Source organism: Rattus norvegicus, chromosome 20, assembly GCF_021556685.1.
Source record: "Rattus norvegicus strain SHRSP/BbbUtx chromosome 20, alternate assembly SHRSP_T2T, whole genome shotgun sequence".
Taxonomy (NCBI): domain Eukaryota; kingdom Metazoa; phylum Chordata; class Mammalia; order Rodentia; family Muridae; genus Rattus; species Rattus norvegicus.
Window position 1 is genome coordinate 8,656,002 of NC_141553.1, and position 142,569 is coordinate 8,798,570.

At 50.9% G+C, this 142,569-nt stretch overlaps 1 protein-coding gene and 2 long non-coding RNA genes across 13 annotated transcripts; 2 read left to right on the forward strand and 1 right to left on the reverse strand.

Annotated features, from left to right (window-relative positions):
• Positions 1-8,942: 8,942 nt before the first annotated feature.
• Mdga1 (MAM domain containing glycosylphosphatidylinositol anchor 1) lies at positions 8,943-72,893 on the reverse strand. 5 transcript variants are annotated; one of them, XM_087597419.1, is made up of 18 exons: positions 71,630-72,763; positions 40,444-40,583; positions 34,722-34,896; positions 32,474-32,670; positions 31,701-31,833; positions 31,231-31,500; positions 28,477-28,806; positions 25,073-25,369; positions 24,396-24,683; positions 23,421-23,454; positions 22,723-22,822; positions 21,754-21,931; positions 21,484-21,507; positions 20,415-20,567; positions 19,893-20,027; positions 14,918-15,048; positions 14,606-14,662; positions 12,959-13,312 (listed from the first exon to the last, which is right to left on the reverse strand). In XM_087597419.1, exons 1-17 carry the CDS (start codon positions 71,694-71,696, stop codon positions 14,648-14,650), a joined length of 2,667 nt encoding a protein of 888 aa, XP_087453545.1. In that variant the 5' UTR covers positions 71,697-72,763; the 3' UTR covers positions 12,959-13,312; positions 14,606-14,647.
• Positions 35,426-41,562, forward strand: LOC120098975 (uncharacterized). 3 transcript variants are annotated; one of them, XR_015645638.1, is made up of 3 exons: positions 35,426-35,942; positions 36,048-36,152; positions 37,335-41,562. It is a non-coding gene; the product is annotated as an uncharacterized LOC120098975 (long non-coding RNA). The 3 variants fall into 3 exon arrangements; XR_015645637.1 differs by having other exon boundaries at positions 36,048-36,136; XR_015645640.1 differs by having other exon boundaries at positions 36,048-36,076.
• A 43,422-nt stretch (positions 72,894-116,315) lies between the features above and the next one.
• On the forward strand, positions 116,316-125,882 carry LOC120098917 (uncharacterized). Of its 5 annotated transcripts, XR_015645130.1 has the most exons (5): positions 116,316-116,616; positions 118,240-118,421; positions 121,005-121,178; positions 121,267-121,419; positions 125,588-125,851. It is a non-coding gene; the product is annotated as an uncharacterized LOC120098917 (long non-coding RNA). The 5 variants fall into 5 exon arrangements; XR_015645128.1 differs by lacking the exon at positions 121,267-121,419 and having other exon boundaries at positions 125,588-125,882; XR_015645129.1 differs by lacking the exons at positions 121,005-121,178; positions 121,267-121,419.
• The last annotated feature ends 16,687 nt before the right edge of the window (positions 125,883-142,569 follow it).

The following is a 142,569-nucleotide window of genomic DNA, read 5'->3' on the forward strand; positions in this document are numbered from 1 at the left end:
ATCTATGAGAGGAAGACGTACCTCTGTAATCTCTCATACTGGATTTGGAGACCCCTCTTTAGCTGTAATGGGTCCGGAGTATTTTGAGGACATAACTACTCCTTGACTCACCCATCAGCAAGTGTCTTTTTGATCCTGCTGTGTTTCCAAAATTGGATCGGAGATTGATCTCAAGGAAGAATAGATAGTTTCCGCAGAGTGAGTCAGAAGCCAAAATCTGGGGTTCCCCAGAGTCTGTTGGCACACGAGGAGGGTCTGTCTCCGTTCTCCCAGAGTCTAGACCCTGCACTGGATGCAGGACGCTGAAGGTTGGAGAGAGTATGGCTGGCTAAGAGCTTGGAGGCCTTTCGGCACAGCAGTGAGCATGCGTATATCTCTGGGTCCTAGGACACGCCCACCTCTTCTCAGCTCTGTCCGATTTCCTTCCCTAGGGGAAGCTCAATGACTTCTGGGAACCACTCGGCATTATGGGGCCTCCCCACACCCAGGACAGAGGGTCTGCTGCCCCTGGGATATTATGGGGGCAGAACTCCCCCAGCTAGAGCCCCTACAAACCATTTCCACCAAGGCTTGGCTCCAGCCAGATCTCTGCCTGCGGCTGCTCTCTAGCGTGATGCTGCTGGTGTAAGTCAGATGCTCACCTCTGGGCCCAGAGCTCAAAGCTCAAGCCTGCCTTGTGTAGTGCTCCACTCCGCTGGCTGCTCTGGCCCCTAGCCCTGGGAACCAAGCCAGGTCAGCTGAAGCCCTGGGTCCTGGTCTCATAATCCCTGTCAACTGGCCTCCTCTCAGAGAGGGTGGGTCCCAGTTCAGGGAACAAGGGCGGGAAGAAGGCACCCTCGATCCCACCTAGGCCTAGATAGTGAGGGTGGAGACAATAAGCTCTGAGGTACTAATAGAAACTGAGGTGCACGTTGGGGTTCTCCTTGACCTTTTGTGGGTGTCCCTTCTCCTTCTTAGCATTCCTTAGGGACACCCAATTCTCTCCTTTCATGGACCACCTGAGCAGGAAGACATTTTAAGTTCAAACCTCCCTCCCTGATCCTTGTCTAGCTCACAGAAATCTGGTCCTTGATAGGCTGGCTGGAGTCATCTTCATACCAGACAAGTCCTTTACCCCACATCACTCGTTCTGGGTTCAATCTTTGACTGAATATCCTCTCTTCAGTCTCCCTCCAGAGAATCCACATTCCCTCTCTGACCATCCTGAGGCAGAGGATAGTGGTGGCCAGCAAGAACTCTGTCTGCAGCAGGCATTGAGCTTGCTATGTACAGGAGGAGGGGGAGGGGGAGGGGGAAAAGGAAAGGGAGGGGAGGGGAAGGGAAGGAGGAAGGGGGAGGGGAGGGGGAAGGGAAAAGGGAGGGAGAGGGGAGAGGAAGTGGAGGGGCAGGGGGAGGGGCAGGGGGAAAGAGAAGGGAGGAGGTTGAAAGGCCAGCAGCCTTTCTTCCCAAGTAGTATGGTGGGAGCTTGACCTAATATAACATCTGGCCAAGCTATTTAATGATATGAGTATTAAAAATAAAAAAAGGGGCAGTGGTGGCTCAGCGCCCGGAAGGCAGAGGCAGGTAGATCTCTGAGTTCAAGGCCAGCCTGATCTATAGAGTGAGTTCCAAGACAGCCAGGGCTACTCAGAGAAACCCTGCCTGGAAAAACCTTTAAAACACAACAACGACGACGATGACGACGATGATGACAACAACAACAACAATAATAAGAGAAAGCAGAACCCGGGGGTTGGGGATTTAGCTCAGTGGTAGAGTGCTTGCCTAGGAAGCGCAAGGCCCTGGGTTCGGTCCCCAGCTCCGAAAAAAAGAAAAGAAAAGAAAAAAAAAAAAAGAGAGAAAGCAGAACCCTAAGAAACCTGGAAAGTTCTGAACTTCTCCATCCCCTCCTAAGATCCTGCTGTTGCATGGCTGTCCCCGGGACAGGTAGACAAACACCTGTTCACTTCAGTTAGGGCACAGCCCGACAGACATAAAGAATTACTTACTCCCCGCAAGTCAGTGAGTTACCTGAGGGCATGGGCGAGTCGAAGGGAGATGAATCACTGAGAAGCTCATCCCAGCTTGGGTACCAACTCCCAAACGCTGCATCTCTAGAGCTCCCTGTCTTACTTGGTAGGCAGCTCTACTGAAGAGTCTCCTCTCCCTAGTACTGGGCGTCACTCCCCCCACCGCACCCCCCCCCCCCCGGAGTTCATACCACTTTCCTGTGAGTCTCATGAGCCCAACCCCTTACTGTTTCAGTCTGGCAGAGAGAGCTACACAAGACCTGCTGTTCCAGACCCTGCCTGCTCCTTCTAGTGCCTCCCCCTGGATTGAAAACAGGTTCCCAAGGAACTCCCCACCCCTCTCCAATCCCATACTCTCCAAACTCCCTGTCAATGTTATTCATCTCCCACGGGGAGCCCTGACCTTGGCATCTATTACACTCAACGCCTGTTGACTGGGGCATAAAGGGATCAGGGAATGGTCAGCAGTGGTGGGATAAGAAGCCTGACCCCGGATCCCAGTGCTAGCCTCCAGAGTTGCACGACACAAATCACCCTTCTCACCGAGAGAATCCTGTCTGTAGTGTGGGCGTAGTGCACCCTCTCCGGGGAGGCATAACGGTCGGATTGTCAGATTGGTCTACTTCCAGGCATTCTGGTGCATGGTCCAGAGAAAGAGCTGACTAATCCTTGCCTCTCGTTCCTGCTTTTTATTTTTATTTTTATTTTTATTTTTAAGCTAAGGAATTTGTTACCCTTGAGCCCAAAAGAGAGAGGATACAAAGAGGCTCAGATAAAATGACAGGAGCCCTAGCTGATCACACTACCTTCCCTCCCCACTCCACAGACCCCAGACCTCCGTCTCCCCTCTGGAGCCTCAAGTCTGGGTGAGGATGTGAGAGGCTGAAGAGGAAGATGAAGACCAGGAAAAAGTACAGGGCCTCTTCTTCTCAGACGGTAGCAACCGACAATCTAGGGTAGCGATTAAATTACCCACTTGCTAAATTACCTTGTGATTGATTGGAGAGGAAAGGTGGCTCCAGGCACACATCAGGGAGCATGCGATATGCAAACACGTGTGCATGCATTCCCTCTGCCCCTCATACACACAAAGTACACCATGTGGACAGAACACTGCAGGTTAGAATTTCTCCCCGGAAACTGTGGATCCTCTTTGAGACTTCTCTTACTTGGCTCAGAGGGTAAAGGCATTTGCCACCAAGCATGATGACTTGAATTCAATCCCCAGGTCCTACATGATGGAATGAGAGCCTGGCTCTGGAGAGGTGTCCTCTGACCTCTACATGTATGTTGTGGCACACACGTGCCCATAGGTACACACAGGCAATTAATTAATAATTTATAATTAATTAATAATTAATTAAAAGTGTGGCTCAATATCCCCACTGCCTGTGCCTGGTCAGCCTCTCCTATTCTTTCTGTCTCCCCTTCCAAATGTATGAGTATTTTTCTTTGATTAAGTCAGCAAGGAAAGATCTCAAGTTCAAAGCCCCTTCCCAAAGTTCTGAAATTATCTAAATTATGAAAATAGTGTTTGGAACAGAAAGTGGCCTCTATTTACTTTTAATCTGTAGTCCTGGATGACTTCTGCCTCTTTTTCTTTTCTCAAGAAAATTGGGGGGTTGGGGATTTAGTTCAGTGGTAGAGCGCTTGCCTAGCAAGCGCAAGGCCCTGGGTTCGGTCCCCAGCTCCGGAAAAAAAAAAGAAAAGAAAAAAAAAAAAGAAAATTGGGCTTTCCTCTTGGTTATTTAAGAAAAAAACATACAGGTTAACGTAAAGGTATTTGGCTAATGCAGAAGGCCCACAGGTGAGTCAGAACCTCGAAAGTTTCTCTATTGTGATAACCAGTATTCACATCCTGGTGAAGAATCTTAGGACAAAAATGAAACGGTGGGCGATGGCTGAGTAAAGTACTTGTTCAGCAACCGTGGGGACCGGAGTTCCCTCCCCAGAACGCGTGAGGACAGCCTGGTGTAGTGACAAGACTCTGCCATCCTCTCACTGGAGAGGCAGACAGGGGTCTCCCTAGAGGTCTCTGGACATCCAGCCTAGCCTCCTGGGCAGGCTCCAGGCCAGGGAGAGAACCCATCTATAAAAAACAAAAAGGGTGGACAGTGAATGAAGAATGACACGCATGCACACCTGCATACTGGTGACCATATTTACACACGTGAGTGAAATAGGAATCAGCGTGCCGTTTTCCAATTGGCCGTTCTCTCTCATTCATGTACCGCGGACACTTCCGACCAGCACAGAAGACAGCCATTGCATTGACGCTGTGCTCTCAGACCCCTGGTTCACGTTCAACTCTACCCGTCTCTCAGGTGACAGTGACTAGGTGGATGGCTGTGGGGATAAGAGCGAGTCTGAAAGTGGAGCCCTGACCAATGCAGCTGTCATAATCAGGAGTGGCGCCTAAGTGTAGAATCCATGCACTGAATCGGTGCAGCTCTGTCTGGCTTCAGTGCACCTGAGAGGAACAGGAAGCCCCGCCATCTTGAGAGAAGACCTGAAGAGGCGGGGCGATGATAGATTCGGGGGACTTGCGTCTGGGGGAGCTGCCAAGTTGACCTCAGAGAGCGGGAAGCCACGCTGGGTCCTGACAGGCTGCAAGCCCGGGAAAGATGGATCTGGAAGCTGGAGTTGTGAGGAGCAGGCTGGAGGGAGGGCCTCTGCCTGAGTTTGGGGTGACTTCAAGGAGAAGCACGTCTGCTTTTTTCGTTGGATTTATTTTTACTCAGCCTCTCTCTCTCTCTCTCTCTCTCTGAAAAGGTGTTGGTGGCGCTTTCAACAAAAGGACATATGCAAAAAGGTCAAGATACTAGAAAAAGAAAAGCAAGACCAGGGAACAGTTCCCAGAAGCAGAAGGCTGGAGTCCAAGCCCCACAGGGAAGGATTCAGCTTATCCCTGCCCCTGGGGTGACCTGGCTAGCAAGATATGGCAACCTCCAGGAGGGACACAGAGCAGAGCATCCAGTTTGGAAGGGGATGCCATTCTGAAAGCCAAACTTCTGGGTGTCTCCAGTCCCTTCCCCTCCTGAATCTTATGGACTTAGGTGACCACATCACCTTTCCGAACCTGGGTTGCCCTCACCTGTAGTACAGAACTGAAATGACCGAGTGGCACATTCTTCCAAACTAGAGCATGTGCTCCAGGAGGGGTGAGGAGGCCCACGAGATGCAGGTAGAAAGGGAAGGCTCATATCTGGGAGAGCCAAAACTTGCAAGCTTCTCCCCAGCTTTAGGCAAACAGTACATTATCTCAGGGCCAGACAGTACAGAGGGGAGATTTTCCTCGGAACGTGGAGCCGCCTGTAAGCTGTGCCAAGAGCTCCCAAGTTGCCCCAGTTTGGCGGGAGCTTCTGGTGATGTACTGCTTTTGTATGCCTGCTCCTGTAAGTAACCTCCACCCATACTACTGTTAGTGTTAGCAACCCCAAAGAAACAGACAGACAAAAAGCCTTATTGGTTCACCAAATTGGACCTCAGTAGAAATGTTTCTTTGGTCTGCCTTGGGTTCCCTTTCTGCACAAGACACGCGTATGTTGCCCCTCATAGAACAGTTAATATGAGCAAACAGGACTCTGCTTCTGAAGAGCGACCTCACCTACTGGGATACTGGTATTGAGACCCGCTGGCCCTTGGCCAAGGCCAACCAACTGGAGGATGTTCACGGTACCCACACCACACACACTGGTGACCCTGGAATGGCGGTCACTTTAAGAAGGGTGAAAAAGCAAAAACTTAATGAGACCTGCTGGGGTTGGGGATTTAGCTCAGTGGTAGAGCACTTGCCTAGCAAGTGCAAGGCCCTGGGTTCGGTCCCCAGCTCTGAAAAAAAGAAAAAGAAAAAAAAAATGAGACCTGCTTGCCTCCTGTCTCTTTAAATGGGTCTCTCTAAAAGCGGTAGCCACCATATTGGTCATATTGGATACCCATGACCTCTTCCTTCACCCCGCTTGACTATATTGGACGTGATGCATGGCATCAACAGGTTGCTTAACTGTGTGCATGGGGCTGGACATAGCAACAGCAGGGAGGCCCAGCAGCTGATTCTCTAGAGAGGCTGAGTCAGTGGATGCCGGCTGCTGGCGCAGGAAGTTTGTGTGGGAGAAACAGGCTGAGGTCTTGATACCTGGTTGGGCTAAAGTTTTGAGGAAGCCGGCATGAGTCAGGGGAGGCACTGTGTGGGCCTGATAGGCACAGTGGGGGATGGAGATGAGGAATCACAAAGACCACATTAGAAGCTGCTGCGCCCTGGTTGTCATGAGAGAGTTGGCTGCTTGGTGGCTCAGGGTTCCCTACAGGACATCCCAAGACCCCTGAGCCGAAGCAGCTTTGAAAGATTCCGATGTACAAAAACATCACTAAGACCAGATGGGAGGGGACGGAAGTCAGACTCTGCCTCTCTGTGGGAAGTATATGGGGAGATTTCTTAGCCATCTTTACCTCAGATCAAGAGCTAGAAGTTTCTCTAGCTGATGGCTTCAGCTCTCAGTTTTACCTTGTATCCAGAATCACTGTCAAGCCCAGGAAATCATCTTTGTCACAATTCTTCTTGGTGCGTGTGTGTGCACATGCATGCGTGTGTGTGTGTGTGTGTGTGTGTGAGAGAGAGAGAGAGAGTGAGTGTGTGAGAGAAGAGAGTGTGTGTGAGTGTGTGAGTATGTGAGAGTGTGTGTGTGTGAAGGAGTATGTGTGTGTGTGAGAGAGAGTGTGTGTGTGAGAGAGTGTGTGTGTGAGAGTGTGTGTGTGAGAGTGTGTGTGTGAGTGTGTGTATGAGAGTGTGTGTGAAGGAGTATGTGTGTGTATGTAAGAGAGAGTGTGTGTGAGAGAGTGTGTGTGTGAGAGAGAGTGTGTGAGGGAGTGTGTGTGTGAGAGAGTGTGTGTGTGAGTGTGTGTATGAGAGAGTGTGTGTGACAGTGTATGTGTGAGAGTATGTGTGTGAGTGTGTCTGTGTGAGAGAGATAGAGAGTGTGTATGTGAGAGAGATAGAGTGTGTGTGTGAGTGTGTAAGTGTGTGTGAGGGAGTATGTGTGTGTGTGAGGGAGTATATGTGTGTGTGAGGGAGTATGTGTGTGTGAGAGTTTGTGTGTGTGAGAGAGAAAGAGAGTGAGAGAGTGAGAGAAGAGAGAGTGTGTGTATGTGTGTGAGAGAGTGTGTGTGAGAGAGTGTGTGTGAGTGTGTGTGAGAGAGTGTGTGTGAGTGTGTGTGAGAGAATGTGTGAGAGTATGTTGTGAGTGTGTGTGTGTGGGGGAGAGAGGGAGAGAGAGTGTGTGTATGAGAGAGAGAGAGAGAGAGAGAGAGAGAGAGAGAGAGAGAGAGGCTAGAGACTAGAGACTTTGAATCTTCTAGCTCCTGTGTTCTGGTCTACCCAAGGTCTGGGTCTCCAGCCAGGCATGTCTGTGTTGTGTCTATGAACAGAGCACCAATAAAGCTCCAGAGTGCAAGGGAGCCCTCAGCTTGTTGCCTTCCGAAACCTCAGTTTCCCTATGTGAAACATAGGCCCAGCAACTCGACCCATTTCAGTCACTTCAACCACATGACAAGACAGAATCTTCCCGCTACGTGTCTGATGTTCCTCTGGTCCCCACCCTGACACCCATCCTGATGTGGCTGTTGCTTCCTGGGTACTTACAGGAGCGTGGATCTCCCTCACCACAGCCTGTCCTGTGAGCTCAGAGAGCCCACTTCTCCTGAGGAGAACCAAGGAAGAGGCTCAGGTAACTGACTGTGGCAGACCTCAAAGCTGTGAAATCCTGAAATCTGAGGCACTTGGACAGTTAGAAAGGCTGGTGATGATCTGGGGCAGGTGCTCTGCGTCGGAGTTAGGTCCCAGTGGTACAAAAGTACTTTTAGGGGCTGGAGGGATGGTTCAGCGGTTGGGAGCATTAACTGCTCTTCCAGAGGTTCAATTCCCAGCACCCATATGGCAGTTCACAACTGTCTCTAACTCCTGTCCCTGGGGATCCAACAGACATACCATACATGCAGGCAAAGACACCAATGGATGTAAAAATGTTTTAAATGTTTTAAGCTATGTGCATGTGTGTTTATGTGTGGGGTTGTGTACATGCGGGTGCAGGTGCTTGCAGAGGCCAGAAGGGGGCGTCAGATCCCTTGGAGCTGGAGTTACAGGTGGTTGTCAGCCATCACATGATCCAGAACCAAACATGGGTCCTGGACAAGACCTTACATCTGAACCATCTCTCCAGAACAGCACCCTGCCTCCACATACAATTTATTTATTTTTAACCTTTTATATTAAGATAAATGGCTCACTAAATTGTCTGGGTTGGTTATGAACTCACTCTGCTCTAGCCCAGGCTGGCCTCAAACTCAAGATCCACCTGCCTCAGTTTTCCATGCTCTGGGATTATAAGCCTATACCACATTCAACTAAATGTCTCTTTTGAAAAGAAACATCTTGGGCTGGAGAGATGGCTCAGCGGTTAAGACCACTGACTGCTCTTCCTAGAGGTCCCGAGTTCAATTCTCAGCAACCACATGATGGCTCACAACCATTTATAATGGGATCTGATGGCCTCTTCTGGTGTGTCTGAAGACAGCAACAGAGCACCCACATACATTAAATAAATAAATAAATAAATAAATAAATAAATAAGAACGAAACATCTTCCTCAAAGCCTTGAGCCCAAATTCCCTTTGACAGCCCTCCATGACAGCCCTCTGTTTTCAGGATCTATCTAGTGACAGCAGGTATTCGGCTGATATCTGGGTTCACTGTGGGCAGACAGAATACAAGTGTCCTCTGTCCAGGCCACAGTGACAGGTGGCAGAGAAGAAAGGCTGCCCCAGCCCCGCCTCGCCCCGCCCCGCCCCGCCCAGCCCAGCCCAGCCCCGCCCAGCCCCGCCCAGCCCAGCCCCTTGCTGTCCCTCCGAGAAGCCCAACACACGCAGGCTGGCCCCGACTTCTAGAACACTGCATCTTTATTGATTGAAACAACCGCGTCCGCAACTAGAGGTTACATTTTGGGGTTTGTGGAAGAGAGAAAGATGGGTGGTGGGTAACAGAGGCTGGGTGGAGACAAGAGAGCAAGGCAAAGGGGTGAGGCGGGGGTCGCGAGAGACCCACGCGTGTCACCCTGTTGTGCTTTTAATCGGTGGCAGGGTGGGTGGGGCAGACGAGTGGGTCTGGGCATATGGGGAGGATTGGCTTTCCTCCATCTATGGGGTGCTAGGGAAGGAACAGTCCCTACTTTCCTGTCCCTTATGGACTGGGGATAAACATTTGATGATCGGACTTCCATGGGGCAGAGGGGGATAACGGTTGGGGATGCCCTAGAGCAGTCCCCTTCCCGAAGAACTGGGCTGAGATGGGGGGAATGGGATGTTTGAGAGGAGGGCAGGAGGGTGCTAGGAGGGAGAGCATTTATATCAGGACCCCTGGGCAATGAAAGCAGGCCAAACATGGAAGGGAGAAGGATGGGGGCAGGCAGATGCCTTCTCTCTGAACCTCAGTTTTTCACACCTGTATAGTGGGCACACCAGATTCGATGCCTTTAAGGTCCCTTCCAGTGCTAAGGGTCAAGAGATCTCCAGAAAAGAGTGGTCCTTCGGTACACACACACACACACACACACACACACGAGAGCGCTCACACATACATAAGCCCAGTACTGACAGAACGGAATGAACCCAGAACCTGAGCTCAGCTAGTAGCCTGCAGGAACTCGCCAGTACAGGTGAGTTCACTCACCACACTCATGGGACATTCCCTGGGAACGTCCCTCCTCAGCCCCATGGAGCTGGCCAAGCAGAGGAAAACCCCAAGAACACTCCATGACCTCTGCAGCTCTCCTGGCCCTGGGAAGAATGTCAGGATGATGAGACATCAGACTCCTGTGCAGAGAGCAGTGACAGTCTCCAAGTGACAACTGTGCTCTCCTTGGGAGAGGTGTGTCTGTGGCCTGGGAGAAGAGGCCAGAGTAGGACGGGGAGATGGTTTGTCTCTCAAAAAAAAAAAAAAAAAAAAATCCAAGTAACACCTGTCACGTGTGTAATGGGCCTCGGCAGCATGGAGAGCGCCCGGAGAAGGGTCAGTTCCACTCGGCTGTCTGTAGCTACTCTGGTAAGGGGTTCGCAGGAGCAGTGACTCACGGTAGGACACCCCTGGGGATGTAGCACTAGGCCTCCAAGAACTGAGCCAGACCTGCCCATGCCCGTCTCTCTTCCAGCTTCTGCATTCAAAATCTGTGAAAAACCTGCTTTTCTGAGTCTCGTGCAGGCCCTGTCAGCCTGAACGGGCGCTTCCGGAGAACAGGAGAAGAAGGATGGTGAGTGAGGAAGAGGGAATTATGGGAGGAATGTGCCCGGAGAAGCAGGTTTTGTCTTCGAGGATGAATGAAGGTTCATAGAGGTTACCTGTGGTCCCTGTGGTCCCAGGGACAGGACAGCCAAGCGGGGGCTACCCACTGACTGCGCTTCACTGCCTGGTCACAAGAATACTATTCTCCTCCCAGTCACTAACTTGTAGGGGCCCCAGGAGTAAAAGGGCCCCAGAACCCTGAGAGCTTGACTCTGGGATCCCTGCTTTAAGGCCACAGTTTCCCTCAGCTCCCTCAACACAGAGGGTGAGGCTGCCACTGAAGAGATCTGCTACATCCTGTCAGCCTGGTCTCCTGGGACTGGGGTGTTCACAGGTCACCTCTCAACATGGACCCTCAAGGCTAGGTACAGGAAGGCCAATTCACACAGGCTTCCACGTGCAAACAGCTTCTGCCCTGCCTACAGTTACACTTAGACTCTCAACCCTGCACACACCTAAATGCCTCCGGCACACACACACGCACACGCAGATCGGCCTCACCGCCCCTGCACAAAGGTGGGCTCACACAGACATGCCCACCCCAGCCCCGTTCACTTGCATATGAGGGTGGGTTCCTTAAACAGGCTTTTCAATCTCAGACCACACACCCTTCAGGCACGGCTGCTGTCACCATAGAGAAGGTTCTGGAACACGGGGCTAACACATACTGTGCACCTTTCCTGAGTCCGGCTCTAAGATATATAGAGAAGAATCCCCACAATTAAAGCAGTCAGGACAATGGGTCAATGTGGGGGAGCAGGCTCAGGGTACAGTGGGAACCCCAGGAGGAGTTGGGGGAGCTATTTCTTTAGCACAATGCTGGCCCAGAGACCCTGGGGTTGAGAGGACCCCAGATTTCCCTCTTGGGTTGTCCTAAGAGGCTTCTTCACATTTCTAATACCAGGCTGCATTCTGATGCCATCAAATCACACCCTATACCCAGGCTGACCCCTGCTCAGTTGATTCTATATGGTCAGGGACTACTGGCTTATAGAATCCATGCCACCCAGTTTCTACTATAGTGACAGCAAGAATGATGGAGGGGCTCAGAGCAGGAGGGACCCACAGTCGAGTTGGGGCAATAGACTCAGTACAGATGGGACAGTTAAGGAGCAATACCCTGCAGATGTCACAGAAGCGTGTTCTGGAAACCAGAGCAATTCACTTCAGACAAAGGGCTTGAAGGGCCAGGAAGGGCAGCCACACTGGTTGGGTACCAGGATGCCTGGCTGTAGCCTGACCATTTAGCAGCCAGTGATGTTGGCAATGATGATGAAGGAGGTGGAGGTGGTGGTGGTGGTGGTGATACAGGCCAGGTGGGGTTGGGGGTTAGGCAGCAAGGGTCTTGATCTTCAGTGTGCCTCTGGCTATTGCCATGATACCGGGGTTCCAGCCTCTTCTCTCCAGTTGTCCTCCCAAATGCTCAGGGAAGAGCCCCTGTGTCACGCCTCCAGGCAAGGATCTAGCCTTCAAGAGGGTCATCTGCAAGCTCTTTGTCATCCAGAGGGGTGGAAAGGCTGTAGCAGGCAGTCTGAGACTGCAGACAGGGCGAGCACCCCACACACATGTCTTTGAGGTGAAGACTGCACGTTGACGCTCACCCACAGAGACGGGGCTAACTACTTACTGCCTCGTGTTCCTGCACACTCCCGTCCAACGATGGTACACAGACATGGATGGGCACATGGGATCTCACACACGCAGAGATGTGCATACAGACACGCTTGAACACTGACACACACGTGCACGTGTACATAGACTCATCCTGGAAGGGGCTAGGATTCTGCTCTCCCATGAAAGCTAGGTAGCAGGTAAAGGGACCCAAAGAGGAAAAGTTCTAGACCCTATTCTATCAATTCCGAGGACAGAAACCTTTTCTCAGCTCCCAGGGAACAAAGAGACACAACCACCTCAATTCATCTCTCCCCCTCCCTGCCCCCGTACTCCACAGGGCTGACTAGACAGTGCCTTACATTCCCCCCAAACCCCCTCTTCCAGAACTCTCTGGCCAAATACCTAAGAAACGGGATCCACTCCACTGTGAGTTCATTGTTCTCTGTGGGGACATGGGGTCACAGAGGCAGGACTCTCTGCTCCCCTCAAAGCCAATGCTCACCTGGAAAATGGTATAAACACCAGTCCTCACGCACTGGCTTCCCTGGAAATCCCAAGCTGGGACTATCTGGAGTGGCATCTAGCTGCTGATCGGAGTCAGGGGGCTGGGGCCCTTCCAAGTGGGCACAGTACGGAGGGGAAGGGGACATCCTAGGAACAGGTCAGGGACTCTGAGTTGAGCAACATGTCCACTCTGCAGCAGATATCCCTTCCTTGTCAGCCTCTGAACAAGGGACAGTCGGAGAGCTCACGGAGTCCCGACTGGACTGCCTCTGAACCTTGTGACCTCCATCCAGGCAGCCCAAGTCTGATATTTTGCCCACATCCAGCTCCCTTCTGGCAAGCATCTGGGCTGGAGTTGGGCCTTGAGTCAGGACAGGGCAAGGTCAGACAGACACAGTGCAGTGTGCAGACAAGATGAGGCCTGTGTCGCACCAAGGTCCCTGGAGGTGGTGGATGCCGTTCACGTAAGTCCCATCTCCACAGTAAAGAAGGTGCTGGCAGGTCGAATAGAAACTTGTGCTTTAATATATCTGTGTGTGTGAGTGTGAGTGTGTGTGTGAGTGTGTGCGTGTGTTGAACAACCACCAGAGTCTGGCCTGGCCTCTGTCCACGTTCTCCACTCATCCTTGCAGCCAATGAAGGCCCCCTCCCTGGTGGGCCGGCCCCGCCCCTGGGCACCCCGGCTGGCAGGGGTCAGTCTTTGGTACGATGTGGACACTTTGGTGTGCCGGGGGCAGGGTGGGGTGGGGGCCACACAGCTCTCATCATCTCTGCAACGCCAAGAGGAAGATGGTCATGGATCCCCAAAGCTGCAGGCTGGACAGGCGGGGGGCTCCACTGCCTGGCATCACCACCACTGTGATATAAGATAGAGAAGAAATAGGCCAGGGTTCTAGTTAGCTCCATCTTGAACAGGGAGGGACAGACAGGTAGGCCATGGAAGGCCGTGACTCAGCTTCTCTTCAGGGGGTGAAGGAAACCCGAAGGTGGGTGTTCACACAGTCCACACAGTCTACACAGTTTACACTGTTCACACAATTCACACAGTCTGCACAATTCACACAGTCCACACAGTTCACACAGTCCATACAGTCTGCACAGTTCACACAATTCACACAGTCTATACAGTTTATGAATTTCACATAATTCACACAGTTCACAGAGTCCACACAGTTCACACAGTTCACACAATTCACACAGTTCACACAGTTCACACAAATTCACACAGTTCACACAATTCACACAGTCCACATAGTCCACACAGTTCACACAGTCCACACAGTTCACACAGTCCACACAGTCCACACAGTTCACACAGTCCACACAATCTGCACAGTTCACACAATTCACACAGTCCGCACAGTTCACACAGTCCACATAGTCCACACAATCCACACAGTCCACACAGTTCACACAGTTTACACAGTTCACATGGTCCACACAGTTCACACAGTCCACACAGTTTACGAATTTCACACAGTTAACACAGTTGACACAATTCACACAGTCCACACAATCCACACTTCACACATTTCACATAGTCTACACAGTCCACACAGTCTGCACAGTTCACACAATTTACAGTTCACATTGTCCACACAATTCATACCCCAACCATTGTCTACACGGTTCACATAGTCTACACAGTTCACACAGTCTGCACAGTTCACACAGTCCGCACAATTCATACAGCCCACACAATTCACAAAGACACACTCATGAGGGCTACCTCAGCATGCTGCAGTCCATGCACTAAGACACAGAGCAAAGGACTTGGCCTCAGTTTCCTTATCTATAAAATGGGTCTAATAGTTTCTGAAATCCCTGAGACTTGCCAGGAGCATTGATCTAAGCCTGCTATGCAGGTTTCTGTCTGATGCCTGGCACACGGTCATTGCCCAGCCAACTGTGTGGGGGCTCTGGGTATTGGAAATACCTGGGCCATGAGAATATACTAAAGACACCTCAGTAAGCTTAGGGAGGCAGGGCCAGTGGCCTCTTTCGGTCTTCCATCATCCTCACAGCCTGACTCAAGGTGGGCACTCATTCACAGTCAGACACAAGACAGTTCTTGTCATCCAGGCATCTTAAGCCCCTCCAAACTGCCCCCTTCCCACCCCCTTTCCCCAACCCACTTCCAGACTCATACCTTTGTTGGGATCCATCTGCCTCCGGGGACACTCTCCCTTCTTCAGTGTGACATCATCTATGGCAATATCCCCCAGGTAGCCCGAGCCTCGAACCCCCTCAAAAATAATCTGGGGTGGGGTCAGAGAGCAGGGGGAGGGGTTGGGGACATTGGGGCTGGCACCAGAGCCTCCCCACCCCTTCACCTGGGGCTACCAGGAAGCCCCCGTCCCCTGCCTTAACCACCCCCAGGACCTGAGTGGGACCTCCCTAAGACCCCTGGCCAAGACAGCCACCTGCCTTCAGAGTAAGTAGCCTTCAGCCATCTACTCACCTGGAAGGGTCCGCTGGGGTTGATGGGCACGTGGGCCTGTTGCCACACGTTACCTTTATTACCGCTGAGGGACCAGGCATGCGTGTCTAGAGTGCCTTTGTTCCTGGACCTCACCAGAAGGTTGAGGGAGCCTGTGGCAGGAGATAGGAGAGCAGGCACGGTGAGGTTGGCAAGGGCACCCCACCCCCACCTTCCAGTCTTCCCCAAGCCGGCCCCTCCCTTTCTCACCCCTTCCACAGCACAGCCCTGCTGGATGGCACCTGGTCCTGTCCCCAGACCAGGGTGCAAGAGTTCCTTCCTTTTTTTCCTTTCTTTTCCATGAAATCAGTGATGGGGGCCTGACACACACACACACACACACACACACACACACACACACACACACACACCCCTTCCTTAACTCCGACAGGACTCTTACGGCATAAGTACACGGTTAAGTGGGCTGCAGAGAGGACTTACCATCTTTATTTGTACAGTTCTAAACATTACATAAAGAGAGATTTATTTTTATTTATGCGCGTGTGTGCGCACACACACATCTGCAGAGGCCACATGAGAGCACGGGAGGGAGCCGCTAGAACTGGAGTGACGGGTCCCCATAAGCTACCCAATGCAGGGCCAGGAACCAAACGCAGTGGTTTCCGAGAATGGCAAGTTCTCTTAACCTCTGAGCCATCTCTGATAGCTTGCTTTATTTATTTATGTGTTCATTTATCCATTCATTTATTTGAGGAGAAAGGTAGGCACACAGCATGGCGTGTGTGTGATCATAGGACAACGTGTACGTGGGAGTCAGCTTCTTCCGAGGTCATGTGCGTTCTGAGGACTGACGTTGGTATTGTGAAATATAGCTGAGCCCTCCTGCAGGCCCAGGCATGTTTGGTTTTAAATTACATTGTGTTATTATTATTGCGTGTGGGTGTATACATGTATGTGAAAAGGGTACATTTACACACACCCTATGGTGTATGTGTATGTGTGGTGTGTGTGTGTGTGTGTGTGTGTGTGTGTTTGTAGCTCACTGATCGGCAGCTGGCTTGCCAGCAGACCCCTTGGATCTGCCTGTCTTGGTCACCAATCTCCCCAGCCCCATTGGGTTACAGATGGGAACTTCTGCTCAGTTTTTATGTAGGTACCGAGGAGCTGGACTTGGGTCCTCACACTTGAGCAGTAAACATTTTACCGGCTGAGCCGGCTCTGCAGCCCCTTTATCCGGACGTCTGTGCACTGGGTAAAGCCAGCTACCCCAGCCATACTCTCTAACACTGATGCTAGGACAAAGCCAGAGGAAACGACACTGAAACACAGGACGATTTCTTTAAAGACATAAATCTGGGGGCTACTTGGCTATGGTGAATAGAATCAGGGTAAGATTTGGGGGCACTAGCTTAGGGGCACCAAACCCATCTGTGCAGCCTGGGGGATCTGGGACCCTAGGAGCTCTGAGGGACTCAGGGAGAGGAGTAGGTTGGAGCTTTAGTGAAAGGCACCTAGTTGCTGTCAGTGTCCCCTGGCCGTCTCTTTCAGCCCATCTTGTGGCACAAGAGACCTGGCTGTTCAGGAAAAGGGAAATCTATCTTCAGAGGCGCCTGGTGGCTGGCATTTCTGTGGCATTGCCCGTAGACAAAGCAGCACCATCTGTGATGCCAGATAGACAGACAGCCATCCCCCCTGTTGTGGGGAGAGTCACCAAATGTTACCTGCCTTGGATGAAAGGAGTTGGCTGGGACCAAGGAGAGCTGACGAGACACAAAGTTTAGGGACAGCTGGTGCCCAAAGCTGCCAGGCACTGTGGGAGGGGGGTTTACATAGCAGAGCCAGGCCTGGGGGACATGCTAATGGCTCAAGGCCAGGAGGGCCTCAACAGTCAAGAATGCATGCCTAAGAGGGCAGCTAGTCGTCCCAGCAAAACAAGAAATGGCCACCCTGGCTTCAGCGGGGGCCCAGACCCAATGTTTCTTAGGGGCCTTACAAGCCCCCCAACTGCAAAATAAATTTGAGTTTTAGCATGGGCCGAAACCCTGTCTCAGAAACATTTTTTTTTTTTTGGTTCTTTTTTTTGGAGCTGGGGACCGAACCCAGGGCCTTGCGCTTCCTAGGTAAGCGCTCTACCACTGAGCTAAATCCCCAGCCCAGAAACATTTTTTTTAAATTTATTCATTTTTATTTTATGTGTATGAGTGTTAGCCTGCGTGTATATAAGTGTATATACTATGTAAGTGTGTCTGGTATCAACAGACCTCAGAAGAGGGCACTAGATGTCCCCAAACAGAGTTATAGACTATTTTGAGATGTCATGTGGGTGCTAGGAATTGAACCCAGGTCTTCTTCAAGAACAACAAGTATTGTTTTAACTGCTAAGCCATCTCTTTAGTGAAACCAATGAGCTCTAGGTTCAATGAAAGACCCTTCCTCAAAAAATTAATGTTGGCGTGTTTGTCTGTAATCCTAGCACACAGAAGGCCAACGCAGGTAGATCTCTGAGTCTGGGGGCCAGGTTGGTTTATACAGTGAGCTCTAGGCCAAGCAGGGCTATATAGAAAGACCCTTCCTCAAAACAAAACAAAACAAAACAAAACAAAACAAAATGTAAATACAGTGGAGTCTGAAGGAGGAACAATGTCTGAGGTTGACCTCTGAACTCCACAAACAGGTGCATATACACAGACTCGAACATATGCAGAACAGATCCTATACATGCACATAAAAACGAAAAAGCAAGGGGCCGGAGAGACGGCTCAGCGGTTAAGAGCACTGACTGCTCTTCCAGAGGTCCTGAGTTCAATTCCCAGCAACCACATGGTGGCTCACAACCATTCGTCACGGGATCCAATGCCCACTTCTGGTGTGTCTGAAGACAGTGACCACGTATCACATCCATAAAATAAATAATTTTTTAAATATGAAAAAGCAATAAAGGACAGCTATGTTCTGTAGGGGTAGCGAGAAGGATTCCCCCAGAAGGTTCCAGGCCAGGGACCACCCTGAGCAAAGCCCTCAGAAGCAGGAATGTACCTGGAGTACCCAAGCCAGGAACTGGGGTGCTAGCATCAGGGGGCAACAGGTAAGAGCTGTGCCTGGCACAGGAGACCTGACGATGGTGACAGGAAGGGTCAGAGGGTCCTGAGCAGAGGAGTGGTGTGACCTGGGATGGAGTCTCTCCACAGCTGGGGGATTCTGTCAGTGAGCAGGATGGCTTTCGCCTCTGGAATAGCCCACTCCTGTCCCATAGGTCTGCCAATGAGAGTCTCCCTGAGGTGACTTCCCACCCAAAAGCTCTACTGACTGGACCCACCCATGCGAAGCTCAGGGCAAGAACTGTGCGTCACAGAGATGGTCCCCTCGGGCTTTCTGTTTCCTTAATTCCCCAGGCTTTTACAACAACCTCTGTGTCCCTCCTGACACCAGGATGCCCAGGGCCACTCCAAGCTGACAGTGACCCACCATCTCCATATTTGCCTGGTTGTTGAGGTGATTCTATGCTAACACTGGGGAAGCCAGAATAGATTGACTGCTCTGAAGCTAAATAGAAACAAGGCCAGACATTCGAAGTCAGACCTTGGGGGTCATCCGCCCCCTCCCCCTGGGGGAACTTCTCAGAGTCCAGACCCCGCCACAGTACTGGTCTGCCTAAACGGTTGGGGGTGGAAGGTCTTATATCCCACCCCAGTCCTGGTTCATCCATCCAACATGACCCTCTTCCCTTGCTCATGGAAACTTCTCCAGGGTGAGCCTGAGGACTGTGGGCATCTTAAAGTCGCTGTGGAGTGGGGAGGGGGCGCGCAAGGGCAAGGAAGAAGCTTCAGCAGAAAGATAAGGAAGGATTGCCAAGATGATGGATGGTCCAGAGGGAAAAGGTGAGCATAAAAACAGAGTATAAAAAACAGCGGCGAGGAGAGAGGCGCTGCGCTCTGCCTTCTGCAGTGGTGGAGGGACCAGGAGGAGCGAGAGGCATTTACTGCGCTCTCTTTTATAACTTTCAGTCCCTGTAAAACACATTAGCTCTCCTGTAGGTTAAAAAAACAAACAAAAAAAAATAAAAAAAAAAACAAAACTTTTTTTTTCTTTTTTTTCCCCCGAGCTGGGGACCGAACCCAGGGCCTTGCGATTGCTAGGCAAGCGCTCTACCACTGAGCTAAATCCCCAACCCAAAACTTTTTTTTTTTTTTTTTTTTTTTTTTTTTTTTTTTTTTTTTTTTTAAAGACAGGGTCTCACTATGCAGTCCTGACTGGCTTGGAACTGGCTATGTAGAGCAGGCTAGCCTCAAACTGAGCCCTGCCTCTACCTCCTAAGTGCTGGGATCAAAGGCATTCACCGCCATACCCTGCATATTAAACAATGTTTGTGCTCGCAGCAGGCTCCCCAGACCAACCCCGTGGGCTTCGTGCTCCTTGTCATCTGCTGTCCTGATGCCGTCCTCCCTCCACCACCATGGAGGTCACTGCTAACTCCTATCAGTGGCTGATAGCTGCCAGGTTTGCCGTAGGGCAGGAACTTGTCCGTCTCCTGCATCAAAGTGACTGATGCCCCGCACGTGGCAAAAGCCGCGTCTGTATGAGTGACCTCAGGGGTGAGAGCAACGCTCTACCCGCACTGTCTTCCCATCCTGAGCTCCCTCCTTCATTCTCCCACATAGGGAATAGCTCTTCCTCTTGTGGCTGGGGGGGGCGGGGGGGGGGACGGGGACACACCCTTCCAATGCTGCGATTACGATACAGGGTAATCAGACGCGGGATGGGTCGCTGTGTTTCTCCGAGGAAATGCGTAACCTCTCTGAGTTATGTGGACCCTCTCCCCCGCCCGCAACCCCCCATCCCATATCTGGCAAGCTGTCTACACACAACCAAAACAGCTAAATGAGATTTCCCATCCCCACGCCCGGGTTAGCCTCCTTGGGGATGTCCCGAGCCTCCTGTGGCCCCCTCATTCTCCCCAGGTAGCACGCACGGTCAGGTCTTCCGGTCTCTAACTCACCGATGTGTTTGCCGTACATGTGGTAGAAGAAAGAGACGCAGTAGAACTTGGCGCTGGCGTTGTACAGGGGACTCACCAGCCTTGCCCGGTCCCCCAGCTCCCGGGGTCTTGATGTCTCAATGAACATGTAGTAGCCTGCAGCGGAAGTGGGGGGCGTATACTAGGAGTCTTTCCTCCTGGGCCACCCAGCCTCTGTGTAGCCGATTTCCTCCTCTCAGACCTAGCAGAGCGGCTGAATCCCATCCTCCCTGAGCCTTTCGGGGTGGGGGTGGGGTGGGGGTGGGGTAAGGGTGGAGTATCAACTCAGAGTTCAGAAGCTCTATAATCTCTTTCTTTCTGATCTTCAATCAGGTCAGAGTTCTGTCTGCCTCAGACTGGGGCTCCCGGAGGACAGGGCATGTCTCCCTCAGAGGGTCCCTGTGGACTGTCTGTGCCTCCCACCTCTCTCACACTAGGAGTCTACAGACCTAGACTCCTCCCAGAGGCCACCTCTCTATTCCCAACAACAGGCCACGCCCTCACCTTCGGGGGTGCCACTGATGTCCGTAGGTGGCCCAGTATTGGGAGAGCGCTTGGGATTCTGGGTAAGCGCATTCTGCCGTGTCCAGTCGAAGTTGTCTGTCAGATCCTGGGTGTATCCGCAGATTTTCTCATCCTCAAAGTGACAGGTATTGTCTGTGTGGGGAGGGCACAGGGGGTGGGGTGAGACAAGGTTCAACTTTAGTCCTTCCTGTCTATCCTTACCCTCCATCTAACATCCCTAAGCCAACTTTAAATACTCTAAACAACAGATCCTGGGCTTCAGGGTCAGGAAGACCAGGCAGTGGCATCCGGGACAAATTTATTCCAGAATAGGACTCCTCCATGCCTGTTTAAGACTTCCTTCCAGAATAATGACTCTAGACACACACAATAAAACGCACAGGGGCTTCAAAGGAAATCAATTATATTGAAATACAGTTGTCAAAATAGTCTCGTAATCTGTTATATAATAACAGGGGCTCCTTTACTGTACAATTAAATCACAACGTCAAGCACGAGGTCTATCTAATAACTACCGTGGTTCTGAAATGCTAAATGAATAAAAGTGACATTTGCCGATGTCTGCGACAGCTAAGGCGAGGGGGAAACGCCGGGTATGTGCGGACGACAGGGTGAGGGGTACCAATGATTATTCTAGTGTGGCTTGCTGTCTGCATTCCTCGTTAGGGAGCGTGTTAAATTTCTGTCGGAAATAATGGCGCGCCTCTTCAGATTCAGATATACGTCTTGCGTTCTATACAGAGGACCCTTGTGGGCGCCCGGCATCACAGATTACAACCCTGCCTCCTTTCTCCCCTAAGCCGTTTTTTATTTAGGGAATTTCATTGCAGAAACAGAGGACATTAGGACAGCAGGACTTTTCTGTTACTTTGACGGACAGTGCCCCGCCTCCACCAACAGAATAAACTATGGTCGCAAGTGTGTCCAGCGCATCCTCTGTTGCTAGAAACACAGGAAGAAGTAATTTTTTTCCTCTGGGTATCTCTTAAGGTTCCTAAGTCTCATCGGGTCCCTAAAGAGTAAAGGAAGTTAAGGACTGGGGTCTCACCTGACAGGCTGGGCGAGTTGATAGCTGAAAAAGCAAACAAGGAAGCCAAGTCAAAACTGGGGAGCATGGCTATACAAAATGCTCCTAGGCTGGAGGGCAGGGTGTGGGGGGTGAGGGATGGTGGTGGTGGGGGTCTTCAGAGCCAGGACTGGGGACCAGTAGGCCTGGCCTGCAATGACAGGGTAAGCGTGAACAGTGGGGTGCTCTGAGTTCAAAGGCTGTGTAGGAAGGGTATATGGGATGGGCCCACTCCCCGCTGCCATCACCTACGCTCTGTGTAGTGGATGACTCGGGAAGCCATGTCTCCAGCCCCAAAGGTGGTGTAGGGTGTGAGGTGGATCTCATAGCTGTGGGGCACACGGAGGTCAGTCAAGGTGTACTCCAGCAGCTGCCCCTTCTCCACACGCCGAACAGGGATGGCCTTGACCATGGCATTGTGCTGGTTCAACTGTGGATACAGGGGTGTTCCCAGATGCCCAAAAGGCCACACCCTCCACTGGAGGGGGAGCCCAGGCCCTGGAGTCCTTCAGGAGAGCAGGAGGAGCAGAGGTCTGGGACAGAAGGTCTTTGGTCTCCCCATCTTTGAGATGAACACTTTGGGAGTTGGGGATTTGGCTCAGTGGTAGAGCGCTTGCCTAGCAACTGCAAGGCCCTGGGTTCGGTCCCCAGCTGGGGGGGGGGGGGGAGATGGAACACTTTGTTGTCACTATGCCAACAATGATATCAAAACAACAATCATCTTGGAATGAAAACACTTCATTGATAAGCAAACGAGGGTCAAAAGATCTGTTCGCTTACATAGAAGCTGGCTCAGCCCCCTAGGCTCTGAGCTCAAGGGCCACAGTCCTCGTTCCCCCCTACACCCCTCCCACAACCCCCGCCTCTTGGGCGGAGCAGGACCTCATCGGTTGGACCTGGCAGGCATGAGAGTGGCTCACAGACTCAGGCTTTGTATCACAGAGTCCCCATCCTTAGCCTTGGACACCAGAGTCCATATTCATTCTGTGAGGCAAACTGGCCTAGCCCTGAACCCAGCGGTCTTATGTCTGGTTCTCAGCTGTGTCTAGTAAGGAGGTGCTCAGAGGCTTGCAGCTCTGGCCACTACATCTGGACTCTTCCTTTGCCTCAGAAAAGGTGTCTAGACAGAAGGGACCGTGTCTGGGAACTCCTCCCCGTCCCTATTTTCAGGGCCCGCCACTATCCTATGCCCCACTGCGCATGCGCCATGCTCCAGCCCACCTGGCGGATGCTGAGTCTGTAGTTGAGCACAGGGTCCACGGCGTCCGGCTCCCTCTGCGTCCACTGTAGCACATAGGAGTAGTTCTTGGACAGCTTGTGGCTGCGGGTGGGGTTGGGGGTGTCGAAGTAAAACTCCGGGCTGTAGGCTTTGGCTGAGAGGGCAGGGAGGGGGGCATGGGGCCATGGAGGGTGGGGATGGGTGGGTGGGAGAGACATAGAGAGAGGAGCCATGGGAAAGAGGAACAGAGGTGGGGGCAACAAAGAGAAAGGGGTGTCGTGAGGAGAGTTGGTGTTGGGAGGAGAGGGGGTGGGGAGGATGCAGGTAAGGGGCGGAGATGAAGAGGGCAGGTTGTAGGTTCCAAGAGGGGATGTGGTGAGGATAGAGAGGAAAGGCCAAGGAAGAAAACAGAGAGAGATCGGTAAAGACGAGGGCCGGGCATATAGAGAGGAAAGAAAGAAGAAATGATAGGTAGAGGTCAAAAGGTTGGGAGACAGGAAAAACGGGGGAACGGGGAAAGAGGCAGGTGGGAAATGTCACAGGGGCCTCTGGCTGGCGAGAAACTGAGTGGGTGAGAAGAGACCTGGAAGGGGGCCAGTGATCTGCAGCCCTCTCCCCTTCTATTTAGGGGAGGGAGGGGTACAAGAACTAAAGGACGGGGGGGGGGGTTGGGGATTTAGCTCAGTGGTAGAGCGCTTACCTAGCAAGCGTAAGGCCCTGGGTTCGGTCCCCAGCTCCGAAAAAAAAAAAAAAAAAAAAAAAAAAAAAGAAAAGAAAAGAAAAAGAAAAAAAAAAAAAGAACTAAAGGACGTACCCAGTGCCTTCAGGGGCTATTGAGAAAGCTAGGGGTGCCAGGCATTAGGGAATCAGGTCCCCACGGGTGCACTGCTACCAGATATGGCAGACAGCTGGCTCTCCACAAGGAGAGGAGAAATGAGAGGCCATTGGGAACCCAGGCAGCCTGTCTATTGCCCTTGGCCCTCTCAGTGATCCCCATCATGCCTTTCTGTCCCCTGCCTTCCTGGCCTTCTGCCACCATGTTGGCTCTCTGAGCACTCAACATCTCGAGCCACTAGGGTGGCAACTGAGGAAGGTTGAGGGTGGAGGATGGGAGATTATGTTCTGGCTAGTCCAGCCTCACCGAGCTGTTGCGGGGGTGGGGGTAGGGGAATCTTCATTCCTCCAAGCTACAAGCCGGGTACCCAATGGTTTTCCCCACTCTCATCCTCTGAGGCCAAGGACCATGGAGGAAAGACTTGAGTTATGGCTGAGATGGGACTGGACCCAAAATTCGATTGTGGGCGGGGCTGAAGGGACAGAAGCACAGAGCTCGAATTGGATGAGGCTGAAGGGCCAAACCTACTGTGGGGCATTTGAAAGGGGCGTGGCTGTAAGAGGCCAAAGAAAGGGATGGAACAGTCAGTCACCCACAAGGGAGAAACCCGGAACACGAGTGGAGGGGCGTGGTCTTGAGGGGGAGGCTTTTCAAGGGTAGGACAAAAGTCTTGGAAGGACAAATCCCTAAGACTGCAGAAGCTGGAAGGGAGGAGCAATCCAGGTAGGTGTGGCAGGGCGGTGGGGGGAGGGGAAGGGGTGGAAGTTGGGATGGATGACGGAGCCTGGTCCCAGGAGGGTGTGGGCGAGCAGGTGGGAGTGGGGCGGACCCGAAGCTCACCGGAGACCTGGAAGAGGCAGGTGGCTGAGCCCACGTCGTTGGAGACGCTGCATTCGTAGTTACCGCTGCTGTCACGGGTCAGGGCGTCCAGGCGCAGCTCGGCGTGGTCCGGGCCCTCGGCGGCAGCGGCGGGGAGAACAGGCGGCGGGGGCAGCAGCTGTCCTTTGAAGCGCCACACGGCCGAGGCGATGCGCTGGGGACTGCCACGCAGGAGCGAGCAGCGCAGGAGCACAGGGCGGCCCAGCGCCTGGCGCACGTCTTGGGAACTGGGCTCCACCTCTGGAGGGACTGGGGACCAGGACTGCCATCAGTAGGACCATGGAGGAAGCAGCTCATTTGTCCCATCCCATCCCCCAGTCCTGTGACCCTGGCCTGGGAGAACCTCAGGACCAGTACACTTGCAACTCATACAACACCCACACTCAGACTGCGGGCCATTTCCTCCAGCCATGCTTCCTAGACTGGGTCTCTGGTCCTGCCTCAGTGGGTCCCCTCCATCAACACATAACGAAAGACTGCACAGCCTTGGAGCTTGGAGCACTAAACCTGGTTCAAATCTCAGCCTTGCTGTGCAAACTGAGGCAAATTACTTCCCTGTAATTTTAGGAGGTGTACAAACAGTAGGAGGAGCGGTGGGGTTGGCCTAGTTTGGGTGTCTGGGCAGGGGACTGACTCACAGTGCACTGTCAGCTGCACCTGAGCCTCCCGGGCTCGTACGTTGAAGCCATTATAGCGAGCCGTCTGGCAGCGATAGGTGCCGCTCATTTCGCGGCTCACGCGCTCCACTCGGAGCTTCCCATCCGGAGTCTCTTCCAGAGCCAGCCCCGAGGGCAGAAGGGCGGCCTCCTTGTCCACGCGGGACCACAGCACTGGAGGCCGGGGTTTGCCGCGCACTTCGCACTGAAGCTCAGCAGGAGAGCCCTCCCGAACTGTCACCACTGCTCGGCCCTTGGGCACACTGATGGTGGGCGGTACTGGAGGAGGGTGGAGAAGGGTGGACAGAGTTAGGGACCCCTGGCCTCTGACTTGGGTCTCTACCTCTTCCCCACCCAGGCTGGCTTTGAACTTGCTATGTAGGGGAGGCTAGCTTTGAATTTGTCCTCCTGTTTCAGACTCTCAAGCTCTTTTAACGTCTCCTTCCCAGCCCCTCTACTCCTGGCCCTTCGGCTTTTCTTAGAGATTTATTTTTATATTTATTTATGTGTATATGCATGTATATCCACATATGCATGCATGGCCCAAGGAGGCCAAAAGAGGGCACCAGATCCCCAGAACTTGCGTTAGAGGGCATAGTGAGCCACCCTGGATTTCAAACCTGGATGCTGGGAGCAACCAAGCCATCTTTCCAGCACCCCTTCAGCTTTTCTTGCCTACAGAATCAGCCAGGCGTGTTAGTCTAGCTTCCAACATCTTGTAACCCTTCCTCCAAATAAGGATACTTGGTTTCAGCAAGGCCTGCACCACCTAGAATAAAAACTACATTTCCCAGCATGCCTCAGAACAAACGCTGACCATTGGAATAGTAAATACAGGTCAGGATGCAGATCACTGGCCTCAGGCGGAGCCACCAGCGTTGGAGGCGGCGCCTAGAATCTTGAGGAACCTGTGGAGCCCAGCCGCGGCCGTCCTAAGCCAGTCTGCTCCACAGTCAACTTCGACACACAGCTAGCCTGTGTGGGGGCTCAGGATGGCGCCTAGGGCCTTATACACGCTAAGCCGGCGGCTCTGCTGCTGAGCCACACCCCAGCGGCTAAATCAGTGTTAATTAGAGTTCCATTATTCACAGCTGAACCGCTCCGCCCTAACGCGCTGCCAAATGGAGGGTTTTTTTAGAAGGCCTCCCAGGGTCTCGGCCCACATCAAACATTTTATCATTAAATGTCGAGCATCGAGCATTAAATGTAATTAAAGATAAAGCGGCTATTTGTAAATAACTATACAAACCAGGCGAAGGTCCAGTTATCTCTCGTTTATATAATTTGTACCCTGCCAACATTTGTGTATCTGTTGGCTTGCGTTTCACGGCTTTCTCTCCCTATTTCGGAGCCAGTTGGGTTTGTTTGTTTTTTTTTTTCCCTCCCTCCAGGTTTAAATTGTTTCCAGAGGCTTTTACAAGGCTTCCATGCTCCAGGCATCAGACCCGTGAGCCAAATTCAGAAACAGCCCCAGGCCCCCTTCCCTTAATCAGAAACTGATGGGCTCCCGAGCCCTCCAGGTCCCCCAGGATGCAGAGATGTCCCCCTCTTTTGGCCACCTGTCCCGGGATTAACGCTCTAGATTTGGGCTGGGGGAGGAGGCCCTTAGACTCTGGCCTCATCACCCCCTGCCTCCGCTTCCACCTGTACCTTCCTAGATGCATGGTGTCCTTATGAGAAATTCTCTCACCTGCTGGGAGAAACACCTAGTCTCCTGTACGTGGGGCTTCTGTGGCTTTCTTTCTGTTTGTTGGACTTCTCCCTGGGTTTAGCTCCTCACCTACAGCACCCCAAGATTCACATGGAGCCTGCTTCCTCCTCTGGTTTCCTTAGGCGTCCTACCTTCCCTTCTCTGTGTCCCCTTTCCAGACTCCTCCTTTGCCTCCTAGGTAAGAGTCCCAGGGTTTTACCTGCCTTCTCTCTTCTCGTACCAGCCTTAACTCCTCTGTGGAAACAGTGGTTTCTGAGGAAGGGGCTGGTGATACTGGAGTCCCAGATTCTTAACTCCTCAGGTCTTGGCACAGAGTGCCCTGTAGAATGAAACTCAGGTCTTTGTGGAGTTCTGATCGGCTCTGAGGTTTTAATCAAGTCTATCTCCTTTAGGAAATCCCTTCTGCTCTCCCTGGTCTCCTTGGGTTTCCCTGTATGCAGATGTCAAGGTGGGGAGGGGTCTGCCAAGGTCCCTGGGTTGAATTGGCCACCAAGAGAAACTGATAAAGGGCCGAAGGAAGAAATACTCATAACTATTAGAGTATCTAGCACTCCTGGTACTCGCCATAGTACTGCTTGGTCATGTGGCTCACCAGCCGAGGTCAGCTGACTTCTACACAAGGCCCTAGAGACCCTCTTCCAAGTGATCACCCTCTGGTCTCCTGCAATTCTCCAACAGCAGTGGCTGAGCATAGACGCCACAGAAGGACCCTGCCTGGGCTCTCACCCCAGCTCCAACGCATGCTGAATTTCTTGTTTGCTCGTTAGTGAGTAAAATGAAAAGATAAACTGCCACCCCTGACTACTGAGGTAATGCCACAGTAAAGGCACCTGTCAACCCGGGTTTGATCCCTGAGACCCACACGGTAGAAGGAGAGACCCAACTCCGGCAAGTCATTCTATGGCATGCACCACGGTACACACGCACACGCGTACACCCACACAAAAGAAATGAGTGAGACGAACTGCAGAGGTGAATGGAGAAAAAAGACGCTCGGAAGAACTCATAGCACACGCTCAATGTCCCGTTATCAGCTCATTGTATTGTTATAACAATTATTATCAGAATAAAGACTTGAATCGTCACCATGGCCTGTCATAGGATGCATTCTGTCCCCTGTGAATCCATAAGTTGGCACCCTAACACCACTGTCTGAAAAAGACTATATCGGAGGCAGGCCTTTGAAGGCTGAAGTCAATGGGACCTCCCCTAATCCCACTTAGGACTCAGACAAGAGGCAACCAACCAGTCAGGGAGCCCAACCCTGGCGGCACCCTGACCTCACACCTCTAGCCTCCATGCTGAGAGGTCCCCACGGTGGCCTTTCTGAGCGGATACCATTCCACTGTCCCTCTTCCGTTTTTCCAAATGGACCGTGTGCTAGCCCACCTCAGTGACTTTGCCAATTCTGTGGCTTCCTTTTCTCTTCCTACCAAGTTCGATGAACGCAGCATCTATTTTCCCATCATTCTACCCCCAGGTCATTAGGACTTGGCTGTGACAGGGACCCAACACGTGTGTATGGCATAAATGAACGGTGTCTTCTTCCCTCTAGACATCCATTTGCAAATTGCTGTCCACCCATCCCTTGTCCCCAAATCCTGCCCGCCACCTCTCCCCCCAACACTCTGGGCTTCCCTAGCTTCCCCACAACCTCCCCCCACCATGCTCCCACCTGTCTCGGAGGAGATGTTGACCTCTACGCTGAGGTCAGGCACAGGTGACCCCGGGAAGGAAGCCACGCACAGATAAGTGCCGTAGTCGCTGAAGTGCAGGTCAATGAGCTCCAGGCTGCTGGTGACAGCGGGCAGCTCAGGGTCATTTCGGGTCACCAGCAGCCGCTTGGACGTGCGTGCCGGCTTGCCGTTTTTAAACCACTGGTAGTTCACCTTCTCCTGGGGCACCGCGTCCACATGGCATGAGAGCTTCAGATCCTGACCAAGTTGAATGTTCTCGCTCTCTTTGATCATGTCAGGGGTGATCTGGAAGGTGGCATTCTTCAAGGCTGCAAGGAGATGGGGTTCGAAGAAGGGCTGGGGCGGACTCAAGGATAAGTATCCGTGTCCCATCCCAGCTTCTCCCCTCAAACTGGCTGCACACCACCCCTGTGCATGCACAACACACACACACACACACACACACTTTTCTCTCAGCCCAGAAATGGTTCCAATAGCTCAGAGATTTTTTTTTTTTTTGGTTCTTTTTTTTCGGAGCTGGGGACCGAACCCAGGGTCTTGCGCTTCCTAGGTAAGCGCTCTACCACTGAGCTAAATCCCCAGCCCCTTAGAGATGTTTTAATAGCTTTAAAGAGCTCTATGCAGAGAATTGAGGTTGGTACTAACTCCAGGCGTCAGTAATGAGCACACTTCATCAGTGAGATGCCCTGGCCCAGGCATCCTACAGGGACCAGCACACCTAACCTTTCCGCCATCTCTGAGGGAGACCGTTACTATGTATTCCTTACGATGGAGGGAACTGGGACTCAGACGGTCTAACTTACATCCTCAGATCCTTCTTGGGCACAACACTCATTTGTTTTTATTTGTGTTTTAAGCCTTGTGTATGCAAAGCACTGATTTAGAAGGAGGCAGGAGTCTTGATGGTGGCTCTAGGTAGCACGGATTCAAAGGAAACTGGAGAGCAATTAATCGTGCAGCCCTCCTTCCACTCCCCCCCCCCTTGGTACTGTCTGACTCTTTACCACATGCCTGTGTGATTACTTTTTGAGGATAAAAAGCCAACATGACGATCCTTCGTGCAATTGCATGATATCACAGGGTCTGCAAAGCCAAGGATCTGCGTGCTTTTTAAAATGTTGGTCTTGTTTGATGTCAGAGCCCTTACTTAATAAGCGAGGTGCTAACTTGACAGAACATGTACAGTGGCGGAGGTCAGGACTGGGCTGGATGAGACAGGCTGCAGAGTCACCCTGCGAGGTGACCGCCACTACTCAAGTCTAGAAAGATCTTGCCAGCCCATGTTTTAAAGGTCAGGTTGGGTCGGGTGGAGACAGCTCGTCTTTGATGGGAAATGTGAAGCTTTCTCTGTGGAAGGGAAAACTGTGGGCGGAGAGCTCTAATCTTGTTACTTTGTGTCTCAGTCGGAGTCAAGTTGTGGAGAGTCGGAGTCAAGTTGTGGAGAGGCGGCTTCTCCATGAGCGGAGACACCAGAAGAGACTGGTCAGCTAGAGAGGAGCACAGAAGCCGGTCCCAACCAGCAGAGGCTCAATTATGTTTGTCAGCACTTCTACTCCATGCCCAGGGCCACAGAGCTGGAATAAACCCGGGTCTTTTTAAATTGACTTGTTTGATGTTTTAAACACTCAGGAGGCAGAGGCAGGTGGATCTCCAGGCCAGCCTGGTGTACAAAGTGAGTTCTAGGACAGCCAGGGCTACACAAAGAAACCCTGTATTGAAAAAAAAGTGTATGGGGTGTTTGTCTATTTTTATATGTGTACGCCACATGTGTGCACGGTGCCCATGGAGGCCTGAAGAGGGGACTAGTCCTTGGAACTGGATTTGGGTCCTCTGCAGGAACAGCAAGTGCTCTTAACTGCGGAGTCATCTTTTCAGCCTGTATTTTTGTCTTTTTTTTTTTTTTGAGTCTGGATCTCAGGTAGCCCAGGCTAGCCTTAGACTTGCTATATAGCCAAGGATAGCCTTGACTCCTGATCTTTCTGCCTCCACCTTCCATTGCTGGGATGACAGGTCTGCATTATCACACTCTGAAAGTTTTGGCCTTAAAAAAAAAAAAGTCAAACCAAACCAAAACCAAAAACAAACAACAAACAAAAACAAAAGAAACTCCAAGTCACAACAAGCAGCTAATGAAAGTGACCAAGGCTGAGGGTTAGTAAGGAACAAGTCTCTACTTCTTTAGATATTGTCCAAGTTTGATACTGTTTTACACTTAGTGATTAACTTCTAAGTCACTGACACTCTATGCTCCTAGAGTTTTGCACATACACAGAACACCTTTAGTCCCAGCACTTGGGAAGCAGAAGCAGGCAGATCTCCGTGAGTTGGAGAAAAGCCTGGTGTGGAGTAAATTTCAGGCTGTCCAGAGCTACATCTTAAGATCCTGTCTCAAAAAAAAAATGTATATATGGTCTACAGCTAGGAAGAAAGCCAGAGAATATTCCCTGAAGCCTACAGTACCCACGTTTAGCTTCGTGTAGCCTTCATCTGTGTAAAAGAAACACGCTATCAATACCGGACTTTCTTGTAAATTGCAAATTGCTGTTCTTCTGCCCCCTAATGGTAGACTGCTGAATTGCAGGGAAATCAGAGTGCCTAGACCGAGGCTCCTTGACACACTCTCACCCTCTGGGTCAAAGAGATGCTTCCCATTCCCAGTTGGCCCGCATTCCCTAAACCACAGGGACCTTGTCTATCCCACTACTCCCCGCCTACCCCTTCAGATCACGTACATCGCACCAGCAGGTTGACCGTCTTCTTGGCTGGGTTGCCTACATTGTTGGTGGCTGTGCAGTTGTAGTAACCGGAATCCCGGGCCTGCACTGAAGGAATGCTAAGGGTACCACCCTGAGCCAGCGCACCCAGAGGCAGTGGGCCAGGTCCGTGGGACCAGTGCAGCTGTGGGAGGGGATCGCCGCCCGTCAGCAGGCACTGCACTGTCACATTCTCCCCAGGGTTCACCACCAGAGTTTCGTTCACAGACAGCTTCAAAGTTGGAGGTGCTAAGGGGACAAGACGGTGGGGTCTCAGGAGACTTCCAGGGCTAAATGAGAGGGAGACGAGGGAACAGAGAAACCTGGGTGGGGGTGGGCCAGGGAACCTCTGGCAGGGATGAGGGAAACCCAGGAATGGATGGGGGTTGAGAGCTGGGCAGGGGATGGGGAGTGGGTCCACATGGGTGTGGGTGGGGAGGAGCCTGTACCCGTGGTGTTGGTGAGCTGGAAGGTGATAGACTTGTCAGGGATGCCGCACACGTTACGCACAGACACCTGGCAGGTGTAGCTGGCATAGTCTTGGGGCCGCAGGTTCTTCAGCTTCAAGACCTTCGTCTCCCCCTGGGTGGCAATGGATCATTGGAGTGAGGGGCCTGCTCGGGTTTCCTGGGTCCCCCACATTCGTTCATCTATCCCACGCCACAGACAACAGGCAATTCCTATTCTAGTTCTTACCTCCCCACAAGCCCCGCCCATATCATCTTCCTCAAGAAGCTCCCAGCCCTTCCCCACTCACGCCCGAGCTTTCACCCCTTCTGGGAAGAGGAGTGGAAAGGGAATACCTTTGTGACTTGTAACCCACACATCTTGGGACTGGCCTACAGGACACATAAGGAGCTGACAGTCACTTCTGAAAGCCTCCCTGACTTTGTCACCATCTCCTGGAACCCAGAGGGGCTTTTCCATCCCAACTCCTACGATATCTGTTCATGGGTCCCCATCTCAGCGACAGTAGCAGGCACAGATGGCTTGCTTGTCCTTCGGATTTTTTTTTTTTAAATCCAGCCGTATTTCAGGGAACACCTTGTCTTTGGGAGTTCCTTGTCTGGGGCTCACTCTGACCTCCGACCTCTCTGCTCTGAACTTTCACCCCAGGCCATGTGGACTCCAGGCTCCTACCCAGGCACTAGTCTCCAGACCTCAGCCCCAAGGATCTCTCTCTGGGGTACAAGAGTGTGCGGAGACAGCTCCCCATCCTGACCTGAGTATAGAGAGGCTCGTAGATGTCAACCCCATTGTCCTGGCTGTGGGACAGGGTGTCGGAGCCCCGCTTCCAGATAAAGCGGGCGGGCGGGTTGGAACTGACGGTACAGCGTAGAAACACGGTCTTCTCCTGGTAGAAGTTGCCTCGGACGTCGCTCACCGTCTGATGCACCGTCAACACAGGTTCATCCAAGTCTGCAAGGACAGCAGCCGGAAGTCAGGACCAGGTGACCATAGAGCAGGGGGCTCGGGCTCCTTGAAGCCCTTAGGGAGAGCAGGGAACGCGGGATGCTGGTGCCTGCCTTTGGGTCTGCAAGCATGACCAAGCTGTTAGAGGCAGGGAACTGGATCGGATGACTCCGCTGGCTCCCTGTCAGCTGTTCTGTCCCAAGGACCTGTATGGGGACCTCTAGCTCCACACTGTTTATGGAACATAAACTGGACTGTAGACTGGAAACAAGGTGAAAGCCAAGTTTAAACTCCCTCATGGCTATGAGTTGGTAACACGACCTGCCTACATTCCTGCTTTCTCATTGACCAACCAGATTAGGATGGGTAGCCTTTTTTTTTTAATTAAAAAAAAAAAAGATTTATTTACTTACTTTATTTATGTGAGTACACCGTTGCTATGTTCAGACTCACCAGAAGAGGGCATTGGATCCCCATCACAGATGGTTGTGAGCCACCTTGTGGTTGCTGGGAACTGAACTCAGGACTTCTGGAAGAGCAGTCGGGTGCTCTAACCACTGAGCCATCTCTCCAGCCTTGTTTCATTCTTGAGACAGGGTCTCACATATACCAGGCTGGCCTGGAACTCACCACACAGCTGAGGCTGACCTTCTGATCGGCTAGCCTCCAGTACTTGAGCTTGGCTTTTACAGGCATATACCACCACACTCATTATATGCCACGCCAGGGATCAAACCCAGCGCCTTCTGCATGCCGAGCACGCACCCTCCTACCCCAGCCACATATTAACTGATTAACTAGAATTTCTTTTTAATGCTGATACCTAGAACCTCTTCATGGTTGGTGATGGTCTCTGGGGTGTTGTTTGCTGGGAGGGTATATCAGGGAATTACCTAGCAGGTGTGTCTGACGTTTGGAGAGTGGGGCATGGTGCTCTCTCATCTAGAAAGTTCATGATTGAGAACTGCAGGATCAAATTCCAAAAACCACCCAAACAAGCAAAAAACAAACAAACAAACAAACAAAAAACCAGGGTTGGGGATTTAACTCAGTGGTAGAGCGCTTGCCTAGCAAGCCCTAGGCCCTGGGTTCGGTCCCCAGCTAAAAAAACAAAAACAAAAACAAAAACAAAAACAAAAACAAAAAAACAAAAAAACAACAACAACAACAACCCCAAAATCAAAAACAAAACAAAACCCCGAATGAATGAATCTCAAGGTTCTCAGTGAGCTTACTGTTTTGTGCCAAGCAGTCTTCTTAGGGTGCACATTACCTCTAGACCACAGGTTGCACCCCACCCTAGCCTAGCTCCTTGGAAACACACTACATCTAAAAGCCAGTGGTGCTTACACAAGTGTGCAAATGTAAACACTTGTTGAATGGGTGGTTTAAGGCATCCTTGATGTGTCTGGCTGCATTCTCTGTCACTCACCTGAGAACTTCTGGAAGCAGAGCCCAGGGATGAGAATAGGAGAGATGGTTCATCCTATAAATCTCCTTCCACCAAGCCTGACAGTTTGATCCCCAAGACCCAGGACATAGAAGAAGAGAACTCCTTCAAGTCGTCCTGTGATCCTCCCCGCCCCCCGCCCCCGCCCTACACACACTACATAAATAAATAAAAATTTAAATTTCCCTCAGAGAGTCTCGTATACAGCCCAGGCTGTGTCTGGGGCAGTCTACAGTTTCACAGGGCATCGGGGAGAATTCCAGAACTGTGTCTGTTCCCTTAACTCTCATAGAAGGCTGTCCCCACTCTGGGGTGTTGTTGGAAACAAGACTGAGTTACTTTGCTTTTTCTTTGAGAAAGAAGTACAATTCAATATGCCCTTTAAAGGGTTACATCAAGGTCCACCGGAGGACATGGAAATGCAGAAAGGTTTAGGGGGATACAGGGCGGAGGGACAGCACACAGATGTCCATTTCCAGCGAGGTCTTTCCAGTCCTTCACTACCTTGCTACTTCTCCATCCTAATCTTTCCCCACCCCTTAGGGTTCGGGATCCCTGGAGGGGCACGGCCCGTCAGAGTCCAGAGCCTCGAGGGACCTCAACTCACACTGCACGTCCACGCGGATGGACTTGATGGCCGGCACGCCCACTCCGTTCTCCGCCTTGCAGTAGTAGCGGCCTCCCTGCGTGCGGGCGATGCGCTCGATCCGCAGAGTTTCATTGAACACCGAAGTCTCCTGGAACTTGTCGGATGCGCTGCCCGCAGTTTTGGTCCACCGCACCTGGGTGGGCAGTCACCACACTGAGGCTTGAAGGCCTTGCCAGGGCAGGCGTCCCCTGCCTGCCCCATGCTCTCCAGGGTACAGGAGAGGGTGGACCCAGACCTGACCCCCATGACCCCTTAAGATGCTACAGTGAGAAGAGCCTAAGGGCAGAGATTAAAGGTTAGAAGGAGGAGGCTCTCAGGAGTCTAGGCAGGGCTGTGGGTCTGTCAGGACGTGTATGGGATATGAGCAAGCCTCTCGTGCCTCTTTCCCAACTAAGCTGCCTAAGGTCAACAGAGGTTCGACAAGCATATACTTAATGCTGGGAAGACTGCTAACCGAGCGCGGATTAGTTTAGTGGCCTCATAGGTGACTCAGCCCTCAGTCTCACACCCCTGAATGTGAAAGATCCCTGCTGGAAGCCAGTCTCAAAGATGGCTTTATGGGCTTCACTCCCTTCTGTAGGCCCCGCCCACTGTTCTACCGAGCGTCTGTGTGGCCTAGAGACTTCGGCAGGGGAGAGATTAGAATACCGATACAGAAACTTATTTCCATCATGGCCTCGATCTGCAGAAAGCCCGCTCTCTGCCCTAAGCAGTCCTGTGGAGAGGAACCTAGGAGAAACTACAGCCTCAGGCCATCAGCAACCACTTGTCTCTGAAGAGAGTTCTCCAGCCTCCCTCCTCCTGGGATGACTGACACCCAACTGCAGCCTTTTGAGAGAGCCTGCGTCAGAATCTGCTGGCTGCTGGATTCCTGCCACCGGCACTGGGAGACAGGAAGTGTTCCGGGACTCGAGCCCCTGCATTTTGAAGTATTTGCCAGTCAACAATAACTAATATAGCATAATGCCTACTTTGCAAGTTACGAGGCTTAGGGAGTGAAGCACTTGAACGTGGTGCCTCAAATGCATTAGTCAGTCAACAGTTTCTATTATTAGAGTTGCTCTCGGTAATTGTTGATGCTCTGAGGATTTACCTTAATTTGTCTATGTGGATTTTTTTTTTTTTTTGGTTCTTTTTTTTCGGAGCTGGGGACCGAACCCAGGGCCTTGCGCTTCCTAGGTAAGCGCTCTACCACTGAGCTAAATCCCCAGCCCCTTCTATGTGGATTTTAACATACTATTCAAAACTTGTGTTTTTGTGTTTTTTTTTTCTCCCCTTTCCCAGGTTGTTTTCAAATTCTATGCAACTGACAGGTAACGCTGGATTCCCTATTCTTCTGCTTCCACCTGCATGGTGGCTGCTATTCCTATTCCGTGAGTGTAGCACCAGGTCCGCTAATACAATGCTGGGGTCAAATCCAGGGGTCCATGCATGTTTCTTTCTCCTAAGGGAGCTACTTCCTCAAACCCCTTTTCATGATTTCCATTGCTTCTCCAGACTCATAGCTAATGTCCTTTGCTCTAGCACTCAATTCACTAATTTTCTCTCTGGCTGTCTCTGAGGTATTAAAGCCATTTTTTAAAAAAAGACTGCACACTGCTTTTATTTCTATGATTTCTGTTTGCTTTTTCCCCCTGCACCAAATGGATTAAGACATAGGGCAAGGTTCTGTTTCCTCCTAGGTGTTGGTACCCTGCTGTGACCCTGGGAACTGGCTCCAGCCCCCTTTACAGGCAGAAGCTCTAGGGCATCCACTTCAGTCCTGTAGCCCTGCTGTGGTTTGGATGCATGGTATCCCCTGGAATTGTGTTTGAGGCTTTGTTGCTAGTGGATGGGCTTTGAGCAGGTGGATTACTGATGGGTTCAGATCTGCTGGCGTGGACATTGTGGGAACTGGAAAGGGGGAACTGGTTTGAAGAAGTTTGTCACAATAGGGGCATGCTTTGGGAGACTTTTTTTTTTTTTTTTTTTTTTTTTGGTTCTTTTTTTTTCGGAGCTGGGAACCGAACCCAGGTAAGCGCTCTACCACTGAGCTAAATCCCCAGCCCCTTTGGGAGACTTTTGAAACCCTGAGATAAAAGTGTACTTGCTCCAGCATTTTGTCACAGCAACGGGAACGCCGACTCCCGTGGGCTTCAGCCCTACTGCTTTGTGTATACGGCCAGCTCTGCCTCCTCCTGAGCTGTGCACAGCCCCCAGACTCCTCAGCTTCTGCTCACTGATGTTGGCACCTGGGAGGTGTGGGGAACCTTTAAACCCTCTCGATTCATTTGCCGTTAGTTGACGTCAAATCCTACTAACCTGAGAAGTCGCATGGCTGGGCTGTCAGCGGTGTCTCCTGATAGCTTTATTATAGACTGACATCTGACAGCTTTAAAACGGCGCCCCCAACCCCCACCCCAGCAAATGTTCTCTTCCTCTGTCCAGCAAGGGACCGTTGTCTTTCTCTGTCTCTCCCATACGCCAGGGAAAAGTGGCTTTTAATTCTCTGTTTATTCTCAGAGGGATCTTTTATGTCCTAGTAATTAGCTATGGGACTAATTGTCTTTCTTATCCGTAACTTTTCCTTAGATTTAAAGAGCCCAGAACATTCCGGGGCATAAAGAGAACAGAGCCTGTGCATCAGAAATTCCGAACACCCAAAGTCTGTGACGGCCCTGAGGACTACTTGGCTCCCGTCTATCTGTCCATTCTGCCCACCCCACCCCCACAACTCCCTACATAAACACCCACCACCTGTCAGAGACCCGTCCTTTTAAATTTTCCAAACAGGGTCTCCAGTAGCCCAGGCTGGCCCTACACTTGATATACAGCTGAGGATGACTTTGAACTCCAGACCCCTCTGACTCCATCTCCAAAGTGCTGGGATGGCTGGGATGACAGGCCGGCATCACCACGCCTTGTTTTGATGTACCAGGCAGAGCGCGTGGCGGACAGGAGCTCCTTCTGCTGAGCCACATCCCTAGTCCCCTGCCTTTTCTAGTTTGCTGGCTCTCCTCCCTGACCAACAACTTGTCCTAAAGTCACTGGGTTGCTCGAGTGGCTCTGAAGAACTTGGGTTTGTAACCTCCCGTTCTGCTCAGATTTCCCTGGTGTCTCAGACCATAGCATGGCCACACCCTTGCTTCCTGTTTGGACTGAGGAGCTCGGTGTCTATCCTGACCTCCGCAGGGGTCTTCAGGCCCCGCCCTTGCTCCCCTGATGGATAGGTGCCCCGCCCCCCCTGCATCCTTGAGGTCCACGGCCGTGTTTGGAACATGACGAATGCTCACTGTCACTGTAAGGAAGCAAACAGGAAAGGGGGCACCTGGGGAGAGGCTATCTCAGTGACAGAAGTGGGACATACTGGGAAAGACGGAGGCTCATAATGGCCAGGACATAGGTGCGTAGGGGCAAGTAGGGCCAGGATACAGAAAGTCTGCAGCTGCAACCCAGGGGCTTAAGCAAAACTGGTTAACAACCAGGAACCATTGTTTGTTGCTAAATGGGGGGTTGGGGGAAGGAATAACGAAGCCGACTTGGGGGTGTTCGTTCCATTGGAATGAAGGGAGAGGGGCAAGCCAAGAGCCTGGGGTATCACCTCCAATCTGCCTCAGTGGACCAGGACCAGAGACAGGACTGAAGATCTGAGCTAGGCTGCAGAAGAGGAGATTCGTATGAGACACAAAAAGCCACAGTCTGGCCAGCTATCGAGGAGGGGAGATAGGGCAGAGCCAAACATGTAAGTTTGTCTGACAGGATGAACAATGAAGCCATTGACGGAAACAGGAAGACGAGGAGTGCTTACCCCACATGTCTAACCTGCACCAGACCCCGGGTTCAGACCCCAGCACCGCATAAATGGATAAGTGGGCTGTGTGCTACGTGAAGCTTGTGTCAGTCCAAGCAGGAAGGTAGGAATTCAAAGGTATCCTTGGCTAGGCAGTAATTTGAGGCCTTGGCTGGGTTATATGAGACCCCGTCCGTCACCCAGCCCTGGTCCCATACCGGACACATGCGCAGATGGTGGGTATAGGCTGGCAACCTCCTCACCAGCCTCACCAGCCACACCCCCACCTCTGCCATCACGTGCGACACAGAGGCTCACAGAAAAGGGCGCCTGCGCGGTCTTCAATGCCAAACAAACCTTTGAGCGGAATCGAGTTGTGATGGAGGCTTTGGGTGGAGGGAACCTTCAGGGGCTTCCTTGCCCATCTGCTTATCTCAAAGCCAAAGCTATGAAAGCCGTCTCCGTTCCCCCGAATTATCAGGGGAGGGGGAGAAAAGGATTCTGTATTTCAACGTCCTTCCTAGACTCCAATCGCCACCTTTGTTGCTGCTATTCAAGTATTAAAGGTCATAGCAGCTCGCCCGGCAGCTGGTTCCTCCAGTCCTCCTCCCTACCTGCCTCCTCCGTCAGCAACAGCCAGCTACCACCTCCTGCCTGAACCTGAGCACTTGATCTATGACAAGACTCATCTGGCATTTCCAGACACTTGTCTTCTGTCCCCTTCTAATTGCTTTGTGTCTTTGAACCGCCAGAGTTTGCTCTGGCCTGCCAAAAGACTGGAGTGCCGCCGCCGCCTGTATGATCTGCTCAACTCCTAACCCAAAGAGGAGGGCAGCGTGCCAAGCTACGGAGGGGCAGGGCTCCGAGATTCCAGCTCCGCTTCTGCTTCCTTAGGTGCTGTGTGTGGGACCTTGGGAGTTTGCCCAGCATCCCAGGGCCTCACTTTCTCTTAGCTGTAAAATGGGGCCTTTGGAGAAGTCAGGGGGAGAGAAACAGAGACAGACAGAGAGAGACAGAGATACAGAGATACAGAGAGAGACAGAGAGAGCAGAGAGAGACAGAAAGAGACAGAGAGGGACAGGGAGGGAGGGAGGGGGAGGGAGAGAGAAGGGGGAGAGAGAGAGAGAGAGAGAGAGAGAGAGAGAGAGAGAGAGAGAGAGAGAGAGAGAGAGAGAGCACAATGGGCAAGGGGTCTCCTTGGCATACAATCTGCCCTCTAGTATTTTTTTTTTCTAGTGTAAGAGGTTTGCTGCAGAGTGGGAGAGGGAAAGGCTGTCTCAGAGTAGGGAAAGACAGAGATAGGTAGGCAGACAGAGAGGGTGACCAAGACAGAGGGAGAGGGAGAAAGAAAGGAAGGAGAAGAAGAGGGAGAGAGGAGGGAGGAGGAGAGGAGGAGAGGGAGAGCGTGCCCTCCTGGATTTCTTTTTTTTTTTTTTTTAGATTTATTTCTTATATATAAGTACACTGTAGCTGTCTTCAGACACACCAGAAGAGGGCATCAGATCTCATTATAGATGGCTGTGAGCCACCATGTGGTTGCTGGGATTTGAACTCAGAACCTCTGGAAGAGCAGTCAGTGCTCTTAACCACTAAGCCATCTCTCCAACCCCCTCCTGCATTTCTTGAGGGTGTGTGTAAAGCTGTGTCTGCTCCACAGAGTCGAGGGGTGGAGTGTAACAGAACAACTGGTATTCCATTTTCCTCTCAGCTCTCAGTGTTGTCAGGTGATGGTACCCACAGCATCTAACACTTTCCCCGAAACATTCATTCCCAGGCTAGCCCTCTGGTCCCAGTCTTTCACAGCCCAGTCATATTGCTTTGCTCTGTGGAGTCTAGTCTCCAGCTGGACCCCAGGCAGGGTGTGGCAGTGTGAAGTGTGGACAGGTAGGAGCCCAGCAAGGCCCATCTTACCTGGGGCCGAGGGTGCCCAGTAACCAGGCACTGCAGCACCAGGGTGTCGCTCTCCCGGATGGTATAGACCCGCTCGCTGATATTATCCTCCTTCACCACACAGGCCTGCCCTGCATGCACGATCTGGGCCTGGGCTGGAGCTTCGGAGAGAAGACAGAGGAGGTTAGGGAGGACTCACGGAGCTCAAGGGGAGGACTTCCGAGGTCAGAGGTTAGAGAGGACTCACAGAGCTTAGAGGTTAGGGAGGATTCACAGAGCTCAGGGAGAACTCACAGAGCTTAGAGGTTAGGGAGGACTCATGGAGCTCAGAGGGAGGACTCACAGAGGTCAGAGGTTAGGGGGGACTCACAGAGCTCAGGGAGAACTCACAGAGCTTAGAGGTTAGGGAGGACTCACAGAGCTCAGAAGGAGGACTCACAGAGCTCAGAGGTTATGGAGGACTCACAGAACTCAGAGGTTAGGGAGGACTCACAGAACTCAGAGGTTAGGGAGGACTCACAGAGGTCAGGGGTTAGGGGGGGACTTGCAGAGCTCAGAAGTTAGGGAGAATTCACAGAGCTCAGAGGGAGGACTCACAGAGGTCAGAGGTTAGGGGGAACTCACAGAGGTCAGAGGTTAGGGGGGACTCACAGAACTCAGGAACCACAACTGCCTCTGAGTGTGTGGGAAGAGTCTGACGGCTTTGGGCCAGGACTGACTCTGAGTCCCAGGCTAGAATCAGGTGGCCTCAGGATTTGGGGAAAATGTGGTACCATATGTGTTCTTCAGTGAGGGACAATTGCAGGGATGTTCCACATACTCTGCTGCCATAGCAGAAGAGATTCTAGAAAGACACCGAGTCTTACTCTCCACTATCAGACTATTAAAACAAAGGACCCTAAAGAAGGGAAAAACTCCCCCCTAGGAATCTCACAGGAAGAGGAAAAGGACCAGCCAGAAGAGGAACTAGTCTCCTCGGAAGAGACCCATGCCCAGGCAAGGATGGGTCGACAGTGGGCGGGAGCACACCTTGACAGGGACTGCTTAGTGTGCACATCCAAAGATGGCCTCGGGGGTTCACTGGATCTCTGTCTCTCTTCCCAGGGTGGCCACGCTGAGTAAACCCTTTTCTGCATCCTACTATTAATGTGTCACTTTTCATTGGCTTATTGAAGGCAGTGGCCAGACATGACTTGGGCCATGATAACACAGTAACACAGTAGGCTGGGTAGTAGCCAGTTGCTCCGTTAGCTTGCTCCACTGTCTTGGTAGCTCCAAGTCTTGGGTGCTCTCGGCGCAACAACCAGCTATGCAATATGGCGGGTGTGCCCATCCCCCTCAGCTACTAATGGCTCATAGCGCTTGGGCGACCCATTTCCCAGCTCTCTCTCTCTCTCTCTCTCTCTCTCTCTCTCTCTCTCTCTCTCTCTCAGGAAGGCTGGCCGTGGCTATTCAGTCTCTCGGGCTCCCCCTAGGGACAGTCTTGGCCTAAACTTCCTAGACCCCCCCAACTTTGCTTGGCTAACCACCTCAATTTCTCTTGAGCCACATACCTAGCAAATCACATTCCTATACCCACCTAAAAGTCTCGGTCTCTGACTTTTCAATTTTATTTTGCATGTGTGTATGTGTGTGTGTGTGTGTGTGTGTGTGTGTGTGTGGTGCGTCTGTGTGTTTGAGCATGTATGAGTATGTATGTGAAGGTGTGTGCACACATGTGTGCAGAGACTCTAAGTTGATGTTACAGTCTTCCTCGGTCAGTCTCCACGTTACTATTGACTCAGGGTCTCTCAAGAGAGCCCGGATATTTCTCAGACAGCTAACTAGCCAGCCCGCTTGCTCGGGGTGGGGGAGGGATGCCTCTCTCTCAGCTTTCAAGAGAGCTCTGAGATTGACCACAGGCTAGCGCACCCGCCTGGTGTTGACATGGATTCTGGGGATCTGATTCCAGTCCTATGCATGAGGCAAGTGCAAAAGGGGGCTGGAGGGGTGGCTCAGTGGTTGGAGCACTGACTGCTCTTCCATTTCCCCAGCCCTTTCAGCCTCTACTTACAGAGAAGGCAATTCAGCCCAGCCCCTTCCCGGCCTCTCTCCCAGAGCAAGATCATCTGTTCCTGTTGTCCCAAGCTGTGTGTAGCTTCTCCTCCAAGGGACAGAAGTTGTAATGGGAGATTAGAAGACCTCAGAAGACTGGCTCCCTTCCACCCAGGATCCAAAGGTGTAAGCCAAGGGTCTGGCTACAGAAGCACAAAGGGAAACTGAATCTATTCCCTTCCTCCTAACACAAACGGCCCCCACCCACCAGTGCCTGGGCTCTGCTCGCTCACTCCTGAGAGTACAGGGATTAGGAGAGCAGATACAGACACAATTCCCCTCTGTGGGTCTTCCAGCATCCAGTGTCCACACATCAGAATGTGTCTATCAGGTGCAGGATGGCGGCCCCTTCTCAGTCCCTACCCAAGACCCCATGTTGCGAAGGAGTGATTTCACAAGGATTCCTGGTTGGAGAAGACAGTAGCTGCTTCAGGGGGACCCTGGGAGGCTCCGTGGAGAAGTCGCATTCACCTCAGACTTCAAAGCACAAAGAAGACCCATGCCAGGGGCCGGAGGTGAGTCCCACATCAAATGTCATCAAAGAAGGACAGCGGTGATGTCTGGGCCTTAGTTTACCTGCCTCTGAAATGGGGATGCAGCCAGCTCCCAGGACTTACACGGTGGGGGCTTGAACCTGACTTATTGAAAATGGATTGCCACAGGTTCAAAAGAAGCACCTGACTCCAAAACTGATGGGACAGATCTCATCTAAGCACTGTGGGTCATCAGCCCTCAGGCCATCAGCCAGCAGGACAAGAAATTGAAAGAGGGTCTCACCAAGCCCAGGCTGGCTTCTGGTATACTCTGCAGCAAGGATGAACTTGAATTCCCGATACTTCCGGTGGAAACCTTCTAAGTGCTGGGATTATAGGCAAGGGCCACCCATCCCAGACAGGCTGGGAAAAATCTGTGGTACAGCCACAAGGTATGAAACTGGCAAACTGCACCGCTGTCCCAGAGCGATAGACCTGGGTTGAGCATTTAAAAGCTGTGTGCCTTTGGGCAACTGGAGTCATCTCTCTGAGCCCCTTTCCCCACCTAGAGGAGGAAAATGGATCAGTGATCTGGGAGGTCTTTTCAACTTGCTATTGATTTTGTAGTCAGCGTGTGCACAGTGCCTGGGTAAAATACGCGCCACACTCCAGGGAGTGGGGGCCTGTCGCTGTCACCGTGCCATAAAGATGCGCAAACGTCCCCATACACATAAAAGATAGACATCTTTGGCCCGGGTCCCCAGGAAACCTCATCAAACAACAAGCTACCAAGAGATGTCATGCATGCTGGTTGCTGATAAGACCAGGAAGCTATATGGATGCCTGCAGGAAGCCTGGGGTGCCTCTTGACAAGGAAGACATCGGTTGAACAGGCTTCAATGGGAGATAAGCTATAATCTTGGACGCTGTGGCTTGCCCACAGCAAGGCAGTGTTGTAATGACAGGGGTTTTGGTGGCTGATAAGGAATGATGGGAAAGTGTTACAAAGCTACACATGATCAGGGTACAACAAGCCTGGGCTGGGGTATGGGGCCCTAGCCAGCAGATGCATGCAGCGCCTGTAGCTTCCTCACTAAAGGTGGGCGGGGAGCAGCCATCGCGGATGACACCATTAAGGTGGCCCGGCTCTCTCTGCCAACATTAGCTGTTAAGAAGATCTGAGTCTAATGTGGCAGAGTACACTGGAAGAGATCTGGGTCACACGAGGGCATGGTTCTTCTCTTGGGGATGGACACAACAGAAAGGAGCTCTCGTGGCAATCACATAACAGGTCCGAGCATCTCCTGAGGGGCTCCCGAGATGCCTCAGTGGTTAATAGCATGCACGTCTCCTGCAGAGGACCCGAGTCCAGTTTCCAGAATCCACGTGCTTACCCTGCTAAACACACATACCTACCCATAATTACAAATAAACCCTACTTATTTTTTTTTTAAAGGAATCATCTAAGTGGCTTTTCTTCTAATGACTAAAAGAACTCATAATCAAGTCGTGAGCCTGTCAGGAGTGGTAGAGGAGAATCCAGTGTGGTGACGTGTGCTCGAATATAGCAGTGGGAGGCAGAGACAGGCAGAGCCTTGTGAGTTTGAGGCCAGCCTGGTTGGTCTACATAGTAAGTTCTACGCCTGCCAGGGCTACACCGAAAGACTCTGAAAACAAAAGCAAGGGGGCTGGAGAGATGGCTCAGTGGTTAGGAGCACAGACTGCTCTTCCAGAGGTCCTGAGTTCAAATCCCAGCAACCATCTGTAACGGGATCTGATGCCTTCTTCTGGTGTGTCCAAAGACAGCTACAGTGTATTTATACATACATACATACATACATACATACATACATACATACATACATAAAATAAATAAATTTTTTTTTGCAGCTACTTACTGCAAACTTGCTGGACATGCAGCTTCTGGTAACTCTCCTGTCTCTGCTTCCCTTCTCCCAGTAAGGGCACCCTGGGATTGTACTCTTCCATTATTGTGTCCAAATTGTCGTAAGGATCCCTCTCAAGCCCTCACTCAGTCTTGCATGGCTCAGGTTTTACCCACTGAGCCATGTCCTCAGCCCAGGCTGGTGTCTTTACACAAGGATCCACGATGTATCCTCAGCCAGCCGGAAAGAAATGAAAGATGGCCAGGGCCATCACTGCCGATCCTCCCAGGCACGACTTGACAGAACCCAGGCACAAACGTGTCTATAATGCATGATTTCATTTGTTCAAAATTCAGAACTGCGAAAGCTAACCTTGTAGCGACAGAGGTTTGGCAGTGACTGCCTTGGGTAGACAAGGTACTATTAACTGGGAAGGGAATACCAGAATGTCCGGGGGAAAGTGGGATAGCTCAGTCTGGGGCTGGAGAGATGGCGCAGCAGTTAAGAGCACCGACTGCTCTTCCAGAGGTCCTGAGTTCAAATCCCAGCAACCACATGGTGGCTCACAACCATCTGTAATGGGATCTGACGCCCTCTTCAGGTGCGTCTGAAGACAGCTACGGTGTACTTATATATAGTAAATAAATAAATCTTTAAAAAAAGAAGAGAGCTCCATTTGAATGCTGGTTTCGTGGTGGCAAGGTCCACAGTCCAGGTCTCTGTTTGGATGTCACACTGTCTGCTAAAGTTTGACTATGACAGCTTCTCTCTGAAAGGCTCATGTGTTGGAAGCTTGGTTCTCAGCTATGGCAAGAGGTAACTGGATCATGAGAGTATTAACTTAATGGAAGGTCTTTGATAAAGGGGGATCAGGCTGTGGCTTCATTTGTAGGGTACTTGCTTATCTCTCCTGTATCCTTGGATTTATGTAAAACCAGACATGAATCCCAGCATTTAGGAGACTGAAGCAGAATGACTTCAAGGTCACTCTTGGGTACATAGAGTTTGAGGCTAGCCTGGGGCTATTTGAGATCCTGCCTCAAAGCAGGGCTGGGTATGGTTCAGCACACACATCAGTCAATTAAGTGTCTGCCTCACACTCTCGAGGATTTGAGTTTAATCCCCAGAACTCATGTTCTATTTTTTTTTTTTCGGAGCTGGGGACAGAACCCAGGGCCTTGCGCTTGCTAGGCACGCGCTCTACCACTGAGCTAAATCCCCAACCCTATTTTTAAAAACAAACAAACAAACAAAAAAATCTGGTCATGGTGGTATGCATTTGTAATAACCATGAGCCAAAGCAAACCTTTCTCTACTCTTAAGTTGAATGTCTCAGGTATTTTGTCACAGTGACTAACACACTAAGCTCTACTTCAACTTAAGAAACGATACAAAAGGGCTGCAGAAGATGGCTCAGCGGTTGAGAGCACCGGCTGCTCTTCCAGAGGTCCTGAGTTCAAATCTCAGCACCCACCTGGTGGCTCACAACCATCTGTAATGAGATCTGATGCCCTCTTCTGGTGTGTCTGAAGACATCGACAGTGTACTCACATACATAAAGTAAGTAAATAAACTTTAAAAAAAGAAACAACAACAATGTCTCTGCTGGCGCTAATCATTGTAATTAGAGAATCTAGAACCATCTGCAACTTCACGTGACAGACAGTTGACAGACGGTCGTGTAGACATTTCCTGGGAACAGAAACAATCCCTTCCTGAGGATGAAGAGAGGCTCCAGCAGGCAATTCAGAGGGCTTTGGGGCTCCCAAGGGCCCCTAGGCAAAGTTACACAGGCAGGAAGAGTTGCGGGAGAGAAGATTCTTTGGTGGAGGGGCTGGTAAATTGTGCGGGGAGCTCCCGAGATGTACCTGCCTTTGAGTCGCCCATTCTCCCGTAAGTAACCGCCATAAACTCAGTTTCACTAGGTGCTTTATGTGGGCGAACAGATATTCATTCATTCATGCCTCCCCAGGAAGAGTCACATGTTAGTAGCTGATTTGGGCGGGGCAGTGGTGGCACACGACTTTAATCCCAGCACTCAAGAGGCAGAGGCAGGTGGATCTCTGATTTCAAGGCTAGCCTGATCTACAGAGTGAGTTCTAGGGCAGCCAAGGGCTACACAGAGAAACCTTGTCTTGAAACACACACACACACACACACACACACACACACACACACACACACACACACACAAGAGAGAGAGAGAGAGAGAGAGAGAGAGAGAGAGAGAGAGAGAGAAATAGGTTCCAGCCTTACATTTTCCTCCTGGTATAACATCCCCAGTGCCCCTCTCCCTGTCATGTCACTGTGTGACACACTGTACCCCACAGGTCATGGCCACAGGCCACATGCTCTCTAGATGAATGTTGATATTTCTGTCCCTGACTCTGCTTCTCAGCCCCCAGCTCCACACATCCTGGGAAGCCTCCAGGAGCAGCAGCGTCTGCTTCAAAAGGCCACTAGTCAGGGTCTGTCATAGTCCTTTCTTCCATCTGCCCCACAACAGAGCTCAGGGTCATGCACCTGCTGGGTGCTGAAGAGACTGTCTCTAGAAGTAAGCAGGGCTCACCCTCAAAGGGCATGACCAAGCAGGGAAGCAAAGAGGACCAAGGTGGTTTCAGGGAATGCGGGGGGGGGGGGGGGCGGGGGGGGATGGGACAAAGAACAGGATGACTGCAGAGAGGAACAGACTTCTGAAGTCTCCAGGTCTAGGATGACAGCCAGGTCTCTTACCCCCAGCTGGGTGACAGGGCTCAAATTTCTTAACTTTTCTGAGCCTTGGTCTCTTGGCTGTCCCTCAGAACCACTATGAATGTTCTAAGCAGTGTGTGTGTGTGTGTGTGTGTGTGTGTGTGTGTGTGTGTGTGTGTGTGTGTGTTTAAAACACTGGCCCAAATAACGCAAGCTCCCATTACCAGTGACAGCCCCCAAGAGTATGAAACAGGTGCAGGAAGAGGGACAAGAAACCACCTACTGTGGTCCTCCTGCAGATATCAAACTGGAAGGGATGTCTCATGAATTGGCTAGAAATTCATCTCGCGGGTTGTGCAGGGACCGGGGTAGGGGGCGCTCTTGAGCTCTTTTGAAGCTAGGGGGTGCTCTAACAGTACAGTACCCCTCAAGCCTCCCGAGCCTTAGTCTTCTTATAAAAATGCAGTCGCTGTGAGGAATGCGTAAGTAAACCCACGTGAGTGTTTAGAACACCTGGGAGAGCACCTGGAGGGCAAGAGTGCTTGCGGTGTAAGCATGGAGACCTAAGTTCAAATCCCCAGCACCCATGTAAAAATCTAGGGTTTCCCCCAGCTCCGAAAAAAAACAAACAAACAAACAAACAAACAAACAAAAAAAAAAACCCCTAGGGTTTGGCCTTGGTATGGGGGTTGGAGGAGGGGACAAGACGGCCGACAGGACAGGACAAGAGGATTGCTGGGTCTTGCTAGCTCAAGAAATCCTTTCTTCAGTCAATAAGGCGGAAACTAACAACATGACACCTGACGTTTGCTCACAGGAACACACACGTGGGCATACGTTTAATGCACACACACACGCAGGTAAATAGGCATGCACACGCTGAATAAATAAAATAAAGTGATGTCTGGCACACAGCGAGTAAGCTACCACAGGTACGAGCTCCCGGGCACTCGGCTCTCTACGACCACCCCTTCCGCACATGCTCAGTAGCGGCGTGGTCCTGCTGTATCCTGCATGGGTTCGGGCTCTTTATCTCTGTTCCGAGACAGAAAAGGCAAGTCAACGTTTAGCCTCCTTCACAAAGAGGGAAACTGAAGCACAGAGAAGAAAACACCTTGATAGCGTCATTCATTGAGACCACAGTAGGCCAGGACTCAGACTCTTTGTTCGCTGTCCTATGGAGTTCCCACTACTTAGTTCCGCCAGGAGGCCACCAGCTGGGACTAAAGGTCTGCTGAGGAGAGCCAGTGAGGGACTTGGGTGAGCATGGAGCCTGGGTCAGACCTCAACAGCACCCTCACCACAATAGCATATTCTGGAAGCACACTCACTCTGCAGTGTTCAACAGAGTGTGTCATCTCAGAAGCGACCTTACTCGTTGCCTTAAGGAGCCTATGGCTGTTCCCATTTTTCAGGTGAGAAAGATGAGGCCCAGCAAGGTTACATAAACCTTGCAAACCGCTCTGATCTGGAAGCTGCCGCACTTCCCGGATTTCACTTGCTGGGGGCCCGGCACAGTGCTTGGGACACCCAGGACACTGGCTCTTGTCAGATCACGTGGGCAGGATCCTTTAGTACCATCCCTTCCTCACTGAGACCCCTCTTGCCCTTCCATCTCTGGGAGCGGAAATGTTTATTGATCCTTTTATGCTTGTAATGTAAATGGACACTTAGTAACTTAGTGGAGTTAACAGTGCTGAAATATTAACAAATGTTTCTCCCTTAATTAGCTGCTCAGAGAATGGCATCCGAGGACTCAGGGGGGATGGCTTCCTTGGGGCTGGCAACAGCAGGGTTGCCTCAGATGATTCTGTGATCCCTTCCTGTGGCCCCTGGGCTATCAGTCACGCGCCCCCCCCCCCCCCCCAGGGAAATGAGCTTTGTCCTCTGTGCTCTCCAAAATGGGCTTGGTCTAACCTTCACGTAGCCCCACAGCTGGGAAGCCTGACCTCTGTGCACTGCCAACCAGGGGTGACCCAGGACACTTTCTGGGAGCCTGCTGAGACTAGAGGTACCTCCAGGTCCATGCTGGGAAGACCAGTTTGAAGCAATCCCATCTCTCTCTGCCTAGCTCTCCTAGCCTCGCTCCAGTGCGAGCCATCTGCAGAGACACTCCTGAAGACTTTTGGCCCTGCCCATCACCCCTGGCCATCCTCTCCGTGCCAATCACCCCATGGTCACATTCATTGGTCTTCTTCCTCCCCTCCCTCCCGTGCTCCCAAGCCTTCCTTCGGCCCAATCATCTTTGACTTTTGCACTTATGGGTCGATTGGTTCTGTAACATTTCTTTTTTTTTTTTTTTTTTTTTTTTTTTGGTTCTTTTTTTCGGAGCTGGGGACCGAACCCAGGGCCTTGCGCTTCCTAGGTAAGCACTCTACCACTGAGCTAAATCCCCAACCCCAAAATGTGAATGCTTCACTCCTTCTTTTTTTTTTTTTTTTTTGGAGCTGGGGACCGAACCCAGGGCCTTGTGCTTGCTAGGCAAGCGCTCTACCACTGAGCTAAATCCCCAACCCCTCTGTAACATTTCTTGAGCCTCCACGATGAGCTGTCTCAGTCCTCGGAGCCTCATACACAGAAAACCTCCTGGGTGAGGAGCCTTGTGGCTCTTCAACTCAGACCATAGTAAAAAATCTGCTCCCCACCCCAAGGCCCACTGTGTCAAACCCATAGGGCAGAAGGGATAGCTCAGCTGGGGAAGCCTTTGCTTTGCAAAACACAGTGTCCCCTGATATCCACATTAAAAAAAAAAAAAAAGCCAGAGTGTACTGGCTGGCTTTGTGTGTCAACTTGATGTAAACTGGCGTTATCACAGAGAAAGGAGCCTCCCTTGAGGAAATGCCTCCATGAGATCCAGCTGTAAGGCATTTCTTCAATTAGTGATCAAGGGGAGAGGGCCATTGTGGGTGTTGCCATCCCTGGGCTGGTGGTCCTGGGTTCTATAAGACAGCAAGCTGAGCAAGCCAGTAAGCAGCATCCCTCCATGGCCTCTGCATCCTGCTACCTCCAGGTTCCTACCTTGTGTGAGTTCCAGTCCTGACTTCCTTTGGTGATGAACAGCAATGTGGAAGTTTAAGCTGAGTAAACCCTTTCCTCCCCAACCTGCTTCTTGGTCATGATGTTTTGTGCGGGAATAGAAAGCCTGACTAAGACACAGATGGTGCTGGTAGTGAGTGTTGAGGACCAGGGAGGGACAGAGAGGTCCCCGGGGGTTGCTGACCAGCTAGCCTTGCCAAATCAGTGGACTACTACTCTCAAAAGAAAAAAAAAAAAATCAAAGTAAATGGCTCCTAAAGAACAAGACTCAAAGTTGACCCCTGACCTCCACACACATGCATCTCGTACACATAGGCAGACACTCCCACGCTAAGTAAATGATAAAAGGCCAATCACATGTCCAACTAAACTCCCCCTCACTGGTGGATGAGCAACCCGCCATCACCACCACTGAGAGGCTGGTTTTATACCGACAGATACAGAGCTAGAAGTGTCTGAGAGAGGCGGGTCACCTTATCAACCCATCTTTCTGAAAGTCGTGCCCAGCTTGTCTGTGCCCCAGTCCCTGGGAATGTTCTGCACTTTCACCACATCTGAGCCTCACTGGAACACATGCAAACAAGCAGGAGGTGGGCCAGGTGAAGCTGGGAAGCAGGAGGCAGGCCATTTGTCAACTGCCAGTCAGCAGCCATCTGGGCTCTGGGACGACTCTCTCTGCCACTGGGGAAGACCTCTGAATGAGAACCTTTAGTTTCCTATGGATGCAAAGTGCCAGCCCAGGGCAATCACTCAGGGAAGAGAAGGCAGGAAGGCCCCAACCTCAGGCAAGAGCCTGTTAGATTGAGGCTATGAGTCCTGGACTACATAAGATAAGTATGAAGGTCAGAGGCAGAACTTTTTAGAGTTCACAGTCACATGACCTTAGGCAAATTAATAAACCTCCAAGCTGCAGTTTCTTTATCTGTAAGATGGGGAACACTGGAACAGTGTTGTCCACCAGGAACAACATCCCCTGGAGGATGGAGTGCTGGGCACTAAGTGCAGGGATTGTGCCTGTTAGGCACTCATATCTGCTCTATTTCCAGTTGATAATAGAGCCCAGGGCTCTCTGAGAGCCAGTCCTGAAGTTCCATAAGAGGAGACAGTAAAACTGAATGGGGGCTACTTTAGCTGGATACTAAAACCATAGCAGCAAGGGAAGCTGAGCCTGGTCACCAGTGAAAGAACACTCCTTGATGTTGGGGGACTAAGGCTGCAGCCTAGTGGTCTGGCTCAAGGATTTGGGGCCAAGCTCACTGGTTCACTCATTCAACATCCTAACTGGATCCCCATCACCCAGCTCCAACATGCTCTCCCATTCTCATGTTTCCCTCAGCCCTGGTCTCAGCCAGGACCCTAGAGTCTGATTATAACCCAGTTCCCATTCCTTATAACTATACACGTGTTCCCAGTGGAGGTACAGCCTGGGAGGAGACACAGGTTTGTATATGGCTTCCTGTCCCAGCTGTGACAATAACTGCTGTCTGTGGCTTGAAGCAAATCATAATACTCTAATCAGGAGCCTCAGTTTTCTGACTATAAAATGGGCTGGCTCTAAACAGTGAGTGTTAAACATTTTAGGATGGGATATCCCCGGCACAGCATAGGACGCCTGACAGACACCCTAGAAGGACAGACAGGAGGGGCAGAATAAACCAGACTCATACTACAACCTATCTAGTCCAGTGTGGACCCTCACAGCTGCCTGAGAGGCTGCTATTGCTATAAACCTAGGACACAGGACCTGAGAGATCAGGCATTTCCCGTTGTATCACACCCAAATTTCCATCTTAGAAGACAGAGTCTGGTTTAGGCCCTGAGCAGAAACAAGCAGTGTTGTGCTGAAGCCAGGGAGCCCTGAAGACCCCTGACCCCAAAGACCAGGAATATGAAGGGCTAAATGAGGCTTCACCTGAGCCCATAGATCTGATACCCAACCCCAGAGCACAGGGCTTGACTTGGGGTTTCAGAAGGTGTCTGGGACCTCACCCTGAGCCCTCAGACAAAATGGGACAGCAATGGTTGGGTGGGGATCCTTTCCAAAGAATTTTCTGGAACTCAGGGTTATCGGGGAGGCTCTGTGTCAGCTTTTCACTTGGCTAAGCCCCCACAAAAAAAAATGAGGCTTGAGGTGTCTGGTTAAACAGGACATGTAAGGAAGTGCTGTGTAAACTGCAAAGCCAGGTGCAGATCTAGTCTCGTTATGTTCGTTAGGTGCTGAGAGATCCAAACGTGGCCTCGGGATATGAAGAGTCAGAAATTAAAAAGCACGAGAGCCTACATCTGTTAAACCGGGTCAGGCAGACACAGGAAAACTATCAGACTCGTGTAGCCAGGCCGCACGGGAGCCCATCCAACTGTCTCAGTGCTAGAAGCTAGACTTTGGGGAGGAGATCTCTGAAGAAATGATTTCGAATGGGAAAAATCACTCGCGTGAGGATTATTTGTGGTGGTGTTATTGAAGAGAAAGGTAAATTGGTACCTGCTTGGGAACTAGCCGCAGAGAAACGGTGACCCAAGCCTGGCCCATCGATGTAGAGGGTGCTACCTGCCCATTAAAGTGGCAAGTCTGAGGGCTCTGTCAATAGCCTGAGACGTGTCCTGGAGATAAAGTCAACAGAGAGAGCAGAAGGGACGACTGTTTACAGCTATGTAAAAATGTATCGACAGGTACGGGCAGCGAGCTGGAGTGAATGGTTAATGTTTGATGGGCACAGGGGCTGGCTGCTTCCTGTGAAGTTGTTTAAGTGGTTCATAATAACAATAACAACACAGAAAGCAAAATCAATCCTGCAGCTCAGAGGCTGGCAGGGCCCCAACTCCTAGGATAGAAGGAGAAAGAGGAGAGGCAAAGAAGAGAGGATGGAAGTCTGGAGGTGTCTTTCCCTCACTTCAGGTGGCTGTGAGTCCCCAATGGAGCTCCCACCCTTGGGGTGCTCTGAGCCAACCTCAGGGGAGGGACCACAGCTATACTTCCAGAACCATCTCGAGATTGACTGCATGGGGAGTCACCAGTGTGTTTCTGTAGGCCAGAATGTCACCCTAGCCACCGGGGGCCATGAGAAGGTTTGCTCCAAGGTTACACTAACTTCTTGCACTTCTCTAGCCTCTGGCCTCTGGAGCCAGCACCCCCACATGAGCAGGACACGCTGTCTGATGTCCTGATGACTACCTATAAGTCAGGAAGCTACGAACTCTCCTTCTCTTGTGTCCCCTCCACAACCTACTAGCGACCCTCACCTGCTCAGTCTTCTTGAGAAGGCCTCCTGTACACCCCTATTGCCAGCTCCCGCCCGGACAGTTAAAGTGGCTTCCGGACAGGTCTGCCTCCTCCCTCACCCACTAGCTTGCCTCCCTCACCACATGGCAGCAGCAGTGACCTTTAACAGTATCCCCTTCTCCTTCACTCACCTCTGTTCCCATATCATGTAAACCTAAACAATATGTTCCACAACGGGCTGTGTTAGTTCCTTTCCTCCCGGCTGTGACCAATCCCCTGAGGTTACGCTGAACCCACAGTAGTCAGAACAGAGAGATATCTATGTACACTTGCCCCTCTTCACTCTGACTTCCAGCCTGTGCGTTAGAGCTGCCGGTCTTCAGGCTGGGCCTTCCCTCCCCAGTCAAACCCTTCATGGACACACTCATAGGTAGGTCTCCCTGGTGACTCAATGACAGCAGACAGTGATGATCAGCCACCACCATGCCTGCCTTCTCCAGGCGTCTGTTACCTGTCACCTCACATTCTACTGCCCCTTCTCCCCACTTCCTTGAGGCAGGCCAAGCCCACTCTTACCTCACAACCTCTGAGATGCCATTGCTCTGCTTGGTTAAGTATCCTCAACTCTCCAATGCTCTCTCCAGCACTTCCTTCTAAGAGACCTTCCCGGGGCACCTCACTTACAGCCACACCCCATCTCCCTACTTCGTGGGTTCTTTTATAAAACTCACTGTGGGGGTTGGAGAGATGGCTCAGCAGTTAAGGACACTTGATGATCTTACAGAGGACCCCAAGTTTAATTCCCAGCTCCCACATCAGGTGGCTCACAATTGCCTGGAACTCCAGTTCCAGGGGATCTGACGCTCCCTTTCTGGCCTCTGTGGATACCTGCTACTCACATGCACACAGACACACACAGACACACACAGACACAGACACACACACACACACACAGACACACACACATACACACACAGACACACACACACAGACATACACACACAGACACACAGACACACAGACACACACAGACAGACACACACACAGACACACACACACACAGACACACACACAGACACACACATACACAGAGACACACACAGACACACACAGACAGACACACACACAGACAGACACACACACAGAGAGACACACACATACACACAGACACACACACACACAGGGACACACACACAGACACACAGACACACACACAGACACACACACAGACACACACACACATACACACAGACACACACACACAGAGACACACACACAGGGACACACACACACAGACACACAGACACACACACAGACACACACAGACACAGACACATACACAGACACACACACATACACACATACACACACAGACACACACAGACACACACAGACACACACACATACACAGAGACACACAAGACACACAGACACACACACAGACACATACACAGACACACACACACATACACACACATACACACACAGACACACACACACAGACACATACACACAGACAGACACACACACAGACACACACAGACACACACAGACACACACACACATACACACACATACACACACAGACACACACACACACAGACACATACACACAGACAGACACACACACAGACACACACAGACACACACAGACACACACACACAGACACACAGACACACACACAGACACACACACACACATACACACAGACACACACACACACACTATTTTTAAAAGAAATAAAGCCCATCCACACCCAGCCAGCTTTTTGTTCTCTCTCTGCTGTCCCTTCAAAGCAAACATTCTTGAGGAGGGGACATGCTAAATCTCTAAAAAGGACATGCCATTTTCTTCCGAGAGTCAGTTAAAAAAAAAAAAAAAAGCCAAACCACAAAGTCTGGGAATCTATTCTCTTTAGCATCCAGTGTATTTATAAATCAGGAAATAGAATGCCTGCCTTCCTCTTCAAGCACGCTCTTATTAGTTATTTTTCCCCCTCCATTACTGAAAGGTTTCTCCCCCCCCCTTTTTGGCTGTAAATGGCACACACCGTGGGATCTGATTATAATGATCTGCCCACGAGCAAGCCGTAAATGACCGGGTGGGCGATGGGTAAAGGGCTTGCTCCTGGGGGCTGAGGGCTCCACAGGGGCTGGCTGTGGACATGTGATGGGGCGAGCTTTCAGGAAGGAAAGATGAAGTGTGGCATTCACAGTGAGACAGAGGTAGCTGGTGGGTCTGCGGGAGGCAGACAAACAGGAAGGTCGCAGGTATGTTTAGGGGTGGGGGTGGCAGCCTTTCACCTGTCTCTTTTCCAGACCCACAGCCTTAGCCTCATCCTCTCTGTCCCCAATACTGTGTTGCCTGCCCGTACACTGAGCATGCCTCTTTTCCGGTGGCACTGTGCATGAGGCACTGGACTAGGGACAGCTTACCACATGTCGATTCGTCTCATAGGTAGGAAATTGAGGCATGAGGGAAATGAAACCCTGTCTGAGTTTTAACATGGCTGAGGCAGAACTGGAACCCAGGATCCACTCTAGAAGGTTCCACGGCTCCCCTTCAACCCACACTGCCCCACCCCAGGCCCTCTGAGCAAGAGAGACATCATTCCCCCACTGTGGTATATTTAGTTGCGCGATGCTGAAATTAAATGCCGGTGGCATCACCTAAGCCTGACAAGGTGGCATCACCTGAGCCTGACAAGTCACGTGCAGCAGCTGACCTCAGAGCTGCCAGCCGCTGACACCTCAGTGTGAAGATCTTCTCCCATCTTGCCTTCCCTGGGGCTCTGAAGGAGAAAAGGAAGCTGTGAAGGAGGGAGGGGGACTCTATGCTTGTGTGGCCACTTGGCCAACCCTTCCTAGAAGCCTCCTCTCTGGTTGCCGGGGCACCACTCCTGAGAGGCCTGGGCCTGAAGAGGGCCTGTATGTGGAGACCCTAGAAAGGGACTGCAGTGGCCCCAGTTCTGAAGCCTCAGTCATTAGGGTCTCCCCAGTCATAAGAGAGAAGCTGCTCTCTAGGGTCATGGGGGATGTGAGGAGGGCCAGGCAGATGACTGAGGGGATAAGATATGTCCAAGACCAAAGGAACAACCCCGGAAGTGAGGGATTTCTGGCCCAGTGACCAGAATACAGTAGGCATTTACCGAATGTCAGGGGAAGAAGGATTTTCTCTCTCTCAAGATAGGGGGTGTCTCAGGTAGCCCAGGCTACCCTTGAACTCACTACGTAACCAAGGGTGACACTGAACTCCTGGACCATGTGCTTCTACGTCCCAAGTGGTAAGATCACAGGTGTGCCCATGCACCCAGTTTATGTAGCATTGGGGATCTAACCAGCAACTCACACATGCTAGTCAAACCCCCTCCCCCCCGCAACTTCTCTACATTCCCAGCTCTGGAAGCAGGGATTGTTGAAGAGACTCCCCGGCTAGGCCACCAGCAAAACGTTTGCGTTTGCATTGAGCAAGCCCAAAGTAAGTGCCCAAGTCAGAAATTAGATGTGCAGAAGCCCTAAGGTGCTGGCTGCCCCTTGAGCCATGACTGTCCCCCAACCGGTTGGCCCAGTAGCTTCAGAAGGCAGCCCCCTCTTCCCCAGTCTACTGCTGGGCCCAGCTGGGGACACTGTGGTCCTGCACCAGCCCAGACTCTTTCCTGGCAAGGGTGCCCTGGGTGAGCGCAAGCCTGGCACAGGGCCCGGTGCCTGGGAATGAGGCTCTGGCGGGTGGCTTTGTGTTTCGTGAAAACCAAACCCACGACCAGGCCCAGGCAGCCAAGCAAAGTCTGCCGGGAAGGTTGGCAAGCCTCCCTCCCAAGCCCCCCCAGGAACTACCGGGTAGCACCAGCTGCCACCCTTGCTGGCCCAGGAGACCCAGCGGACAAGGCCTGGGTCCAGCTCTGGCCTCCCACCCTGACCCCCTTCTCCCTGGACTAAATTGGAATAGAAATGAGAGGGAATCGCTCTCCTCTGTTTGAACAAATTGTTATGGATTCCTCACTGTCTCGGGTCAGGGCTCTCGATGGGGGATATTTTCACTTGCGGACTGCTAATAGACTCGGGAGAAGCTGCTGGATCGATGGCGGCCGGGAAAATTAGCCATGAGCTCCGGGCCAGCCTCGGCCTGCCCCTGCCCCCCACCCCAGGCCTCCTGGTGGGGGAGAGAAGAGCGCCTGTGCCTAGCAGGGATGAGAGCCAGAGAGAGACAGCTTGAACCCAGGGTGCTGGGGCCGAGCCTGGTGGCTGCCAGAAACCACAATCTGTTGGAGGGCTGGGGACAAAGGTAGCTGCTCAGAGCCCCCGGGGATGTCCCCAGGGCACAGGCGCAGTACACACATCCATCCATCTGTATGCAGCGCCAGTACTCGTCCGTGCACACGCTCACACGTGCCCGCCAGATTTCCATGTATGAGAGAGAGATAAGAGGCTCTGCGTGAGGCAGGAAGAGCTGTCAGGGTCCACAGTGAGAAACACTTGCCAGTCTCATGTTTGTCTCCAATAGAACTGGGGGGCGGGGCAAGTGGCAAGGGGGTGGGGAGAAGGCGAGCTCGCCACCTGCTTCCTCCTCTCTTCCCAAAGTAAAAGGAAGGAGCCACACAGGGGTGTTCTGATTCAGGGACTCAGGAGACAGCACCTGCTACCATGAGGCTAGTGCCAGGGACCACAGTGTCTGGAAAAGCTAAGGCAAAGGAGGGTGGAGCTTGCTGTGGCCTCTGAATGTCCCAGGAGTGAGGTAGTTTGAAAAGGCACTCATATCTGCTGGCTCTGTTGCCATGTCAAATACACACGTGCGCGCGCACACACAGGCACGCACACAGGCACGCATGCTCACACATATGAGCACAGACAGGCACACACACGCACATGTATGCATGCACACACACCTCATGAATGCACACACATGTGCACAGGCGCGCACACCACACACACACACACACACACACACACACACACACACACACACCCATCACATCTCAGTCAGTGAGACCCAGGAGCCCACTGAGGAGACAGAACAAAGTCACCTGCTTACATCTGGCCACCAGTTTCTGCTTCTGAAAGATGGAGTTAATATAATGGAGCGGGTCGCCTCTCAGCCCACAACCTCTAACCTCTTGCAGATCTCAGTTGCATGTAGCACTTACGTGTGACAAACAGTAGGTACTCACTAAGTGCTGAATTCACCTGGGGTCCCAATTGGAAGCACCCCAAAGGGCCAGAGTTGTTCCTCTCTGCTCCCTGTGATAGCCGCCCTCCGCAGCTGTTCAAGGCTGCCGGACAGCAAACTCCTTGAAGATATGGACAGAATTCTATCGACCTCAAAACTCAGCCTGTTGGGTAAGGCGATGCACCCATTTTGATCTGATTTCGAGAGCTAGGATCCACTTGCAGCATTGCCCAAAGTACCCTGGGGACCCCTGCTTGTCCTGACTACTCCGTAACCGTTTCTTCCCCAAAGACAGGCTCTACTCTTGTCCTGCAGAGAGGACCGCACAATGTTTCTCAACCTGTGGGTCGCGACCCCCGAGGTTTGTTAACTGACCTTTTCACAGGGGTCGGCTTCCTATCAGATATTTACATCGAAATTCACAACAGTTTCGAAAGTGCAGTTATGAAGTAGCCACAATAAGTCCTCACTGCAACACGAGGAACTGTATTAAAGTTAGGGCACAGCATTAGGAAGGTTTGAGGACTTAGGAGAAACCCATGCACTGGGATTTAATGAGCAGCTCTGGAAAGAGGCTCCCCGCTCTTCAAATCAAGCAGGCTCCATCCTCAAAGACCAGGCTGAGGGGTGGTGCCTGATGTCAGCATCCCCTCCCCTCGTCCCTCTAGCCATTTCAGAGGCTATCCATCCTGCCACTCACTGTGTAGTGCTTGACACCACCCTGGCCACTGCAGCTGATGTTCCTTTGTGCCCCGTGGACAGACTTAAAAACAGTCCTACAGTGGGGGAGATGCTTGGCCAACAGAGGAAGCAGAGATGGGTGTGTGCCCGCCCCAGGAGGAGAAGCAACTGTGAACCAGAGCTCTAGAAGGACACAGGGAAAACTGGTTTAATCAGGCTCCTCAAGGGGGAGGGGGAAGGGGAGGAGTCCCTTGTTTCCAGAGCTTACTTCCCTGCTTCAACCAGTGCTACCCAAAAACTTCAACTTCAAGGGAGTTGTGATGGGCTATGGTGTCCCCCGCTGAAGCATCATGGCTATTATACCCCAGAGTTCAACCAGCGTCTAACCACCTTACCTCAAACACTGGCAGTCCTGGATACCCCCATGCCTGAATCACCTACTCATTAGGACTGGGCCTGGGCTTCACGAGGCCTGGGTTATAACTTCCAGGCCTTCCCTGCTGGAGGTGGTGTCCCCTGGTTGTCCCACAAGGAGGCAGGTGTCTCCTGACATTTCATTAAGGGTTCTGACATCTACCCCTCCGGACTCAAAGCAATCACGCCACCCCATGGGGGGGCACATTGAGGCCATGAAATATCTGGAATGGAGTTCAAGGGGTGGGGAGATACAGGAATTTATTAATACCATAGCGACATGTTGAAGAGGTGACATGAGATATTTGGAGTCTCTCTATATGGCTATGGACTTCAACCTGGGCCATGATGGCTGTGTGGTCTTCACAAATTTTTCTTCTCTGATCTCAAGTCTCTTCCTACAGAGATCCAGGCGCGCTGGGTTGCCTGAGACCGCAGTGGGGTGGCCGAGTTCTCCTGTGTGCCACACCCACTAGTGTTTCTGCAGCTGCTCTATAGGGAACCCGTCCTCACTGCACAGAGACCTTCTCTGGTGCAGGACGATAACCCGACCTTCCCCAAGGTCTCCTGCATTTTACAGGAGCATGAGAACCAGACCCAAGAGATCAGGCCACTGGAATTCAGTTCCCTTCCAGTTCTGCCCTCCTGGGATTCCACTCAGAGATGGAGAAATGAGCTTCTGTCAAGATGTCAAGACAAGAAGAGGCTTGGGGCCAAAGACAGATTCAGGCGGACTCAGCTCCCGTTCTTTCTGATGTCAGGTTATGTTGCAGCAAGTTGAAATAAGGTCAGACACTGACAAGAACTTCCCAAAATGGAGGCCGGAAGAAAGGAGTAGGGCTTCGTGCTCTTGTGAGAGGGTGGGCTCCCTAGAGGTTAGCAAATGAACTTGGTCTTCTCAGAAGGATTTCCCAGTCTTTCAGTGTCTGGTTCCGCAAGCCAGGAAGCTGACACTCCCAGGCCACAGAGTTCAGGCTGAAATGAGACACCTGCCAGTGGACAGACTCCCTGGAGAGCCTCCGAATCAGGACAGAGGGGGGGGGGGGCAGGGAGGGGATCATTTGGGAAAAGAGACAGAGCCACAAGCAGGTAAGTCTGAGTGACTATAGCAGGTAAGTCTGAGTGACTATACACAGGTCACTTGTCTGCTCTGGTTTGGGTCTTCTCCAAGGCCCTGTCTCTCCTGAGGGAGGTCAGCAGAGCGGGTGAAAGGTGGATCAATGTGGCCATTCACACCACTCAGACCTTCTCAGTCAGGAAACGGCAGTGGGAAAGAAGATGGTTCTGGGACAGGCAACTGTGCTTGTTGCACAGCTAGGGGGCCTTGCTGTCTCTGGTCTCAGGTCTCCTTCTACCCTCAAGCTCAGAGATCCACATCTGGGTCACATGAGGCCAGAGGGGGATGGCTAAGTCTGCCATACCCTGTTGGACCCCACACTTACCTCACCCCCAGCACTACTCGAAAACACCAGGCTTGGGTTAGAAAGACGCTCAGCAGTGAAAAACATTTGCTGCCCTAGCAGAGGACCCGAGTTCAGACCACCTGATACCTACATCAGGGTAGCTCACAGTCCCCTGTAACCCCAGTTCCAGGGGACCTGATGCTCTCTAGCTTCCTATACTTGTGTGTATACACTCAGAGACACATAACTAAACATAAAATAAATCTTAGAAAGAAAGCCAGAGAGGGCTGTATTCACAGTTCTGGGGATGCGGCTCGCCAGGGCTTGCTGGTCAGCCAGTCTAGCCAATCATTGAGCCGCTGGTCAGAGTGGAGAGCAATTGAGAAGGACCCTGACACGGACCTCTGGTCTCTTACATATACAAACCCCAAAGTAGGACAGCAGCTGACTGGAGGCTGGTGTCTAGCCCGTCACCCATCGACCTCTATTTCTGTCTCTTTTTCATTTTCATTTTTATAATTATTATACTTTATTGTGATGTGTGTGTGTACACATGCGTGCACGCACGCTCATTCCAGGGTGTGCTTGTGGAGGTCAAAGTGTAATTTTCAGAAGTCAGTTCTCTCCTTCCATTAAGTGGGACCTGGGGATTGAACTCAAGTCCTCAGATTTCGTGGCAAGTGCCTTTACTGGCTGAGCCAGCTTGTTGACCCCCCATGCATGTCTTCCTATGGAACTCCTGCACTTCTGTGGGCAAGAATGTGCCCACTTCAGACTCCCTCACAGTTAACATGGCCAAGGAACGAGGGAGGGGGCTTCTGAGAAAGCTTGTTGAAAGGAAGGAGGCTCTCTGGGCGATGCTGGCACACGCCTTTACTCCCAGCACTCAGGAGGCAGAGGCAGACTTCTAAGTTCATGGGCAGCCTGGTCTATAGAGTGCCAGCCAGCCAGGGCTACACAGAGAAACCCTGTCTCGAAAAAAAAGAAGCTAGGGGAGGGGGAAAAAGAAAGAAAGACAGAAAGAAAGAAAGAAAGAAAGAAAGAAAGAAAGAAAGAAAGAAAGAAAGAAAGAAAGAGAGAGAGAGAAAGAAGGAAAGAGAGAAAGAAAGAAAGGAGAGAAGAGAAAAGGAAAGGAAAGAAAAGAAAGACTGGCGAAAATGGCAGACACACTGATTTAAGTGTATATGACCCAATGCAGGGGGGCATGGATAGTTATTGGACTGTCCCAGGTTATCTTATGTACAGCCAAATCTGGGGACTTTTGCAGAGCCCCTGAGGTAAAAGGAGCCTGGAGTATCCCAGGACCTAAGGAGCCGGAGACTGAAGCCTCCGTGTTTCATAGGTAAACATGGTTCCTGGAGAGCCGGGGGCTCCTCATGCTGCTTCATGGGTCCACCATCCCCACAAGAAAGGGTAGGGAACAAACCAGCAGGGCAGTGCCACAGGGGCCGCGCAGTTGACGTAGTACAGGTAGGCTTAAAGTCTGTCACTGGGCAGCTTTGAGTTCAAATCCCGACCCTACCACCTACCTGCCAACTGTAGGACCTTGGAACCTCACTCTGCCTGGCCCTCAACCTTTCCACTTGGAAAATGAGGGCTGTGGAGAGCTCCTCAGGGTCACCCCCATACCCCATCTACCTTTCACCCCTTAGCTGGTCCGTGATCAGGATGTTCTGTGGTTAAAGGCAAAAATAAAGTGGTATTCGGATCTCCTAGCTTGAGTCTTCTGTGAGAACCACCCAAGCCAAAAGGCCACAGCTGGTAGCTTTGGGAATAAGTAGACTGTGTTAAAGCCCCCAGGGTCGAGTAGAGCTTGACGGACCCTCAGCTTGGGCAGTGGCCTGGAAGCCTAGATGGGCCTGGAGACGTCCTACGGAGAAGATGCAGCTAGTCCTGACTTGTTCTAATGTAGCCACATCCACAGTGTTGATCCACACAGCCTCTATGTCAAAGCACCAATTGCAGGGCTTCCAGTCATAGCTTCTGTCTGCAGAGCTCCTGGGGCGGAGGGTCCAGCCTGCACTGTGGATAATCTCCCGATGGCTTAAACATGCCACCTCACCGTTTCCAACCCACCAGATAATCCTAGCATCCTGGCTGGCTCTGGGGGCTGGAAGAGAGCCAAAGAGAGCTTGGGGTAGTCTCTCCCAAGCCATCAAGCCACCACTACCTTCTACCGGGGACAGGCAAATAGGGCTTAGGTTAGAGTCACTCCAGGCCTCTGTGGTCCTTCAAACTTCTCACATGTGCAGATGCTGCTTCCTACTTCAACTTCCTGCTTCCATGCAGCACCCACTCGGGGACTTCCTTCCGTCCGCTGCCACTGCCTCTGCTCCCGAGAGAGTCCCCATAGTCCACCTCAGAGCTGCCAAGTACTAGCACCGCGTGGAGGCTCCCCCTGTGAACTCCAGGATCTGTATGTGACAAACCCATTTTCCAGACCGAGAAACTGAGGCTCTCCTTGAAGAGAAAGCCAGGCAGCTGGTGGGCCCTGCCCACCTGCCTATTGCCCTTGTAATATAAAGAACAATCCAGATGCCAGCCAGTGTCTCTGCTAGAAAGAGCCTAGATCTGCAGTTTACCAAGGGCCTCCTGGGGGAAACCAGGGAAGCCCCAGCCCTCAGTGAACCCTGAAACACCTCCTCCTCTACCTCACCCAGTAGCCCTCAACTCTGCCCCTGCCTTCCAGGCTGCCATCCCTCCTCAAGCCACCGCTGAGATGCCTCCCTAATGACATCGACTTTGTCTCTTCTCTCTCTTCTCTCTAGACCTGGGTATGTTTTAGGGCCCTGGCTTCAGCCACTGTCCCCAAGGACACATCCCCTCTCAGGTGATGCCCATATTGTTTTGTGGCCATAAACCAAGGCACATAGTAACTTCTCCTGAGCTGTGCTCTCCTCACCCCCGCCTTCTTCCGCCCAACCTATGCACAAAGCCCACCTTCAAAATCACGCTCAGTGGCTAAGAACGTGACTCAGTGGGCGGAGTCCTCGCCTAGCATGCACAAAGCCCTGGGTTCGGTCCTCTGCACGCCCAGCACTTCCAGCGCTTCTAAGGTGAAGGCAGGAAGAACAGAAGTTCAAGGTCATTCTTGACTACCTTAGTCAGTCCATCTCGAAACAAACCCCAGACCATTAGGGCTATTTGCCTAGGCCTTTGTTTGCCTGTCTGCCGGCTGACAGAAGACTGGCCCGAGGCAGCTTCTCTTCTCAGGGTTTCACGCTGAGGGCAGGATCAAGCAGCAATTCAGAAGCCCGGGTCCTTACCCTTTTCACTCTCCTGCCCCAAATCTGTCTAATCAACGGCTTTTTACTCTGCCTTTTCCCACTGCGAGCCCGCTCCCCAACTGCAAACCTCGGGCCATTGTGAGCTCCTGTTCCAGTGGGATCTCTTTTCCCTGCCTCGCTCTGGGTCTCGTGAGGATGTCCTGCAGGATCTAACTCATCCCTTCTCCTCCTTCAAGGGGCCCGGTTGGAAAACTTCCCCCTTGGCGCTCCTCATAGACCCCAAACCCTTCCACCGTGCCCCATTCCACTTAAACGCAGAAGCCCTTACACAGCCTTCAATGCTCCAGACATCCGACCTGACTAATTCTCGGACCCTGTCTTCTCCTCCTGCTCTTTCTCTTCCCCACAACAGACTCCTGAATTTTGTCCTAACTAGCCAGGTTATGTCCATACCCCAGGGCCTTTGCACTGGCTGTTTCTCAACCTGGCAGGCTTCTGGAGATATCCCTAGGTATCTTCAGGTCTCTGCTCTGGGGGGCAGCTCCCAGGGAATGCCTCCCATTCTCAGACACGGGACCTGAACCTGACCCTCAGTTTCTCTCCTCAGTTTGCTGGTCTGTCCCACATTCCTCTCAGTAAGATACATTGTATTCACCACATTCCTCTCAGTATGATACATTGTATTCATGTCATCGTGTGGTTAGTCTCTCCCTCCGTAGGCTTGTACACTACAGGAGACAAGACCCCTTCTTAACCCCACTTCCCACATCTTGCTTTTATTCAGTTCTTTTAGTCTCTTCTCCCAGCTGTGGAGCCAGACCAAAAGCCTCAAGAAAGCGCCGCACCCCGCAGAGACCCCAGAACATTGCTCCCTCAACACAGTAAACATCACCATTTCCCTCTCTACCAAGACCCATCTTCTCAAGCCATCTGCCATCACAGGCTTTGGGGTCCCCAACTCTGGGCACCACGTGGGGGTTGCAACTTCATCTCTCTGAACCTCTTGGCTTTTTCAGGGGTGATGGGGGCTGAGTCTCTCCAGGAGGCTCGGTGGGAGCTGGGGACAGAAATGCATATTCATGATCTCCGTCATCATCGTCATTGCCATCATCACCATCACCATCACCACCACCATCATCACATCACCAACACCATCACCAACACCACCATCATCACCATCACCATCACCAACACCACTATCATCACCATCTTCAATCATTCCTCACAGCCCTGATTTCCTTTCAACTGATGCTTGACCAACAGGGTAACCCTCTCTCTGTTCAGGGTCTTCAGCACTCCATGTTCTCTGCTGGGGACAGTTTTCCCAGGCCTGGCTGCTGATGGCCAAGACTGGTTCAATCTTCATCATCTGAAAGCCCTGGGAGGTGACTTTTCCACTCCCCCACCCCAATTTCTGAGTGCCTCATGTTGCTTTTGACATGAAGGGTTGGTTCATGGGATCTTTGTGAAACTGTTCCCTTCTTCCACATCTCATGTCAAGCAGCCCCACGATGCCCAGAAACAGTTTTACCAGAGGTGGAGACTCAGTAGATTAAAATATAATCATATATATATACATATACATATACATATACATATACATATACATATACATATACATATACATATACATATACATATACATATACATATACATATACATATATATATATATATCTTCTCATTTTCCTTCTCCCTACCCAGAAGGCCACGGGACCAACACTGGGAATCCCCTCTAACCAGCTGTGCCACCCTAAGTAGGTTACCTATGACCTTGGAGCCTCAGTTCAATGACAAAGACGGACACCCTGTGGCCTGCTTTCTCAGTATATCATGGGAAATGAAGACCACAGTCAGGTCAAGACTTGGCAGGGCACGGGGCTACCACCGCGCCTGTGATTGGCCATCCCCTTCACCAAGGATCCTAACCGAAATGGGTCACTCTCCTATATACTAAAAGATGCTAGGAAGAGCTCTACCCGGTGCATGGAGGCTGGATTTTATTTTCTTAGACTTTTTGTGTATTCCTTGATTGTTCTGCAAAGCACATGTGCTATCCAGTCTTAGGAAAAAGGGAAGACTCCATTGTTTAAAAATAAATAAAATCCATCCCTTTGAGCTAAGCGCGGCTCTCGCCTGCCTCCTGCATCTGCTATTAAATGCCACGTGGGCCCTAGTCTTCTGACAGAAGAAAAAGAGATGCTGGCCAGGAACTATACCTAGGTTTGTAAAGAGGCGATTGTGCAGAGGTGTCAGACCCCTCCACACACACCGCCAGAGCCAGAGCCCCCAAGCTCAGCGTAGCCCCCACAAAGTTCTCGACGGCCTAAAGAAGAATCGAGTCATCTTGAAAATGCCGGAAGTGTAGCTTTATCCACGGTGGGCGCTCTTGGATTCTGAGACGGGTCTGTGGGAGTTGGACAGAGCCCCCTTACACTCCAGCCTGGGGTGACAAAGGGGATTACGAGTCCCCTTCTTCTGTGATGGGGTGAGGAGGCCAGCAAAGAAAGGGAAGCGGCGATATGGTGGCCAAGCCTGCCGCCTGCTGGCGATGTCTGGAAGAGCATCGCCAGCTTTACAACGAGGGATCCGAAGGGATTACACCCCACCGCTCCTACTCTCAGGCATCAGGGACTTAGGCCAACTGGTGTGTCTTGGGCAGGGAGAAAGTGAAGTGAGGCCTTTTCTAGACTGAGAGACCTGAAATTCCATCCTAAGCCTCCCCAACTTGTGTGGGTGGGGTACCTTTTAGTCTAATCTTCCTGAACCCAGTCACAGAAAGGCTCATCAGGGTTCCTATGGGGAACAAGTTGAGAGCAAAGGACCGTTCATATTCCTACCTGGCCCTTAATACTCCCAGGTCCCTCCGTGCCTCCTGGGCAACCAGGAAAAGCTAACCCTGCTACCACAGCCTGATTTCCACTCCCACCCCAGGTATCGATCTCCTGCATCATTCATTTGCCAGACCTTGGCGGCTGTGATTAGCTCCCTCCACCTCCCTACAGAGCCCCCCCCCCTTCATGTTCCGGCAAAGCAGAGCTAATACAGGGCTCTAAATGAGGCTTTGCCACCCGGCCTCAGCAGCTCAGAGCTAGACCTGGCCAATTACATGGAGGCCCCTCCAGATAGTCCCAGCCTGCCCCTTAAGGGTACTTTCCTCACTCACACGATCCCTTCCAATCTAGCTTCGAGAGCCCAGAATCTCACCCACGTGTGATACTGGAATGCCCAGCCTGTGGAGTAGGAAGGGGGATCTGCCTGAAGTGTGTGTGTGTGGGAGGGGGGACCACAAACCAGAAGAGTCTGTATAGAATGACCCTGTGGGGGAGCCCCAGGCAGTCTTGGGGAGATTGTCAAAGGCAGCACAGGCAAAACAGCCTGGATTTGTGGACACAAAACAATCTTTGCCTCAGGCAGTGTCTGCAACAAAGAATGAAACCAGAAAGGGGACAACTCCTGGGGAGTTAGGAAATCCTAAGCCTGCTGCTGACCCAAGAGGCAAGTTGCTTCCAGAACCTGCTTCTCTCCAGCAGAGAGCTTAGACAGCCAAGTTCAAGGCAGGGCTGTGGAAACCAGAGGGAAAAGTCCCAAGCGTCCCCGCCCACCTCAAGACTAGAAACACCACACTGGAAAATTCAGTTCCCGGAAATTCCTCTACCCCCAACCCCCATCCCCCAGAGGTGGGGAGAACCTGACTTGGTGATAATTCTGTAAGCGATGTTGCTCTTGTCAAATTATTCAACATCTGTCTTCATGTTCCCACAAAAATTAGCATAGGATAGTAGTTTCTGATGACACCTTTGGTGAAATATTTTGACTTCCCCCAGTAAGTTGCAAACAACCTGTCTTAAGGATAATGTCACTTCCCACTCCTGCATATTAAATAATCCAGGGGTTTGTTGTGTTTTTTGTACCGAGCTGAATCCTGCTCACCCGGCCCCTGCCTGGACGTCTGACTGCTTTGAGCGGATAGGAACTCTCCGACTCTGCCTTTATAGAGCGCACTACCAGCCTACCGTCTTTGTCACAGAACTAGACCTCTGGGGCCAGCCTCAGCCCTACACACACACACACACACACACACACACACACACACACGCGCGCGCGCGCGCTGGCCCGGCAGAAGGCAGATTATAGGATCCACCCTGAAAACAACCAACCAGACTGGAGATTGAGAGGCGAGGAAGGAGCAGGCCCCGCTCCAAATGGACCATCTGGTCCCACACCCAGCCACTGTAGCATCTGTGGCCCCAAAGAAAAGCAGAGCCACCTGGCCAGACTGAAAGGGCCTCCCCAGTCCTGCTGCTGAGGGCCAGCTTTAGAGCTACAGTGTGGACCCAGCAGGATGCAGAGCCTATGAGGCTCTGAGCAGCTGTCTCCCACTAGGATGGGCTGACCGTCACCCACGTCAAAGGCTTCCTTCCGTTCTTGTTCCTCTTTCCTCCCCTGGCCTCACCCTCCTTTCGAGACTATCCCCTGCAGCAGCAGCACAGGCCTGGGTGGTATCTGAAATCTATCCCTAGCACACACTAGCATACTACCTTTCTCTCCTCCATGCTAGAGAAACCCAGCAATCAGTCTCTTCCCTCTCTCGGGGCCACAAGCCTAGGACTTCATGCTCTCTGAGTAGAAACCTTCAACTAAGGCCCTCTCTCTTGGTGAACGCCAAGCTCTGGAGACACCTGAGAATCTCACGAAGCATTGTCAGACTGCCCCAACCATAGCTCTTCGCCTACTCCAACAATCTCATTGGAGTTCCTGTTGGGTACCAGACTGGGGCTGGATGCTGCGGTGGATGGCCACGGTGGACATCTCCATCCCTGTATACCCCAACATTCCCACTCATTTGCTTTATCTGCTTTGGGGTTTGGAGAAACGGGTGGTGTAGGGCACAACCTGGCCCTTCACCCTACTCCTTAGTTCCGACCCTGCTGACGTGTCACCAAGCGCTCAGAACCCCGCAAGGGACACTGCCCCCCAGCTCCTGTTTCTCCTGATTCACCTCCAAAATAAAAAAGATGTCCCACTCAGTAATCCCTTCTGCAACCCAGCCTTCCCTGGACCGTAGCTCTCCAAGTGCAGGCGCAAAGAGTGGTACTCAAGAACAAGGGGCAGACCCAGTGTACCTACCCTTCTTTGATTTGTAACAGAGCGACTGGGACCCTGGCCCATGAGAGACGAGACAGAGAAGCTTGAAAAGGAGGGTCTACAGAAACCACAGTGCTTGTCCCCTAACCTCTGACCTCCGTGTTGAGGTTCCTAAGTAGACCCAGAGAGGCCTCCTTAAATGTGCACTGGGCTGCCCAGTTGAAGATGGAGAAACCCAAGCCAGAGAGCATGAGTTGAGGTCAACAGACCAGCCCAAGGACACAGGAAGAAGGTGCTGGTGCTAGACCCAAATCTCAGGAGGGTGTGTGAGCCAGTTACAATAGCCACTTGGGGTACTCCCTTGAAGGTGACAGTGACTGCACTGCTGGTATCTTTACCCGAGAACAGGAACTCTGAGGCCTCTGGTGTCTTCCTCTGTCCTGTTTCATAGCCCCCACCCCCAATACAGTAAATCCAGCCTCTTGCAGCATCCCTCCCGCCTGCCTTTTCTGGCCTATGCCAGGGGCCAGGCAGTAAGAGACACACAAACTAATTAAGAAGCAGAGTTTGGCTGGATGCCTGGGCTGGCCTCACCAGGGAATTAAGCCCAAGCCAGCTAGAGCTGTTAGAGCCCAGGGGTGTACACTTTCCAGATACCCCCCCTCCCCAGGACGCTCCTTTCTCCTGCCTGGCACAGTCAGAGACCCAGGACCTGAAGAGAGTAGCCAGGGGATACGGCCTCTGTCACCCACACAGTACATGTCCAACTCCCTCTACTCTCAAAGAGAATAATTAGATTCTTAGCCCCAGAGAAAGAGGGAGAAACCTGCCCACCCCAGCCACACATCATTAGAAAGTAACTACAAAGCCCACCCTGCGGTGAGCAGAAGGCAGAGTCAGGGCCATGGGCTCTGGGGACTGACTGACTTTCTGTGCTGTGCATGTCGGGAGGATGACCCTGGGTAGTATTGAACCAAGGAGTCTTCAGTGGGGAAGCCCGCGGCATGGAGTGGAGAAAAGGTGACCAGAATACTCCACCGCGCGATCGAGCTTGTCTTGGGGATCCAAGAGCAGAGCTGCGTGTCGCGAGGCAGAGTTTAGACACATAGCCGGATGGGTGCGAGCCGCGTTTGCGTTTCCTGAGGACTGTGGCTGAATGTGTCTGTATGTGCAAGTAGGCAGAAGGAAGCTGGGGCTGGGGTTCTGTGATAGGAAACCAGGGACAGAAAAAGCAGGCTCTGGAGAGGTCTAAAAAGGGATGCCGAGAATAGTAGAAGCCTGGACTAGGGGCTGGATGCTCAGCAGCGGCTCAGACTGCTAAGAAGCCAGAAGAGGCGATCGAGCAGCGGCCACGGCCGGGAAGGCGAGCCAGCCTCAGGGCCGCGGTGCTGGAGAGCTTCTCGCCCGCCAGCTGCGCACAACTCCGGATCGCGCAGCGCCCGCTTCCACTCGGGAGGCTGAGCCCAGGGAGGAAAGGGGTTCGTTGGAAACAGCTGCCCCGGCCCAGAGCTTGGTCTCTTCCCGGGTCTCCTGAGCCCACTGTATCATTCTCCCAAGACTTCCAGATCTCTCCAGCCCCTGGAAAGATTTCGGAAAGCCGAGATCTCACCCTGGCATTCCCCAGCCTCACGCTAATACACTAGGACCGGTTCTTGGGCTCGGGAGCAGCCTGCTCGGTCTCCTGGCGCCCAGGCGAGGGCGGAGACGCGACCATACGTTCTAGAGTGCAAGCCCAGGGTTCCACCAAGCCCAGGCAGCGCGCACTTTGAGCAAGATCTTGTAAAGTTTCCGCGCGGCTCCGCCAGGGTGGAGCGGGACGCTGGCTCTTACCGTAGACTCCTTGTCCCCGACAGTGGAAGGGGATCAGCGCCAGAAGTAGAAGGCAGGTCACCTCCATCTTCACGGCCAGTGCTTCATCCCCACGAGGCGGCGCAGCCTGAGAGGCGGCGGGGGGCGCATCCGCCGGGGCACCGCGATGCCCTCTGCGTTCCCTCCTTTTCCCTGAGACGCGAAGGAGAGGGCGGCGACCGAGACTAGGAGTCTAAGCAAACCGCGACTCGGCTCCGTTCTCTTTCCATAGGGCGGCTGCCCGGGTGGAGACGCAGGGGGCGCTGGCCCAGACCTTGATGCCTCTGCGCACCGGGCGCAGCAACCAGCTCCCTGGCCCAGAAAGCTCGGCCACCGAGCAGTCCTGGGTTCCCAGGGCTGTCCGCCCAGCGTGCTGAGCGCGAGGGACCTCTCTGCTGTGGCGGCCGCGCGCGGATCCAACAGGCCACCGATGCCTGGCAAAACTTGTGGTTTCCCCGCCCAGGGGACGCCCCTCGGCGGAGCCAGGCCAGGAGGCCGGGTCTCTGCTATGGTTAATCCGCTGGCTCCAGTCCTGCAGTAGGTGTGGAGGGCTCCGCAGCCCGACCCAGGGGAGCGGGGCTGAGCGCCCTTCCCGGAGGCGAGGGCGCCCGGGTCCCGGTCCTCTGAAGCGCCGGAGCAGCGAGGACTGGCTTCCGCCGCGGGGCGAGCGCTCCGCGTCTCCGAGTCCGCGAAGTTAGCCGAGCCGCCGCCGAGGAATCCGGGGGAGGTGATCGCGTCCCGGCGCCCCCGCGGGAATCCGGAGAACGTTTCCAAAGCAAGAGGCACCACAGCCAGCAAGGGAAAGAGGAAAGTTTGAGTCCTTTGAAAATAATTCGCGCTCTTGCGGAGGCCTGGGCTCAGGAGCCGCCCGCCGCCTCCTCTCTCCCCGCTCCTCTCCCGCCGTCTGGCCGCCGCCGTGGCATTCCCGGGCTCCGCGATCTCGGGAGAGCGGGGCTGCGCCGCGCCCCAAGTTGGGCGTCCCCGCCCCCCTCCCGGCGGCCTGGGGCCGAGGGGGCCCCAGCGGGCGGGGCCGGGCCAGGCTCCCGGGCACGGCGGCCACTCGGGCTCCGGGGCCGCGGGAGCGCTCCGCTCGCTCGGCAACTTGGGCTTCGCTGTGCTGCTTTCTGGTCCCTCCGAGCTTTTCATTCCGCGCTTCCTCCACCTCCCCACCACCACCACCCCGCCTCCCGCTCTCCCTCCTCCCTCTCTCCCTCCTCCCATCTCCGCGATCGGTCTCTCGCTCTCCCACCCTTTGTCGCTCGCTCTCCTGTTTGATTCCCCTCCAGTTAAAAAAAAAAAAAAAAAAGGAGCCAATTAAAGGCAGCCCAGCTCGCCCGGCCCAGCCTCTGTCCAATTTCCTTGCTTCCCCCAGGACCAATTAGAGAAAACAAAACAGGGCTGGGGGAAGCAGTCTCTCTCTCTCTCTCTCTCTCTCTCTCTCTCTCTCTCTCTCTCTCTCTCTCTCTCTCTCTCTCTCTCTCTCTCCCTCTCTCTCTCTCTCCGCCCCCCATCTCTCTCTCCCTATCTCCGCCTCCCCCACCAGCCCCCTGGCAGAAAAATGTCAGAAAGCAGCAATGGATCCATCTATCCCGAGGACAGTAGCGGGAACGTGGGTTCGGCGCGGGCTCTGCAGCCGCGCACTCGCACACGCTCTCCGCCCGCCCTTGCACAGCCCAGGCTGGCAAACCCCGGGCCGGATGCAAACGATCGCCGCCGCACGCTCTCCGGGCAGGCAGCGGCGACTGGTTGCGGAGACCCAAGCCTGCAGGGCACTGGACACTTATGAATGTTTTGCACTTTGGAGAAGGCGGTACTGGAGCCCAGGATCGGAAGGAAAGGCCGAGGCGTCTGCTTCTCCTAGACCAGAGCTGGCGCGAGAGGCGGTTGCCTGCTGTCGCTCTGCAGGGATGTTGGCTCGGCTTGGGAATCCCGCCACCTCCACCACCACCCGCCCCTGGCAGAGCCTCAGGCCCTTTCCAAGCTGCCTCGGCCGCTCCCCGGGTCGGGCGCCGGGCCACTGCCAGAGCCGCTGAGGAGGAGGACGCGCTTATAGCTCGTGTCCTAGCTCCGGCCCACAGGTTGCCAACAGGTTTGCCAGCAAGACCCCAGTGTCAGAGCTCTACAGGGACACCCAGTGTCCCCTTCAGCCTGCTTCTCTCAAACCTTGCCTACCCGTGAGACCTCAGGCGTGGCCAAGTGCCCTAGGGTGCACGCGCTTCCCGCAGCCAAGCTGGAAAGCCTGAGTCTCTCCCCACTCCGAGACTCCGTCACCTTAACCCGGCCCTCCCTGAAGCCGTGACCAAGACGTAGTTCCTTCCAGACGCCCTTGGGGAGGGGCGTGGGCTGGGGAGAGAGGCGCGCTACCACCCGGGCGGCGCCTCTGATCGCGTCCTCCCTCCAACCCGGGTCCTGCTAATCTCACCTGCTCCACCTGTCGCCGTTATTTATCTCGCCGTGAGCGCAGAGATTGTACTAGAGGGGCCCGTGGGAGCGCGGACAGCCGCAGCAGCTAACAAGCTCGGAGGTTGGATCCTGTTCAGGATAGGCTGCGATGGTGGATCCACGACTTGAGGCGTCTGTCCGAACTCAAAGACCTGTTTCATTCACCCAAAAGAATTGATTCTCTTGCATGTAAATTAGCGTATACATTAAAAATATTGATAACAAACCCCTCCTTTACCAAACCCATCCCCACCGGGATGTTCCTCCTCTGGCCCTCCTGGGCAGACTTAACCTGTTAAGCACATGGAAAGCACAGAGTTGCCTGATAGGTAGGGAGTGGTGCCATCATCAGCCTGACCCTTCTCAGTTTCCTTATGGCCTATCTAGGCTATATCCCTCTTGTTCCTGGCTTCTTTGTTTCTTTCTTCCTATTACTGGGAGTGGGGGTTCAAGGCTCAGTTAAGGGTGTCCAAGCTCAACTCAGCAGATGCCAACTGGAGATTTATTGAATGAATGAATGAACGAATGAATGATGTCCATTGTGGGCCAGATTCCGAAGTCCTAGGCTACCTTCCCACGTGCTCTACTCACAGCCTCTCGTAAACCCGAAGGGAAATGCACGATCTGCTCCGTAGACGTCCAGTGTCTTCCCACCCACCTCTCCCACTCAGTCTGAAAGGGAAGTGGTATCAAATGAGGGGGTGATGGCGAGTAGTTCGGTTTATTGTGGTGTCGCCATTATTGGGAAGCTTCCAGAATCCCCCGGGGAAGCTCCAGGCAGTCATCCTTGATGAGTCAGGCTCTCTCTGACTTTGTCTATTCTGGGAAAGTGTTGTCTTCTTTCCCCAACCCCAAACAGCATCAAATTGCTCTCCTCTGGCATGGCAGACAGGATGGGTATACTGTCTGAAGCCATACTGGCCTGGAAAAGAAAGAGGCCTTGTGGTGGAGGAGGGTTAGGGAGGAGGGGAGCCTGGCAGGCTGGGATTGAACATTTGCTGTGCTAATCCACTTGTGAATACTCGCTGTGTGTAGTGTAAACACCTCGACAGCCTGTTCGTGTGTGCCTGTCAACTCAGTCATTCCCTCCCCCAGTGTTCCAGTCCTGCTGCCTAGGGCAGAGCCTCAGAACTGGCAAAAGCAGGCATGTGGTCCAGCCCTAATCTGTCTCCGCCTCACTTTCACCCAGACAGCAAGCAGATGAGATTTCTACCTCTCGGTGGGTAAGAGAACTTTGTACCTGCTACAGGGGCAGAGGTTTTGTGTTGGGCGCTGTCAGGAGTCTTAGGGACTCACTCGTGGTCACGGAGATGCTGCAGGGTCAGGCGCGCTGACATAAGTAGCTTTGCTCCTTCCTCCTTAGCTACCCATGTGGTTGGGATGCAAGCTCAGAGGTGACTAGCTACACTTCCATAATTCTTACTTTGAAGCCAGCATCTCTTAGTTTCTACACGCACCAGAACAGTGTCCACACATGGGTCTGTTAAGAATGTGGGGCATGAGAGCTCAACCCCAAGACCTGCAGGAACCCCCCTGAGGGGAACCATAATGAATTATAGGGTTTGGGACCAGACTGCAGCAGGCTACCTAGAGGCCACCATCACTTCCTCACTCAAGAAAGCCCTCCTTCCTTGGCCACAGAGAAGGCTCAGCACTCGGGACCCAGGAAGTACCCAGAACTAGCTAACTCTGGTTGTATCTCAGGTGAGCCAGGAAAGTCGTGTCCAGCATGGGCAGTTAGCCAAGATCTGTAATGACATCACGGGTACTAGAAAGTTCTCCATCCCTTTCAGCTCCTTGCTCTCCTCTTGTGAGTCAGAGCCTGGAAGGGGAAGCAAGGGAGAGTGTGGAGAGATTCGGCCTGGTCCCGTTGGTGCCGTCGTCGCCTTGTGAAGTAGATTGCGTCTGAAAATCATACGGTGGCAGGTATTGATCGAACCGCACAGCACAGCAGGCTGAGTTCTGGTCAAGGGGAGGAGGCAGGCTGGGAGGGGATGAGGAACGGTGAGAGTTATGACCCCGCTGAAAGACCAGTTTATTAATTCGCTCCAACAAATAGCCAATTAATGGCCCCAGCTGCTAATTAGTAAGCAGTTAACTTGTGTTATAAATTGTACAGCTGAAGACTAAGGATAGTGTAATCTTTCCATGACACCCTGGTGGGGGTGGGGGGTGGCGGCGGCTATGGAATTTCGGCACTAGAGCTGCATCTCGCTCCCCCACCCCCAACTCCTGCCACACCCAGTTAGGCCCAGCTTATAGAAAGCAGGCTTTATGTGAGCACACTTGTCTACATGCGTGCGCCCTAGGTGCTGTAGACTCAGCCCAAACGAGAGAGACAAAATCCCTCCCAGAGACAGTGAGAGGGTTCTTCAGGCAAAGGTGCTGGCTATTGAGCCTGAAGCTACCAAGCACTCGTGTAGAAAACAAAACAAAACAAAACAAAAAACAAAACACTTTTTTTTTGTTTTTAAGACAAAACACCTTCTTTATGGAGGTGTGAAGAGATACACAAATAGGGCCAAGCAAATACAGAAACTATCTGGTGTTTAGATAGTAAGGAGAGGAGCTAGGGGGAGGGTGTAGAAAGCAGGAGGGAGGGACCATCAGAGAAACGATGTAGACAGACTCCGGCTAACACTGGAGCCATGCTATTGAAGAGTAGAGGGACTGAGCTACACAACTCTCTGGGGAGGTGAACGCTGTGGGGATGAGGCAGCATGTGCAAAGGCCCTGTGGTGGTGAGGGAGATCTGACTGCAGGTGAGGAGGAGGTGGAGAGTGGCTGAGATCAAAGAGAGTTCTGGTTTGAATGAGAATGCCCCTGCCCCCAACCCCGCTCCCTTCCCCTCCCCCTCCCTCCTCCTGTATTTGAATGCTTGGTTCCCAGTGGGTGGCACTGTTTGGGAAGGTTTAGGAGGTCCAGCCTTGCTGGAGGAGGTGTGTCAGTGAAGGTGGTCTTTGAGATTCAAAGTTTCAGCCACTTCCTGTTCTCTCAGAGCTCTCAGCCCTTGTCAAGCCTGCTGCTTGCTGTCACATCGCTCTACCGTGATGAGCTCTTACCCCACCGGACCCATGAGCCCATATCAGCTCATTCCTCTGTAGGTTGCTTTAGGTCATGATGTTTTGCATGGTGTCAGCAACAAAGTAGCAACCAGTGCAAGGCAAAGAGCAAGCCCTTTGTAGCCTGGAACTGATGCAGGTTTTTTTGTTTTTTTTTTGTTTTTTTTTTTGTTTTTTTTTTTTTTTTGGAGCTGGGGACCGAACCCAGGGCCTTGCGCTTCCTAGGTAAGCGCTCTACCACTGAGCTAAATCCCCAGCCCCTTGATGCAGGTTTTTGCTCCTTTATGTGAGAACTGTAATGGCTTCCAGCGGAGCAGGGAAGTGACATAGCTTCTGGCACTTAGTGGGTGATCACCAACACCACATGATCTGACGAGTGGAAATGGGTGGGGCTTGGCTGGGAGCCTGATATCCAGGCCTCAGCTTGGAAGACTGGTTGATTTGGAATCTCTGGTAACTACCTAATCAGTCATCACGGTAGGTCCCTGTACTGGTTGTGTTTTTACCAATGTGACACAAACTTAGATATATCTGAAAAGAGGGATTAAAAAAAAAGATTTATTTATTTTATGTATATGAGTGCACTATAGCTATCAGACACACCAGAAGAGGGCATCGGATCCCATTACAGATGGTTGTGAGCCACCATGTGGCTGCTGGGAATTGAACTCAGGACCTCTAGAAGAGCAACCTTAACCTCTAATCTATATCTCTCCAGCCCAAGAGGGAATCTAATTGAGAAAATACCCTATCAGATTGACCTGTAGGCAAGACTGTGAGGCATTTTCTTTTCTTGATTAATGGTTGATGTGGGATGAGAGAGCCCACTGTGGGTGGTGCCATCCCCCAGGCTGGCGGTCCTGGATGGCATAAGAAAGCAGGCTGAGCAAGCCATGGAGTATAAGCCCGTAAGCAGCACTCCTTCATGACCTGTGCTTGAGTTCCTGCCTCCAGGTTCCTACCTCCAAGTTCTTGCCTCCAGGTTCCTGCCCAGCTTCCTTCAGTGATGTATTATGATGAGGAACTGTGAGAGGAAATAAACCCTTTCCTCCCCAAGTTGCTTTTAGTCATGGTGTTTTCTCTCAGCACTAAAAACACTAAGACATTTGAACTTTCTAGTGAGTTCCACAGAGACCATACTCTCTTCTTCTTATCTTGTTCTTGTGAGGTAAGACAAATGGAAACTGTCCATTTTACAGATGTGAATAATGAGGCCATAAGCTACTTCCTGATGGGCTTGCCACTGTGCCATGTCTGCATCCTGCCTCACTGGGTGACCTTCCTGTCTCTGGGCTCCAGAATATTCTGCTAGTGTCAACACTGCTGAGCCACCTCCTGAAATCCCTCACATTATCACACTCCAAGGCCTGTGGGCTGTGACCGAGGTCTGACATATACAAAACCCATCTGAGAGGCGCCTGTGCTGTCCCAGCCTCCCTTTGCTCACACCCTTGCTCAACCTCTCTGAGCCGATGGTTCAGCAGATCAGAAGTAATTATGTTTTAACACCAACTTAAAAAAAAAATAGGTGGTTGGGCTGGAGATATGGCTCAGCAGTTAAGAGCACTGACTGCCCTTCTAGAGGTCCTGATTTCAAATCATAGCAACCACACGGTGGCTCAAAACCATCTGTAATGGGATCTGACGCCCTCTTCTGGTGTGTCTGATGACAATAACTGTGTATATTATATATAATAAATAAATAAATCTTTAAAAAAATAGGTGGTCTTGTCTTCTGAGCAGGCATAAGGAGCAGCAGAATACAAGCCCCTGTGTCTCTACTGAATGGGTCAGGGAAGAAGCAGGAGGGAGAATTTAACGCTTTATTTGGACATGTTCCATATATACATCATACCGGTCATCCCATTGTGTAGAAGGTACCAGCAAGTGAAGACCTGGCCGGTCACAAGATAATCCCAGTCTAAGGGAAACAGAGCTTGCCCTCGGGGAGCCCCATCTGAGGAGACACTGTCTGAGGGAAAAGGTACAACCCTGAGCCCCGTATCCAGCCTAAGAGGGGAGACTGTTTCCCACCCTGGTGTAGAAATAGACACAAGTACGGATTTAAGGATGGACCGTAACAGAGAGAGGAAAGTCCTGGGCTGGTAACTGACTGCGCTCTTCATGAAAGATTACTTCTTGCCCCTTCTGCCTTCCTCTCAGTTTTACCACCCCAGGGAAGCAGCCCCGTGTATTATTTGGGTACTCTCTCACAATGCAAATGTCTCTCTGGGCTCCTGGGGACTGGGCCTGCCTGGTGGCGATTCTCTGACACTGGCAGCTGGCAACACGCAGTACCAGACTCCGTTCAGGCAAGAAGCCTGTCTCCACCCACTCCAAAAGCCTCCCAGGGAAGCCATCTCAGTCCATGGGACTGCCTGGCATTTACAGATCAGCCACTTTCTGGAACCCCAGCTGACACTTGGTCTTGGATGTCACCCGCATCGCAGGCCTAGAACAGGCAGTGGTGTGTCTTGAGCTCTATACTTCTGTCTTGTGTTCACGTGGGGGCTGCTCACTGCGCCCAGAGCAGGGACGAATACACAGCAGTCAACCTGTAGACTCTCGAGCCAGGCCGAATGCAGTGCTCAACAAAAATCCGCTTTGGATGAGGCCTGAATCATACAGTTGAAATCTAGATTAGGGGCGAAGGCAAATGCCCAGGCTTTAAGAAGATATATCGGAGTCCTGGGCAACTGGGGAAGTTGATTCTTGGAGAAAGGAATCAACTGGGTGAGGGGTAGTCGTCCGTCTGTCAGTCTGTAGGAAGCAGGTTGCAGAGACAGTAGGTGTCCCCATTGCTTCCTGCTTCTGGGATGTGGCTGGACAGGAGGTCAGGCCAGGCGCTCACTTGTCCTGCAGGAGCAGGCTGAGAGAGCCTGTCCTCTGGCTTCTGGGGCCCCAGTGGATCCTGTTCCGCTGAGCTAGCTCTTCTCAGTCTCCCAGCAGGCTCTGCCAGAAACAGGATCAAATGTTCCCCAGCTCAAAAAGATGGCCCAGGAAGGGGACCGGTGAGGCTGAGGTCACAACCTGGGGGCTCAAGGACAGGCCCTGAGTGAGTTCCCCTTACCTATTTCTGTTTAACCTTCTACCTAATTGCTTTCTTTCTGTCCCCCATCATCCCTCCCTTGGAGGCTGAACCCCAGGCTCTCGCTCACCCTAGGCAAGTACTCTCCTACTAAGCTATGCCCAGGCTCTTCTTACAAAATGATCCAGGCTAGCCTTGAACTATCTCTGTAGCCCAGGCAGACCATGACTCGTTTGTGATCTGAGTATGGGGACATGGAAATTTGCAGCAGACATGGGGGAAGGGCAGCTTGTATGGACATACAGCTGTGAACACGCGCACGCATGCGCGCGCGCACACACACACACACACACACACACACACACACACACGGAGAAGGCATGACACTTCCTGCAGGGGGCGCCATTCACACAGATTCCACAGTACCAGAGCCATACCTGGCCCCCACTGAGCATTGAAAGCTTGGGGCCACCCCCTCTGCTTCAGTGTGACCCCAGGCCAGCATCACCCTAGTTAGGGCCTCATCTCCCCTTCTGTCTACAATTCAACCCTAGGGCCATGTGGGCTTGTGCCCCTCCCCTTGGGTCCCTCCAGACCCTGGCTCCTGATTCCACAGGATGCGCTGGGACTGCTCAGTGTCCAGAGAGGATTGGAGATGCTGAAGTCCCCTGCCACAGGCCAAGCAGTTCAGAAAGCTCAGAAGCCCAGGGGACTTACCGTTCTTTTTTTTTTTTTTTTTTGGTTCTTTTTTTCGGAGCTGGGGACCGAACCCAGGGCCTTGCGCGCCCAACCCCCTTACTGTTCTTTTAATTAACTAGTCTCATTGTTTGGTTCTTATGGGGTTCCCCCCCTTCCCCTCCTCCCCCATGCCTACCAGAGGGAATATGGGACATTAAGATTCAGGCATGGCTGCAGGGATGGAAGGGACCAAGGGCTGAGTCCTTTGAAGATAATCCAGCCTGTTTATTGCCTTCTCTCTCTGTACCCCCACTCAAGGGCTTTCTGGGGCACCAGCGGGTTAAAATGCCACAGCCCAGATTAAAAACCACTTGCCTTGATAGACCCCCCCCCCCCATCAACTCTTCGGAAGCTTGGGGAACTGAAGACCAGAGAGGCTTAGCCACAGCCTTCATTATTTTATCCCCCCCCCCCAAGCTGAGGACCGAACCCAGGGCCTTGTGCTTGCCTAGGCAAGCGCTCTCCCACTGAGCTAAATCCCCAACCCAGCCACAGCCTTCATACCACACAGCTGGTTACCATGTAGCAACGCTAGCATCCAAGCCAGAGACCACTGAATGCCTTTTGTTTCAGTGAAGTTTTTTTTTTAAGTTTTTTTTTTTAAGAAGATGAATTTATTTGTAATGTTACATGTGCTCGTGTTCTTCCTGCATGTGTGTAAGTGTACTACACGGATGCCTGGGGCCGGATGAAGCCACACGAAGACATTTGATTCCCTGGACCTGGAGTTACAGGAGGTTGTGAGCCACTGGAAACTGAACCCGGCTCTTCTGGAAGAGCAGCCGGTGCTTTTACTGCTGAGCCATCTCTTCCGGGCCCCAAATCTTTAAAAAGGAGGAAAGGGGGAGGGGGAGGAAAGGGGGAGGGGGAGGGGAGGAGGAAGAGGGATAAGTGGAGGAGGAATAGGATGGGAAGGAGGAGGGCGAGCAGGAAGGGGGAGGAGGAGGAAGATGAAGGGGTGGAGGAGGAGCCCTCAATGCCACATAGGAAATTGATGCCCAAGCTTCTGAGGGTTCTTCCTCCTCCACCTCCACGGCTGGATGACACCGTGACAGCTACGGAAGGACATTTCTTTCTTTCTTTCTTTCTTTCTTTTTCTTTTCTTTTCTTTTCTTTTTTTTTTTTTTCGGAGCTGGGGACCGAACCCAGGGCCTTGTGCTTGCTAGGCAAGTGCTCTACCGCTGAGCTAAATCCCCAACCCCCTGAAGGACATTTCTATAGGACTCTCCTCAAGAATGCCGTGAGGTACAGGCTGTGAAACCGAGGCGCGGAAAGTGTGAGGTCGCTCCTTTAGGGTCGCCATACTGTTTGTCGTCATAGTTGGTGCCGGTCATTTTTCTCTCTGTGCTCTACGGCCCTGTAAATTAAGATGTGAGGCAGACGGGCAAGGGACTATGTGTGCAAATTTCTCATTTGTTTATCGTGTGGAGCTATGGGATCCGTTGTCCTCTATAGATAGATTGTAAATTATATAAATAATATTAATATGGCCTCAATTATTAAAGAGCCGGGTACGGAATAATGATGAGAAGGTTGGGTAATTCTATTTTAATGACTATCGTGGGTGATAGAGTTTGGGGTGATTTGCATCTCTGACTTTATATATTACGGTTTCTCCCCAATTTTCCACAACCAGCCTGTGTTATTTTTACAATCAGAAATAAATGTTATTTTTCAAGCACATTTAAAAACAAAATAACAAAACCATTCCATTCCTCCGCTGTCTCCCTACCGGCCCTTCTTGCCCCGCCCACTCCCTGCCCCTCACTTCCCACTTGGCCAGAGCAGGCCTTTCAGCCCAGACCCTTCCGTCGAGAGGCCCCAAGGGCCTCCTGTACTGGAGTGGGTTTGAATTTACACTGCCACATCCTCCTGCAATAAATGTCACCCTGCTTTATTTTTCCAAGTCAAATAAATTCGGATCCCAAGTCTCCAATTGCCGCAGTGCTGAGAAACCAGCCTCGGTTATGTTTGACTCTTCAGGGTCCAGGAAAAAGAAATCTCGTGCTGCCATGTCGCTGACTCTTGTCACGGTGGCTCCTGAAGGTTGTGTCTGGCTGCACTGCCCTGGACGGACTCTGAGAGGCACCCACCGGAGCATCCCCATAACCTCAAGTAGCCTGCAGACCCACAGAGAGCCTGGATGCTTAGCTCCTGCCTCTGTACTCACCCCGACTGAGCACCACAGAGGAGCTGAGGTGACCCTCTACTCTTCAGATCAGCATGCCCGCCCACCTCTCCACGTGGGCCCCATCAGAAGACCCTCAGTCACCCCTGCCCTACCTGTGGGGCACTTTGTTGCTCAGACAGAAACATCTAGAGTTTTGGATATTCCAGCTGAGGAAAGAAAGCACAGACTCCACCAGGGGTCCTGGGAGAACGGCTCATCCCTAAAGGAGACTTTGCAGGCTCCTGTGAGCTGGGCCAAACCAGCATAAACCAGACTTTAGGGTATAGAATGCCCTAGCTCGGTGATCCGAGGGAACCCGGGGGAGGGCTGGGGACAAAGAGAATGGACGTAGTATCCCCAAAGTAGACCTACCTCCTGTATGACTGGATCCAATCTCAACTACATCATTCTTTATAATTTATTATATTTTATTTTTACTTTGCGTGCGCATGTGTCTTTGTTAGGGTATTAATGCTGTGAACACACACTATGGCCAAGGCAACTCTTGTAAGAGCAACATTTAATTGGGGCTGGCTTACAGGTTCAGAGGTTCAGTCCATTATCATCAAGGCGGGAGCCTGCAGCATCCAGGCAGGCATGGTGCAGGGGGAGCTGAGAGCTCTACATCCTCATCTGAAGGCTGCTAGGGGAAGACTGGCTTCCAGGCAGCTAGGATGAGGGTCTTAAAGCCCACGCCCACAGCGACACACCTACTCCAACAAGCCACGCCCACCCCCAACAAGGCCACACCCACTCCAACAAGGTCACGCCCCCCACAAGGCCACCCCTCCTAATGGCGCCACTCCCTGGGCCGACAATATAACAACCATCACAGCATGAACAAGCACTTGTGCACTCGCGCACACGAGCCATAACATGTGCCTTTCCCAGAAGACAACCTTCAGGAGTCAGCTCTCTTTCCACCCTGTAATCACGGGGATCAAACTCGATTCGGCAGGCTTAGCGTCATGTTCCTTTACCCACTGAGCTTTCCCACCAGCCCAAGCCACACAGCTTTCATCAGGAAAATGTTCCTCAGTGATGGCGTCTACCCTTTGACTCCTAGGACCCAGGACCTAGCCCGGCCCCCTCATCACTTTGGGAGTCGTCTCGTGTCTTGCAGGTCCCTGGTGATGTGAGCATCGGCTCCCAACATTAGCCATTCAGTTATCTATGCCTCCATCACCTTCCCTTTTTTAACTGTTTCCCAGAGCCACCAAATACTGTTTACTCTGGATCTTTCTTCTGGGTCTGCTTCTAGAAAAATCTAGAAATTGCTATACCCTCTGAAACCAAAATTAAGGTAAAGAAAGGGTAGGTGGGCGGGAATGGAGCGGAGGCGATGTCCCATGAGGCAAGGTCACCAGGGAAGGAGGAAGTGGAATTCAGTCAGGTCAAGCGAGGGTGTGGCGGGGGAGGGAGGGAGCACCGAGGTAAAGGCAGGTGCAAAGGTCCTGAGGTAGCTGCCCTAATGGCCGTAAACTATTAGACCCCAGCCCGTTCAGGCTGTGAGGGATTCCCTCAGCCAGACTGTGTGAACGGCGGTGCTCTAACAGACCAGAGCTATGGGAACATGTGAACTCCCATTCACACTGCTAGGAGAACCCCTGTGCCTCCTGGCACCACCCACTCTGTGTGGCTCTGTGTTTGTCGAGTGTCTGGCCTCAAGCAGAGCTGGGTTTTTCCAATAACTCATTAATGAGGCTTTTGTCACGGAGGAAACAAAAGGCCCAACAAGAAGCCTGCAGTCAACAGTGCCCGCCCTGGGTTATTTATGAGAGAATTCTGAGCAGTGACCAGAGCTGGAGAAGCTTGGGGTGGGGTACACTGGGGTTGGGGCATCCCTTGGGTGGCCAGGGTCCTGATTCCTGAGGCTTCTGTCCCCGATCTCAACAAAAACAACCCAACCTGCAATGGCCTCTTGACTCAGCTCCCAGCCAGCCAGCTCTTCATTCATTCATTCATTCATTCATTCACTCATTCATTCACTCACTCGTTCATTCATTCACTCACTCATTCATTCATTCACTCATTCACTCACTCATTCATTCACTCATTCATTCATTCACTCACTCATTCACTCACTCATTCATTCACTCATTCATTCACTCACTCACTCATTCATTCACATGTTTTCTCATTCATGTATCTTTCCATTTGCTTATTTATTAAAATAGATATTGACTGAAGGCCTACTGTGTACCAGGTACTATCTGGCACCAGCTTTTGCAGCTTCAGGAGATACTGCCCACACTTGTGTCTGCAAAACAGCATATCCCATATCCCAGTCTCAGACTGGTGCGCTTCTTGGCACAGCCCTACCCCCCAGGGGATGAAGGGGGTCCTTCCCCCAGAGAGCCTTTTTCAAACATCACATTTCTGCATGGATCCTGGGGTGCGTGCCCCACTAGAAGAATTCTCTTAGTCAGGGTTTCTATTCCTGCGCAAACATCATGACCAAGAAGCAAGGAGGAAAGGGTTCATTCAGCTTAAACTTCCATATTGCTGTTCATCACCAAAGGAAGTCAGGACTGGAACTCTCACAGGACAGGATCCTGCAGGAGCTGATGCAGAGGCCATGGAGGGATGTTACTTTCTGGCTTGCTTCCCCTGGCTTGCTCAGCTTGCTTTCTTATAGAACGCAGGACACCAGCCCAGGGACCACCCACAATGGGCTGGGCCCTCCCACCCTGACCACTAGTTGAGAAAATGCCTTACAGCTGGGTCTCATGGAGGCATTTCCTCAAGGGAGGCTCCTTTCTCTGTGATAACTCCAGCTTGTGTCAAGTTGACAAGGAAAACCAGCCAGGACAGAAACCCAGTCTAAATCGAGATCATATTTAATCTCATTTTTGACCCATCCAGAGCCCCAACTGACTTCTACCAGACACATCCAGCCTCGAGGCCTGTGGGATAGCTGCAAATGTGACCCAACACAAAATTATAAACTTGTTGAAATTAGTGGTGTGTGTGTGTACGTGTGCACGTCCATGCACGTGCAAGCGTGCAAGCATATATGCATATGTAAAACTGTTGAATAACTGTCCTCAAGTGTAAATTCTGGATGACTACATGACCACATCATGTAAAACGTCAACAGGATGAATGCCCTGTGAGTGTCTGCAATTAGAAGCAAGCCAAGAATGGAGAATTGAGCTGGAGTCCCCTAGTCCTCCCTGGTCAAGGTCTTTGGCAAACAGGTAAAACTGAACTCCCCAAGCTTAGCTCACACACATGTGCTCACCCAGCAGGGTGGAAGTGCTCGATTCTCCACGATGCCTCTCTCTTCCTCCCCCCCCCCCCCCAATCCATCAACCTCTTAAAGTTCTGACCTGTGGAGGAAGGGCTGCCATATGCAGAAGGGGCAGCCAACAGGCCACCATCCAGACACTGTGAATGCCACCAGGGTGCACTTTGGAAAACAATCGCCCTTCCCACTAACTCCTGCTTGCTCTGTGGTGGGGGCTGCCTGGCACCAGACACATGTGCGCATGCTTGGCTTACAGGCATCGACACCCAAACAAACTGAACGCTGCAAGCGCTCCAATTATCCCCACTGCTTGGAAGAGGAGGTCAGCCGAAAAGTCACCCATTGGAGAGGTTTGTTTCTTAGAGAAGACATCTTACCCATCACCTCTCTGGGATGATCTTTTGAGCGCGGGAATCCAGCGCGCGCGCATGCGCACATGCTTGCACTCAGGCATGCACCCTTCCCATGCAAGAAACCATCAGGCAAGCTCCAGGAGAAGCCTGGAGGAGGTCACAGCCCACCAGCCTGGACAGTTCCCTCCTGGGTCTGATGAGTCAGCCCACGCCTGCTCCTCTTTGGCCCAGGCCCACTGACCTTACCCCAATTGTATGACAAGCCACAGAGCTGCCCACAGAGTCCCAGACAGCCTCCCACGCTCTTTTCCCAGTCTGTCACCAGCCAGCCACCTGCAGGGGTGGGAGCAACAGGAATTTGACAGTGCATTCCGTTTGTAGACACTCACACTCCCTGCAGCCCTCAAAGTAGTCAGACATCCATGGGAACCCTCGGCGAGCAGAGATTCAGATGCCCAGTCTAACAATGCAGAAACAGGCTCACCGGGACTTGCCTGGCAGGGATGGGGGTGGGGTAGGAGCAGAACCAAAACGGATGAGTTCTGCTAGGCCACCCACACACCGCAGGGATTTGCCCCGCCCGCAACTCCGCCCCACCCCCATAGCCTGCCAGTGTTGTCTCGCTAAGTCTTCATTCTAGCCTTTAACAGGGACCATGCTGGGGAGGGCGGGCAATGTAACTGGTTGGTAGAGCATCTGCCTAGAGCTTGGGAAGCTCTGGTTTCCATCCCCAGTTAATGAAGAAACTGGGCACAGTGGTACATGCCAGGAGGTGAGCGCAGAAAGATCAGAAGTTGAAGATCACTTTTTTTTTTTTTTTTTTTTTTTTTTTTTTTTTGGCTGTATATAGAGTTGGAGGTCAGCCTGGGATGCAGGATCCTGTATCTCAAGAGAAATAACAAACAAACAGGAACCCATTCCTCTCCTTACTTTAGTCCTGGGCATTTAATCTCCTTCCGGTATCCAAGGTTTCTCAAACTTAGGCCAGGACTTTGGCCCTTCCAGCCAGGTGCAGAGGATCCTGGGTAGGAGACAAGATGGTGAGTATATATTTCAAAGCATCTCCAGGGATAAGTACCGTATGTACCCTGGGACACAGGTTAGCCGAAGACGGGTCTCTCTTGACCTCTCATCTCTTTCCTGCTCCTCCTGTGTGAGCTACCCACTCCAACTTCTGGTCACCCCCACACCGTTTGCTGCAAGCAGCAGGGTACGGGGCCAGGACCGTGCCCTGAGTCAGACAGCAGCCGCCCTGTGGCCCGTGTGACCCCGGCCAGTTCCATGAGCACACTGTGCCCCAGTTTCCTGGCCCGTGGAACAGGACTAACGATAGTAAAATTAATAGCGAATTCTCTGAGCCTGCTTGCTTTGCGAGAGGCACAATTCCCAGCCCACTTGGGCGTATTAATTCATTTAATCTTCCCGCATCCCTGGGAGGTCGCCCTTTTCCGCTGCATGCCTTCGTAATTGTCCACCATCATTAGCTGTATCCCCAGCCCAGCTCCCCAGGGCTGCCACCTCTCTGCTTAGAACACAGCCCCGTTTCTTCCTCCTGTGCCTCTCATCTCAACGTAGGCTCGGCAGCACCCCCATCTCCCAGGCAGACTCGGGGGACCTCACCCTGAATGCTTCCTTCCCTCTTAGTATGCAGGGTCCAGGCTCACCTCCCTCTCTCTCGTCGGTTAAACACCCCCCCCCCCCAGTCTGTCCGTTTCCTCTTCCCATCAACAAGGGCTTCATCCCAGCCTGGCTCATTTCTCACCTGGATTACATAAAGGCCTCCCAATAGCTTCCTCCCTCCAGCCCTCACGCCCTGCAAACCTGCCAGAGATTTCCAAATTGCAAATCCACCGAAAATCCTTTCATGGCCCTACAGTCTCCAGGATCAAGTTAGGCCCTCGGTAGGCTCAGCACAAAGAGCTTAGTGATTGGCAGTCGGGAGGGGGAAGAGAAGGGGGGGCCTGGACCCTACCTTCCTGCCCTCCCCTCTGCACCCCCACACTGGCACAGGCCACCCAGTCATGTAACCTAGTGCCACCCATTCTTTGGGAACACACTTTCCACAGTCTGGAGTGCCCCGCCTATCTGCCTCTGGCCAACTAGTTTCAGGAGTTCACAGGGTCATAGTATACAAGGTTACATAGTACGCTGGGTTACAGTACTCAGGTCATCTCCTTTCTGGTGGACCAGTCACCTGGAAATAGATGGCTAAGAAAGAGCAGGATCACTGTAATCAGATGCCAGCTGTGTGTCTCGGTCAAGTTCCTTGACCTCTCTGAGTCTCAAGTTCCTTGTCTCCAACAAGAGGTCAATGTTAGCAGTTAGCACAGGAGATGGTTGTGAGAACCAAACTACTAAGGGGGTAGGGATGGGGAATGGTGCGGTCTCAGTCCACGTGGTCACTAAATGTCAGCTAATGGATTTCTCTTTTTCTACTCCTTTGGATTTTTTTTTAAAAAGGGATTTATTCGTTTGCTTTATTTCGTGTCTATAAGTATTTTGCTCACATGCATGTGTGTTCACCGTGCATGCTCCTTGTGCCTGAGGAAGCCAGTACTGTCCCGGAATTGGGAGACACAGATGACTGTGAGCCACCGTGTATAGGCTGGGAACTGAACCCAGGTCTTCATCAGGAGCAGCAAAGTCTCTCTCTCTCTCTCTCTCTCTCTCTCTCTCTCTCTCTCTCTCTCTCTCTTTTTCTTTTTTTCGGAGCTGGGGACCGAACCCAGGGCCTTGCGCTTGCTAGGCAAGCACTCTACCACTGAGCTAAATCCCCAACCCCGCAGCAAAGGCTCTTAACCTCTGAGCCATCTCTCCAGTTCCAGGACTATTTCTTTTTAATTTTTCCTGTATCTATGGTATGCATGTGTGTGTCTCTGTGTGTGTGTGTGTGTATGTGCTTACATGTGTGTACATGTGTATGTGGAGGCCCAAGGCTGATACTGACCATCATTTCTGGCCACACTTCCCCTTCATTCACTGAATCATGGTCTCTCAATCAAAGCCAGAGCTAGTCCATACAGCCAATACCATTTGTCTTGGTCAGGGTTTCTATTCCTGCACAAACATCATGACCAAGAAGCAAGTTAGGGAGGAAAGGGTTTATCCTGCTTACACTTCCACATTGCTGTTCATCACCAAAGGAAGTCAGGACAGGAACTCACACAGGTCAGAATCCTGCAGGCAGGAGCTGATGCAGAGGACATGGAGGGATGTTACTTACTGGCTTGCTTCCCCTGGCTTGCTCAGCTTGCTTTCTTATAGAACCCAGGACCACCAGCCCAGGGACAGCACCACTCACAATGGGCTGGGTCCTTCCTCCTTGATCACTAACTGAGAAAACACCTTACAGCTGCATCTCATGGAGGCATTTCTACAACTGAAGCTCCTTTTCTGTGCTAACTCCAGCTTGTGTCAAGTTGACACACAAAACTAGCCTAGCCAGTACACCCTCCATGTGTTTGCTCTTAGACCCCATTTCTAGAGGTTGGAGTCTCAGGTAAGCCACCATGCCCATGTGGTGTTTACATGGGTTCTACCATTCCAAAGTCTGGTCCTCGTGCTGTGGGGCAAATCTTTTAGCTACTGAGAGGTCACCCCAGCCCCTATCAGTTTGTTCTGCTTTGTCTTAAAACAGTATATTGTGCAAGCCAGGTTGGCCTTCATCTCCCCGTGTAACCAAGAAAGACCATGAACTCCTGATCTTCTTGCCTCCGATTCCCAAGTGCTGGGAGGACAGTGCTGCCAGCTACTATTATCTAATAATATGACTCTATCTCACCATCTTTGTCTTGCCGCTGCCCGCAATTGAGCCAGCCAAGGAGCAAGTATTCAGCGTGTGGTGAGCTGATTCAAACAGAGGAACCTGAAGCCAATTGCATTTGGTCAGGCTCTCTAAGCTGTAAACCACACAGATCACTGCCACCGCCATTTTCGGCGGAAGAGGGACTCACAGGGAGATGGCTCAGTCAGTAAAGTGCTTGACACACAAACACAGGGACCTGAGTTCGAATCCCCAGCAACCATTAAAAAAACTTCAGGTATGGTAACGTGGGCCTGTATTAATCAGATCGATGCCTGGGATTCATTGGCCAGCCAGGCCAGCCAGTCTAGCCAAGTTTGGCTGAACCCCAGGTTCTGAGAGAGACTGCTTCCCAAAATAAGACGGAAAAGCTATACTTGAGGAAGATTCCAGACACTGACTTCTGGCTTCCACATACTCCCGCGTGCCCAGCCCCACACGAACATGCATTTTTACATCCACATACATACCACTACCCCCTAACAAACACACAGACACAGTAGAGACATTCGCAAGGGAATGAGGTGACTCACGGAATCTCTGGGGAAATCGGAGGATAAAACCTGGAAACTTACCAGATAGGAGCTGGGTCCAAATGAGAATTATGCTAGCCAGCCTTTTACAGCGATGGCTAGACAGAGTCCAATGGCACTGGGTCCCGCTCGTCGGGGCTAGTCCCTGACATTTGCAGGGCCAGTGGACTCACTCTCACCTGCTAGAGATTCCTACCTAGTTAATGGCTCTAGAGCCTGCAATCTATTGAATAAACTACGTGGAGATGTGTTCTAATGACTGTGCTTGGATGGCAAGTCTAAGACCTTAGCAGCACAGTAGATTGACGGTCAATGTTTTGATGAGTAGGCTTGGCTGTTGGGGTTCTAATGAACTGTCCCTCACAAGCTGTGTGCCCTGGTCCCCAGTTGGGGGATACTGCTTGGAGAGGTATTGGGAACATAACCAGGTGAGGGGCACATGCCTTTATTTCCAGCACTCAGGGGGCAGAGGTAGGTGGAGCTTGGAGTCCAAGGCCAGGCTGGTCTACAGAGTGAGTTCCAGGCCAGCCAGGGTTACATAGCAAGTGTGATGGTTTGTATAAGCTCGGCCCAGGGAGTGGCACTATTGTTGGAGTAGGTGTGGCACTGTGGGTGTGGGCTTTAAGACCCTCATCCTAGCTACCTGGAAGTCAGTCTTCTGCTAGCAGCCTTCAGATGAAGATGTAGAACTCTCAGCTCCTCCTGCACCATGCCTGCCTGGATGCTGCCATGTTCCCACCTTGATGATGATGAACTGAACCTCTGAACCTGTAAACCAGCCCCAATGAAATGTCGTCCTTTATAAGAGTTGCCTTGGTCACGGTGTCTGTTCACAGCAGTAAAACCCTAAGACAGCAAGCCCCTATCTAAAATAAATAAGTAAATAAATAAATGGGATTTTTTTACTCCGTGCTTTTGTTCATAGAAGGGCAGACCTTTTTTTTAGAAATAATTTTATTTATTTACTTATATTTTATATGTATGGGTGTTTTGCCTACATGTATTTGTGCACTTGGTAGCGTGAAGTGCTCACAGGAGCTAAAAAGGGCTTCAGATGCCCTGGAACTGGAGTTACAGACAGTCGTGAGCAGTCTGGTATATGTGCTGGAAACCAAACGTCAAGTCTTCTGCAAAAGCAGCCAGTGCTTTTAACCAAGGCACCGTCTCTCTGGTTTCTGTTTCTCTCATTCTTGACAGCACCTCCCTGAGAGAGTTTGCCTTGACTCTTCAGGAAAACTTCGGGCTTGAACTTCTGAATGATGTTGGAACTGTTAATACTTGGGGGCCTATTGGAGATGGGAAACAAGCTAAATCTGTTTTGCATACGGAGATAGACGTGAGCCTTTGCCATGCTATGGTTTGAATATACAGCACCCCACGGGCTCATGGGTCGAAGCCTTGGTTCTCAGCTGGTGGCACTGTTTTGGAAGGTGCTGGAAGCCTGAGGAGGCAGGCCCTATGTGTAGGAAGTAGGTCGTTGGGGGTGCTCTCCTTGGGGACTCTATCTTGTCCGTGTCTTTTCCTGGATTTGTCTCTTAGCTTCCTGTCTGTCGTGAGGTCAGTGGCTTTACTTTACCACAGGGTCCCCTCTGTGGTGTTGAGCTTCATCATAGGGTGAGAAACAATGGAACAAGCTGAACAGGAACTGAAACCATGAGCTGACATAGACCTTTCTTCCTTTTTATCTGTAGGGTGGCCTCCCTGGGAAGACAGGCCCAGGAACAAGGTCTACCCCCACCCTGAAAGAGGGTGTGTGACCACGTGGGCAGGGAACTTGCTCTCCAAGCAGACAAAGAAAGCAAGCGGGGGCTCCACATAAAGGAAGAGTGTCTTAAAGTCCTATACAGAGGGGCTCGAGAGATGGATCAGATGTTCGGATCCATGGCTGCTCTTCCAGAGGATCTTGGTTTAAGTTCCCAGCACCCAAATGGCAGCTCACAACTGTCTGTAACTCCAGCACCAGGGCCCTCTTCCAGCCTCTGAGGGCAGCAGGCACATACTTGGCACACAGACACATATGCGGACAAGACATTTACATCCATAAAACAAAAATAAGTATTTTTAGAAACCTTAGACAGAGGGGAGTCAGAGTAGCTCTTACCTGTAACTTCGACATTCGAGAAGCAGAGAAAGGAGGACCACAAGTGTGAGGTTAGCCTGGGCTACACATTGAGACCCTATCACTCCACTCTGTATGTGCTCAATCTCTCCCTCCCCCCCCCCCCTCTCTCTCTCTCTCTGCAACCAAGAGCCACAAATGTTCACCACAGTGCACTCTTTTCCTTTTTTTTTTTTTTTCTCTTTTTTCTTTTTTTTCAGAGCTGGGGACTGAACCCAGGGCCTTGTGCTTGCTAGGCAAGTGCTCTACCACTGAGCTAAATCCCCAACTCTTTTCCTTTTGTTTTTCAAAACAGTCTCACTATGTAGCTCTGGCTGTAGACCAGGCTGGCCTTGAACTCACAAAGTTCTGCCTGCCTTTGTCCCCTGAGTGATGGGATTAAAGTCATGCACCATTATGCTTCTTTTTCTTAAAGATGTATTTATTTCATTCGTGTGTGTGTGTGTGTGTGTATGTGTGTGCCTGAGTGTGTGTGTGTGTGTGTGTGTGCCTGAGTGTGTACCACATCCCTGTTGTACTCCATGGAAGCCAGAAGAGGGCACTAGGTTCCTGGGAACCGGAATGAGTTGCCCAGGTCCTCTAAGAGAGAGCGGCAAGTGCTTCTAACCACTGAGCAACGTCTCCAGCTCCTATATTCTTTTTTTTTTTTTTTTCCGGAGCTGGGGACTGAACCCAGGGCCTTGTGCTTGCTAGGCAAGTGCTCTACCACTGAGCTAAATCCCCAACCCCCAGCTTCTATATTCTTAAACTTATCTGTCACGAACACCTCCATCAACGCCTGCTTCTACCTGACAATACGATTTTCCTTTTGGTGAAAAATTCCCACCCCCCCCCACAAGAAAACCATCTAAATTCCTGCCGGTCACTGCCCCAGGATAGCAACAGACATTTAGTGCCTCATGATCCTATCTTTCTTTCTATCCTCTATGTAGTAGGTTTTAAATATCACCACTTAAAAATGAGTACAATGGGCAGTGAGGACCAGAAAGCAAAGGAAACTTCATTAAAATAGATAAATATCCTGAAGAAAGCCAGGAACGGGACACGGGCACATACAATAGTTCTCCTTTCCACAGCGGACTGCAGGTCGGTAATTGTCATTTATTTGTTATTTCATCCGCTGCCCCATTTATCTTCATAAGTACCTCAGCAAGTTGGTTCTTTCTCCAGCAGGGTAATTTTAACCTTTTGCCTGGGGAAGGCTGAGCCTCTGACGGTATTGCCTGTTTGGGGTTTGCGAAAGTCTCCCACTAACCTTTATCACGCGCGTTCGCTTTTTTTCCCCTCGTGGTTGGGACTAAATATTTGGCAGAAGCCAATTACAGAAGGAAGGGTTTACTTTGGATCACACTTTGAGGGGATACAGTTGATCATGGTAGCCGGAAGTGGCAGAAGCCAATTACAGAAGGAAGGGTTTACTTTGGATCACAGTTTGAGGGGATACGGTCGATCTTGGTAGCCGGAAGTGGCAGAAGCCAATTACGGAAGGAAGGGTTTGCTTTGGATCACAGTTTGAGGGGATACGGTGGATCATGGTAGCCGGAAGTGTCAGGTGATTGGCTTTGCTGCCTCCGCTATCAGGAAGCAGAGTCTCATACTGGTGCCTAACTGGTTCCTCCTTCCCCCTGTTTTTATTCAGCCTGGGACCCCAGCCCATGAGATGCTGCGGATGACACTCAGGATGGGTCTTCCCAACTTCGTTAAGCCTCTCTTGAAACACCCTCATAAAGCCCACCCAAGGTGTGTCTCCTAGATGTCTCTAAATCCAGTCAACTTGACAGTGAAGATTGACCATCACGGGTCTAGACTGAAACTTGACCCTAGGGGTTCTCCAGTACAGTGAGAGCGAGATCGCGGATGCCCCAGAGATCACAGATAAATGAAGGTAAGGTAAAAAGGTAAAATCGGTCCTTAAGCAACAGTGCCCTAGGTGAGCCCAGCAGTCTAGGTGGGAACAGGGATACCAGTGAAGTCAGAGGTCTTTCTCGAGCCTCACCCTCTCTTTGCTTCCTTTCCACAGTCACACTTCCTGTCCCGGAGACAGCTACACTGAATTCACTTTACCAAGTGAAAAGCCCACATCCCAGTGCCCTGAACATTTCCTGCCCCATGGCTCTCCTAACTACCATCCGAATTATCCCAAAGCCACAGCGCAGAGTTATCTCCCGTAGCACTTCTCGGGAAATTACCTGTTCCCAAATCTTAAATTTCCCCCAAATTCTGAAAAAATGGGGAAAGCTAGGAAAAGTCCTCTCCTTGAGACCTGGAGCCTCATAATCCACACGGGGAATGTATTATGATCCAAAGGGATCCTTTTCTGTTAAGTCGGAAACAGGAGTCAGGATCCTGGCTATGTGGAGTTGAAGGTTAACAGCAGTGTTTCTTGAAGGGGGGGAGCCACAGAGGTCCGTGGGGGATGGGGGTGGGGGTGGGGGTGGGGGGAGGAGGTAGCTTTCTCATTAGAAGGTCCTCTTTACCACCCTCGCTGTTATATCAGTGTGTGTTTGTGGCCCTGTCTGCTGCCGATGGCAAGTCAATCTTCCAAGTAAAATAAATATTAATAAGTTTATTTGCATAGCATACATTATGCAGATCCTGTGGGCAATATCTCAAAACATAACTTTTAGAAGCAGAATAAGCCCCTAAATTGGCAATTTTTTGTATGCATAGTACCACTAACCTTGCAGGGAGACCCAAATGTTACCATTCTTCAAATACCATCCTGTCACGGGCGCTGCCTTTTTCCAGTGATTGAATATGAACTACGGAGGAAACGCGAAAAAAAGAAAAAAGAAAAAAAGAAAAAAAAAAACGAGGAACGTTGTGGAATTCTTGGCTGCAAACTCAGAAGTGGATTTGATATGTGAATGAGTAAAATCAGCATCGAATTCAGGGGCAGAAATGAAGCCAGGGCTAGCAGACACCCCTGCTTCATTGTGAAAAGTCTTGGGTGTCTGAATTCTCACGTTAAAGGTGTGCATAGCCACAGGCTTGGTCATTTCAGTGATTTCAACGACACTGCCTATTCCCCCACCCCAACCCCAACACTTTCTATGTTTGTCAAACCTGGGCACAACCCTTTCTATCTCTGTTTCAAAACGGGAATCACGACTGTCAGGCTAGCTAATAAGTCAGGCTCTGTGGGTTTTAAGGTTTTCATTTTAAAAAAAAAAGAAGAAGTTATAATTAACCTGGTATGACAGCATTCTCCTTCAATTTCAGCCCTCAAGAGGCAGAGGGAGGCAGAGTTTGAGGCCAGCCTGGTCTACAAAGGGAGTTTCAGGATAGCCAGGGCTACGCAGAAGGACCCTGTCTCGAAAAGCAAAACAGGCGAACATTTGAATATTAAATATTTGTGTTAGCTTTCAGATTCTGATGATATATAGTCGTGATTTTTTTTTTTATGTTTCCTTATTTTGATGGGTTTGGCTTGTCCAGCATCTATACCAGGTGGGGAACTATTTTATATTTTATTAAAATATACCATGTTATAAACATAGAGTGGCTCTTTAATAACAGTCCATGCATTTTATAGTATACCTTTTTATAAAAAAAATTACCTCAGAGGTTTTTGAGCGTTACTTTGGAAGCCGTTTATTATTTACAGCCCCTTTTCCTTCGTTATTTTTAAAATATCGCCAGGGAAAGAAACACACAATAATGTATGACATCAGAAATCCCCAAGAATTCTCAGGAATTCCCATTCCCAAATATCCCAAATTAGGCTTTTGTCACCGAGGGGCAGTGCCTGAGGTAGGGACCCTCGGTTTTACCCAGGGACTGGGAGGCTGGGTTCAGCTGAGGGTGGTTTGCACTATGCTAGCCCCAAAAGAATTCACTGAGGGCAAAATTCCCAACATCTTGGCCTCATGCTGGACTCTACATGGACTTACTAAGCTTGGAACAGTCAGAATCCCGAGAGCCTGCCTCCCTCTTCCCTGGTCCCCAGGAGAAGAAAAGACTAGCATTTACCTGTCTCCTAATTTAGTCCTTTGCAAATGTCAACAGGGAAGGGAGGGGACTCTGAGCCTGTCTCGGATCCCCAGTGGAAGCCCACGTTCCACATTTCCTCACCTTGTATGTCCTATGAAGGAGGATGAGCTGTATGCTACCCGGGATCTCTGTAAGACAGGCATGGCTCTGGGGGCAAGCGACACTGTCCTGTTCAGAGCATCCTTTCCTTTGGCTTCCTGGATCCCCAGGAACTACAGAAAGTTATGGGAGGCCACACAATGAAGAAACCAGGGTGGTGGGGCTGTCTGGTTTCCTTTGTCTTGGGGACACATGATGTTTGGCCCAGCTATTAATTGCTCTGTTATAATGTACCCCAAACTTCCTGGTTTAAATCACAAGAGTGTGCTATCACAGCAAGGGTAGGCTGTCTCTTGGGGTACAGCGTCTGTGGCTGCTTCCTTCCCTAGTGATACCCCTGATAGGAGGAGCATGGGGTTTCAGTCAGCTGGATCTGCTCAAGTCAGACATCTGGATTTCTAGCTGTCACCTTGAGAATCTTGGGGTCTCTCCCTGTGCCCTGGGCTCTCCACAGGCCATGGGGGCAGGGTCTTTGTTGACACAGCACTGGAGGAAAGGAGGCCAGCACGGGACTTCTCAAACGGAGGGGCAGGCCTCACTGGAGCTCAGGGCGGAAGCCACTAGATAGGACTGGACTGGTAATGGACCCTCCAAGACAAACAAGAAGGGTCAGATATGGTAGGTCACTCTCATAATGCCAGCACTTGGGAGGCTGAGAGAGGAAAATCTCTGTGAATTTGGAAGTCAGCGTGTGCTCTACGGAGCGTCTTCCAGGTCATCTGGGGCTAGAGTGGGACTCTGAGTTTAAAAAGCAGAGAAGGGGAGGGAAGAGCTTAGAGCATTTGCTAGCTTCTATGGTACGCATTCTCATACCTACATACAGACATAAATCAATCAATGCCAATACATACTCCTTCCAAAGTCAGTAATCCAGAGGATCAGGAGTTCAAGGACAGCCTCCGTTACAATAGTGAGTTGGGGCAAACTTAGCCTAGCTAAAGACTCTGTCTCAAAAACAACAAAAGACTCATTGTGAGCTGCCAATATGCTATCGGACAGGTCATAAAATTCCCTCGGATTTACCAGTCAGCTCTGGACGGTCTTACTAGCCCTCGAGATCTCACTCACCAGGCCTCCAGACCTTCCTAAGACCCAGGCAGGAACTGGCACAAGACTCACTTGGGCTCCAGTCTATTCGTTACAGCAGAACATAAGGGTCAACTCAGAGTCACATGAGACAGAAGCATGGAGAGCTGTGAGTGGGTTTGCCTCATTAGAAGCCTTCAATGTGGCAGATTTCCACACACAACAAATCTAGTATCAGGCATGACGACACACCAGATGCTTTTGCCGAGCCTGATGGAGTGTGTGGTGGCTCTGGGAGTGGTACTATTAGGAGGTGTGGCCTTGTTGGAGTGGGTGTGGCCTTGGAGTGGGTGTGGCCCTGTTGGAGTGAGTGTGGCCCTGTTGGAGTGGGTGTGGCCTTGTTAGAGTAGGTGTGTCACTGTAGGTGTGGACTTTAAGACCCTCATTCTAGCTGCCTGGAAGCCAGTCTTCTCCTAGCAGCAGTCTTCAGATGAAGATGTAGAACTCTCAGCTCCTCTTGCACCATGCCTGCCTGGGTGCTGCCATGCTCCCACCTTGATGATGATGGACTGAATCTCTGAACCTGTTAGCCAGCCCCAATTAAATGCTGTCCTTATAAGAGTTGCCTTGATCATGGTGTCTGTCCACAGCAGTAAAACCCAAACTGAGACAGGGTGAGAATTCCCATTTTAAAGATAATGACCCCTAGGGTCAGGCAGGTTGGCAGAGCACATGTGAGCCAACAGGGGAAGGACATCATACATTATCAGATGGCACAGGGAACTCAAGGGGAATAAGGAACATCAATGCTTGTCAAACATGGGCTATGGAAGCAACAACCACAGGCTTAGCAGGAGCCAGGCATGGGGATTAAGAACGGACTCTCTAGGGGTTGGGGATTTAGCTCAGTGGTAGAGCGCTTGCCTAGGAAGTGCAAGGCCCTGGGTTCGGTCCCCAGCTCCGAAAAAAAGAAAGAACGGACTCTCACAAGCTGAGGGTTAACAGTGACACACGCAACACAACGTTGGTTGAATGCTTACTGTGTTCAAGGGACTGGTAAAAAAAACTTTGCACACATCATACCATCCGATTCTTACAACCCTGCGTAAGACCCTAACCTGTAAGGCAGAGGTTCTCAGCCTTCCTAATGCTGCCTCTCTTTAATACAGCTCCTCATGCTGTGGTGATCCAACAACCATAAAATTATCTCGTTGCTACTTCATAATGGTAATTTTGCTACTCTAATGAATGGCGGTGTAAATGCCTGATATGCAGGGTATCTGATATGCAACCCCTTTGAAAGGGTTTTCTGATACGCACTCCCCCCACAAGGGGGTTGCGACCCACCCTAGGTTGAAAACTGTGGCTACAAAGAACCAGGCACAGAGAAGTTACCAGACTCTCAGGATCACACAGCTAATACAGAGTGGAGCCAAGATTTGAACACCAAACCGCCTGATGGCCTCGAACTTGCTATTCAGCCAAGACAACCTGCCTCCATCTCCCATGTGCTGAGATTTACAGAACTTGCACCATCGTGCCTGGTTAACAAATTTCTGGGGATGAACTCAGGGCTTTGCACATGCCGGGGAAGAGGTCCACCAATTAACGTTCAACCCAGAAGCTCTGAGACTGCCAAAGGCCCAGGCCATGGCTCAGATGGGTTAAGAATAATATTCAGAGTTGTGCAACAAAGCCGCTGTGGTGGTGTGCACTTGTAATCCCTACATTGGGAGGTGAAGGCAAAGACTATTTGGAGCTTGAGGCCAGCCTGGGCTGCATGAAACCCTGTCTTACAAAACAAAACAAGGCCTGGAAGAAGTTAGTTAGGTAGGGTTTTACTGCTGAGAACAGACACCATGACCAAGGCAACTCTTATAAAGGACGACATTTAATTGGGGCTGGCTTACAGGTTCAGAGGTTCAGTCCATTATCATCAAGGCGGGAGCATGGCAGCATCCAGGCAGGCATGGTGCAGGGGGAGCTGAGAGTTCTACATCTTCATCTGAAGGCTGCTAGGAGAAGACTGACTTCCAGGCAGCTAGGAGGAGGGTCTTAAAGCCAACACCCACAGTGACACACCCACTCGAGCAGGGCCACGCCCACTCCATCAAGGCCACACCCACTCCAACAAGGCCACACCTCCTAATCGTTCCACTCCCTGAGCCAACCATATACAAACCTTCGCAGAGGTCAGTGTTCTGTCAGCATGTGGTACTCAGAGAGGTGGTATTAGCTGAGAGAACAATGACGTTTTGAGTGACAGATGGGTTACTTAACTCTGAAGCTAAGACTAACGCCCTAGTGTTCCCAGCCCTTACCAACAGCCACAAAGTCTCCTGAACGCTTGTGGCCTGCTGGTGTTGCTTGGTCTGCAAACTGGAAGGGTCAAGTGTAAAGATAAGCCAGCCCTCTTCTTCTCTCTATCTGAAGCCATGTCCCTCTCACGGACTCTGTCCCCTTCCCTGTCATGTGTGGGCAGGCTGGGCATCGCCGGGAGCCAGGTGCCTGCATCACCGAGAGGCAATTTATGAACTGTGGGTATTTTGTCTGTTTACTTGAAAGCACAAAAATTTGTCACTTGTGTGGGTAATTTGCTACTAATTACGAGCTTACAATCTGCAGATAGGAAAATCAGGGCCAACGTGCGCTTCTTGAGGAACAGGGAAATTACCCCAAGTACCGTGTAATTATACACTTAGCGGGCACAGTGTTCCCAGCCCTCACCCTTCCCACATGGGCTGACGATGCAGGGTGAGTTTGCACACACGCCCACGGAGGCTCCTTTCCCAGGAGTGGAGGGCTTGCCTGCAGTGAATCCTGGGAGCCACAGCGGAGACTGGCCACTCTCCTCATCCCTTCCATTCTCCTCCCAGAAGAAGGGAGACAGAGGTGCCTTTGGGTCTTGGGCGCCTCCCTCAGGTGATACAGACTTCAAGGATGAAGGAAAAGGAGCCCCTCAGAAGATGCGGTTCTGGCCTATTGGGACCACACTGTGATTGGGGAACAGACACCAACCTTCCAGGAGCCCCTAATCCAAACATACCACATTCTTGTAGACTCTAGAAGTTGTGGTTCTGATGGAGGAGTGCTGGATCCTGGGGATGCTCACCGACGAAGAAGGTACAGTTCCTCGCCTTGATGGTCCCAGGCTCAGTGAGGGAAGACAGTCCCTGGCTACAGGGACTCCAGCTCTGACCCAGGAGACAAGTCTGTTCAAGGTGCCCACTGGGCAGAGCCTCTCCATATACAGCACCCCGCCTATGGACAAGAAGCTGGTGCCCCAGCTCTCTGGGAATGTTTAACTCCACATAAAATGAACAAATTGATCATGCAAGTTGAAGGTTGGTGCGCCATTCACTCAAACTTGTTCTGGTAGGTATGTCCTTATATTAGTGATTTTTCTCTGGCTGTGATAAAAGACTGGACAAGAAGCAGCTTACCGGAAGAGGGTTTCTTCGGTGTGAAGGGACATTGTGGCAGGCAAGGCTAGGCAGCAGGTGTGAGAGAGACCACTGTTTACCTGGCATCTACCATCAGGGCGCTGGGAGAGAACAGAAGCTGGGTTCTGCTATAAAACCTCAAGGCTCGCCCACACGGACCCACTTCCTCCAGCCAGGCCACGCCTCCAAAAAGTTCCACAGCCTCCGCAAACAGCGCCACCATCTGGGGACTAATTGTTCAAACACACAAGCTTATGGAGGACATTTGATCCTCAAACCACAGACGTCCCCGAAGTCCACTTGCTGTGGTTTGACTCTGGACCGTTCGTAAAAAGGCTAAAGGCTTGGGACTTCTTGGGACTCCACTCCAAGGCGGGTGGAGCCTTCAGGAAGTGGGGTCTATTGGCCTCCAGTTGCTGGAGACCCCCTGTAAAAGAGAAGGAAATAATGAAACCCCATCCTCTGCTGGCACTGCTTCCTGGCTGCTGTGAAGTGAGCAGCAGGTTCTACCGCGTAGACCAGCAGGTTCTACCGCGTAGACTCAGACTGCAGCCCCTAAGCACGAGGGCTGACTGAAGGCGCAAACTGTCAGCCTAAACAGAGGTCTTCTCTTTTTATTTTTAAAGTTCTTTTCGGTTTATTTATTTTGTTATTGAACATATACGCTGCTTTGCCTGCGTGTATATACATGTACCTCATGGATGCCCGATTCTTGAGGCCAGAAGAGGGCATCAGATTCCCTGGAACGGAGTTACAGACAGTTGTGGTGCTGGGAATCAAGCCTGGGTCCTCTGGGAGGGACCTCTTTTTTTTCTTTTTTTTTTTTTTTCTTTTTTTCAGAGCTGGGGACCGAACCCAGGGCCTTGCGTTTGCTAGGCAAGCACTCTACCACTGAGCTAAATCCCCAACCCCTGGGAGGGACCTCTTAACGGCTGAACCAACTCCCCCAGCCCTTTTTCTTACATTTGATGCAAAGTCTTACACAATACTTGGAACTCAGTGTGTAGTTCTGGTTCGTAGTGAGAATTTTGGGTTCCTTTAAAAACACAGAAATAGGAGTGTGCTTTCATTTTAATCCTGAGTGTGGGGATGTGGGGCCGCTTCAGACTGTCCACAGCAGCTGACTATGATTTGCCTCGGGCTCTAGCAGGGGTGTGGTTTTACCGGCTGCAAATGGTTTCTGAAGTTGTGTAACATTTGGGATTCCAGGAACTTTTCAGAGCCGGTGTAAATGCTAGGGCCCTGAGTTGTGGGTTGTTGGTTGCTATTGACTGCAGTTTAAGTAGCCCTGTGTGGTGGTGGTGGTGGTGATGGTGGTGGAGTGGGGGGAGAGGAGGAGAAGGAGAAGGAGGAGGGGAAGGGGTGGGGGAGAGGGAGGGGGAGAGGGGGAGGGGATGAGAAGGAAGAGGGGGAGGGGAAGAGAAAGGAAGAAGAGGAGGGGGATGAAGAGGAGGGAGAAAGGAAGGAAAGGAGGAGGGAGAAAAGAGGGAGGAGGGGAAAGGAGAAAAGGAAGAGGAAGAGGAAGAGGAAGAAGAAATTCAATATTTGGTGAAGACCAAACTTGACACCCCTAATCAGTAGAAAGTGGTCTAAGGATGACATCACCCCTCTTCCAGCCCCTGACTTTACTCAGGGATCTCTTTCCTTTCCTTCCTATCTCTTTTTTTCTCTCTGATCTAGTGTTAGGGGGTTAAAAGTGGGGAAGAAAAGGGGTGGAGAAGGGCAGAAGAGAGAAGAACCCACAAAGTAGCCAAAGGCCAGCTATACAGGTTGGCCACATTATTGCAGCAATTCTCCTGCCTCAGCCTCTCCAGTGCTGGGATTACAAGCCTGTACCGTCCTATAAGTTTTCTTTCTCAAAAGAAGAAACACCTCCCCCGCTCCAATTATTATGGTGTGTGTGTATGTGTATGTGTGTGTGTATGTGTGTGTGCATGAGTGTGTGTGTATGTGTGTGCATGAGTGTGTGTGTGCATGAGTGTGTGTGTGTATGTGTGTGCATGAGTGTGTGTCTGTGTATGTGTGTGTGCATGAGTGTGTGTGTGTGCATGAGTGTGTGTCTGTGTATATGTGTGTGTCTGTGTGTGGGCATGAGTGTGTGTCTGTGTGTATGTGAGTGTATGTGTGTGGGCATGAGTGTGTGTCTGTGTATGAGTGTGTGTGTGTGCATGAGTGTGTGTCTGTGTATATGTGTGTGTAGTGTGTGGGCATGAGTGTGTGTCTGTGTGTATGTGAGTGTATGTGTGTGGGCATGAGTGTGTGTCTGTGTATGTGAGTGTATGTGTGTGTGCGTGAGTGTGTGTCTGTGTATGTGTGTGCATGAGTGTGTGTCTGTATATGTGTGTGTCTGTGTGTGGGCATGAGTGTGTGTCTGTGTGTATGTGAGTGTATGTGTGTGGGCATGAGTGTGTGTCTGTGTGTGTGTGTGTGTGTGTGTGTGTGTGTGTGTGTGTGCATGTATGGAAATGATGTTGAAGATGAGGCAAGCCTGTGCCAAACAAAGCACATGTGTAGAAGCCGGAGGACAACTTTGTGGATTTGCTCTTCCTCCTTTATCTGGGCCCCCAGCGTTTAACTCCGATCACCACCGCTGCACAACTGACACTTTTGCCGCTGAGCTAGCCCACTAGCCTCTTTGTTTAGGTTTGGTTTGTTGTGCTCTGTTTGAGACAAGATTTTACATAACCCGGGATAGCCCCAAACTCTCTGTGTAGTAGAGGATGACCTTGAAGGTCTGATCCTCTCAGGGGCTGAGATCAGACATGTGCCACCACACCCCGTTTCTGCAGCCACTCTACCAACCAGGCTGTGTCTCCAGGTCCCGCTTGCTTCTCGTTTCTACATTATTCTATCTCCAGTGTTTTGTTATAGTACAGAAGTCTGTCTGCCACACTCTGTAGAGGTGCCAGACCCTCTCCGCCTGTACTCCGAGTCTGTCCAGCTGTCCCCCATGGCAGGGCAATGTGTTAGATGACTCTAGAAGTCCCTGCCTTCTCTCTTCCAGATCCCCTTTATTTGCTGTTCTAAATCATTCATGACTCGCAATAAAGGCCTCCCTGGCCCCCTCCCAGCCCCCTGCAGAAAATATTATTTAACAGAAAGGTGACAGTTATGTAATTTAGTCTCTGTCTCCATTATTGATGAATTTGACCATGAAATATTTAGGCGCCTCTGTGTTCTGCCGCTCGGGGTCTGGTGGGAACAATGTCACATTCCTCTTCATCCCCATGGAGGAGGAAGGCTCTCCCTCTCCCACTCAGGACTGCACCCCACCTCTCCACACAAAGACCTTCTCCCCATCCCCCTCCTCTCCTGACTTAGGCCTCTCCTTCCACCAGCAGCCAAGTGGCCAGAGTCCAAGAAGGGGCCTGTGAACTGAAGGCCAAGTGAGCTAAGATAATGCCAACTTGAGATTTCTCTACGGCTCCACAAAGGAGGCAGGATGAGGACCCCCCTTTGCATTTGAGAGAATGGAGGCTCAGAGAAGTTAAGGTATCTTTTCAAGGTTACTTTAGCCCAGACTGGGCCTGTGCTGGATCAAACCTTTAGCTTTTGAGCCTCCGTCTTTTCTACTCTGTGTGACGCTTGTATTTGGTGACTTGTAGACCCGTGCTCCTTCTGTCCTGGAGCTGGGAATTCTGGGAAAGGTGGAGAAAAGAGAGGACAGGAGCCTGTCCTTAAAGGATTCACAGCCTGATTGGGGGTGGGGGTGGGAGACAGTGCCCTGGAGAGGGGGGCTGGTGTTATTAGCATAAAATCAATTCTGATGCCCGGTCAAGTGGCAGTTTAGCTGCAGTGGGGAAACTGAGGCCTGGGTATCTCTTTCGTGCCATGGGAGGTAGAAGGAACGACTTTTGGTCTTTTGACTTGGCACAGCTCCCAGGCAGCCCTGTAGGAGCGGGGACAGGTCCCCCCAAAAATCAGTAGCAAGATTTTTTTTCCTCCCAGTTCTGCCAACTGTCTGTCCGTCTGTCTGTCTGTCTGTCTGTGCCTGGCTAGGGGATGATTGATGAGCAACTCGGATGCGATGTTAAAATATGCATTAGGCTAATTGCATGCTAATTAGACAGACGAGCCCATTAGGGCTGCTTGGGGGCCCATCTGTGCTCTGGTGTGCCCTAGTGTGCTGTCAGAGCTGGGGTCTGCTGACATTAGAGACCCAGGCTGCCAGGGGGATGGGCAAGGTGACCTCTGAGCAAGCTGCAGGGATGCCAGGCTGAGCAGGGCTGGGGTGGTGGTGGAATGGGGAGCCATTTCAAAGCCAGGGAATGCTTACTTTATCACCTCTTTTCTTCCTTCCTTCCTTCCTTCCTTCCTTCCTTCCTTCCTTCCTTGCTTTCTTTTCTGGGAAAAGAAGGATGCCGACAAGGTCTCTCTATGTAGCCTAGACTGCTCTTGAACTCACGACAGCTGGCTCCAACATGGGCTCCTTCTACCTCAGCCTCTCATGTGTTGGGCTTGCAGGCGTGCGCTACCATACCTGCCTCGCAAGGGAGAGCTTCTGCTAAATGATAATAGTGAGGTCCTCGTGATTGGGGGGTAAGCAAGCAGACAGATGAATTTCCCTGAAGTACTTGAGGTTGGCAGGGAGGAGTGGATTTGAGGTTCCAGTGACAGAGGAAGCCCCTGGGTTCCTGTCATTTAGATGTCCCTTTTACTCAGAGGCTCACTCACCTCAGGCTCTCTGTGGGGAGCAGGCAGGAGGCAGAGAGCTAATTCTCTCCTCAGACCCAAAATGTGCCCTGTGAGCCCAGTGCTCTGGGGGATGAGAGAAAACCCATGGAGAGCACCCGGCCTGCCCTCCCCCCTCAGCGCCATCCTACCCACCACTCCCCCCACCCCCACCCCAGACAAGAGAGAGGTTTCTGTCAGGGCTGGGGACACACTCGTTTCATCGTCTAGTGCCTTGTGTGTAAATATTTCATATCCCCATTGAATATTTTGGGATGATTATGAATTCTTGATGTGCTAAGGACTTGGTATGTATGAGATGTGGACAGCCTATGGGGAGGAGACACCGGAAAAGCAGATCAGATGGCCAGTTCACACCTTGCTCTCCATACCACCTCCAACACAGAACACCCGTGTAGTGTCCATACCTTGTTCACGAGATGCGTCATACCCCACCCCAACACCCATCTACTCTCTCACCCAGCCAGCTGGCACATGGCTGTTCCTAGAGGATGCCTGAGGTCAGGATCTTATGTGAGGTCATAGGGCTGGGGTCATGACTTTGCCTTCATTACAGAACAGAGAGGGTCAACCACTATTCCAAGGCTACCCAGAGAGCCAAAGCTAACCCTATGCTGGCTCAAGCTGTCTGCTTGTGTAAGTCATTCTGATTTAGTAAAAGCGGCTCTCCCGCCAAAGTCAAGGTTGGAGAGTGACTTGTGGACAGCAGGCTTGTCCCCAAGCTCTGTGCCTTTCTGGTGTCTGGGAGCACACAGAGTATCCTCCCACCCCCATTCAAGGATAAGTCAGCACTTCTCAGAATGATGCTCCCAATGGTGCCCACATGACCCCAATGGTGCCCACATGCTCCCAATGGTGCCCACATGACCCCAACGATGCCCACATGACCCCAAGGGAAAGCAAAACCACAGGATGCAAAGGAATGAAGGCTGACTCGTGCTAGTGTCTGGAGCACGTGATTGCGTTCTTTAGACCTGGGAATCTATGGGAAAGTTTTCTTTTTTCTTTTTTTTCTTTTCTTTTCTTTTTTTTTTTTTTTTTGGTTCTTTTTTTCGGAGCTGGGGACCGAACCCAGGGCCTTGTGCTTCCTAGGCAAGCGCTCTACCACTAAGCTAAATCCCCAACCCCATATGGGAAAGTTTTCTAACCCTGTCTACTCTCCTCAGAGCAGCCCTCGTTAGCTGCTTTTCTTTTTACTGTGACCAAGTACAGGGTGAGTAGTGACCTAAGGAGGCTTTCAAGGTGAGGGAGCTATAGTTACACACAACATGCACAGGTACATACACACACATACACATGCACATACAAAAATAAAATAAAGAAAAATAAAGAAGACCCTAACTGGCAGGTGCCTATAGACTCTGAGTAGATGGAATCTGGTCTGACCTCTCTCTTCCCCTCCCCCCCTCCCCTCCCCCTCTCCCTCCCCTCCCCCTCCTCTCCACATCTCCCTCCTCTTCTCCTCTTCCTCCTCCTCCTCTTCCTCCTCCTCCTTCTTCTTTCTCTTTGTCGTCTCCTCCTCCCCTCCCCCTCCCCCCTCCTCCTCCCCAATGGTGCCCACATAGCCCTAAGCCAAGAAGAAAGGGTCTGGACAAGGTGGCCTTTCCCCTGCCTGGTCTCCATCCCATAACCAGGCCCTTCAAGCCTTCTCAAGGGTTGATTTGATTGAAGACCCATTTCTGTCCAGCCTCTGCCCTCTCTCCTCTGCAGAGATGGCCCCTCATGCTGTGCATTACCAGCCCCTGTGCCAACCAACTTCCTTCACTGCTGTCGCAGTTACCTTGGGGGTATGGCATGAGTCTGTAGTGTAAGGGGACAGCCCAGCAGTTTTCTCCTCTCAGTAGCTTGAGTCATGTTAACACCCCTTGCGTGACAAACCATCTGTCTTATATTCCTCTTGTGGGAGACGTCTGGAGTGGTGTCCAGGTTCTGTCCGGATGCTCTTCGACAGCCTACTAGAATCCCTATCGCCAGAGAAGGCCAAAGGGGGCTCCTCCCTCCCAACTCTTCTGTGTCTCTCTGGGTTCCCTTCCAACCACTGTGACGTCAGTCTCTCACTCAGGTAAGGCTTACGTCTTGAGTCTCCTCCATGTACCTACTAGGTTCACAGTTCCCAAACCACAAGCCATGGTGGATGCACTGGGGCATCATAGCATTGCTAGGTATAACGTGCTCATAGAAACACAGCAAGAACTCCGAAGTTCCAGGTAGATCTTGTTCATGGTAAATAAACACTCTAATGTGCTGTACCCTTTTGATAAAGTCTATGAAGACGAGTTTCTGGATTTTTAAACTATTTAAAAAATTGTTTTTAATCATTGGCATATATGTGTGGGAGGTGCAGGCACACGGGAGTGCAGATGCCTACAGAGTTCAGGAGAGGGATCAGATCCCTGGGAACTGGGGCTGCAGGCCGTTGTGGGCCACACAACATGGGTGCTGGGACCCAAACTTGGGTCGCAGGCAAGAGTCATATGTACTTTTTGAGAACTGTGTCATCTCAAAAGTCCTTATGGAATGGAAAAGGGGGACAGACATGAAGTGGTTGATCTAATGCTAGAGCTTGAGAAACCATGGCCTCTGCTCCCTTCTGTGTAATTTCAATGTCTGTGGCAATGTCCAAAACTAGTAAGTGCGGGGCTGAAGGGGTGTCTCGGTGGTGAAGAGAGCTTACTGATCTTGCAGAGAAAGGACCAAGGTTTGGATTGCAGAACCTACAAACTGCTTATACCCCAATTCTGGGGATCTTATGATGCCCTCTTCTGGCCTCTGTGGATTCCTGCATGCACATGACACATAACTCACTCAGGCACACATAGACACATAACGTTTTTAAAAAGATATTAAAGTCTGGAGGATGGACACACACAAACAGACAGACACACACACACATATACACACTTACAAACACATATAGACACACACAGAGACACACACAGACACACCTACACAGAGACATACACATACACACACACTCACACTCACACATACACAGAGACACACACATAAAGACACACACACACACACACACACACACACACACTCACAGCCCATTCCAACCACCCACACGTACCACACAAACTGCTCCCCTATAGCTGGACTTTTATCTTTTTTTTTTTTAAGATTTATTTATTATATATAAGTACACTGTAGCTGTCTTCAGACACACCAGAAGAGGGCATCAGATCCCATTACAGATGGTTGTGAGCCACCATGTGGTTGCTGGGAATTGAACTCAGGACCTCTGGAAGAGCAGTCAGTGCTCTTGACCGCTGAGCCTTCTCTCCAGCCCTGGACTTTTATCTTAAAAAAAAGAAAAAAAAAAAAGAAAAAGAAAAAAAGAAAGACAAAAGAAAAATAACCCAACCCTAAAGCTTGACCTTATTTATGACTTTACGTGCAAATGTTTTGACCGCACTGATCATGTGTCTTGACAAATATAACTACGTATTAAAAGAAAATAAAATGAGTCAATATTTCAAAGATTAAGAAAAGATACTAAGCAGAAAATTCTAAAACAATTGCACTTTAAAGTAACTTTGATTATATTGTTACGACTTGTATTTTTAGTGATTATTAATCTCTTACCAGTCGCAACTTATGGATTACACTTTATCATAATTATGTAGGCAGAGGAAAAACACACAGTGCATAGATTATTTTGGCCCTATCTTCGGTTTCAGGCATCTGCAGAAGGTCTTAGAACATAAAGGGCCAGCAAGATGGCACAGTGGGTAAAGGGGTCTGCAGCCAAGTTTAATGACTTGGGTTTGATCCATTGGCCCCAGATAATAGAAAGGAAGAACAGACTCCTTCAAGTTGTCCTCTGAACACCATGTGTGTACAAAGGCAGCTGCGTGCTTGCACACCCACTAAATGAATAAATCAACGTCATTTTAAAACACGTAATAAAGCTGGGTGTCATTCGTGGGGCACACCTGCAACCCCAGCCCTTGGAAGTTAGATTTAGAAATATCAGAGTGCGAGGTCACTCAGTAGGGAATCCGAGGCCAGCCTGGGCTACAGGAGACCCTGCTTCAAAGCATCCAGAAAGCAACAAGAGGAATCTCTTAAGATGCTCTGAGCCTAACTGTAAGGACAGATAGAGTTGTTTAACTTATTAAAAAGCCATTGAGTTTAGACATGGCCAGCAAAACTTAAGGTATGGGGGCTGGAGAGATGGCTCAGTGGTTAAGAGCTCTGACTGCTCTTCCAGAGGTCCTGAGTTCAATTCTCAGCAACCACATGGTGGCTCACAACCATCTGTAATGGGATCTGATGGCCTCTTCTGGTGTGTATGAATTCACATACATTAAAAACAAAAGAGAGGGGCTGGGGATTTAGCTCAGTGGTAGAGCGCTTGCCTAGGAAGCACAAGGCCCTGGGTTCGGTCCCCAGCTCCGAAAAAAAAGAACCAGAAAAAAAAAAAAAAAAAAAAAAAAGAGAACAAAACCCTAAAGTAATATCTGGCATGCTGGAGACTGGAGTTCAATTCCCAGTATGGCATAAACTGCGTTTGGTGGTTCAGCATGGAGATTGGGGGGGGGGGGTGTAAGAATTTCAAGGTCATCCTCAGGTATACAAGAAGCTTAAGGACAGGGGTTGAGGATTTAGCTCAGTGGTAGAGCACTTGCCTAGCAAGTGCAAGGCCCTGGGTTCAGTCCTCAGCTCCAAAAAAAAAAAAAAAAAAGAAGCTTAAGGACAAACTGGGCTATGTGAGACTGTCTGTCTGTCTGTCTGTCTGTCTCTCTCACACACACACACGATATGTAAATAAGAGCTAAGTATAAGTAAAAGTTGGGTATGGTGACTCAGCTGTGATCCCAATACTTGGGAGGCTGAGGCAGGAGGATTACCACAAGTTCAAGGCAAGCCTAGATTACATAGTGAGTTCAAGGCCAGCCAAGGCTGTATAATGAATATATCTTGTATAATGAATCATATCAAAAAGATATGAGGCTATGTGTAACAGCACAGTAAAACCCCTAGTCTGGGGCTGCTATCGCATGAGTGGCTTAAGTACTTGTCTGACTCCTTGGTTTGGTTTAACACCACTGTATTATTTACATATCACTGTTTTTGTGTTTTTGTTTTTGTTTTGTTTTGTTTTTGAGACGAGGTCTCACTACTTAGACCACACTGGCCTAGAACTCAGAGAAGACCCACCTCCCTTTGTCTCCCCATTGTCAGGTTTAAAGGTTCCAGACAGTGTAATGGCACCAACAGGACCGTTGTCAGATGGCATCAGATAAAGATGTCCCTCACAAAACCCTCCACCCTTGGGAATAACAGTACAAGCTGAGTTTTCAGCCAGGTGCACAATTCAGAACAAAGAGTAAATGTCACGCCCCTTCCTTGCAGCCATCCAACGGCATGCAGGTGTAAACGCACGGTGGCATTCTTGACAGATGTCCTCAAGGGGCTGTGTCTACTCTGGCCCCTTGAATACTTAGAACACAAAGGGAAGGGCTGGCGCTCTAACTATCCTGGACCAGGGGCATCAGTAGACGAAGGAGTAAGCTAGGGTTCTAAGGACTTTAAGCATGAGAGGTCCACGTGGATGAGAGACAGCATCTACTTTAAGTTACCATGATGAGGAATCTCGATTATTGACGCTCAGCTTGATACCTAACCTGAAAAATTCTGGGTAGTGGCAGGGGTGTAGCTCGGAAGGAAAGCACTTGCAGAAAAAGACAGAAAGTAGGTGGAAAGGAGGGTGGTGAAGGAATATGTCCCAAGAGTTGAGGGGCAGGGCGTTTGCACTACTTGTCCCTCAGATTCCCCAACAGTAGTCCGGTGGTTCAGGAAGAGAAGTAGAGGAGAGGGCATTGGCTAAAACCCGTCATGAAGTTCTCTGGTAACTTCTTGAGTTGCCTGGACTTCATATCCCCAGTCAGGATTTGGAGGGTAGATTGGAAGAAGACCCAGTCGGAGACAGAGATCCTGTAGGGAATGAGGATCCTGCAGGATCCTGGTGTATTTGATGGTGAGATATGCAGTGCGGTGTGTGGGAGGCAGAGCCAGCCGGGAGCTGGAAGTCCTTGGATTCCCAGGGTGTGTTGGGGGCAGATGTAACAGCCACATTTTTGGACTGAAGGTCTTAGATAACGGTGGTGCCCGTTGAAAGTGTGGAGATCAAAGGAAGATAATTTAATCCTCGGAAGAAGAGTCTGACAAATTGAAAGGGACAAATTGAATTGGGATTTCCAGCAAGGGAACCTTGAGGAAGGTGTCCAGGACCCAAGGGGAAGAAATACAGCCGGGAGTACTTTCGGGAAGAACGGGTTGGTGATAGGAACTGTTGGAAGATGTCTGCCGGTGGGTGGTAAAACCTAGAAAGCGAACCAGCCAGGGAGGTGCCGCGCCTGTGACGCCAGCACTCGGGAGGTGGAGGTGCTTGGTGGATGAGGGGTTCAAGGTCAACCTCGCTTGGTGAGTTTGGCACCAGTCTGGGCTACAGGAGATTGCCTGAAAAGCAAAAACAAAACCGAGCAAATAAGAAGGAAAAGAGAACGGAGATCACCGGAAATGTGAACCGAGAGTTCAGTCCCAGGGGACCCCGTGGCTAAGAGAGAAGACAGGAATGAAGGAGGAGCCCGAACTTCACAAGAGGAGTCCAGCCCCTTCAGGAAGGCAGGAGACGGTTGCACAAAGAGGGAGCAGGCCAGCTCAGCCCCACACACCGAAATTGACAACTACCCACGGTGGGGGTGGGGCACCCCATCTCCCCGCAAATCGGCCAATGGGAGCAGCTTGGTTCTTTTAATATGAAGTCCGTTTTTAAATTCTTTTGTGGTGTTTAAATGATTTATTTTTAATGCCTCTCGTCGCACAGTCTCACCTCTCTGACAGAGAAATCTTTCTAAATTAACGTCTCATTATTTCTCACCCTAACAAAGGCTTCTCTATGACAGGTGTTCCTTGGCAATGTGCGCACAGGACTGCTCATTTGCAAGTCAGGAGCGTGAGGCCACGCATGTGCACACGTGCCCACGCACACGTGCATCCATCAGCGTGCATGTGCCAAGGGTCTGGGCCTTGGCAGGCCAGGTCAGGGCTCTGATTTGTTCGCGAGCGCACCACTTCCAGGCAAATGCTTGTCTTGTTCTACATCATTGTTTCACTCATGCTGGTCCTGTGGGAGGGGAGGAGGGGGCGGGGCAAGGCCAAGTCTCCATCACTTTTCTCACTTCCTGACTCAGCAGCGCCCCCTGCAGCAAATCTGTTGAGGCCCCAGCACTCCTGGTGCAGAGTGCTTGTGTTTTGTCCCAGCTCTTTGAGCAGATGGAGGGAAACTGGAGAAAGAAGCCGGTACTCCCACTTTAGGGCCCACTTGAAGGTCCCCGGGTGACTCACAGAGAGGAGAAAGATTAATAATACCTAGGGGCTGGTGGTATTATACCTCCGTTGTCTTCCGAGTGTAGCAGCCATTGCTACCTTAAAGCACTTTGACTACCCAAAGAGCCGCTCAGGTTCTGGCCTGTCGCATTCCCTCAAAAGGGAGGGCTAGGGAGGGCGTGCCATTAGACTCCTCTCTGAGATTCCGACGACGCCTTCTAAGCCTTGTGCCTATACCTTCTTCCCAGCCGTAATTCAGCCCTTGCTGCATGTGGTCTGGGGTCTTGGGCTGTGAGGAAGTATATATCCTGGAATGTTAATTGTAGTGAAGGTTCATTCCACCCACGCAGCTGTGGGAAGGTAGTCTTTCATGCAAGGGTGCGCGACTTCCTGATGGAGTGGCTGTTTTGAGAGTGATCTGAAAGCCCAGTGATGATATTGCTCCACCGTGCTCTACCGTGACGCGATTGCTTCCTTTGGTCTGTTGGGTTTGGTGGCCACTGTCTGTGGTTAGCAGACATTTGTTCCCACCTCCCTCGGAAAAGTCAGTGCAACAGTCAACCATGGTGAATGCATGACGTCCCCTGAGGATCATGCAAATAAAACAAAGCAATCACACCAGTCTCGCCTCCCCATCCCTGCAAGACCTATGTGTGCAAGCCTTGCACCAGCACCCGGAGACCCTCACACACCCCTGGGCAGGACGGCGCCCCCAAGTGACCTTAGATCCACCCAGTCTCTGCCCCGCTCCCCACTTTCTTCCTCGTGGTTCTCAAGAATGCACACACGCAGGACATGTTGAGCCTGCATCTTGCTGACAAGAGCAACGGCCAGAGTGTGCAAAACAGCTCGTTTGCAAGTCGGGAGTGAGGTCACGCGTGTGTGGACTCACATGTGTGTGTACAGGTAGGTGCCCAGGATCGGGCCCCACACTACTTAGCGGCGATGCTTGACTTGCTATAGATGGCTGTGTAACCTGCCCAGCTTGTGGGCTCCAGTGGTCTGAGCAAAGTTTCCCTTCCCTTTCTCACCTCTGAGATCTCCTGGCACCATGTGAGTTCTTCTCCAGACCTCCCAAGGGCCAATGTCCATCAGAGATTTAGTTCATTGTGTATTATCCCTGCTGTCTGCTTCCCAGAGTCCTCCTGCGCTGCTACAGGTAGGCTGTGCATAGAAGAGACTCTATCCCCCCCAAGGCAACTCCCCATAAAGCCTCGCCTTTTTAACCCCTTGCTGCCTGTCTGTGAGTAGCAAACCTAGTTGATAAAACTTAGCGTGTGAGCACGTGAATGTTTCGTTCCAGCTGACTGGAGCACCTACCAGCGTGCTATGACCTCCTCCGTTCCCCATCTCTGATGCTTCTCCTCTGGACCCTATAGATTTCAATACCCAGCTAAACTACCCTCCACTCTGAAAATAACGATGCTCGATTTACCTCGGACCTCCAGAAAGGATCTCATTAAACTTCCTGACGACCACAAGGGGCAGAGATTCTGATTACCCATACCTCACGTTGCAGAGAGAACGCTACTGTTCCAGGAACTGGTTTAAATAAGATACCAGCGCTAACAAGAGAGGTTACGGAGGATTGGGAAGACATTGGGTGACGTGTAGAAAGTGGGTGGTGAGCTCACAGGAGTTTATTATCCCAATGGTTTCTGCCCACGTGGGAAATTTCCCTTTAATTAAAGGTAAAATTGTGAAAAAGCAGAGTCAGATACTGATCAGTGGATGAGCTCACTTGGCAGATAGTTTCATCTCTCTAGGATTAAATGAGATAATGTGTATAAGGAATAGAGCAGTTTTCTCTGCTAGGGAATTGCGTATGACTTAGGGGTGCAGTGCTTGTCTGGATTATGCAGGGCCCTGGGTTTCATCCCTGGAACCATTCAAAACGTAGTGGCACACGCCTTTAGTCCCAGCACTTGGGAGGCAGAGGCCAACCTGAGTTCAAGGCCGGCCTGGTTTGCAAAGTGAGTTCCAGGACAGCCAGGGCTACACAGAGAAACCCTGTCTCAAAAAGCAACAAAACGACAGCAACAACAAAGGCATAAATAAACAAACTGAAAGCGACTGGGTTGCTATTCTTTTTTTTTTTTTTTTTTTTTTTTTGGTTCTTTTTTTCGGAGCTGGGGACCGACTGGGTTGCTATTCTTGATGCCGTTATTACTACTACTGTGTGAAGCCTGACCTCTGCCCTGTGCTGTCACCCCAGTGCACTGTCGATAGTCCAAGGCCTCTCCGTCCAGATCTCCGTGGGCCAGCGCCATTCCAGGGGCAGCCTCCGCACCCCAACCTGTCTCGCCTGTCTTGGGGAGACGCCCCAGCACAAATATCCCCCTCCCTACAGTACTCCTTCAGGATCAGCCAGACATAGAGCTGTGGCAGTCACCCACACCAATTGCCCCAGACATTGGGGCGGAGGCTCCCCTGCCAGCCCCGTGTGCCACTCCCAGCCGCCCACGGCAGAGGGCGGCCTCCCCGGCTCTAATTTTAACCCTGAGGAAGGTGCCAATCGCTCATTTTCAAAGCTGTTTCAAAGTGACTCTGATAAGCAAATTGCTGGCAGCCCCGGCGGGTGATTATTCCTGCATTAATCAGGGGGAAATTATGCCAGTTACTGATTAACTAATTACGGCAATCAGATCGGCTGGGAGAGCAGGGCAGAGGGAGCGGGCCAAGGTAAACAACCCGGGGAAGGTGAGGCAGGCATTCCGGCTGGAGACAGGACAGGGACAAGACACCTCTTCTCTTCCAACTCCTACTCTAGTACTCCCGCCAAGTAGTCCCTGAAGCGGAAGCTGGGTGACTAGCCCACTGGAGGAAGCCAGGCCCATTCACGAGACAAAGAAGTTGTGCTTTTCCCAGCCTTGCCGGCGCGGTATGTGTCCCCATCTACCATAGAATGTGCGCTCTGGCCTTCAGGAGGCCATGGCTGATGGAGGAAGGTTTTGGGGGAGGAGTGAGCATCGACCGGTTTACAGAGAGGCTGCAAGTCGAATCAGGTTTGACCTTGAAGACCTCTCCATGCTGGCTTCCTCCCCACCCCACATCGAGGGACAGGAATGAGCTCAGGGGCCTCACAATTCTTGCAACCTCACAATCCCAGTGTTGGGGTGAGGCCTAGTGGGTGCTCCCCAACCTTTTGTGTTAACCTCCTGCCCTCCTGCTTCCAGGTGACTCTCCTGTGTGATGGGGGTGGGGCTGGGGGATGTCTCACACTAGAGCCCGCTCAACAGCATTCCAACTGCTCACTCTATTCATGCGCCACTGAATGTGAGAGGCTGGGCAGTGCAGAAGCCTAGGGACAAGGAGGGAGGGGACAGAGGCTTTCTCCTAGTGGCCTAATTTGGGAGAGCTATGGAGGGCAAAGGGGTTGTTGTTCTCTCTGACTCCTCAGCAGGGTAGAAGTGACCTGGTACTGCTCTTCTTTTTTTTTTTTTTTTCTTTTTTTTTTCTTTTTTTTTTGGTTCTTTTTTTCGGAGCTGGGGACCGAACCCAGGGCCTTGCGCTTCCTAGGTAAGCACTCTAACCACTGAGCTAAATCCCCAGCCCCGGTACTGCTCTTCACTATTGGGTTTACGGGGTCCCCACGCTCAGGTTTGAATCTCTCACTTCCCATAATGCTCCTCTGCGTGGTGTCCCCTGCCCTTTGGTGGGGGGAGGGCTGTCCAGCTCTGGGAATGGCCGCCCTAATAAAACTTCTTCGCAGGGGTTGGGGATTTAGTTCAGTGGTAGAGCGCTTGCCTAGGTAGAGGCCCTGGGTTCGGTCCCCAGCTCCGGGGGAAAAAAAAAAAAAAACTTCTTCGCGGATTTCCAGGGTTTGGCGGTCAGCAGCTTCCAGCTCTTGTGGCCACGTAGATTCAGCAGCAGGATGGATTCCGCCAAGCAGGCCTGCTGGAGGCCGAGGGAGTGTGCACTTTGACCCAATGGGACCTTCGGGTCTGGATGAGTTGTAAGCCTTGAAGGCAGAGTGGGCGGCTCTCAGTTGAATGATTTTGCAGATTGGAAAGGCCTTCTCTTCCTCCCTTTCTCCTCCTCCTCCTCTTCTTCCCCTCCTTCCTTTCCTCTTCCCTTCCCTCCTCCTCTTCCTATCTCTTCTCTTCCTCCTTCCCCTCCTTTTATTCTCTCCTTTCTCTCTTTTCCTCCTCCTTCCCTCCCTCTCATTTCTCTCCTCTCCCTCCTCTTCCTCCTCTTGCTCCTCCCTCTCCTTCTTCCCCCCACTTCTCGTCTTCCTTCTCCTCTCCCTCCTTCCCATCTTCCCCTTTCTCCCCTCCCCCTCCCCTTTACCAGGATAAGCGTCGTTTAAAACAATGTTTTTATTCATTCTCTGAGAATGCCATATAACGTCGTATCTTTTTTTTTTTTCTCTCTTTTTTTCGGAGCTGGGGACCGAACCCAGGGCCTTGCGCTTGCTAGGCAAGCGCTCTACCACTGCGCTAAATCCCCAACCCCATAAGTCGCATCTTAAGCATGTTCTCACCCTCCCCTTCTGCCTACACAGGGAGCCATCTCCATGGCGGCTAGCAGAGGAGCCACTGGGAGGCCCACAGGGTGCGCACAGAGCCGCGGTTCTTGGTCCCTGGAACATAAGATGCTGAGGGTCCCAAAGATCAAACCTTCTGCCAGTTCCCAGATCATCAAACCCTAACCAGCCTTGTCCCTGTGACCCGCCACCAGCTATAAGTGAGTCGTGAGACATTGGCCATTTGACCAACCCAAGACAGGCCTGCCTCACTCAGGGCTGGGTCTTCCAAGCCACCCATCACGTGGCTACCTTAATGTCCTGCGGTCCTCTACCTCGCAGCCTGGTGTGTGGCCCCTGCCTCACCGTCTCCCCACCTCAAACTAGCAGCCACTGTCCCTGGTGGCAGGGAGCAGGGTGGAAGGAAGACAGGGAGGCAGATCTGCGTAGCAGAAAGCAGGGACGGCTGTCAGGGGGCGATTTAGGGCGATTGCTTTCTGCAGGGCACACGGTTTCACTGCAGCAAATATTTCCTCGGCGTTGCTACAAGACGTGCATTTGGCAAAGCGCAGCGGGCCTGCGGGCCCTGCTCTCGCTGGTAAAGAGGCGGGCGGGCACAGCTGATGGCAGGAGTAAATCTGAGCTCACAATTAAAATCTCTTTAGAGATTGCGGCCAAGTGACTGATGGATAGGACCCCAGGCTCCATCCGTCCCCTCCACGCTCCCGCGCCAAGACAGATATCGACAGGACATCATAAATAGCCTCCCGTAGGCTGGCAGGAGGTGCGGTTGAGGGATTCAAAGAAAGGGCTGAATGGGACTCTGTTCCGCAGGACCCTGGGCAAGCCGGGGCTCCCTGCAAATCACCTCGCATGAGCGGGGAAGGTGGTTTATCTCTTCTATAAATGAGTGCGGTCTCCTGCGCTTGAATTTTGAGACCTCCTGAAACTGCAGGGGGCGCTCTCGGAAGTTCTGTCTTTCCGGAACATTCCTCCTTTTCCCCAACACCTATGGTAGCAGAGGTGTTGGTGACCACAAGCATCCTTCTTTTTGGCTACTTTGGTGCATGCCAGCCTAATTCGAAACCACCAGAGCCCGCAGTACTCATCGGTGTGCTAGGCCAGCCCTTTCCCCCACTGCCTTCCCCATGATGGTCAGTCCTGACCATTGCGATTAACCTGAGAGACATGCAGGAAATTACCACAGAACACCCCTGGGCCCCTGTGAGAGTTCTGTCCTAACCAGTAATTTAATCTCTTGACCAATTTGAAGTTGATTGGACTGGGCCAATGATAGGGCTGGGCGGAGCTTGCTGCAAAGCCTGACAACCTGAGTTTGATCCCCCAGGATCCACATGGCAGAAAGAGAGATCTAACTCCAACAAGATGTCCGCCGACCTCCACACATACACTATGGCTCGTGCACCCCGTCCCCCCCCCCCCCAGTAAATAGATTAATTAATTAAAACATTTTTTTTAAATCGAAAAGGTTATCCGGAGGGGAGCAGCTGTAGAAGGTGGGGTGTCAGTGAGGGTGTGTGTCTTTGAAGGATACATCCTTCCTGTTTGTCCCTCTGGTCGCCGTGAAATGAATCCCTCCGAGGAATGCTGAGTCAGCCAATCGTGAATGGACTTTCTGAAACTGAGCGAGACACATCTTCCCTCCTCTAAGGTTGGCTAGGGCCTCTTGTCACAGCCTGGAGACGTGAAGTGACACCTGCTGCCATATTCCCCGGGACCCTCCTCAGTCAAGGCACATACACCCATCTCCTTGGGTGTGAGACTGCATTACATCGAGATACCAGTTCATTTTGATTCTCAGGCTGACTTGCTCTCCACCCGGTACCCTTCCCTCTCCCTCCCTGGGCTGCACACAACACTACATGCGTGAACCTGACACCGTGAGCGTTGTCTGTCACATATTGGTGTCTAGCTTTCCTGGCTAGATAGGAGCCTCTGGAGGACGGGAAAATTGCTTCAAATTATCTCTGGGGTCCCCAAGTCCAGCACGGTGCTTGGCACACAATGACGACTCGCTGAATAATTAATGGGACAAACGCAACGAACAAATTAAATGTTCTTGTCAATTACGAGGATGCAGGTGAGGAATCTTTTCTTCCCAGGGAGAAAGAAAGAGGCAAGGGAGAGCCTCGGGAGTTAAAAAAACAACTTGGCTTCAGCTTTGTTTTGAGCAGGGAATATAAAACATCTCATCGATCTGCCTTTTAAATTAAGAACAGGAAACAGTAAAGCCATTCGATAAATAAAACATAATAAAAACACCTCAGCCCCAGAGTATCGCTAATTAAGGGGGACGGAGAGAACAAAGGGGGGAGAGAGGAGGAGAAATGAGAGACGACGAACCAGAATGAAGGGCAGCAAGGTGGACAAGGAGATACAGAGGCTACAGGAGGATGGACAGCCACTGGGACATGGCAAGAGGACACCTCCGTGTCCCAGCGGATGCTGGAAAACGAGGGAAAGCCGTGTAGACGAGGAGACTTCCCTGCCAACGAGAGTTGGTTGGACACCTAGAGGAGAACATACCCTCTCTACATGCAGAAGGAGAGAGACAAGGAAGCTTGTGGAGCCCCGTGGATGGAGGAAAAAATCCCGATGGCTGATCTGGACCTGTGTGTGTATGGGGGGTGGGGTGGGGATCACTGAAGTTAAAGCAAGTGAGAGTGGAAGGCTGGGGAGACGACTCAACCGTTAACATAGTTGGCTGCTCTTGCAGAGGACCCAGGTTCAGTTCCAGGGACCACCACATGGCAACTCACAACCATCTGTAACTTCCGTTCCAGAGATTCTCATGCCCTCTTCTGACCTCCCTTCTGAGCCCGGGCACACAGTGCACATACACAACTTGCAAACGAAACACATGCACATGAAAAATAAGATAAAGAAATCTTCAGAAGAAGAAAAAAAAAAACCCAAAAAGGAACCGAGGAAAACCATCGGGAGGAAATGAGTCACAGGTGAGCCAGGCATTTAATGAACAGGACAAAGCATTTCCTACTGTTAGTCACACAGACCGAGGGCTTCATGTGGCTGGGTATGTTTCAGGGCTGTGGCAACTCTAAAGAGCAGACAAGCATAGGAGAACAAGACTGGGGAGAGTCAAGGAAATTTCCCAGCTCATCACACCGGTGTCATCTGATTCCAGACTCCATGCCTTATGTGTCCCTGTGGCTGCTTTGGAAAAGCCACACGGGGAAGGTAATAACAGTTCTGGAGAACATCAGTCATAAGCCCTCCTCTCCATTGTCAGTTTGGTGGCATCAAAAATTGCCTAGGAGATGGGCTTTTCTGAACATGGCTGTGAGGGAGGGGCTATCTTGTTTAGGTTAACTGAGGTGGGAAGATTCGCCCACTGTGGGTGGCCCATTCCCTAGGTTGAGACCCTGGGCTCTATAAAATGAGCTAAGTGTTCAAAGTGCAGAAAATAAAGGACAACTGAATGCAAAGGGACCCCTGTGCACCACCCTCTTCCAAAAGCTCAGGGACCACCTCAGAGGGAGAGGTAGGAAGGTTGTAAGAGACAGAGGTCAGAGAGAACCAGAGCAAAACAGTGACTGCTGGGCATGGCAGGACCACTATGCTCAAAGAACTCAAAAAGCAAGCTCCTGCGGGTTACCTGCACAAGAACTATACAAAATCAAGCCAGTCGACATTCTAGTGTGAAGTGGGAAGGGATTCTTAAGCCCTCACCCCTAAATGAGGAGCTATGGAAAGTCAGTGGCTACAGGGATGGGGAACACAGAGCCAATTTTTTTTTTTTTCCGGAGCTGGGGACGGAACCCAGGGCCTTGCGCTTGCTAGGCAAGCGCTCTACCGCTGAGCTAAATCCCCAACCCCGCCAATTTTCTTTAGGGTGTGACTCCTGGTAAGCTAACTCTGTTCCCTCCAGTCGATGTCCCCATACCCAGGAGTATATCGGCAGCACAAATTGGAATTAATGGGTCATTTTAAAAAGAGGACACAAAGTTTCAGGAGGGAAAGGAGGTGGGGATGGGTGGAAGGATTCAGGGAGAAAGAATGGGGGGGTTGAGTTGATCAAAATAATATCACATGAAATTCTCAAAGAATTATTTAAAATATTTTTAAAGATTTATTTTTATTTTTAATTCTGTAAATGTGTATGTAGTATGTATGTATGTATGTATGTATGTATGTATGTATGTATGTGGGTTCCCTTAGAGACCAGAGATGTTGGATCCCTTGGATATGGAGTTATAGGCAGTTGTGAACTGCCTGATGTGGGTCCTAGGAACTGAACTCAGATCCTTTAAAGAATCAACAAACGCTCTTAACCTCTAACCCATCTTTCCAGTCCCTAAAAAAAAATTTGTTGAAGTAAACTGAGCACAAGCATTCACTGTCTTTTGCTTCCTGACACGATGCCACCGACTGCCTCATGCTTCTGCTGTCTTGATTTCCCCGATAGGATGGGTTGTATCCCCCGGAAGCATGAGATCCCTTAAGTTGTTCTGGCTGGGGTATCTCATCACAGCCTCAGAAGAGTAACTATGACCCAGAGCAAGGGAATGACAGTTCAGGGAGAACCTTGCAGACAGAGCAACTGCCCATCCAAGCCCCCTGAGAGACCCTAAGACTTATGGGTACTGAACTGAGAACCTAGACAGAAGAAGGTGAGATCTCCTATGGGTGGGTGGGTCTGCCTTTCCATGTCAGCCTATCTACAGGACCTGGAGACTTGTACTTCCTGACCCAAAACATCAAGACTCCGAAATCTGGGTCTTTCTTATCCCACATGCTCAGAACCTCAGGTCCTGCTCTCCAGTACCTAGGAACCTCTCCCCCCCTTTTTTTTTTTTTTTTTTTTTTTTTTTTGGTTCTTTTTTTCGGAGCTGGGGACCGAACCCAGGGCCTTGCGCTTCCTAGGTAAGCGCTCTACCACTGAGCTAAATCCCCAACCCCCTTCTCCCCTCTTTTACTCAATCTTAGATCCATCAGGGTTTGTCTGGTCATGTGCCAAAGGGATCAGACTTCAAATCTGGAAGAGTTAAAGAGCCCCCCACATTCCCCATGTCCCCGACAGGTTTCCTGAATATCAACCAAAAAAAAAAAAAAAAATAGATGTGTTTGAGTTGAGGAGGGCCATGAATGAGGAAGTGGAGAGGATTTTGTGAATGAGCATCTTAAATCCCAGCCCCAAATCTGCACTAGCTTAACACACACAGCACCTCTCAGTATCTGTACAGGTCACCTGGGTCCTACCACTCATTCTTTTTCCTGTAAGATAAGATGGTTTGAGTGTGTGTGTGTGTGTGTGTGTGTGTGTGTGTGTGTGTGTGTGTTTAATCAAATTTGTGGGTGCCCACAGATGCCAGAAGAAGGTGTCAGATCTCCTAAAATGGGAGTCACAGGAAGTTGTGCGTTTCTGTGAGTGCTAGGAACCAAACCCAAGCCCCTCTGCCAGAGCATTTAACTGCTCAGCCGCGTCTCTAGCCCCTTCACAATTCATTCTTTTCTCAGTCCAGGCCAAGTTTCCAGAATCTCCCGGGACCTCAGCCAGTCCCCACCAGTGGATTTTAATTGCCTGACAAAAGTAATACCAATATTTATAAGGGAACAAACACGGATACCATAAATAAGTACATTACTGACTCATTGAATTAATTAGTGTTTAATTACTCGAAATTACCATCAGTTACTACCAATTACCCGAACAACGAATGCATTCTTTCTCCATTACAGATGGCAATTTCCAGGGCCAAACCCAGAGACCTGAGCTGTAGGGAGCAGCCTCTGCCCTGGGGTTCTGCTCCAGCTCCCCTCCCCCACTGCCCACCTTGGAATGGTCCACCTGCTTTGTCACATTCCAGAACGCCAAGCGCCAGACTGGTCACCAGGGACACATCTGCAGACTAAAGAGACAAAATTTTTGTCCTTGTAGAATTCACAATCCAGTAGAGGATGAGGGGGGGAAAAAAGCTTTAAAAAAGATGGTTAAAAAAAACAAAACAGGGGTTGGGGATTTGGCTCAGTGGTAGAGCGCTTGCTTGCCTAGGAAGCGCAAGGTCCTGGGTTCAATCCCCAGCCCCCCCCCCCCCCCGAAAAAAAGAAAAGAAAAGAAAAGAAAACAAAAACAGGCAGGAAAAGCAGACACCTGTGGAGTCAGGTGGTGATGGTAATGTTTCAATAGGGTCCTCAGGAGCAAAGAGTAACAAAGACGCCACTCTCCACCCCCTCCCCCAACATCTGCGCCCTAGGATACTGCTTTCCAGGCACAGCATCGCCTGAACCTCCTGACCACTGGCTTCTATGAACTGGGGGGACCTCAAGAAAAGCAGATGGTGGCTGCAACCCATTCTCAAAGTTCTCAGCCGCTGGTTTGCCCTTTCAATATAGCATCTCCCCCTTTTATCTTTTTCAAGATTTGTCTTTCAATAATGTATAACCCTGGGTGTCTGGGTATGGGTATGGGCGCGTGAGTGAAGTGTTCTTGGAGGCTTAGAAGAGGGTGTTGGATCCCCGAGAGCTGGGGTGACACTCCGTGTGAGCTGCCAAACATGGGTGCTGGTGACTGGACTCAGATCTACAAGAGTCTCCCCTCTTCCCCCCTCTTCCCCCTCTCCCCTCCCACCTCTTTTTCTCCCCTCCTCCCCCTCCTCCTCTTTCTCCTCCTTCTCTTGAGAAAAAGTTTCTCTGTGTAGCCCTGGCTGTCCTAGAACTGGCTCTGTGAGATCCACCTGCCTCTGCCTCCCGAGCCCTGGGATTAAAGACGTATACATCATTTCACCCAGTTTACACCAGCCCTCTTAAATTGCTACTTGTCAGCTACTTGGTTACAGCATCCAGAGAGGGTGATACTTGGTTACAGCATCCAGAGCAGAGAGGGTGATACTTGGTTACAGCACCCAGAGAGGGTGATACTTGGTTACAGCATCCAGAGCAGAGAGGGTGATACTTGGTTACAGCATCCAGAGAGGGTGATACTTGGTTACAGCATCCAGAGAGGGGACTAATCCAGAGGCCATAGCAGAAAGGATGAAGGTGCTGATGGATTACAGTGAAAAAAAGACAAAGGAATTGTGGGAGACTCCAAAGTTTCTCATCCAAGCAACTGCAAAGATGTCCTGGGATGGGAAAGATTTGGGGAGAAGCAGCTTCTCTGGGGGGAAATGTGGGACTAAGGTTGAAATTGCTTATTAGAGGCACAAACTGGAACCGAGGCTCTAGTGTAGGCAGGCTGGCCCTCACCTGTGCCCCAAGGGCAGGGATCTTCTCTGAGTCTCCTTAATTGGGTTAAGACACTGAACTCCTCCTTCAGTCCCCTCCTTTCTGGTTTCCTGGCAGAAGTTCACTCTAACCAAGATCCTTTTTTTTTTTTTTTTTTTTTTTTTTGGTTTTTTTTTTTCAGAGCTGGGAACCGAACCCAGGGCCTTGCGCTTCCTAGGCAAGCGCTCTACCACTGAGCTAAATCCCCAACCCCGATCCTTTCCTCTTGAATGGCCGAGTGCCCAGGAATGACTGCATCTGGGAACTGGGAAGGAGAAGAAACAATGGCACCCGGAGAAAAAGGATTCCTACCAGGTTACAGCGCACGGGAGGGAGGCTGTTTTTATCTTTCCGAACCTTAGGAAGCCTGTGCCAAAAAATAAATGTGGATTGAGAATAACCCCAATCTCACTTGGGTCAGAGCAATCAAAATGTAATTGGGTTTGTGAATAACTAATGTTTACACTGATGTTGTCCTAATAGGACGATGAGACCTGTAGATGTGACTGTCATCTCCTCCCTGTGAGAATCTCAGGTTTTCACAGAAACTGGGTCAGGCAGGGGGAGATAGAGAAGCTACTGTCCGGGGCTAGGGGACCGGGATGGAAGAAGGTAGTTCTCCAGGCAGAGGCAAGAAAACTGGAGAATAACAGTAGTGTTTCTATGTGGTGTTTAGTAAGCACCTGCTGCATACAAGACAACACATTTCTCTCCTGTAACCTCACAAAATGATCCGTAATATCTCCCCCACCCTTAACAGGTAAAACCATGAAGACCCTGGTGAGTGGTGGCTCTAGGCTTCCCATGTGGTTGGTCAGTGGTACAACCAAGCCCAACGTGAGGTGTCTGGAGCCAAGCTCTTCTGATGATTCCCTTCGCCTCCCGGGAACTAGGGGAGTCATGGGAGAAGGTCACTGCTTCCTCTGGGAGCCTCTGAGAGATGACATAAGTCCAGAGCAGAGACAGACAAGCTGTGACAATTCTCATTCTCTTGTTTCTGCAATCCACGCTATAAGGGACAATTTGGGGACTGGAGAGATGGCTTGGTGGTTAAGAGCAGTGGTTGCTCTCGCAGAGGACCTGGTTTTGAATTCCATGTCTCCAGTTCCAGAGGATCTGAGGTCCTCTACTGACCTCCATGAGATCATCAGGCGTGCACTCAGTACACAGACCTATGCACAAGCAAAAACAGTCGTGCACATAAACATAATAAGACAATTTTTTTTTAAGGATTCTTGAGACATCTTGGGAATGAGACCCAAGTCTAAACTTGTAACTCATTTGTGCTTCATACACATCTTAGGCATCCAGGCTGAAGATGTAATTTTATTCACTCTCTTTAGAGCACCTGTGTTTTGACTCGGACCTGTCACATGAGGTCAGGCTTCGAGTCTCCCACTTACCACCTTTATGTCGCCATTCAAAGTGTTTTAGCTTTCAAGGCATCTTGACTTTGGGTTTTCCTGATTAGGGATATTTAGTCTGACATCACCTAAGCTGGTTCAGTTCCATGACTGGGTGGTGGGACAAGGGGTAATTAAATGAGTATGGGGATGCTGTATGTGACCCTCTTTGTGCTACGTTAGCTTGGCAGGGTGAGTGACATTTGTCACTGTGATGTGGCGATATTTCTAGAGACCTCCGGGGAAGCTGAACAGGGGTCAACATTTGCCCCACCCCCAGCAGAGAAACCTCGGGTGCGGGGAGGCCGGGGCTCAGGGCTTCCCGTAGAACCAGCTTTATTGCATTCCGTGTTCTGGACAGTGTAAGCGATGACCCTGCCTCTCCAGAGGGACAAATGTGATAAATAACCACGGAGGACAAGCGGGAGGAGGCGGCCCAGACGCCAGAAGTCATAAGTCTCTGTCCAACTGTATGGCAGACTCATTACAGAAAGCCCTGGGGCCATCCCAGGCTTCCGGCCCGGGACTCCTGAGAGCCTCCAGTGTGGGGGTTCCTGATGGGTCTGCAGTTTAGCACTGAGGGCTCAGTGTCCTCACCCTTAGCAGCCCCCTTATTTTTTATACCAGGTCACATATTCCCACTCTGTCTCAGTATCTAGAGATTCAGGTCTCTAATTCCTGAGAAATCTAGGAAGGCATCTGAAAAGAGTTCTTTTTTTTTTTTTTTTTTTTTTTGGTTCTTTTTTTCGGAGCTGGGGACCGAACCCAGGGCCTTGCGCTTCCTAGGTAAGCGCTCTACCACTGAGCTAAATCCCCAGCCCCCTGAAAAGAGTTCTTAAAAAGAGACTGGGCCCTGGGTTCAGTCCCCAGCTCTGAAAAAAAAGGAAAAGAAAAAAAAAAAAAAAAAAGAGAGACTGGACATATGAACCTGGTGGCAGTTGTATTAGCTATGCTAGATTATAACATATCCAACAAGGTTGAAAATGTAAGGTGAAATCGTGTTGTGTGTGTGTGTATGTGTCGTCCGGATAAAACATCAGTTAATATGTGTATTCCTTCTGTGAGACTAACATAGGGCCATTTTTCTTAGTGTTAATTGTCAATCTAATACAACTGAGAATCACTGAGAAATCTCAATAAGGGGTTATCCACATTGTTGGCCTCTGGGCGTATCAGTGGGACATTGTCATGTTTGATATAGGAAGACCCAGCCCACTGTGGGCAGCACCATTCCTTAGGCAGCAGGAAAATGGAACTGGGCACAGGCAACATGTGAGCATGTCTGCATTTTTCTCTCTCTGGCCCTGATAATCGTATGATTAGCTGTTTGACATTCCTGCTTGAGTTCTCCATAATAATAATAATAATTTCCTCTAATCCGGAAATGTGAGCTGATGTAAGTAAGTCCCTTTTTCCATGGTCTTAGGTGGCAGGGCAGGCTACTCACATCAGGCTGTTCCTCACCACCCTCACATCTTCAATTCCCCCTGTCTTCACAGTGCTCAGATTGTTCCCTTTCTCCTCTCCCATCTCTCTACCACACACTTGCACACTGTAGTGAATACCTCAGTGGGTGGGTCACTTAGCAGCCGGCGGGGCACCTCTGGATGTCTTGTGCCTGCCATCTTGGGTATTCATCTCTGATTCCTGAAAGACAGAACAGATGCTTAGAAAGGCTTGTTGGGGGGTTGGAGATTTGGCTCAGTGGTAGAGTGCTTGCCTAGCAAGCGCAAGGCTCTGGGTTCTGTCCCCAGCTCCGGAAAAAAAAGGAAAAAAAAAAAAAAAAAAAAAGAAAGAAAGGCTTGTTGACCGGGGATGACATACCCAGAACTGGTGAGGTGAGTGGTCACACCCAGGTTTGCTCAACAATGTTCTAGTAGCCTTCCCTGCCAACCTGCCCCATCTAGGCTTGAATGCTGGCCTCAATCACTCATCTTCATTGCCTTTCAAGAAAAACATGGTGGTGTGACCCCAAGCCGTGACAGCTGCCTCACAGGCTCCTTCATACTTAGCTTTCCACTAAAGGGAGCTCACCTCTTCCCAGCTGCCTCCTTGGATCCGGTAGACTCATTTGCAAAAAATAATTGGTGGGGGTTAAATGAAGTCTTGGTGTAGGCAGGGGAATATAAAAGAGAAATCGCTACAAAGTAACAAGCAAAAAGGCCCAATAGAAGCCAATAGAAGAACTAACAAAGGTTCTGCACAGATAACTCCCAAAAGAAACCAACCTGATTGGCTGTGAGCCTGTGAAAGAGCACTCCACTTTATCACCAGGGAGACACAGACGCTAGGAGAATCCAGCTTTGGTCCTTTGCCTGCTGGTGAGGATGCTCATGGGAATACGCAGTATTGGGTATTTAAGGGAAACTATTTGATAAAACTACCAATTGCATAATCATGACCCAGAGACTGACTCCTAGGGAACTGACACTGCATGGGAAGTTACATGTATGTGTGCCACATGATTTAAAAAAAAAAAAAAACAAAACAACCAGGTAGTCCCATCAGTGCAGCCCATAAATTACAGTTGTGACAGTTAAGCAGTGCTGACCAGCAGCAATGAGATGGGTGGACACGTTATGCAGTGTTTGTATTGTGGAATATTATGCATCCATGAAAAATGGACATCTACAGTGGCTTCCAACACAGATGAGGGTCAGATGCAACCTGGGGAAAAGAAACTAAATAGGAGGCTGTGGATAACATCACAGAACTATGATTACAGCACTCGGGAGTTGGGGGACAGAGGTCCTCCTTGGCTGCATAGTGAGTAGAAGTCCAGCCTGGGCTACATGAGCTCTTGTCTCAAAAAAGAAAAAAAAATCCCTGCACCCAAGGCGCAGGGACCAACGCATAAGAATGGCTGGAAAGACTGTAAGAACCAGAGGACCAGAGAGTTTGCCCGTGAGATTGTGTTTCCTGGTGACATCAGAAGCTAGGCTCATAACCATCCAAAAACAAGCTGGACAAGGGTGACACCGATGGTCAAGCCAAGCTGGACAGGGAGAAGCCAACAAGGCCTTAACCCTATACTAAGAGCTATGGGCAACGGAGGATGTCTGGGAATGGGAGATATGGTCTTCCTCAGGGAAGAGCGCACCAACTGGTTGTCCAGAAGCAAATAGTCATCCTTGAAAGCATTCCTACAAGTAGCATCGTATGGACCGAGCAGGTTATATTTAGGAATGTGCCTGTATGTACATATACACATACATATACGAATATGCATGCAATAGCAATTACTGGAAAAAAGAGGCCATGAATTTGAATGAGAGTGGGGAGGGGTATATAAGAGGGGCTTAGAGGGGGGTTGGGGATTTAGTTCAGTGGTAGAGCGCTTGCCTAGCAAGCGCAAGGCCCTGGGTTCGGTCCCCAGTTCCGAAAAAAAAAAAAGAACCAAAAAAAAAAAAAAAAAAAGAAAAGAAAAAGAGGGGCTTAGAGGGAGGACAGGATGAGAGAGATACAATATTATAATAAAAAAAACCCATAGGGGTTGGGGATTTAGCTCAGTGGTAGAGCGCTTGCCTAGGAAGCACAAGGCCCTGGGTTCGGTCTCCAGCTCCGAAAAAAAGAACCAAAAAAAAAAAAAAAAAAACAACAACAACAAAAAAACATAAACAGCAAAAAATAAAACTATAACAATAAAGGAAATAGAATATATATGCATTTCATATATATATATATATATATTTCATAAACAAGAGGAGCTAACCTGCGTTGTTAGAAGCCCTGGGGACCCTTTTTTTAATGGGGTGACCCTAGTGGGGCACTGTTTTATTTCTTGCTCTGGGTGGTAATATTATATGGTATGTCACTCTGGAAAGTCACAAGTTGTATGCTCGCGACGAGAGAACTACTGACCTAAATGTATGTCTCAATAAAATAGTTGTGTGGGGTTTTTTTTAATAAATAAAAATTGGGGGGTTGGGGATTTAGCTCAGTGGTAGAGCGCTTGCCTAGCAAGCGCAAGGCCCTGGGTTCGGTCCTCAGCTCCAATAAATAAATAAATAAATAAATAAATAAATAAATACATACATACATACATACATACATACATACATACATACTGGGCATGTCGACGCTCACCTTTAGTGCCAGCACTCAGCAAACAGAGGCAGGCAGATCTCTGCGAGTTCAAAATCAGCCCGGTCTACAGAGGGAGACCTATCTCAAAAAACAAAGGGAGAGAGAGAGACAGAGAGTGAGAGAGAGACAGAGAGACAGAGAGACCAAGGAAGACAGGCAGAGAAAGGCTGACCATCAATGACTGGAGAACTAATCACCTTCCCCCTCTCAGACATGGTCACCAGTCTGAGAGAAGGAAACAGTGTCACAAGTGTCAGGTCTCCACTGAGGAAGGTGACAAGACCTCTTACAATGTCCTTGAGAAGAAATGGCCCAACATGGCCCCGGTGGTCATGTAATGAGGTGGATTGATCCGCTGTCCCCAAAGGGTGCTGATTAAGGGAGCCATGTCTATCCTCAGGGAAAGTTTTAGAGCCTCGGGGCTCTGTCCTCAGCCTGGGCAAGGGAAGGCTCTGTTATCAGGGACAGCGATGAAGACATAATAGGCTTATCGCATTTGCCGGTGACACAGAGCCAGGAGGGAGAGGGAGGATCGGGCATGAGGAAGCAAGATCCAAAGTGATGTTGGCAGGATGGTCAGGAGCAGCAAGCGTAATGAGGTGAAATTGGGTGGAGGAAGTGGGGACCGGCCAGCCCGAGATTGAGGCTAAAAGAGCATTTTGTAAGAACAAGTCCAGGTAGTGGTGATGTCTCCGGCGGAGAAAACACGGACCTTCCTGCCCAGGCCTACCTCAAGGCTTAGCTCTGACCAAACACCCAGAATGCATTGCCAAATTAATCCTGAAATGAGGAATGGTGGCCCCTAACAGACACCTTAGCCTTGGGGGCCATTTGATAAAAGTCAGGGAGTGGCATTTTATGTCCTGCTCTGGTCAGGCTGTCAACTCAGTCCTGAGGCCACCTAAAGAGACAAAAATAGAGATGGGTTGTATTGGTAGAAGGCTTCTTTGGCACGCACACGCCTGAATTAGATCCCTAGTATTGTATGAACTGGGAGTGGGAGGCGGAGGCAGGGGGATCAGAAATTCAAGGTCATCCTCTGCTATGTACACAGTGAGTTTGAGTCCAGCCTGGCCTACATGGAAACCCTGCCCCAGAATAAATAAAGGGATATGAACGAATTGTTACTAAGTCAGGCAAAACCAAATCCCTTGGTTTTAACATTTTATTTATTATTCTGTCTCTCTCTGTCTCTGTGTCTCTCCACGTCTCTGTCCTCTGTCTCTGTCTGTCATTCTGTCTGTCTCTGTCTGTCTCTGTGTCTCTGTCTCTCTGTCTCTGTCACTCTGTCTCTGTGTCTCTGTCTCTCTCTCTCTCTCTCTCTCTCTCTCTCTCTCTTCTTTTTTCATCTTTACATAAGTTTGGAGGATCAAACTCAGGTCACCAGGATTACTCAGCATCTATCTCTCTGGTCCAGAGACCTTGTTTTAGGGACTGTAACAGTCACATAACCAGCAAAAGAGAAGCCTGGAGACAGGACCAAGGCTGGACTGGCAACATCCCCAAGAACCTGCAAGCTCCTACGGCCTCCCTCCACTGCCCCAGGACTCAGAGGCAGATCCAATGACTTCACCATGTGTCTGACGTGGCTTCTGTTTCAAAGCCACTTACTTGAATGGTCCCTCTCTGAGCTGCTCGGAGGGGCTTTGACAAACAGATCTGCATGCAGGGACCTTCTGCACGGTCTGCAAGCGGTGCTTGTCTAACCGGAGCCAGTTTAGATTCCTCTTCCTCCTCAATGGCCCCTTCATCACGCTCGTCCTCACCGGGAGGTGCTGGAATGGTCATGGGCACTGAGAAGACCCAGCTCAGGGAAAATTGATTAGAGGTCTGTGTCGACTGAGTCTAGTGGATGTGTATATTTGATTCTCAGCCCTTTGCACACCAGTTGTCACCAGCCATCCTAGGGAGATAATGACATTCAGGAATACTTCTAGGTTGTAGAGATGATTTCTTGGGTGAGGGCCCCTGAGGACTTTGGTGGGGGGGAGGGTCTAATTCCTACAAATTGACCTCTGACCTCCAGGTGCACACTATGGCATACGTATGCCCCTCACATACACCTGGGCAAAATTTAATAATAATAATAATAATAATAATAATAATAATAATAATAATAATAGCCAACTAAGGGCTAGAGATGTGGCTCAGTGGCTGCTCTTTCAGAGGACCTGAGTTTGGCTCCTAGCACCCATGTCCAGAAGCTCATATGCACTGTAATGGCAGTTCCAGAGTATCCAGCTCCCCTCTTCTGGGCTCTAAGGGCACCTGTCTTTACCTGCACACACACACCCCACAACCCACATATACACATAATTAAAATGATATAAATAAATCTTTTAGGCTGAGTGTGGTGGCGCATACCTTTAATCCCAGTGCTGGGGAGGCAGAGGCAGGTAGATCTCTGTGAGTTCAAAGTCAGCCTGGTCTATAGAGTGAGTTCCAAGCTAGCCAGGGATATGCAGTGAAGCCTTGTGTCAAAAAGAAAAAAGTCTTAAAAATAATAAATATTTTTAATTAAAAAGGAATATTCTTATTCCCCATAAGGTTGACATCTTCAGAAACAGGACACAGAGGTACAGGGTGGAGGTTAGGACTGGAAGTGTGTAGTCAGCAGAGAAGAAATAGAATCTTGGGCTGGAGAGATGGCTCAGTGGTTAGAGCGCTGGCTGCTCTTCCAGAGGTCCTGAGTTCAATTCCCAGCAACCACATGGTGGCTCACAACCATCTGTAATGGGATCTGATGCCCTCTTCTGGTGTGTCTGAAGACAGTGACAGTGTATTCATATATATAAATAAATAAATCTTTTTTTAAAAAAAGAAAATAATATCTCAAATAATATCTCAAATATATAGAGCCAAAAAAAAAAAAAAAAAAAAAACCACTTTTACCTTCAGTTCCACCGGAACAAGTGCCTTTTTCTGGCCTCCGACAGCACTGCACACATGCATTCCATGGGCCAACACATGTGAGTGTACACGTACATGCACTCGCACACACACACACACATACACATACACAACATAAAAACAAGTAAATCTAAAAATCAAAAACAAATATATATATATATATATATATATATATAGAGAGAGAGAGAGAGAGAGAGAGAACACACACGCTCACGCACACTCACACACGCACACACACAAAACAAAACCCCAGTAAGTTGGTCCCAAGCAAGTTACTATTCATGGGCCAAGCTCCTAAAGCCTGAAAGAGGAAACAAAGAGTTGCACGTGAGCCTCATCCGAGCATAGACATTCAGAGGGAAAGAGCTATACAAAAGGGACAGGCATTCTTCAAGCCCCGCCCCCAGCATCTCCTGAGCATTCTCATTAGTTCCTCTAAGCATGGATGGGAAGAACAGACCACCACATGTCCTATCAGTCAGCCACACTAGACCCCCTGTTTCATAAACACATGGACCGTTCCCCTCATTCCAAGGAATTAGTGTCTGAGGGGAGCAGATAGCCGAGCCGCCAGGGAGGCTTGTTAAAACCTCTGATGGCCCCTGTGGCAGGGTTGGGATTCAAAATACGTGGGATGGGACTGACAATGGACGATCTCCCAGATGATGCTGTGATGATGGATTCTGGTCCAGAGGTCATGATGCTCACAGAACATCTAGTGACTAAAACCGACTGACACCTTCCCAAGGTCCAGGTATCCACAGGTGTGTAGCTATCCCTCAACTGCTGGGAGGTCGACTGCTAAGGGCTCCCAGCTGCCGCTTTGCTGGGGTTTACCTTCTGTTGATGGAAAGCACCTTTGAGGTACACACACACACACACACACACACACACACACACACACACACAAGCACACGGCCAATGGCCATTGAAGAGGAGGTAGAAAGGAGCTCTTCTCCCAAAGAGCAAAACAATTTTGCACTCTGTGTGCGTTCCAGGCCTTGTGGGTTTAGCCAAGACTAACATTTCACATCCTTGCCCCACCCCCACTTGAGGGATTCCTGAAGGGTGAAAGCGTGTGCGTGCGTGTGTGTGTGTGTGTGTGTGTGTGTGTGTGTGTGTGTGTGTGTGCTCCGAATCTTGTAAGCCCTGTCTCAGCCTGTTTCCAGCAAGTCTAAGACACACAGTAGGCAGTGCGGTGTTTGTGGAATCAATGAACCAGAGACACAAGAGCCTTGAGTGGGCAAGCCCCCCCCCTTCCTGGTCCCCCAGCACCTCTCTCAGGTCATAGGACCAAGGGCCATGTGGCTGAGGTTGGCAGGGCCTCTGTGACCTCAGCCTCCTTGGAGTAGCTGCCATCCCTGCCCACTGTGCCGTGTTCAGGAGAAGCTGTTGCTGCCTCCCGGATGGATTGATTAATTAATTACCACCAGCCTGACAGCTCCAGGCTGCTGGCAGGGCCCTAGGCTCCCCTCCCGGCTCCTCTTGGCAGGTGAGGTCTTCATTTCCCAGCACTTGGCAGAGTTGGGCTGGGGAAAGGTGGAAACTAATAGAGACGGGAGGGGGCGAGGAGAGAGGGGACACAGGGAAAACAGAGAGCTCCTGCCCAGGGCCTCCTTGCGGAGAATCCATTCCACCATCCTGACTTAAAAAACCAGGCAAATCTGAAGATTTGCCTCTAGTGTCATGGTGTAGAGAGAGAAGGGTAACACCTGGGGCTCTTTACTTCCCAAGCTGGCTTTCAGCCTGCATTAGAGGGCAATTAGGAAGGAGAGGAGGGGTTTCTAGTAACTTCATGGCTTCTTACCATAAGCCATCTTCACTAGCCCAAGCATCCCAGCTGGAAACAGAACAGAGCAGACCAGAGCAGACCAGAATAGACCAGTACAGACCAGAGCAGACTAGTACAGATCAGTACAGATCAGTACAAACCAGTACAGACCAGTACAGACAAGAACAGACCAGTACAAACCAATACAGACCAGTACAGACCAGAGCAGACCAGAGCAGACCAGAGCAGATCAGAGCAGACCACAACAGACCAGAACAGGAAAGCTTCAAGGCATCTGCTCTGGGAGGGGCTGGGAAGGACCAGGCTGCTTTCACTAGTTCTTCCCTTATCTTCTATCTCCCGAGACCCTCTCCACCCAACCCTGTTCCCTTCTTGGCTGGGAAAGAATGGCTAGCAGGCAGGTGTTTCTATGATTAATCACATCTGGGCTCACCCAGGGAAAGGGATGTGGAATGGGGCTCTTCTGAGAGAGGGAAAGGTCCCCAGGCCCCATAGCCTCTCTGTGTGGCCATGTCCAAACAGATTCCCTCCTCCACCCTCCTCTGTCTCCCCTCCCACCCCCCAACTCTACTCTGGTCACTAGGCTGAAAGTTGATGTTTGCAAGGCCACTTATGGGGCTCCATGCCATTTGGGGAGCAGATGGAAATTCGTCTCCACGACATTCGTTTCTTCATCTTTGAAAGGGGGACAAAATTAATTTCAGTCCAGAAGTGGTTGGGGAAGAAAGCTAAGCACGTGGCTCAATTGGTAGGGAGCTCACCTAGCATTCCCAGCACCAAACTCGGGGATGGTGACACACATTTGAAATCCCAGCATTTTAGAGGCAGAGGCAGGAGGGTCTATTCCAGCTTATCCTCAGCTATAGTGAGTTTGGGGCCAGCCAGAGATACATGATGACACCATGTCTCAAACAAACAACAACAATAACAATAACAAACAAAAAGATGCTAAAGCCAGGAATGGTGGTACACAGTGTAATCCCAGCTTTGGGAACAGAGACAAAAGAACGAAAATGCTAAAGCCACCATTGGCAACATCGTGAGTTCAAAGCCAACCTGGGCTACAGGAGACCTGTCTCCCACTTAGCCCAAGATACAGTGGTGGCTTGGATTCTGGTTTTGGAATTGCTCCTGCCCAGCTCAGAGACTTAGCCTCCTCACCACCTGAGCTTCTGTAGCCCCGGCTCCATGAGACTCATGGAACATGGTTATGTGGCTGCTCCCCCTGCTTTAAACATGACCACTGCTATCTTGAATCAGAGCAACTCTGAGTAGCTGGCCAGAGGGACTAACAAGGCCAGGCCTAGAACTCTCATGGGAGATGATAGAGGCACGTGAGGCCCCTTCCACTTCTCTCAAAGGCTGTATAGGAGATAGAAGGTCATCTAGGCATTAGAACTCTGGTTATTGGTGTTTTAATATAGGCTCTCGTGTAGCCCAGGCTAGCCTCAAATGCATTATGTAGCCAAGGATGACCTTGAACTCCTGCTCCTCCTACCTCCACTTTCAGAGTACTGAGACCTGGGCCACCTCCCGTGGTTTATTTGGTGCTGGCGATGGTGAGTGCTAAACTAGACCCCCCAGCTCTGGGGCATAGCTGGGGTACTTTCTGACAGTGTGGCTGTCTTTCAAATCACCTGCTTGCTGGTTTGAGAAGATTGGCTTGAACAGAAAACTCTTTGGTCGACAGTCCCGACTTCCTACTTGGGATGAATGGAGTTTTCATTACATCTCCCTAGGAAAAGCTACGTGACAAGCATTTAGAGCAGGGCCTCTGGGGGTCATTGAGATGGCTCTGCAGGCAAAGGCACTTGCTCCCAAGTCTGATGACCTGAGTTAAATCTCCAAGTTCCACATTGAGGAAGGAGAGAACCAAGTCCTGAAAGGTGTCCTGGACATCTCCTTAATTAAGTAACTCATTAAAAAGGTTTTTTTTTTCATTTGTTTGTTTTCTGTTTTCTAAAACAATGTTTCTCTGTGTAGCCCTGGCAGTCCTCAACTCCGTTGACCAGGCTGGCCTCGAAGTAACAGAGATCCACCTGCCTCTGCCTTCCAAGTGCTGGGATTAATGGCATGAGCCACCACCACCCCGCTTAAAAAGAATTTTATAAAAGAATTTAGAACAGGGCCTGGCACCTTGTTAAGTGCCCTAACAGTACATGGATCTGAATCTTGTAACCTCTGTGATGGTTCGTGTATGCTTGGCCCAGGGGGTGGCATTATTAGGAAGTCTGGCCTTGTTGGGAGTAGTTGTGGCAGTGTTGAAGTATGTCACTGTCGGTGTGGGCTTTAAGACCCTCATCCTAGCTGCCTGGAAATCAGTCTTCTCCCGAGAGCCTTCAGATGAAGATGTAGAACTCTCAGATCCTCCTGCACCATGCCTGCCTGAATGCTGCCATGTTCCCGCCTTGATGATAATGGACTGAACCTCTGAACCTGTAAGCCAGCCCCAATTAAATGTTTTCCTTATAAGAGTTGCCTTGGTCATGGTGTCTGTTCACAGCAGTAAAACTGTAAGATGACCTCTAAGCCGCTGTGGTGTGAACAGCCCATGAAGTGTGCCCAAGAAGACCAAACACACCGCAGACGACCAACTCTAACATTCAGGGCTTGTGAAAAATGAATTCCGATTTCAAAAATTATTCAAATTGCTGGGGATGGGGGTGCGTGTGTGCTTCTTAGAAAGAAGAAATCCAACATTATTCTCCATTCCGTTCTCATTGCTCCCTAACTGAAGTACTTAGCCTCCTGCCAGCTGCGCGGCAGGCGCAGAATAAACATTTGTTGAAGAAATGAATGAGTGACAGACAGGTGGACCACTTCACAAATGTGAAGACTTAAGGAGCTGGCCTGGCAACAGCCCCGCCCCCGGCAACAGCCACGCCCCCGGCAACAGCCACGCCCCCGGCAACAGCCACGCCCCCGGCAACAGCCACGCCCCCGGCAACAGCCACGCCCCCTCTCGTACTTTTCAGCCCTTCCCACCACCCCCCTCTCCACATTGTCCAGACCCCAGTCCAGTAGGAATTACCACAGGTTTCTTGGGTATGAGCTAATGGTATTTTCTCCAACACATGCAAGTTCTGGGCTCTCCTAGCCTCATCAAAACACACTTCTTTGGGACCCTCAAACGTGACCCCAGGGAAGGGAGGTTAGGACTTTCAGGTTCCTGAACCAGTTGCAGAGAAATGCTTGGGGGAAGGGGAACACGACGAGAGAAGAAATTGTGTGAGTGGTCCCGGAACTCTCTCTGTGCAATGGCCAAGAGCACAGTCCTCCCTTCCTCGAGTGATGGACAGGTGGGTTGGGGCCGATAGATAGTAGAGTCAGTGAGCTGCTTCCTGCCTCCCTCCCTCCTTCAGCCCCCCCCCCTCACCTGCTTCTTCCTCTTCTGACTCACTCCAGGCCTGCTCTCTAACCTCCTTCATGCAAACACTGATTAATTTCCTTCCAGTCTCTAAAATGCACTTTAATCCCGGAGGGAGAGGGAGAGCGGGGTGGGACTCAAGGCCAATGGAAGCCAGAGCTGGGGGGGGGGTGCCACACAAGTGAGAGGGCCCTCCTCACACAGAGCCCTCCACACTCTGGCTGTTGCTACAAAGATTTAATTTGTGTCTTAATGGGCCTCAGCCTCCTGCATAAAAGCCCTAAAGTGCCTTTTTATTAAAAAAAAAACCAAGTTGCTGATTGTATCTGCTTCTTCCCAGGGAAAGGCAGAACTAAGGGCAGGGGAGAGGAGATGAAAAAGAGGTGGCTGACATTTCTCGGGCTCCCCCTTTCTTGTATGCCAGTCTTGATAGGTAGTGAGGATATGGGGAACCCCTTACTGGTCTTGTCAAGAACCAGGGAGGCCTCAAATACCTGGCACTACTTTCCTGGGGAGAGCATTAGATGCTGCCATTCAACTCAATTTAACTACTAATCCCAGCTCTCTTAGGAAGATACAGCTGACTGGGGCTGACTGGTGTCCTGGGACTTTAGGGAGCAGAGGGAGAGGCGCCACAATTGGCCCGCTTTGTAGTTTACTCCTGAGGAACTGTAGCCACTTCCGGTGCCTTGTCCCTCCCACACATACCTCAAGTTCAGCGCCCTGGAAGCCCCCCCCCCCCCAAAAAAAAGTCTCTGCCAGAGAGCAATGAGCTAAGACCTTGGGTTTGTTGAAACAGAGCATTACAAGCAATTTAGTTCTGGATCTGCCTGGCTTTTCTTCATGACTGGTGAACCAGGGCAGCCTCCATTCTGCAGACAGAGCGAGCTCCCACATGCAACGCCAAGCAGCACGAGTGGGTTTGTAAGATGGGATCAAGGGGCGGAATGAGAGCAGGGGGAAAAAATACGCTGAGTGATTGACAGCAGCAAGTAACGTCACTTTTTCGTAGTGGTTTTAGGCAGACGGTCTTAGGGTTTAAGAGATGGCTCAGCAGTTAAAAGTACACATGGTGGGGTGGGGGAGAGCGCTTTTCTTTTGGAGTTTGAGTCCCCGCACCCACAAGGGTGGGTGGCTCACAACTGTACCTCCAGCTCCTGGGAGATTAGACCCACACGCACACACATAAAAGAAAATAAAGCAAAATAAATAACACAGAGGGTCTTGGGCTGGCAAGATGGCTGCTCACCACTTGATTTGAGTTCTATCTTCTGAATGCACATGGCAGAGAGAGCAAACTTTCCCAAGTTATTCTCTGGCCTCCAGATGCTTGCTGTGACGTGCGCGTGTCGTCCCCCCATCCCCCGTAAGATAAATAAATGTAATTTTCAAATCTCGGAGGGTGCTTCCTTATCTTACTGACTCAGGTGCACCAGAACCTCCTGTTTTCAGGGGGAAACATATCTTTCGGGGGACCTGTCTGTTAAAATGTCTGTTTGGTTTCGTGGCATTAAGCACACATGTTTCTGTTTTGGTTTGGCCAGATCCACTGGGGCCAATGAAGGTGCTGAGTACCTGGCACCTTCATCTCTTGACTAGCTTCAACCACTTCTGTATTGCTAGCTCCTCCCAGAATCCCTCTTGATTCTCCTTGTTTCTTCTATCACACACACACACACAGCCCTTGATGCTAGGGGCAGATGGGTCAGACTTCTGAATTCAGAGGGAAGTGGTCAGGTCTCCCAGCTGGCACGGAGCAACCCCAATAGCAGGAGTCCTAAAACACCATTGCTTGATATCAAGACCTAATCCTCCCATAATGTTCCAAACGAGTAGGACCAGACCGGGCATTAAAGGTGTGCACCACCACAGCCCAGCTAATACATCTTTTATTTTAAAGAAAGAAATCAGAATGTCAACCCAGTTAACTGAACTATCTTTAATATTCTTTGCTGTCCTTTTCCTCCAGACTCTGATTATATTCTCCTTCTCTTGAAGTATCTGCCTTAGTCAGGGTTTCTATTCCTGCACAAACATCATGACCAAGAAGCAAGGTGGGGAGGAAAGGGTTTATTCAGCTTACACTTCCACATTGCTGTTCATCACCAAAGGAAGTCAGGACTGGAACTTAAGGAGGTCAGGAAGCAGGAGCTGATGCAGAGGCCATGGAGGGATGTTACTTACTGGCTTGCTTCCCCTGGCTTGCTCAGCTTGCCTTTCTCCTAGAACCCAGGACCACCAGCCCAGGGATGGCACCACCCACAATGGACTGGGTCCTCCCCACTTGATCACTAATTGAGAAAATGCCTTGGGGTTGGGGATTTAGCTCAGTGGTAGAGCGCTTGCCTAGGAAGCGCAAGGCCCTGGGTTCGGTCCCCAGCTCCGGAAAAAAAAAAAAAAAAAAAAAAAAGGTGCGCCAGAAAATGCCTTACAGCTGGGTCTCATGGAGGCATCCTCAAGGGAGGCTCCTTTCTCTGTGATGACTCCAGCTTGTATCAAGTTAACACACAAAACTAGCCAGTACAGTATCTATGGGTGTGTTTGTGTGTGGCACGCTTGCACAATTACACATGTGTACAGGTATACGCTTCCGGAGACCAGAGGTCAATCTCAAGTGTTGTTCCTCAAAGAGCTATCATTGTGGTTTTTGAGACAGGATCTCTCATTGGAATTTGTGTGAGTGTGAGTGTGTGTGTGTGTGTGTGTGTGTGTGTGTGTGTGTAGATTTTTCTAAGATGGCTGGCAAACAAACTCGAGGGACCCACTTGTCTCTACCCCATCCCCAGTTCTGAAATTCAACCCCCCCCTCTCTCTCTCAATACATGAATAAATTAAAAAAACTAAAATTAAGCCGGTGTCTGATAGCACATACCTTTAATCCCAGCACTCAGGAGGCAGAGGCAGGCAGATGTCTGAGTTTGAGGCCAGCCTGGTCTACTGATCGAGTTCCAGGACAGCCAGGGCTGTCTCGGAAAACCAAAAAATAAATAATTAATTTGATGTAATTAAAATTAAAAAAAAAATTACTAGTAGAGGACAGCTCCTCAATATCCCTCTCACCACAGGTAGTCTACATTCTTCTACCCCAGCAAAAGGAGGTTTTCTCCAGGAGAGACTGAGCAAAAGGGTCTCTGTTGTTAGAACAGCCAGCCAGTCAGCTGGGGGAGGAAGAGGAGGAGGAGGAAGAGGAGGAGGAGGAGGAGGAAGAGGAGGAGGAGGAGGGAGAAGAGAAGGAAAAGGAAGAAGAGAAGGAGGAGGAAGGGAAGGAGGAAGAAAAGAGGAGGAAAAGAAAGAGGAGGAGGGCTAAATAAATTTGCTAGCTGATTGAGCAAGCTGACACACACAAGGTGGCTGAATACAATAAAAACAGAAGTCCGAATTCGAAGTGTCCTTCTGGTTTCCAGTGGCCTCACTGTCCCTCCGGTTATGGCTGCATAACTCCAGCCTCTGGCTTCATCATCCCATGATCTCACCTTCTCTGTAAGCTACTTACAAGACACCTGCCACTGGCTGTGACATCTGGGGAATCCAGGATGACCTCATCCATTATATCTTCGAAGATCCTC

Bases quoted from the DNA above. Each gene is read 5' to 3' on its own strand.
- Mdga1 (XM_087597417.1), bottom strand. From the start codon at position 71,696: ATGGAGGTGACCTGCCTTCTACTTCTGGCGCTGATCCCCTTCCACTGT. The intron at 32,671-34,721 runs GTGAGTTGAGGT...CTGTCCTTGCAG, and splicing joins CATCCGCGTGGACGTGCAGT to ACTTGGATGAACCTGTGTTG. The intron at 31,501-31,700 runs GTACAGGCTCCT...TTGTCCCCTTAG, and splicing joins CCAGCTCACCAACACCACGG to CACCTCCAACTTTGAAGCTG.